Source organism: Lepisma saccharinum, chromosome 19, assembly GCF_977018435.1.
Source record: "Lepisma saccharinum chromosome 19, izLepSacc3.1, whole genome shotgun sequence".
NCBI lineage: Eukaryota > Metazoa > Arthropoda > Insecta > Zygentoma > Lepismatidae > Lepisma > Lepisma saccharinum.
In genome coordinates this window covers 40,449,108-40,593,286 of record NC_139247.1, presented here as the reverse complement: position 1 = coordinate 40,593,286, position 144,179 = coordinate 40,449,108, and the positions used below count along the sequence as shown (strand labels likewise).

The window sequence follows — 144,179 nt, the reverse complement described above, 5'->3', positions numbered from 1 at the left end:
AATAAAAAATGTTCAATTTTTCACATGTCACTTTCATCGCTTCCTGACCAGATATCCCGTTTTGGATCCTGGTAAGGAATGCATTTAATCGTTAATCCTCATTGTTACTATTATCCGAATGTGCAGAAAAGCGATGTACTTAACAGAAATATAAATAGATTAAGGCTATATTCAAGGAGCAGAAAAAAAGAACAGAAAAAATGAAAATGTGAATATGAAAATGGAACTTAACATGTACTGTAATAATGTAGTCAGATGTCTTAAAATTTCCCTAAAATTGTGGTATTTTTCATCGAAAAACCTATTTGAAAATTAAAAACAAAACAAATTCATATTCAGAAAATTCAGGCCTTTCATTATGAAATTTCAATGTTTTGATATATTGATAGGGAAATTTTACTTTTTGTTGCATGGGTTCATTGACCGTGGAATCGCCCAAAGATATTTACATGTAGAGTTTTTTCGGTAACTGAAACATTTACAAAAGGTAATGTGTTTCTTTCTCAAGTGCATATTTATATGCATATTTTAGGTATTTTAAGTGCATAACTATCCGGGCTCTAGTCATTATCATGAATAAGTCACCCACATGAACCATTTTGATGGGGAAAACTGGGGGATAAATCACACCGAGACATTCACACTTGCACCAGCAACCTGAAGCATTTTCGAAAGCTGTCACAAAGTTGCTTAGAAAGTCATGCGGTTCTCTTATCTTTCGGTGTTAAATCACGCAAAATAATGAAATCAATCGCGTAGCATATTCGGCTGAGAGAGATCGGTGAATAGCGGACGGCTATGACTTGATCTATGGATATAAAAGGGGACAGAGTGGGGAGAGAACGTAACGTTCTCTTCGTTCGAAGCTGTAAGCCTTGTACATGCGGAACCCTTATCGTACGCAACCTCTAGCAAGTTCATTTCAAGCTCCGCGCAAGAGAGAAAGGACAGAAACTGTGCAATTTCCCGAGAGTGATTGGCTAGACACGTGCACCAAGTTTATCTCCCGGGCTCTGTCAGTCAAAATTGAACGATAAAAGAGGGTTTTTCGGGTGACAGAATGCTCGCGCGGAGAGCGACAGTGTTTTGTTAACACGGCGCACCCATTCATCCGGCAGGAGAACAAGATAGGCGCCCATTATGATCCTGCAGTTGAGCTGTCTGCGGAAAACACCTTTGCGTTTCGTTTCTCCAGCACGCGAATGCTCCGCCCCACACCTCTGCGTTTTTTTTCGTAGCCGCTTTGTACAATTCAGGGTTTCGCTTTCGGGCGTTGGATGGAGGTAAAACGGGGTGGCTTTAGCTTTATAAAAGTGGTGAGGTGGGAGGGGGGGTGTTGTGATGAGTCCATGTCGGCTTGCGGTTTTGCCTTATCGCTTTTCCCCCCCTAAATGCAGTACCTTCGCGCCCTTAGGCCGTACCGCCGTTTTCTGGGTTTTGGGCGTTCCAGCAAGGTCGCGATGCGATCAGGGGATCCATTTCCGGCTGCTGGAGCGCTCTCCAGGCCGCCTTTTTTTCCAGCTCTGCTGGAGAATTTGCCTCACACCCTCCGTTTGGGTTTTATTACAGCGTCTCTGGAAAATGGCGTGTCGAGCTTTTTGTCTGTGGATAACATTGCCTTTCAGAGGGACTCACACTCCAGTCCACAGGGTTATTGTAATTTGGTAGGCGTAAATGGAGCGAGGGGGAGAGGAGAGGAAAAGGGGGCTCTTACCCCCTTCCCTCCAGACCGCCAAACCGTCCCCAAATATGATACGTTATCAGAAAATGAGTCATTTTGTCGGTGACAGTAGGAGGAAATTGGAATAAGAAATTCGGCGTAAATGAAAGATAGGAGATGCCGGCTTGTTGGAGAGCGCAGGGTGTCCCCCCCAACTCCTCTTCCGCCGTTTCCCCTGTTCGCGCCGACACCCAAACAAGAAAGGAAATTACACCAACTATTTTCGAATAGGAGGGCTCCTCCCCCCCACCCCCTCCCCCCCCAGATAACAGACACGAGGTGGTTCCCGACTCGAGATGGGGTTTAAATAGTTGTCACAGGGTAAGACTGGGACCGTGCTCTCAGCAATTCATCACCGTCTCCCGCTCCGGCACAGCGATTGAATACTGCCACTGGAATTGTAACGCGGCTCCGGGCTCCCGGAGTTTCCCCCAGTCTCGTCAACACTGGCAGTGTTGCCATCCGTGCTGTAAAAGAGCCAAGTGCATCAATTTTGCTTATTTGACTTCCTGTTCGCGTAGGCAGTAACGATATCAGTTTGAACTAGGGATGGCCAAAGGTGGATAAACTTTTATCCGGATTTCAAATATTCAGATATTCGGATTATCCGGATGTGTGCATTATCCGGACAGTTTGATTGTTTATCCGTTATAGGGACTATCCACATATTCATTTATTCGTCATTTTCGTAATTCACTAAGCATTTTCTACAAATCCTTAATCAAATCTGTACTATCCGGGTGTCCGAATTATCCGGATATTCGAACTATCCGGATATACTATCAGGATATTCCGACTATCCGGATATACGAATTCTCCTGATATCCGAATATACGTATTCTCCTGATATTCGGATATACGAATTCTCCTGATATTCGGATATCCGGATTATCCGTTGCATCCGAAACGGATATCGGATAATTTGAAATCCGGATATCTCTTATTCAGATTTTGTGGCAATCCCTAGTTTGAACTTCTGGTCACCTTTTTCTACCGCCCGACCCATACAGCACAAATCTTCAAGGGATATCAATTGGATATCCACAATGTCCAGATCAGATCCATGGATATTATGGATATCCATTGGACATCCCTTAGATATCCAGTTTTGGATATCAAATTCTGGATATGCATGGACGTCCATGGGATATCCAGAACTGGATATCTGAAACTCTACCAATTCTAGATATCCAATACCTAGCACAAGCATGTATAGAACTGGATATCAAAAACTCATCCAATTTTTAATATCCAGTACATTGCCAGGTATTGTTCCAAAACTAGATATGCACGTAGAACTCATCCAATTATGAATATCCAATACGGTTCTAGAGCTAGTCCGAAACTGAATATCCAATAATGGGCATAATTAGGATGTGTTTCGGATATTAGAAAATGAACACAGATATTTTTCATATTCAAAATTGGCGTATATAAACTTATTTACGACGATGAGCTTAACCTGAAGAAATAGAGTTAACTCATCTTTATTTATGGGTTGGTCATCTTCTTTCAGAATCTTGAGAAACAATGTTCAAGGTACAGCCCAATCAAGAAGAGAAAACCCGTGTGGCGCTGTCTTCGAATTATCAACCCTACGGGAGTGAGTGTGGGCGATGCAATCAGCTGATTGTGTGTAATCGTTCTCCTGCGTTGCCAAAATATGAGATGTTCACATTGCCGCCACCTATATGCGGTATCAAGTTTTTGTATTATCACGAAGGGAAAAAATTGTACCCCGATCTCCGCGGCGAAGTGGTTATCACATGTCACCAGGGGTCCCGGGTTCGAATCCCGGCCTGGGCATTAATGTTCTTTTTTTAGTGTCCTTTAATCAATTTCAGAACGTAACCACTCATCCTCAAAGTTGCTATTAGCCAAAACGTGCAGAAAAGCGACGCTAAAATACAAAAATAAAGTCAAGTTTTACCACAGCGAAAGCACACTCAGAGAACTAAATTCATCATATCGATTGATGCACCAGAATGCATCGATTGATGCACTAAAGTGTGTTTTGTGGCTTCTTCAAAGAATCAGATTCACATTTGATGCATTTGGGTGCATTTTTGTAACACCAAAGTGCATTATTTGATTCAAGTGGGGATTTATTATAGTCGAGATGCACTTCAATGCATCAGTTGATGCACCAGAATGCATCTTATTTGATGATGCACTTATATGTTTCGTCTGAGCTAGTACATATACTCTGTAGCTCAGACCAAACGTTTAAGTGCATCATCCAAAAAGATGCAGGAAGGTGCATGAAGGAACATCAACTGATGCATTGAAGTGCATCTCGACTGTAATGAATCCTCACTTGAATCAAATTATGCACTTCGGTGTTTCTTTCACGACATACAAAATTGCACCCAAATGCATCAAACGTGAATCTGATTCTTTGAAGAAGCCACAAAACACACTTTAGTGCATCAATCGATGCATTGTGGTGCATCAATCGATATGATGCATTTAGTTTTCTCTGTGCACAGACGTAATATGGAACATTGTTTAATATTTTTGACAGGAAAGCAAGAAACGGAAATATGAAAGGATGGGGAAGCGAGAGGAGAAAACAAATGACTCTCTACTGTGGTTCGCGTGTTTTCGGGGGGGGGGTTCGCACATTGGTAGGGTAGTAATTGAGATTATAATATCAAGACTATGTAAATTCATAATATTCCACTTAAACATTACTATTATACTATTACCAAGAACGTATTTAGGAGGTCCAGGGTGTCCGGACCCCCCCCGAAAGACTTATCAAGTACCCTATTTAAATAATGAAAATATAGTTTTTTAGCATTTCTTACATAAGTCGATGCTTATTCATTACAACCGAACTTATTGGAAGGGGAGAAATTGGGTCATACGGTAATGGGTAATATGCATAAAATATTACTCCCTCTGTCCCATAATTATAGTCCGGTATGCCAAAATGGTAGTACAGGAATGACAGACTAAGAGGCAGATGGAAAGCACAATTTGTACTGATCCTTGAGTAGTAAAGTTGTATGACTCATTCCCGTGTTTCATGTTCTTCTTCTTTGTTCATTGAGTTGCTGTTTTAAGTCCACTTTATGCACAGTTAGGCTAATCGGGACTGGACCTACAGTTTAAAGTGGGATCCGAACCACTTGTGCCTCCACCGGGTATCGAACCCGGGACCCCTTGATTACAAGGCAATGACGCTACCACTGCGCCATGCGGGAGGCCCTATGTTCTTCTTCTGTATACACCAATGTCACAGTTTGAATATCGGGCAATTATTATGAGACAACAAACAAAGGTGTACCGGACAATAATTATGGGACAGAGGGAGTAATCAGGAGCTTTAATTTTCCTCAATTGAATCTAACTCCTTTCTTTGTTATTCAATAAATATTAAATTCTTTATCTATTTGACATTAATTTCCTTGCCAGGGCACTTGTTTTATACAAATTTTGGCGATCTTCACTATACGTAAGACAGAATGAATACGTACTGTTATACTTCTATTCTTTTACCATAGTTTTACCTATTTATGTAATAATACGTGGGTCGTTCAATATATAAGTTTCCGTATGCTGTAAAACATTTTATTTTTAAGATCCATTAGAAAACTATACATACATGTGTAGGAGGATCCTTCCTCACTTCTCCACATAATCGCCATAGAGATTCAGGCATTTGTCCCACCGTTGCACCAATTTGTCCATACCTTTGCAAGAAAATCAGGGCTCTGGCTATTGAGCACGATTCTCACATTCCGCTTCACTTCTTCATCTGTTTCGAAACGGCAACCTTGCAATTCAGACTTTAACACCGGAAAAAGATGGAAATCACTCGGCGCTAAATCGGGGCTGTATGGAGGGTGGGGCAGCCGTTCCCACCCCAATTCTTCAATTTTGTGTTGTGTTTGCACTGCTGAGTGTGGGCGAGCGTTATCGTCAATATGAATGACACCAGCTGACAGGAGACCTGGTCGCTTATGTCGAATTCCGTTTTTCAGTTTATCCAATGTTTGACAATAACGGTCAGCATTAATTGTTCTTCCTCGTTCCAAAAAGTCCATAAGCAGAACGCCCTTAGCATCCATGCTTCTGAACTCCTTATGACGCGAGCCCGCGTTTTCCGAACAAGCATTTCCTTTTCGCCCTTGAGCGCATGCGCCTTCACGTCTGATAACGAATCGATTGTTGTTCCTTGTAGACGAAGGATGGCGCTTGTCAACCATGTGCTTCTTTTTAATGGCATTGCTTTATACAATATTTTATAGCACAGGGAAACTTATATATTGAACGTCCCTAGTAACAATACAATATCAATTAATTTACATATTTAATTAATATTATTTTAATTCAATTATTATAACTTTATATTATAATAATTATTATAATGTATTTCTAGATACGTGCCTGACTATTATCCCCAAAAATTATAAATAATAATAAAACTCCTCTACATAGAAATAATTCAACCGCACTAATAACCGTAATATAAAATTTTAAATTTATTGGAAAATTATATCATTAAAATGACTATATATCAAGGGGTTCCGGGTTCCATACAATCTTACTTCAAACTTAGGATCAGTCTCGATGAACCTTTCGGTGCCTAAAGTGGACTTAAAACTAGCTCAACATTAAGAACTAGTTAAACTCAACAAAATATTATTTCGTTTTTCATTTGTTTGGCCTTTTTTTACGCTTACTATTGGTTACTTTTTCGGTATGTTCTTTTAAATTTTTTATTGCACTTCAATCATTTTTAAGGCTTCCAAAGGGAAGTTCGTTCCTTCAGGGTCGTTGAGGAAATTTTCTTGTTTTTTTCCCAAAATGCAACAACGCAAAATCATAACCAAATAGATTGATGAAGAGATAGAACGGGACAAAAATTGACAAACATAAACAGTGAAAGAAAGAAATAATGAAACGGAGGACGAAAAACTAAAAGATAATGAATCGAAAGAAGGGAGAAGGAATAGTAGAAAGGAAGAAACAGCAACAGAGGAATAAAAAGAAAGAATGACATAGAAAAACAGGTGAAGAAGAAGAACGATATAGATATAGTGGGAGAAAGGAAGGGATAAATAGATAAAGTAATATAGGGAGTACAAAAGAGACAAACAGTAAAAGAGAGAGAGAAAAATAAATTGCAAACAGATGAAGATAGAGAGAGAAACGGGGAGTAAATAAACAAAAGGAAAAAAGGAAGGGAACATAGGAAGTAAGAAAAAGGGAAAGAGAGGGAAGAGATGAAGACATGGAGAAAGAGAAACAAGAGGAAAGAAAGAGATTGGCAGAAAAAAGATAAGGCAACGTAGGAAGTAAGTAAGTGAAAAATACAGAGAAAAACACGAGAAGAAGATAGAGAAAAGAGAGGAAGAAAGGAGGAACGATAGAGAAGAAGTGGGGGAAGAAACAGAAAGAAACAAATATGAAGAAACACAGGAAGGAATAGAGAAAGGTAAGACAACAAGCAAAAAGAGATTGAAGAGGATGAAGGAGAGAATGTCAGAAGAAGATATTTTAATATATTCATGGTCACGTCATCAAATATTCCGGGTTCGAGTCACGACCTACCGATTGATTTGATCGTTGATTATGTCAGATTTTCTGATGTAGGAGCTACTTGATGGTTTTCAAAGATTTGAATGTACCACACCTTTATTACATGATCCAAACAAGATTTTACAATTAAAATAATAGCATAAATATATACGCTGAAGTAAACCGATACCCTTGATTCTAATCTTATAAGCTTTCATTGTCGTTAATCATCATTCATCCTCATCATTGAAATTTGTCAAAAGGGTCATAAAAGCGCCACTAAGTTAAGATTTCTGTGTACTGAAATCGGTAGAGATGGAAAAGAGTATATAGATCTTGCTTAGGATAGGGACAGATGGAAGGCCTTTGTTGCTGCAGCCATGAACCTTCGGGTTTAAGAAGGCTAGAGAGTTAGTTAATACTGAAAGCTTCTTACAATATAAATTGTCCTTTCTTAACAGCACGTTTAATATAATAACGAATGAACTATCGACATGGGTGTTTACTGCACTGTCAACACAGGTCCAACGTGTTAGTACTGTAGAAATTTTGTCTGTTCTAAGCTTTCACTAAGATTAGCGAGTAGGCCTTCCTTTCCAGACAATACTGCCGGCAATGGTAGACAAATCTCCACAAGCATTCAACTATGAAATTTAAGCTCATGAAGATGGCAATGTTATCTTGTTGGCGATTAACAGAATTGGTGTTTTTCTTCATCACAACTGACGCTAATTTAATTTTCATTTGGTATTCATTTTTCCAATTAAGATCAAGGTTACAGGTTTCTCGAAATGTAATCCACTCTTTTGTGCTTGATACGTGAAATTAATCGCATAAAAATACCGGTATTTTCATCATTGCAGCTGCTCATATTAATTGTTTCCTACTTCCGATGAATCCAAAACCGCAGTAGTATTTAATGCATTGTAAAATCTCTTACAACATTTATTACCGCTCTTTTTTATTTGCACAAAACTAGTTTATCTCCAAGAAGCACATGCAATTTTAATGTTGTCCCCATTAGTGTTGCCCACGAGACGAGACTTTGGTCTGTCTCGTCTCGTGGAAATGCTGTGAAGTGCTGTCTCGTCTCGAAAATATTCGTTTGTCTCGGGACACATGATCAATCTCGTCTCGTCTCGAATTTTTAAAAGTCTGTCCCGTCTCGTCCCGTGGACAACACTAGTCCCAATCTAGGAATATATTTGAGTTCATCTTCTTGCAGTCAGTTCTTGGTTTTCTTTCGGTTATAATATAAACATTTGTAGATATAGGAATGTAAAGTCTTTTACGTGCGGACCATATATCCTGATAGTCGAGATCAAGGCGGAGATGTTATCTAAGCTAGGAATAAAGTGTGGACCACATCCTGATAGTCGAGATATAGTTATCTAGGCTAGGAATAAAGTGCAGACTGGAGTACCGCATCGGACCACTTTCGCTCGCTCAAACTAATTCGAATCTCCCACGCTCGAGCATGCTACGCTCGATCGTACCGCACTCGTAGTGGAATGATTGGCAATGTCCCGTACTTCAGAGCCCAATAAGCAGCACTGTCAAACAAAAACCCATACATGGAAGGATTGATTGATTTTGTGTTTTAAGTCCACTTTATGCACAGTAAGGCTAATTGGGACTGGACCTACAGCTTAAAGTGGGATCCGAACCACTATGTGCCTCCACCGGGTATCGAACCCGGGATACCTTGATTACAAGGCGAGGACGCTACCACTGCGCCATCGGGGAGGCCCATACATGGAAGGAAACCACTCTATGCAATTACAATTCTAAACCATAATTCCGTATATTATTGGGTAAGACTCAAATACAATATGCATGAAAGTATGCAATCAATATCTGCCGAAATGTAAAATGGATACACATGCTGACAGACCTGCCTAAGCAATTACAAATATTGTATCACAGTGCAACAAGTATGCGTACGTCATTGTTCACTTACCGAAAAGGATAATAATATTCTGCCAATTAATAAAATGCAGTTATAACATTCAATCGAAGGTCATTTCAATGTTACAATAATCGTAGAAACATAAAATGTCAGCCTAAGCAGTTTCAGCCCATAATCATCTATTTCATTTTCACATATCTCGGTAAGATAAACACAACTGCATTTTAACATGGAGATGTTGATTATGTTCACTTTTTTTTTCAATTTCACTTCGTATTTTACTTCACGATCCATATTTGAGGACCCACTACCATAGACAAATTACGGAAATACGTGTACTAATATAGAGTTCAAGCGTATTTCGCTCGTTCGAGCGGAATAGCTATCAATTCTGCGTGCCATCTAGCGTTGCCCGTGCGAACTATTTGCCGCTCGAGCGAAAAACGCTCATTGCAGCTCACTAGTGTAGATCATATTCTAGGCGAAGATGTTATTTAGGCTAGGAATAAAGTGTAGACCATATCCTGTTAGTATAGATCTAGGGGGAGGTGGTATCTAGTTAGGATTTAAGTGTGGACGAGATCCTGATTTCCATGTATTTCCGGAACTAACATATTTTTTGCTAGAACTAACGACATTTGCAGATTAGTGACATACGAGTTCTGCAATGTTCTCAATGCGCTCCTAAAATTTTGTATTAGATCAGGAATTCAACATATGGTGTGGCGCATATGTAAATATTCATTGTGGGTGAACAGAACAGGAAATTCTTTGGGGCGAGAACTGAATAGCAACAGTGCGTTACGATGGCAGGTGTCCCGGGTTCGAATCCCGGTCAGGGCATGGGTGTTTTCTGTAAGTGTCCGTTCATCATATCATCACTCATCCTGACCTTCGCGATTAACCAAAAGTGGCGGAAGAGAGAAGTGGGAAAGTAACTTGAACCAAGTCAATGAATCGAGCATAAGACGAATTATTTGAAGCGGCTCCCGTGATGTAAATACAGTACATCGCACAAGGCTCAGATAAGACAGTTCTATAACGGTACTGTAATCAGATTACAACTGATTAGGTTCCCAACAATGGCACGATGAATCAGGCCCAATAGGGGAAGTGGGGGCGGGTTGTGTGTATTTAATCCCCCCAGACCTTTTCTATGGTGTCATTTTCGCTGGCACGCCGGGCAACACTGCGAACTGGGTGTTCTCTCATCGTTTTGCCAAGAGACACCTCCCGACTCCCTGTGATTCGCTTTTCGGGGGGGGGGGGGGAGGGAGGTGGCTGAAATCTGATTCAGAGTTGCCAGGAGGGTGTAAGGGGGGTTAAAGGGGCAATTTAGATAAACGCCGCACACAATAGGGCAACCAAGGAGACGAGAGTCGAGATATTTTTTCCCCCCCAGCGGAGCTACAGTGGCGGGTCGAGGGAGGGGGGGGGGGCAGCGTGATTCAGTCCCGAGAACAGAAAACCAACTGAGGTAGAAGATCGTGTATATAATCGACGGCTTCAATTCAATTTTTCCCTCCGCAACGCGCTGGGAAGGGGGCGGGGAGGGGATCTGAGAACATTCCTTTGACGCCTTTTTGACATTTCATCTCATATACGTATACGGTGGAAATTGGAAAACGCGAAATAAATTTCCGAACGTGTTGTGTCGAAAATACTGATTTTCCACGTCCAACTTCACAATATATATATATATATTTTTTCCAATTTTCATTCATAGATGGCTCTGCTTGCAATTGACATAGACTCGACACAATGCTGGAAGATCTCTTTTTCTATTGGTGCTCGCGCAATACCACGCTGGAATCCCAAACGAAATATCTATTCTTCCTCCTCTCTCGACCATTTTTCAATTCCGTACGGCTGGTGTGTGTGGATTTATTGTACAATTCCCGGAGATTGGAGCTTCGACTCGGGTCAAAGTTGAAGTATGATACGATTTCTTAAAAGTAGATGGCAGTAGTGAAGCGAAATGTAACTTTTCAAACAATTTTTACCCTTTTTGGTGTTTCCTTAATAATCGAAAAGCATTTAAAGTAAGAAATTCGTACAAAATATCATGCCACAAAATCCGTAACTAATGACAGATTATACACACGTTCGCCTTTTTGTAACACTATAATTCGTTGTATATATTTCGGATTTTTAAGTAAATATTTTCTCCAAAATAAATGTCAATCGTGAAGAACCTTTTGTTTACACCACAAGATGACCGAACAAGAGTAATAGTCTATAAATATAAATAAATATATTGAAACCCGATCAAACTTACATGATGATTACATGTATGTTTATCGTAAGAACTTCAACTGTTTTGTTTGGTAACATTTACAGGCATGTTCAAGTAAATCTACAGGGTAAGCCTTAACATCTTGGTATTATTAATGTTAATTTTACCATATCGTCGTGAAGGTGAACTGTTTGTTTTTGTACACAGAGAACTCGAAATGCATCAAAGCGAATTTGATGCACTTTTAGTGCATCAAATAACACACTTAAACGTGTAATCTTGGATTATTGGAAATTGTCTTCGGATTTGATGCACTTTTACTGCATCAAATCGAATATCGACTGTGGAGTGTGTCTTTTGATGCATCTTAGTGTGTTAATTGCACATCCGATGGGATTTTATGCATCGAAATGCATATTTCTCAATTTATACACTTGCATGCATAATTCTTACGATGCAATTGTTCAGTGATTTTACTTAACTTATACAGAAAATAAATTTTGATATTACGATAATATGAAAGGAATTCTTAATTTATAAGCTCATAAATTGATCGAAGTAAAAACTATAAAGTATCAGGAACAAAAGTAAATTTATTTTTAAGTAATTAATTATATTTCCTATAATTGAAATATCAAAATTGGTGCCACACTTGCATGTTCAAGCCACTAATAATGTTCTTTTGATGCATTGTTTCTGCACAGTAAGTAATTTGAACTCTTTGAGGAGGGGTCACATCTTGCCCTCCAGTCATAGAAACTTAAAATTTTCGTTTTAGTATTGTTAATCAGTGCTTTCTTTCTGGGAGGAAAGTTCCGTTACTCTTCAAGTTGGTTTGTTCTTGTGTTCATCATAAAAAATACTAAAAATATTTTTTTGCATGTTCATAAATAAAAAAGTGCCAGAAAAAAGGTGCTTGTTATTATTATTTTACAAAACATAAAATTGAAATTATATTGAAAATACTTTGGCGTTGTTAGCAAGTTCAGACTTGTGTACGCTATTTAGGTAGAAACTAGATTCGCTTTGCTTGTTTCCATAAGCATCTAAGTATATCACTTTGTTCATGAACAGTTCTTTGGCTTTTTTGTCTTTTTTTACGATATACAGATATGAAAGATCCCTTAATCTGCTCCGCTGCGGAATGTTATCACAACGTGCTACGATGTCAGGGATCTCGAATTCGAATCCCGGGCTGGGGATTCTTTTTGTGCGTGTCTCTTCATCAATTTTATGATATCATCACTTAGCTTCATCGTCGGATTAGCTTAAAGTGTAAGAAAAGCGACGTTAATAACAAAAATCAAATAAAGACAAATGATTTTTGGGGTATTCACTACACCCTTACTTGATGTTAGTAACATGCACCTAACATTTTTCACATAGTCCCAACTTATGGTTATTTTGGCTCTAAATTTAATGTTATTTGAAATCCCCCACCTTCAACTTGCCCTAAACGGAAAATTATTTGTAAACAACTCCTGGGTGACTGACTCATCACTGAGGGTTGCTCGCTGACGCTATGCGCTTTCACCACCAGAAGCACAGATTAGAAATAGAAGCGTGCATTCCATTCAGTTATTCAGTTTCCGTAGTTGGCGTCTTGTGAACTGATGGTGATAACGTGTTTTGTTGGTGTTCGTGTGCTTTGCAGTTGTTTGCAGATTGCACAAGGAGAGAAGATCTACAGATTTTCGGAGTAAGGAAAAGTAAGTATCTATCCAGGTTATTTATAATTTTCCGTTGAAGTTCTGATTTCAGTACTTAATTCCAAATGCTCGAGTAAAAATTAAACACGTGTTCAGTCCCAACAGTTGAATTAAAATGGGAGATCAGCTTCAGGACCCAATATTTAACATAGCACAATAGAAGTGTTAGGTGTGAACATGGACGACCGCAGGATTTCTTCCAGGGAGGGGCAAGAAATGTATTTTTTTTTTCGAGGGGGCGAACAAAGCAGATTGTCTCCAAAAATAGGGTTGTTTCCTTGAAAAAAACATTGCTTAAATTTGAATTTATGATGTTCATGCAATAATTAACACCTATTATTGTGGCTAAAATGAAGTTATATGTGTGAAATACATAATTTTTGGTTGACTTTCATTTCCCCCCCCCCCCTTCCGGACGCCCATGGGTGTGAATTGAATGTTTCTTTGCTTTTATCTGCCTGTTTCATAATTTATTTTTTTTGAATTTAAGGACAAACCCAGTGTTGTGAAGCGAATACATGCATATAAAATTTGGTTCCGAATTTCTTTTCTCTTTTTCGAACCTCTTCCTTCCTATTTACTTCCCGTCGTCTCGAACATTTCTTTTTCTACATTTCTCCTCACATTTTCGGTCTGTGTCTTCATTATTCTTTCTCTCCATTAATCTTTTACTATTCCTCTTCCTTCTGTCTCTTTCTGGCTGCCTTGCTTCTATATATTTCCTTCTCCCTCGCTCCTCTTATTTATTTCTCTCTCTTTTCTATTTCTTTCTCTATTTTCTATTTGTGTTTGCTCTTTTTCACTTATTTCTTTCTATCTATCTCTGTCTTTTATTCTCTCCCTCTCTTGTTTCTCTATTTCGTTCGTTTCTCTATTCTTCTCTGTCCTTCACTTCCCTATTTATTTCATTTACCTCTCGCTTCTCTATTTCTTTCTCGATCTTTCATGTTCTTCTCTCTCCCCTCTCTCTGCCTAGCTTGTGTGTCTCGCCTCTTTTCTCTCTTTCTTTCGGCCTCCCGGTGGCGTAGTGGTAACGTCGTCGCCTTGTAATCAAGGGATCTCGAGCTCGATACCCAGTGGAGACGCATTGCACGTTGGTTCGGATCCAAACTTAAATTGTAGGCCCAGTTCCGATCAGGCTATCTGCACATAAAGTGATTAAAAGAAAAACAATTCTCTTCCCCTCCTGTCTCTCTCAAACGTGTGTGTGTGTGCGTGCGCGCACCTCACTTATTTTTTTCTTTATGTGTCTCTCACTTGTGATTGTCTTCTTTCCTTCACTCCGTCTGCTTTTTAATTCTCTTCCTTTCTCAAATTCTCTGCCGCTTCTTTCATCTCTTTTATCTCCCTTAACGTGCTTCTTTCTTATGATGACATGGAACATGATGTCAATGCGTCTAACTTGTTTACATGCCATCACACTCATAAGAGAGAAGATTGAAAAAATCGGACAGAGAGTGAAGTAGAGAGAAGAGAATCATAAGTGAAAGATAAAGCGAGGTAAATAAGCGATACACAGACATATGCTGAAGATGTGTGTGGGGGGGATGCAAATCTGGGGAAGAGAGGGAGAGGCCGAAGGGAAGTCAAAGACATGGGAGAGAGAGGGGAGGACATAAATAGGGAAACGAGTGAAAGACAGAGAAAGATGTCGAAAAGCAATCTGCGGGTTCCGAATGTCGCCTACACCAATCACCAACCACATCGAATTTACATAAGCTGGATTTTTGTTTTTTCTTTTATAAAAATTGAGAAGGCGTACATGCAGTAAAACTCTAGAATATCTTAATCTTATTTACGAAAGTTCAGAAATATTATTTTAATATCCCTGAATGTTGGAGACAATAGTTCTACCTGTGATTTTATTTAGTAGTCAGTCCTCATTTTGCCATCTTTTCGTGCATCTCACGTTCTTTTTTTAAGAGTACTGGGGCGAAGGGGGGTTATGACCCCCCACCAACCAACTTACCCTTGGGCACGCCACTGGGTTCTACTTTAGCATACAATGTTAATTGGATATTATCAATTGTCTAGTGCTTTAATATGTGTAGTTTCAAGAACTACACAATGGATAATGTCGAACTAACATATTTCAAACAATAAAAAAAATTAAAATATGATATTTCACTCGTCTTATTAATTAGGAATGAAATGATCGTTCTAGCACTTGTATAAAAATTTTATTTTTGAATGATCTACTTGTCTGTTATTCATTAATGTTAACTGTACCATTTAAATTATACTCAACTAGTATTTTGTTTTGATATTAAACTAAGTTTCGTTTTTCTGCTTATCCCAAGTAGATGTTATATGCAAAGTTGTTTTTTTTTGTTTATTTTTAAGGTACTTGTTGTTCCCTTCATGAAGACAATAAAGAAATATTCAGAAGCTCTTTTGCAGAGGAATGAAGCAAATGAACCGACTGAAGAGGGATTATTCTCTGGTTGTTGTTGATACGCACCAACAATGCAAGCAAAAGGTTAGTGTGTGTTACATATTGTTATCCGTAACATGAATATGTGCTAAGAAAATCTCACTTTCCACAGAAAATTTACCATGGTGCAAGTGTTGCTCATGTTTCAAATTACGACTTTCAAGTTAACACATGTAAATATAATTTTTCCATGTTGAATTAATTTAAAATATCTTCAGAATATTTTTTCATTTCATAGATTTTAGGCTCATTAAATAAACTGCTTCACATAACATCCAGTGGCGTGCCCAAGGGGGGATCATAACCACCTCTTTGGCCAAGTATTTCTAAAAAAAGAGAATATCAAAGACAGGAAAGATGACAAATTGAGGGCTTAATAATAAAAATAAGTATATGTACCCCCCTTCTAAAATCCTGATAACTGATAACATCACTCAAAATCCAAACAGCTTCTCACTGGATGACATAATGATCAGCTCTTAAGCCCCTTATCACCTTTGATACCTAGCTTTTTATATGAGACTGGGGTTAATTCAATATGCTTAACTGTTAATGTTTGTTGCTTTTCTTTCTCTCTCTCCCTCCCTCCCTCCCTCTCCCCCCTCTATCTCTATATGTGTGTAAATTATTATTGGACATGAGTTTCATATTGTATTCAAAATTCAAAGAGTTGATGTTATGTTTGTTTCAGTTGTGGAGTTCTTTTGTGGAAAATGATTTCTATACTTATAGGCATTGCAAATAAGAACCTTATGTCAATTTCATGTTTAATTTTGCTTTCTATCTGCTAATGACATAAGGTCATTTTGGCTCTAAATTTACCCTACCACCCCTAAATACAAACTTACACCCACATATGGAAAATTCAGGACACATCCCTGAAAATATTATTTTAATGCAACTGATAAATAATTTTAAGTAACTATATATACATAATGGTTAACACAAGATTGTCATGTATTTTCTGTTTCATTTTCTTAATTGCTTGAGATAAGCAATGAATGGCTTTTAATATTTTTTCATTAGCATACATACTTTTAAGCACATCAAGCTACCCATGAAAGGCTTGGAAATTTAATTATTACAATGCCATTAAGTCATGGAAAGCGGTACATGAGGAGAGGAATCTCTTTCTCCCTTAATTTGTTTTTATTTTTCTGTCATTCTTTCTTATTTTTCTCCATTTTCTGTCTTTCCACCTTCTTTCTCTATTCCCCCTCTCACTCTTTGTCAGAGAGAGATAGACTCCTTCACTCTCTTATTTCTTTCCTTCCCTCTTCCCCCTATATCTCTCTCTTAGTCTATTTCTGTCATTTGAATCGAGTTGGGGATGTATTTATCTTATTATCTATTGCTTGAATATTAAATTATGGCATTTGAAACTATATTTATTATTTTTGTTAATTTCTGATTTTGATATTATATTAATTACTAGATTTATTTTTATTGCTGGAATAACAAGGAGTGCACAAATGCCATTTTCTGCATGGTATATATGAGAGTCTCTCTTTTACAAAGAGAGAGAAATAAATATATGTGCTTGTCATGTCTCTCTCCCCTCTCCCTTTTTCTCTCACTGCATTTCTTTCCTTTTTCAGTCTCTCCAAGAGAGAGAGAGAGAGAGAGAGAGAGAGATTGCAAGAGAGGAGAGAGAAATATGTGTATTTGAGAGAGGATCAACTCTCTCTCCCTCTCTAATATCTTATGCTTGTTATGTGGGAGAAAGAGAGGTGGTGGGAAGGAAAAGGATGGAATGGTGGAGGGAAGAGATGGATGAATTATAAAGGGTTTCCGATTGTAAATCGTATACAAATTTCACCATTAAAACTATGTAATATTTTCAGTTCTGCTTGATCTCATCTGTATTAGTCCACATATGTCCATAATTATTTTATTTTTAAAGCTCCAAATCATGTTCCTCTGTGATAAAGTACCCACTCTTTCACATTCATATACAACAGAAAAAAATGCTGTCTTCCATTTATTAAATCATATTTTTATATATTGATGAGGATAAACGTTTATGAACAGAAAAGTAATGTACATTAACTGAATTAAATGTTCTCTATTTGTTTCCTGTTTGTGCTTTTCAATTGCTAATCTTCTTCGTAACTCGTTGGATTTGGAAATTGATTTGAACAGGTTATCAATAAGAAAGTTTATGTTTAACCTGTGTGTATTGCGTAAAGTATTATGTCACTTCATTTTGGCCTATAAGCATATAACAGAATTTGTCTCCATTAGAGTTTTACAAAATTATTATTGCTATTATATCTACACCAGTTACATGTGGTAATGTTTTCCCAGTGCCAATTGACGTATGATGTTTTGTAATAAAATTCAAGGAAAATATCATATTTATGAGTGCTTCATTCATTTATTTTCAGGAAGCATCACCTTTTGCTAACAGAAGATTTTGAGAATGAAGCACCTTATCTGGCACTATTAGTGGAAGGAAAGTTGTCCTGGTAGCTGGATGCTAGAAAGTGCAATGTGCCACTTTACAAACATTTATCTGTGCACTTGTTGGCATGTACTATGTTTTTGAATTAGACTACTCTGAAAACTGTGGTACATATATGGCAGTAGTCGAGTACATACTATTAGGTCATAAATAGAGACTGTCGCCTCAAGTCATCTATCTTATGTGCAAGGATTTAAAACAGAATGTGCATTAAGCATCAGTGTATCTGTGTCAAACAATAAATGTTCTGTCTCAAGATCATCTGTAAGCTATCATTTGTTAGTATGTATAGCACGTAAGTTCTTTTATTGTTCACTAACAACATTGGTGTGATTGAAAATGGTATTCATAGATTTTCTATGTTATATATTAATTTTAGGTTACAGGGTGTTGATTTTTTTGCTCTTTAATGACGATGCATTTTACTCATACGTCACTTAATTCTTGTTCATAATTGAAAATTATTTGCTTTTTTGATTTTTCTGTGATTGTTAATCTGCATGTTCACGGTAAGACATAAACATGTAGATTAAATGGAAAGAAAAATCAATTTACTTCTTTTTCTCAGCCTAAAAATTATTACAATCTCTCATTTTGTGCAAAAGTTATTTTCAGTATGTTCTGAAAGTGTTATTTTTATGTATTCAATTCAATTTGCACATACAACCATGAACTCACAAGGCCATGCCACAGTGTGTTTATATGTGCAGAAATGTGAACAAGAAAAGCATAATATTTAGTTAAGTGTAGCTTAACACACTAATTCCCTTGCACTAGAGAAATTTACACTAAGCATCCCTCCATCTAAAAATTTCCAGTAATAAGGAATTTGTTCATTGTGTGCTAAGAAGTGTTTTCAGCATGTTCTAAATGTGTGAAATGTACTATAAATGATCAAAAATAATTAATAATTTCTAGAATGCACTTTACACACTTGCAGAATATTTAATATTGACAATACTCCGTTCTATAACTTTCTCAGCAATTTCTACACTTCTGAAGCACATTAAATGTGAAGTGCTTCAAGAAAGTATTTGTAAAATGCAATATTTATTACAGTGGAGAAATGTATTGGAACTTTTCCCTTGCAGGTATGCAACCCCCTTGAGTAAGAAAGCGAAAAAAAGACGCATTTGAACGTGTCACTCTACACACTAAAAGTGCATCAAATTTTTTGACTCCAACGACACGTTTTGGTGCATCAAACGAAATATCCACTTTAATGTGTCATTTGACACATTTATTTTGATGCATTTAGGTGCATCTTTCAGTTTGATGCATTTTAGTGAATCATCTGACACATTTATTTTGATGCATTTAGGTGGATAATTCAGTTTGATGCATTTTTAATGTGTCATTGGAGTCAAAAAAATGATGCACTTTTGTGTGTCAATTGACACACTTTGAGTTCTGTGTGTATGAATATAAACAAAATATGAATGAACAGATTTGATGACCTTCCTTACACTTCCCCCTCGGAGAGAGAAATAGGGAAACCGCCGGAAACGAGAGGAAAGTAGTGAAGAAGAGGAAGATAGAAATACTGAAAGAACGGAGAGGAACAGTGAAGAAGATAGAGACATTGTGAGAGAAAAACGAGAGTGAAGTAGTGAAAGAAGAGAGAGAAATAGTTAGAGAAAGAAGAAGAGAGAAACAACCGGAAACGAGAGGAAAGTAGTGAAGAAGAGGAAGATAGAAATACTGAAAGAACAGAGAGGAACAGTGAAAAAGATAGAGACATTGTGAGAGAAAAACGAGAGTGAAGTAGTGAAAGAAGAGAGAGAAATAGTTATAGAGAAAGAAGAAGAGAGAAACAACCGGAAACGAGAGGAAAGTAGTGAAGAAGAGGAAGATAGAAATACTGAAAGAACATATAAACAGAGAAGAAGAGAGAGACACAGTGAGAGATAAACGAGAGGGAAGTAGTGAAAGAAGAGAGAGAAATAGAGAAAGAAGAAGAGAGACAGCCGGAAACGAGAGGAAAGTAGTGAAGAAGAGAAAGATAGAAATACTGAAAGAACATATAAACAGTGAAGACGAGAGAGACACAGTGAGAGATAAACGAGAGGGAAGTAGTGAAGATGAGAAAGCGAGGAACACTGAAAAAATAGATGGAAACAGTGAAGAAAAGTGAGAAATAGTGAGAAAGAGATAGAAAGATGTAGAGAAAGAGATAGTGAGGGAGAAATAATGAGATAATGAGAAAGCGAGGGAGAAACAGTGAGGAGAAAAGATGGAAGTAGTGAAGAAGACAAAGCGAGAAATAGTGAGAAAGTGAGATAGGAATCGTCAGGAAAGAGAGAGAGAGTGAACGAGAAACAGTGAAGAAGAGAAAGATAGAAATAGGGCGAACAAGATAGAGGAATGATGAGAAAATGGAAGAGGAGCTGAAAAGGACACAATCTTTTTGTCATTACTGCTAAGGTAGAGTACACTTGGAAATATTTCGTTCCCCCTTCAGCCCAGTCGAACGAAAATCCGTTGCACCGTCACGTCCTATCCTTCACGGCCAATAATGTCAAGAAACGTATTCCTGTACGGATGCGACTTTTTGTATAGTTGAAGTCCTCGTTCGAACGCCACTTCAGTATCTTCGGCGCAGCTGGAGAGGAAGCTGACCGGATGTGTATCTTCTAAAAGCGCTTTTGTCAGTTTTATCTACAAGGTTTAGACATCCATTCATTCACTACGACGTTACACTCCCAAGGTCTCCACATTGTATAAAAAATTAGCACAACACAATGACACAAACTAGCAAAGATAACGCAACTGCAACCTCACGTTAAGAAATCTCTAAAGAAACTGAGTTGGCAACATCTCATTTACTCCACGTGGGCTTGACAAGAGCTGTCAGTTCCTAAAACGGACGCTATTGGTGGGAAAGGTTTGAGGGGAGGATATACTGGGCTCCACCAGGACGTGAGGGATGGTTGTTTACGAGGGAACTGATCTTTCAGCTGAAGTAAAGTTGTTACATTCCCGGACATTATAACTAAATATACTTACTATTATTCCTTTTCGGAGAACACAAGAGACTCCATTCTACTATGAAGCTACCTCAGACGTGGGAAGCATATGAGGGTTTCTCATAAAAAAATATATTAATTTTACACAGTCAGGATTCCATAGAACGTCTGCTGATCTTATTTCACACAACTGACCTCACAAATAAAATTCGTGTTCGAGATAAAATTGTATTATTAATCTTGAGAATATTGCTTGAGTACACTAACCAAATCATTAATTTTAAATGAATTTACATCAGCCATAAAAATCAATAAATCATATCACCTAGCAACGAAAACAGAAATCATAAGGTTAGTCAATAACCATTCGAAAATATTACAAAGTTTCGTCAAACAAATTATGACGTCATACTATAACACAAGTATTTTTTATATAAGCTCTTAACAAGGTGGAGTTCGAATCAGGACTTGAACTATACTGGTCGTCTCTTCACACCGTGTGTTCCGCACGGCATCGGAAACGTGCTCGATACAAGAAGTCCGTGGTATTTCGATCACACTGTACTTTGTTTTCCGAACTTGTCTAAGTCAATAGGATTTGCACCTGCGACCTCCCAAGTGCAAGGCCGTCGTATTACAACTTTAATATTTTTTCCCGTCTCAGTGTTCACCAGCGCGGTACATTTCTTTCTACAGCATCCGACTACAGGCGCTTCTTCAGGGCAACCAAGCGGCAAGAACGAGCGATGTAAAAGATATGGAACATGCAGTTTATATGGGAAGGAGACATCTTGCCACCGGTGTTGGTTCATGGTCTGCTGACTCATTATTTGATGTTTTTTTTTTGTTGTTCTTCCGCGGTTAAAAGCGGCGCAAAGTGACTTCAATGAAGGGATAAGCAGCAAGACGTTTTATAGTTCCGCACGTGGCAGTATCACTGTGCAAATGCAATTTTTCTCTATATTGATATACAGAGTGTCCAGGAAAGAGTCTACATTTTTCAAAACATTCGTGGGTGCTGGTGACCCTTTATGTACCTTCGAGAAATTTGAATTTCTTTTAGTGGGTTTGGAAGATTGTGTTTCATTGTGAACGTTTTTTTTAAAAAAAAAAAAAAAGCTTGCAGATATGCGTTACAATCGACTAATTAGCGATTTTTGGTGGCATGATTTAGCTTAGCGACATACCCCTGGCGCTTTATCTGCTGGTGTTGCTCTTATCATACAGGTGCAGCTGTCACACGATTATCGAAAAGTCTCACAACAGAACGGGATGCAAGGTATGCTTATACTTTATTATTCAATATTCGGCGTGTTTTCGTGCGTGTATAGTGTTTTTTTAAGGGTGAAACTGCTCCTCTATCTCAGTATACGTGCCGTGGTCACATAAATATATCGGTAGTTCACCTGCCTTCCCCCTGCGTAAACCTGTGACCACATGTACACTTCACTTACTAACTTCAGTAACTTTATACACACTTCGCTAACCATGTACACATTTCGCTAACCATATACACACTACGCTAACCATATACATACTTCGCTAACCACACAGACACTTCACTAACCGTACACACTTCGCTAACCACACACACTTCGCTAAGCATATACATACTTCGCTAACCACATACACACTTTGCTAACTACATACACACTTCATTAACCATATATACACTTCTCTAACCACACAGACACTTAACGAACCATACATACTTCGCTAACCATCACACACTTCGCCAACCACGAACACACTTCACTAACCACATACACGCTTCACTAACCATATACACACTTCGTTAACCACACAGACACTTCACGAACAATATACACACTTTGCTAACCACATACACACTTCACTAACCATATACATACTTTTCTAACAACATACGTACTTTGCTAACCATGTACACACTTCGCTAACCACAAAGACACTTTACGAACCATACATACTTCGCTAACCACATACACATTTCGCTAACCATATACACACTTCGCTAACCATATACACACTTCGTTAACCATATACACACTTCGTTAACCATATACACACTTCGTTAACCATATACACACTTCACTAACCATATACACACTTAACTAACCATATACACACTTCGCTAACCACACACACGCAGACAGAGAAAGGTGGAAGAAGTTAGAAATATGTAACTAAAAGAGAAAGGGAGAGAGAGATTGAGAGATAAGGGCTAAAATAAGTAAGGAATAAGAAGGAGAAAGTGTGTGTGTGTGAGAGAGAGAGAGAATGAGAGAGAAGTTTGAAGAAGATTGGATTATAAAAGGGAAATAGAGAGAATGTGTATGATTAAGGTTGATTTAGATAGAAAAAAAGTGATGAATATGAATGAATGGGGAGAGAGAGGAGATAAAGACACAATCGTTTGCCAGTTTTTTGTTTGTAGTAAGAAAGAACTTTCAATGCATTTAGGGTCTTCAATGACCAAAGACTCTCGGCATTAAAGTTCAACGACAGAATTAGCAGCACACACAAAAAACCTGTACTGTTCACCAAGGCGTTGCTGCAAAGAACGAGTCAACCAGTTTCTAGAAGTGCGTAGTACGCAGGAGCAGTGGGACAAACAGTTATAATTAGCAAGGACTCGAATTTACACGATCCCCGCGTACCGGAGCCATGCCATCAACGGAGCGATATCCACCAATTTAATAACCCGGTCCGGACATAAGGTAAGTAATTTGTAGCCTGCTACCGTTGCGTCCTACGGTCGCTGGTTGGAATCGGATAATAAAGATTGGTAAGGAATGACGGTGGGGTATGTTGTCAATTCGGGGACAAGACTTGGAACGACAGGGAAAAAGGAAAAAGAAATCCTAAGTGGGTGGCCATTGATTTCAGCTGGTAACTGCCACAGCACGTACGCCATGAATTAATTTTCCGGTTTGGTCCTTCTCGTTTTTAATTAATCCAAACACGAGGGAGTTTGGGTTCTTCGTAATTGGGAGCTACTGGGATCTTATTTTTCCTTGGTTTCTCCTGAATTGGAGGGACGTACGTGTCTTTTTTCCAAACCCCAGCAGCTTTTTTTTGTTTCCCTTGTCGTTTCATGTAGCAGCGCCTCCGTGGTGGGTTCCGAAACTAATCACAAATTCAGCTCAAGCCTCGTCTCAGACATCGACACCGCTTTTTTTTCTTTTCTTTAACTATCCAGTTCTTAAAACCACCTCCTCATCAATGTATCAGATGATGGTTCCTCGGGATTGAGACTTCTTGCATTGCTGAACCCGACCGATCTACAACCCAATCAAGCAACCCGTGTGTCTTAACAAAGCTTCCACTTCATAGGCCGTAAAAAGTCAATACTGCTAATTGGGATAATAAATTTACAAACTGGCTTGTCGTGTTGTCCCTTGGAGCAATGTTGCAATCCTTCAGCGTGTAGATAAATTTTCCGTCTCCGGGTTCTAATTTACCCCTTTGAAATCCTACTACAATTTGAAAGTAACATCGTTACAAGTAACACTTACTTTCCTAAGTAACTGTAAGCTAAGGGTGACTGCATTGTGGCAGGCTAACGAATCCTGTAAATATTTGTATGTGATTGATTGATTTAGTTTATATTACGTCGCTTTCAGGACACTTTTGGCACATCGCGGCGATGAGGATGAATGCTGCTTTGATAAGAGATGAATGAAGGGACACTCACGTGTATGGACGACACAGCACGTGCCTCACACAAGATTATACTGGCTGATTCCAGACGCAAGAGCATCGTTAGTCGCCACGAGTTGTGACATATACATAAAAAGTATGTTTAAGGAAAATACGCGGTGTACTGGCAACATTGGTCTTGTCAGAGGGCAGTACCAGATGAAAGAAAATAGTTGAAGATTATCATACAGAAAAATGCTCAGGTTAGGTATAGGTGAATCTGTACATATAATGCGTAAATATTTATCTCTCTTTTATCATTTCGAGAAATACCCACACAGGCATACAAGCGTGGGACAAGATGGCCAAGTCGCTTCGCCCTTTCGGCCCTAACTCGAGAGGCCTCCCAAGGTTGTAATTCAAATTTTGAAGCTGCACGGTTGGCAGTGGCTGTAATTTCTCACCAGCATTTCCTCTTTATCAATGGTGAACCCCAAACGAAAGGCCATCTTTCCAGGTGGTTGCCACACACAGAACCCAAAAAGTGTCAATTGACACATATACGTTGACTCCAATAACACATTAACGTGAATAAACTGCAAATGATGCACTTTTTATTGTGTCAAAATATACACAGAAATGCATAGTAGGGCTCTTTTATCAGCTGGTGTTCCGTTTGATGCACTAAAAATGCATCAATTGGGAAGATCAGACGATCATTTCAAAGATAAAAAAAATCACTTTTAATTCATCAATTGATATAGCTAAAATGTGTCAATACATCTAAACTTTTAAAAAAAATACTAAAAAAAATACTTAAAAACACATCGAAACGGTCAAATTGACCGCTTCAGTAAATATAATATTAATTTGCATTGAAGATAATAAGGCCAATTAAAAATCATGTCTGCAGTGAATTGTTGTAAAGTTGTAATTAATTTTAAAAAGTTTACATTTTGGGGGGTTGGTCTCAGAAAAGTATGCTTCTTGAAGAAATGGTGATGATATAAATTTTAGAAACTATTCAAAAACACTAAACAGTTTTCGAGGTATACGTTTCAGAAAAAACAAACCTACTTGCCCCCCCGCCCCCCTGTACACCTTGGCAAATTTACCCGCACATTGCAACACTGCTTCAGTTCTGGAACTCCAGACGGAGGCTGGAATGGAGAAGGTTTGCCCTGGAGGCTCCCAAAACCTTCACCAGCGCTAAATGATTTTCACTCGCTTCCCGTCTTGACAGCTTCGCATTTATGTCTTTTCTGTTTCCCTTTGTAATTATACTTTAGCACTTCCCCTGAGATAGGTGAAGAGATCCGAGGCCAATCTGGACGCGAGGCAAGTTCGTGGTGTTGTCCTTTGCTACCGTTTTTTCGTAATGAGAGCCCTTGTATTTTGTTCCTTCTGGCTCTTAGAGTCACGCGTATCAGAAGGCGTATTATCTCGGATTCTCTTCCAGTTTCTTTCTCATTATTTCCTTCCTTCTCTTCCCATCTGTATCTTCTTCTCACTACTTTTCTCTCCCTTTCTTTCTCCCTATTTCCATCTGTCTTTTTCTCACTACCCCTCTCTCTACCTTTTTCTCATTACTTTCTTCATTCTACTCCCATCTCTCTCTTTTTCTGACTACGTTTCTCTTTCTTTCTAAGTATTTCGCTCTGTTCCTTTTCTCACTTGTTTCTCTTTCTCATTATTTCCTTCTTTCTCTTCCCTTCTCTCTCTATTTCTCACTACTTCGCTCTGTCCATTTTCTCATTTATGTTTCTCTGTCTCATTACTCTTTTTCTCATTACTTTCCTCTCTCTTTCTTTCTCACTATCTCGATCTGTACCTTTTCTTTGTCACTACTGCTCTCCTTCTTTCTCTTCCCTTCTCTCTCTCTTTTTCTCAAAGCTTTTCTCTCGTTGCTTCTCAATACTTTGCTCTGTCCATTTTATCACTTTTGTTTCTCTGTCTCTTCCCTTCTCTTTATCTTTTTCTCATTACTTTTCTCTCTCTTTCTTTCTCATTATCTCGATCGGCACCTTTTCTTTCTCACTACTGCTCTCCTTGTTTCTCTTCCCTTCTCTCTCTTTTTTTCTCAATGCTTTTCTCTCTTTCCTTCTCAATACTTTGCTCTGTCCATTTTCTCACTTATGTTTCTCTGTCTCTTCCCTTCTCTTTCTATTTTTCTCATTACTTTTCTCTCTCTTTCTTTCTCACTATCTTGATCTGTACCTCTCCTTTCTCACTACTTCTCTCCTTCTTTCTCTTCCCTTCTCTCTCTTTTTTCTCAATGCTTTTCTCTCTTTCCTTCTCAATACTTTGCTCTGTCCATTTTCTCACTTATGTTTCTCTGTCTCTTCCCTTCTCTTTCTATTTTTCTCATTACTTTTCTCTCTCTTTCTTTCTCACTATCTTGATCTGTACCTCTCCTTTCTCACTACTTCTCTCCTTCTTTCTCTTCCCTTCTCTCTCTTCTTTCTCAATGCTTTTCTCTCTTTCCTTCTCAATACTTTGCTCTGTCCATTTTCTCACTTATGTTTCTCTGTCTCTTCCGTTCTCTCTCTTTTACTGACTACTTTTATGTATTTGTTTCTCACTATTTTGCTCTGTCCCTTTTCTCACTTATCTTTCTCTTTCTCACTACCTCTCTCTCTTTCTCATTATTTTATTCTTTCTCACTACTTCGCTCTGTCCATTTTCTCACTTATGTTTCTCTGTCTCTTCCCTTCTCTCTCTTTTTCTCACTACTTTTCTCTCTCTTTCGTTCTCACTATTTCGCTATCTCCTGTTTCTCTTTCTCACCACTTCTCTCTCTCTCTCTCACACACACACACACACTTTTCTTTCTCTCTTCATCACTAATTCTCCCTCTCTTTCTCATTATTTCTCTATCTTTCCCACTATGCCTGCTCCTGTCTCATCTTCTCTTTCTCTTCTTCATAATTTCTCCCTTTCTTTCTCACTACTTCTTCCTCTCTCTTTCTAAATACTTCTCTCTCTCTTTCTCACTATTTCTATCTTTCTCATTTTTCTCTCTTCCTCCTCACTTTTTCTATCTCTCTTCGCCACTATCTTTCTGATTCTCAATCTCTCGCTCTCTATCTCACTACGGGCCTCCCCGATGGCGTAGTGGTAACGTCTTGTAATCAAGGTGTCTCGGGTTTGATATCAGCTGGAGGCACATTGCACAGTTCGGATCTCACTTTAAACTGTAGGTCCAGTCCTGATTAGCCTATCTGTGCATAAAGTGGACTTCAAAAAATCAAAGAAACAATTAATCTTTCTCACTACGTCATTCTCTCTCTTTCTCACCACTTCTCACAATTTCAAGAGGACACCGAAATACAATACGTATGGAGGAAAATATATTTTAACCATTCGCAAAGAGGAAGACTGTTGACCTTGAAGCTTGCATTTTCGTCTCCCGCAGTATAATTACCGTTACTATACCATGTTCCAGCTATCTGTGCGAACCCGAGAACAAGTCTGCCGCTATGCGCGGGCTCCACAGTTACCTTGGACAGGGTATATGTAGTCTCCGTTACTAAAAAAACGTCCACAGTTTGATGGCAGCCTCAAATAATGGTCTTAGAACGTCATTTCTCCGGTGCCGAAAGTGAAGCTCCAACTTATTTGCGAGTCCTTCTGTGGCGTCGCTACCGTTCCTTGGGAATTTACAGCCACCCTTCCTCGGTCGAAGAGCAACCCATTCTTCTCATTACAGTGCATCAGATTGCCCTGCCTTGTGCTTCTATTTCGGTCCGCCAGTTGTCGCTGTAAGGAGGTGGTCTTGAGCCTATTGTGCTGTCGCTCCCATTAATGCCCTCAATTCCAAAGATGTTCCCTTTAATTGGTTTCGCCATTGTTAAAACGGAGTCTTGCAATTCCTCGCGCCCTCCATCTACCTCGAGCTGCATGCCGGGATACTGCAACGGAATTAATCACATCAAAGGCAGATGCTATCTCTTAATGAAGCACCTATTGCGTGGAGGCAACTATGCGTCTGATTGTTTTGCAGTGCGTGCGTTGTTACTGCAACAGTCGTTGTCTTGCGCCTGTCTTCAAGCTCTTTAAGAATAGTATAATTGTTGCTTTACATAAGCTGATATATTGCTATGCCTTTTAGGTGGATCGTGGAGATGAACACTGCTACGTTCGTCAGATCAGAGTAAGTCATGTGTTGTTAAGAAGTTGAACCCTACTCACTACGTAGGGAACAAAATACTTTAGCTATTTCTCGGGGCTAGCTGGGATAAATATACAACAAATAAGGTTTATACAGGGAGTATCATAAGCAATAGATGAAACTGACACAGTTGAAAGTACACGATAATAGAAGCAAAAAAGTCTCAGTAAACATGGGTCTGCAAACGAGCCGTTTTCGAGATAATTGCGAATGTGTGGTTACAAACCGCCACTGACATCATTGTTTGTAAACATCGTCCTAGTTGGTAAAATGCTAATAATGTGTGCGAATGTCCGCACGGGGACGTCCGCAGATTTTTTCCACGGAGGGACAAGCAAGATATTTTCCCATGGGGCATATTATCCCGATAATAGTGTTGCCTCCTAAAACACACTACTTGAATTTGAAATTATCGCATTAATGTAAATTACTCTGACTGAAATCAAATTATACGTATGAAATAATTTTAGGTTGACATTACGTCGATCAGCTGATTTCATTAACAAATTTTCAATGGTAACTTTTACCACAGCCCTAGATTTAGGCAACACGCATAACGCCTTACAGGGAACAGAGTATTTCAGGATATAGGTGTCCCATTTTTATTGCTGGTGACTGTACATTATTATACATGAAGATTATAAGACTCTACATGAATATAATAACATGAAATAATCTACATAAAAAACTACTACTATTACTACACAAAGAAAATGACAAAAGAAAACAGATGATGAAATATATACTGTGAGTGTGTGCAAATAAATGAAAAAATAATAAAATACATGTATCATACTTAGTTTCAGTCCAGTTTATCTAATAATTCACAGGAAATTTCAGTTCTTAATCGTATGTGCTCTTACATCTCCGGGAGGCAGGCATATGTTTCTTATATTCGTCTTCTAATCTTTACTAACAATAACGTTTTAACAGTACACAGCATCGTCGTTCAATGTAAAGCTTAAGTGGGTGGTTCTCAAAGTGTGCGCCACGGCGCCCCTAATATTTTCACTAAAATGACACTTATTCCAATGTATCTGCTTATTTAGTACTTTTTATGTGGAAAATGTGTCTGAATTTTAAATATGTGTTTATTTATTAAATTACGGTAAGCAACCTAACTACACTAACGGAGCGTTGCAAGTGTTAGATAGGCCTACATTCTGACTTGGGAGCCGCGGGAAAATCTTGAAACACTAAGGGCGTCGTGAAACGAAAACGTTTGGGAACCACTGTCTTAGGGCATTTATCAGTTGACCCACACCTGAAACCGTGACCATAGCTCCAACTTCTTAACCCTGCAGCTAACTTGCCCAACAGTGGCAGTAGCATCGTGTGGTCAAGCAAAAACCCAACTACATACCTGGGTGTATCACCAAGCTGGCTCACGGCTCCAATAATTATCCAATTGATCAGATCGGACAGACTTATCTTCTCCCCTCTCTCCCATCTCACTTTCCCACAGGAGCAGAACGTCACGGTTGGCTGCACAGGGCGATCCATAGGCGTTAGCTACTTACCAGAAGCCTGTTTCCATCAAGCACTATCCCACGACATAAGCGAGGTATAAATAACAGGTCGGTCAAAACAAAAAAGACCAACCTCTGGTCGAAATCGCCGCATATATTTCCCTCCGTGGTCGGCTTCTGTCTCGGATATCGTGTAGGAGGTGTTATCTCGTACGTGTTCAGGAGCGGCTGCTGTGAGTGTTTCACACCTGCGATGGACACCATTTGTCGCTATTTGTTACGTCCCGGTTTCGCCGAGACCGGTTCGGACCGGTGGGAGATGTCGCCAGGGACTTGTGAACACGAGGACTCAGATTTTACTATTTTTCATTTTCCTCTTCTTTTTCAATATGTTTCTCTCCTGTTTTTCTCATCATTAAGCATTATTATTAAGGATGTGAAGTTTTCGTTTTGACGATAACACCGAAATCGCGAATTTTGCAATTTTTCAGAATAGTCCAGAATTTTCCACCTTAACGCAAAAAACACCGCGAAATATGCAATACAAACTGGGGATAACAATTATTCTGTTGAAAGAAGAACTACCTAAAGCGCTATTATACGTGGGCAGTTCGATATATAAGTTTCCGTATGCTGTAGAAAAAAAATATTTTAAAGATACATTAGAAAACTATACATGCATGTGTAGGAGGATCCGTCCTCACTTCTCCACGTAATCCCCATAGAGATTCAGGCATTTGTCCCACCGTTGCACCAATTGCACCTTTGCAAGAAAATCAGGGCTCTGGCTATTGAGCACTATTCTCACATTCCGCTTCACTTCTTCGTCTGTTTCGAAACGGTAACCTTGCAATTCAGGCTTTAACACAGGACTTTAACACTTTAATCACTCTGCGCTAAATCGGGGCTGTACGGAGGGTGTGGCAGCCGTTCCCACCCCAATTCTTCAATTTTGTGTTGTGTTTGCACTGCTGTGTGGGGGCGAGCGTTATCGTCAAGAAGAATGACACCAGCTGACAGGAGACCTGGTCGCTTATGTCGAATTGCGTTTTTCAGTTTATCCAATGTTTTACAATAACGGTCAGCATTAATTGTTCTTCCTCGTTCCAAAAAGTCCATAAGCAGAACCCCCTTAGCATCCCAGAAAACGGTCACAAGCATGCGAGCCCGCATTTTCTGAACAAGCATTTACTTTTCGCCCTAGAGCGCATGCGCCTTCACGTCTGATAACGAATCGATTGTTGTTCCTTGTGGATCAGGCAAACGAAAACATGCCTCTGCGCAAGTTGTGACGCGAGACGACTCCACCAATGAGCACGTGAGAGGAAGGGAACTGCGTTGAGAGGGGGAAAGCCTTCCCAGCAACGTCTACTGCTTCTCTCTGGCCAATAGATTTCCCTCGCTTCTCTGACGCTATGCGCGTCATAGCTCCACAGCTAACTGGGACAGGGTATAGATCCGTCATTTCTGGTCTAGCTGGTGAAAGTTCGATTCAAAAGAGATTGTCCAGCTTCATTTATTGCAGTTTGGAGCAGACATGACACAGTGTTTATCCTCATCATGGAAAGGAATTCGCTCGCTGATTTTCCCAGAAGGGAAGTTTCATAGGAACGGGGAAATTTTCAGGAAGAAGCATCTATTGCAGGGGAGGGGGTTAGGGGACGTGTATGTGTGTGTACACAAAACGGCATTTTGAGATCGCAGAGGTTTTTTTTGGCATTGTTAGTGAAATGTGATGTGTATATTTGTGCTCAAAGAATTGGATGTTATCATTCAATAAACATTTCATATTTAGTGGCTGATGCAACGAAATAGTTTTCCAAATGGAAGAAATTTGGTCATTTCTTACAAAGGTAAACCACAATTTTTTTGTCATTAAAACTAAACCTTGTCTCAATTTTCCAGAACTAAAGCAATGTGAAAATCTTAAGCACAGAAGATATAGTAAAAATGCAAGTAAAAATAACAGATTTTAAATTAATAACACCGAATTTTGCCCTAAACGGCGAAAAGGAACACCGAATTGTAGTAAAAGATAACATCGACATTTAGTACAAAAATAAAACGAAACCTTCACGTCCCTATGATAAGATTTCATGACTGTTTTTGTGTTTTTAAAGGGACAGCCATTTCTCAAAGACTAGAGCTGATCTAGAGAAACTGATATATTGGAATTCACAATGACAAAGTTACCCTAAAGTGACTCAAATTTAATTCGCAATAAAAAGTGTGTTTATTCTACCAGTGTTATTGGAGCCAACTCGTGACTGAACGCATTAAGTGGTCGACTTTTGATCTCGTCATCGTCGCATTCGAGCCCCAGTTTGGTGATGGGTGTCCTTTATGAGTAGGTGTCGTGTCGTTTGCGCCGAGGCTTCTTATCGGTTCATTTCCGCCATAATATATGTCAAGACCATCCTTGGCTGGTTTTCCCACAATCCAGAGTGTCATCACCGCCGCGCGCACGTGTGTTTATGGGCACATGGTGCATAGTGCATAAAGTGGACTTAAAACATAAAATCAAACGTGTGTTTATGACGTTGCACAGCTGTATTTACACTGAAATCCTATCAACAGCTGTGTTTACCTATCCACAGAGTCAAATATGACTATTCTTTACTTATTTAAAAAAAAAGTTACACAGGATTACTTGTATCAATTTTATTCCACAACACAAAATACATAAATCAGCATCAGCCTATTAACTATTAATCATTTATCGTTAATCGTCAAAAAAAACATTGTAAATACAGTGTTATTTTTTGCAATCATTATATAAGTAATAGCTACGTATATATAAACACAATATTTCGATACACTTGGACAAGAAGAGTACAAACGTTCTTTGAATTCTTGTAGGTATGCAAATGCTCGAAGGCATCCTTGAAGATCGCCTCAGCTTCTGTACTTCGAAAGAACACACTCAACACATTTGTCCATTTCGATGTATTGATATTTTCATATTCTCAGCCATCTTATCGTCTCTTACAAGTCTCAGTTTTACATAAATACTAATTTCCCAATGTAGATCCCTCATATATACTTTCATCTTACATTCATTTACCAATCACCTTCATTTTCAATCGTAGATAAACACAGCTGGAGCTGGGCAACGTCATAAACACACATGCGCGCGGCGGTAATGACACTCCGGATTGTGGGAAAACCCACCAAGGAAGGTATTGACATATGTCACGGCGGAAATGAACCGATAAGAATAATAATAATAATAATAATTATTATTATTATTATAAGTTATTATCATTAAAGTTAATAAGCATACCTTACTCCAGTTTTTATCATTTGATGCTGCTGTTGAATTTAACCCCCACTTTCGTCAAGAGTAGTAGCACACAATAAAGCAGGATACAATAAATTAAACATGGAAACACAAACTATTGAGAAACAAGAAAAGAGAATAATAATTATTGAAGCTTTCCTGGCGGAGAATATTGAAGAGGTTTTCTCGGGCAATCAGCCAGATGATTTCCGGGAAGGCTTCCGAGCTTTCGAGAGCTAACGTCACTCTCATCTTCATTCCCTGAAGATGAGAGTGAAAAATAGCTCTCGAAAGCCTTTTCGGAAATCGCCTGGGTGATTGCCCGAGAAAACCTCTTCAAGAAAAGTTAAGTTGGTTTAGCGAAATTCTAACTGCCGAGATATTATGCTCGTATTATATTAACATATTACCTTCTTATGTGTACATATTTTAATGTGTACTATAGATTTCCAGTAATTTGGCGTTAATTCACCCATTGTGAAACCGTTATGCTTTTGGCTAATTGGCATTATTGTACATCGCAGCACAATATAGATTTTGATAATTTTTTAATTCAATGTTTATTAAAATCACTTTTCGTTAAAAGAATTGGTTTGTAAGTGTAAACTAATGCACATATGTGTAATAGTTTATAAATTATTACTTGCTTTCTTACCTACTCTCTAGCATTCTTAAACCCGGAGGTTTATGGCTGCAGCAACACAAGCCTTCCATCTGTCCCTATCCTGGGCAAGATCAATCCAATCTTTTCCATCCTTACCGATTTCCTTTAGGTCCATCTCAACGTTCTCCCTCCATCTTGGCCTTCCATTGCCGGCCACCGTGGCGGAGTGGTTGGCACATCGCGCTACGACGCCAGGTGTCCTGGATTCGAATCCCGGTCTGGATGCATGTTTGTAAGTGTCCATTCATCAATTTCATCAATTCATCATCCATCCGCATCTTTGCAAATTAGCCAAAAGTGGCACAAAAAGCTAAGTAAAATGAAGCAAATCAATCAATCTTCTTGGCCTTCCTGCAGGTCTCTTACCATCAGGTTTCGTAACAAAAATCCTGTGAACTCCTCTTTCCTCTCCCATTCGTGCCACATGGCCTGCCCACCTAAGTCTTCTTGATTTAATTATTCTAATAATATCTGGACATGGATACATATTATGCAGTTCTAAATTATGTAACCTTCTCCACTCACTTGCCTCCTCATCTCTTTTAGGCTAATATCACGTTAAAATTCCTGGTGCGTTTTGTTTGCATGTACAAAGAAAACTAGAGCTCTGGCAACACTGAAATAAGTGGCCTGGAGGTGAACGTTATGCAACTGTATCACCACAAACACCTGTTCAATAATTAATTAATACTTCAATTACTGAAAGAGGCAGATTATCTGCTGTACCGGCCATGGGGTGGGGAACTCATTTATTTCTAAAAATGATTATTGTTTCTTATACGAAGTAGTACCGCCTTATTCTTAATAAGTTCTATAATAAATTATGGCCTTCATTAGGATGTATGATACAATTATAAAATACATTGCCTATGCGAGTAAAACAATTGGTGTACCTGACTGTCGTTGAAATAATGTACCTTTGTGTGCCCAACTGCTTACCTGAGTGACCACTGTAGCCAAGTCGGTGACGGTGAGGCGTCTGTTGTCCTTACGTATGGACTGTGTTAAATTGCCAAGGATAGTAATTTACTTATATTCTGCTGGCCAGTCCCGATTAGCCTTTCTGTGCATAAAGTTGACTTGAAACAACAATTCAATCAATACAAGTTGTGTAATAATGTGTAGGCTATTTTAAAGTGGAAATTGATATTGACATGAACTATCGTCGTTTATAACATTATAAAAAGAATAATAGGAAATTTTTAGTGCACAATGTCGACCTCCGTGGCGGAGTGGTTAGCACAGCGCGCTACGACGCCAAAGGTCCCGGGTTCGAATCTCGGCTTGGGCATGGGTGTTCTTTGTGAGTGTCACTTCCATCATATCATACTTCATCATCGTCGTCGCGATTACCCAGTCAGTAAAGTGGGGTAAAATGAACCAAATCAATGGAGCAATCAATTAATTACCCACAATTCAATGCTGATGCTTGCTCCACATAGACCATATGCGCTTAAGTGAATTCAAAATAAAGTTTTTCCATTCGCCGAATTTGCAGTTAAGGGCTGAAGAAAAAGCACAGGATGTCCGTTTCAGAGGTTTCGAATCCGTGGCATCCTTAGTACAAATCCGTTACGATAAGCACTCAACCAAATCGCCCAGTCTTCGATTTAGTTTGCAGCTAATAAGGAAACGCTTCGCAACTGATTCCTGGTCTGCTACGAGGCAAGCCATTAACTTTGCATTAGCATACATTTTGCCTATGCAGCAGGCCAAACAGGGACAACTCTTTTTTTTCTTTTTCTGGTTGCATCAGTTCCACTAGTTCAACGACCCAATTAGAAACGAATTGCTTACAAGAATACCAATCGAATCGTTTCGTCGTCTCTATTCTGTTATTAGTCCTTGTCCCGTGTTGCTTGATTTGATTTTCGTTATTTAGCGCCGCTTTTCTGCCACCTTTGGCCAATTTCGACGATGAGGATGAAATGATGAAATTGATGAAGGGACACTCACAAGGAATACTCATGCCTAGGCTGGGATTCGAACCCGGTATCCCCTCTGTCTTACTTAAAACCCATAGTCGCCATATGCTCAAAATCAGTGGTGCCAACTCGTGGTCTTTCATGACTCTTGGATGTGGGGAGCAAGAAATTTATTGAGATTTATTGAGTTGAGACACCGAAAATATCACTGGGGACCATTGATGCAAGGTACAATATGCATAAAATGGACACTATGTTTTCATAGTGTTAACAATGATATTATGTGAACGAATGTTATGTATAAACAGAATATTTTGATCCTGATTCTGTTTTCTTATTTAGTGTCACTTTTCTGCCATTTTTGACCAATTGCGACGATGAGGATAACTGATTAAGTGGTGAAAGGGCACTCGCAATGGACACCCAAGACTAGGCCGCTGTGCTAATCACTCGTCTTGTGTGGTGTGTTAGATATGCTTCATCTGTCTTACAATTCAAAATTGCTATATGCTCCAGCTCAGTGGTGCCAACTCGAGACTCTTGTGGGACCAAAATTGATAAATATTTCGTATACACGAAATATTCTGAATCCTCAGTAATGTTTTTACTAATTATACCTGGTGTCTCATAAAAAATTGAGAGCCGGCCCCCATGGCCTAAGGGTTAGCACATCACTCTACAACGCCAGGGGTTCCGGGTTCGAATCACGGCCTGGGCATGGGTGTTTGTGAGTGTCCATGGTCTCTATACCATGTTTCAGCGCAATCCATTACTTCCAAGGAGCTCTAAAGGGCTGAGTAGGGCAGCTTTTATTCTGTCTACTTGGTAGTTAGTAGGCCTATACTTCGTCCCAGCTAACTGTGTAGCAGGCAAACGAAAACAAGTCTCTGCGCAAGTAGTGACGCGAGACGGCTCCACCAATGAACACGTGAGAGGAGCTGAATTGCGAGGAGTTACTAGCCTTCCCATCAGTGTCTGCTGCTCTGCTTCGGCCAATAGATTTCCCTGGCTTCTCTGACGCCATGCGCGACCTTTCTCCACAGTTAGCTGGGACGGGGTATACATATATTTACACACTTTGACATTCCAACATGCCGTGAAAGCACATGGGGGATATGGTGGTACGGATCCAGGTTTTTTACCACGGTACCTATTTATTAGAGCCCTATCGACTGCTGACCTCCGTGGCGGAATGATTAGAGCAGGGCTGCAAAGCGAGAGGTCTTGGGTTTGAATCCCGGTCTGAGGGTGAGTGTTCTTTGTGAGTGTCCCTTCATCACTTCCATCATATCATCACTCATCCACATCGTCGCGATGAGGCAAAAGTGGCATAAAAGCTAAGTAATATAAACCAAATCAATCAATCAAAGCAGCAGATTTTTACTAAAATTCAAAATAAGGTAGGTAAACGTTGATATTCAAATAAAAACGGATTTACACTACTGCTACTGCAGGGAATATTTCATCACTAAAGCTAAAGCCATGAAAATAGTCCAGTCAAGGTCACGCCGCCCACCTACAGCGAAGCCAATAAGCAACAATTTTAACCGACGAAATCAACCGCATACGTACAACGCGTAAAATGTACTGTCGACTGAGCAACTTAGAAGTGTGGCAGCCCTGGAGGGTGCAGGGGGAAGCCCCGACCTTGACTGGTCTATTTTCGTGGAGAGAGCAAAAGCCTTCTTGCTAATTACTTATACTTTTGGTATAGTGCTGCCATCTATCTTCACATTCCGGAAACTAAACTTTTTCCTATGTATTGGTTCTGCATGAAAGTTAGTCATTTTTTCTTTACATACTGAACCGCAGATATCAACCAATACTGAAATAATCGCCAATGCCATAGACGTCCGGAAGGAGGGGCCAAAGCCCCACCCTGGAAAGTGGTTGATTGATTGAATTGGTGTTTAAAGTCCACTTATGCACAATAAGGCTAATCGGTACTGGATTTACAGTTTATGATGGGATCCGAACCACTATGTGCCTCCACCGGGTATCGAACCCAGGACCCCTTGATTACAAGGCGACGCCATCGGGGAGGCCCTCGCCAAAAATTATATATTTCACACATATAATTTCATTTCAGCCACAAGAATATGTGTTAATTATTACATGAACATGATAAATTCAAATTGAAGCAATGTTTTTTTCAGGGGACAACACTATTATGGGGGGAAATGTGCCTTGTTTGCCCCCTCTGGAAAAGAGATACCTTGCTTGCCCCTCCCTGAAAAATCCTGCAGACACCCATACAATGTTGCAAGATGGCCATCAACCTAACACTAAGGGAATGTCGATTAACAATATATGATAAAAGCTATTGTTTACCACGTTTCAACACAATTGTGCAAGAATTTTCCTTCAGTAACGTTGCATGAAGATACGGAGAGAAATACTATATCACACCCACGCCGCGTAAATACTTATCTCAATTTTTATTAAACGCCCAGAGCATTGTGCAGAGAAAGGGGTAGAATCCCTCTTATTAAGTGTGGAATGGAAAGCAATCAAGTTAAGTGCTGGTTCATTTGTTCGCATGGAAGAATGCAAACGCACTACCAACATTTGTTCGGCGAACGTACGACGCCATAAAAATGTTTTATCGAAAGGATTCTTCTTTTCGGATGTGCAAACGCATCCCGATAGGAAAAGAACGCTTCAAAATGTAATCCCTTTCCCTCTTGTTTGTTTTATCTGGAACAATTTAGCAAATCGCATTGCAAAACAGATCTATAGAAAAAAACAGTCCCAGAAACGACGTGCATATTTATATCTTTGACATAAAATACCTCTTTGGCCCTTGTGTTAGGTCGTCATTTAGCATTTCTCTGAGAATTTCCTTTATGAAAAAATCGCTCATAGATGGCGCTGATTACAATATACCACGTTATTAACTTCCATTACACTCCCTCCCTCCTTTCCACGTTAAAAAAAATGGCCGACAGAATCGATTTTATAGCCTAGATGTATTTCTCTGATAGAATTTCAGTTTATCGCTTCGAGCACAGGGAAAAGTGTATTTAACAATTGTGTTCTCGTGATTAAAAAAAGCTCCCAGCTTCTATTATATTCAGCGTCGGCTGTTTTTTAAAGTTTTTTTTTCCTGAAACAAAAAATTCGTACACAAAACAAGCGAGATTGCTGCCCATTCACAATAAGATTTCAGTGGCGAGCGAAAAAATCACTGATAAGTTTGGCTACTGTTTACGTGTTCACTAAAGCATTCCCCGCTATTCTTTTACAGTAATAAAATTCGAATTCGATATTGGTTGGTCCCCTCCACCCTTCCTCACTCCCCTTGAAATGCAACCGTCCCCGGCGCTATATTTTCGTGTGGTCCCGAAAACGAATTTTAATTACATTTTATGTCTCGGCACCACATTGTTGCCAGAACCGAATCGAAAATTGGGGAGTAAAAAAAAGAAAAAAATACCTAACTTTTCAATAACACCCCCTCCGGCCATTTTTCGTTTGATAACATTCGAAAACGCTTCGAGATCTCGCTTTTCCCAATAGTGTACAGGAAAAAAAAAAAAAAAGAGCCCTGCTTTTTTTACAGCGTTGATCGATCAGACAGTCCTTCCACGCGTTATCTGTGCAATTGAGAAGAAAAGGCAGCTATTAATTAAAAGTTTATTCAAAAAACGACACTAGCGCCAAGCGATCGCGCTCTGAAGCTGAAAAAAAAGAAAGCGGAGAGAGACAAAAGAATAAACGCCCGCGCACGACGAAGATTATTTCACGAGTCATTTCGGGTGAAGTCAATCGTATAAACTTGCGCACCCCATCTAGCGGGAGAAAAATCAATTATTAGTTCAATTGATGTGCCGTTAACAATGCTTATTGTCGGACATAATTGAAGATGGAGACGAGAATTGCGGAGCACAACAAAAGGAGTATGCCGACAACAAAACACTGGAAATTAAACAGAGAAGTAACGTTTTAAGAGCTGGTGCATATTGTTGACGAAAGTTGCTTGTTCCTCGACACAACAAACCTTGACAGACGAGATATTTCAGAACACTCCGATCTCTTGTTTCCAAGCAATAAAGCACCAAAGTTTATGTCTGCCAAAAAGGAACGGAAATTTAGTAATATATCTTTACGTGCTCGTATAACCTTATGTACGTATATATTTTTAAAAAGAAAAAAGGGCAACTTAATTTTGCTCCAGGAAACATAAAATTGTGTGGTCTTTTTGTGTCGAATTTACTATCCTATGATTGCGTTAAAATATATTTTGGTCATTCAGAAATGAATGAGATTCTTTTATACCCAATCTACGGGCAGAAATATTTACAATACACAATAAATTATATTGTACTTTATCTGAGAAATTGACCAAATTTTGTCATATTTTATAGCAAAACTTAGGTATTGATCAAATTTGGTCATATTTTATACCAAAACTTAGGTATTGATCTTGATTTCGAGTTTTGGTCTTAAGTCCACTTTATGCACAGGAAAGCTAATCGGGACTGGACCTACAGTTTAAAGTGGGATTCGAACAACTTGTGCCTCTTCTGGGTATCGAACCCGGGACCTCTTGATTAAACTAATTGAATCCAATAATTCAACCTTCAAATTATCGGGAATAACCTTAACTAGTTGTGTCAGTCTTTGCAGGAAAACATAGGGGGGGGGGTGAAGGGGTGCTTGTTCTCAGGTTCACACCCCCGTCAGCACACCCACACTCGGAGAACTAAATGCATCATATCGATTGATCCACCAGAATTCATCCATTGATGCACTAAAGTATATTTTATGGTTTCTTCAAAGAATCAGATTCACATTTGATGCATTTGGGTGCATTTTTGTATGTAGTGAAAGAAGCACCAAAGTGCATCATTTGATTCAAGTCAGGATTTATTACAGTCGACATGCACTTCAATGCATCAGTTGATGCGTTTTGATGCACCTTGATGCATTTTGAATCAGCAGAATGCATCTTTCTTGATGATGCATTTAAACGTTTCGTCTGAGCTTCATAAACTCTGTAGCTCAGACCAAACGTTTAAGTGTATCATCCAAAAAGATGCAGGAAGGTGCATCAAGGAACATCAACTGATGCATTTAAATGCATCTCGACTGAAAGGAATTTTCACTTGAATCAAATTATGCACTTGGTGCTTCTTCCACGACATACAAAAATACACCCAAATGCATCAAATGTGAATTTGATTCTTTGAAGAAGCCACAAAACACACTTTAGTGCATCAATAGATGCATTCTGGGGCATCAACCGATATGATACATTTAGTTTTCTGTGTGCATTTTCCATCATCGGTTCATGACCGATCTCGCCACGGAAATTCCCGATTGGAATCCAGACCTGGGTATGGGCGATCTTTGTGAGTGTTCATTCATCAATTATCCTCATCGTCGCGATAACTCAAAAGTGGAGGAAAAGCGATTAATTATGGCCCGTACATTTGTACATTTATATATGTATTAAGAAATCACAAATTACCTACTGAGGACCTCCTGATGTCATAGTGGTCGTCGCCTTGTAATCAAGGGGCCCAGATTGGAGACCTGTGCCTGTGGAGGCACATAGTGGTTCTGATCCACCTTTAAAACTGTAACCCAGTCCCGATTAGCCTTTCTGTGCCTTAAGTGGAATTAAGACCTGTTGAATTACGTATGTATTAACAAGCTAACGAACATTTCAAACACAGAACACAACAAAATAATAATAACAAGAAGATTACATGCATGAAGAACAACTTGGCATTACCTGCCCGATATATATATGTCATGACATCTGGCGGAAGAAGAAAAAACAGACTACTGCCTGGTCACAGTTGCCAGCTCATAGTAAATCTTTACAAACAAAGTTACTAAAACAAATATCTCCTACAAAACCAAACTCAGTTAGGCACTAAGACCATTCACTAACTAACTCTCTAGCCTTCTTAAACCCGAAGGTTCATGGCTGCAGCAACACAGGCCTTCCATCTTTCCCTATCTTGAGCAAGATGTATATACTCTTTTCCATCCCTACCGATTTCCCTTAGGTCCATCTCAACGTTGTCCCTCCATCTTCGTCTTGGCCTTCCTACAGGTCTCTTACCATCAGGATTCCCAACAAGAATCCTGTCAACTCCTCTTTCCTCTCCCATTCGTGCCACATGGCCTGCCCACCTAAGTCTTCTTGATTTAATTATTCTAATAATATCTGGACATGAATACAAATTATGTAGTTCTAAATTATGTAACCTTCTCCACTCACCTGTCTCCTCATCCCTTTTAGGTCCAAAGATTTTCCTAAGGATCTTATTTTCAAATACTCTCAATTTATGTTCCTCTTTCAATGTAATGGACCAAGTTTCACATCCATATAATACTACATACTAAGACCATTCATAAAGAAAGAAATATGTAACATCAAAAATATCATATTACCAGCATTTCCGCCCTATTAAAAAAAAAAAAAGTAAGACAAACCAACAGAAATTCAATACTGAACATAATATTTTATGCATTCCTGTTGAAATTCGAACAAACAAAACAACAAATGTGTTTCTAATTTTCAAATATATAACAGGGCTTTGTATCGGCTAAATGATCTTTACGCTTCGCACGAAGTAATGCCCCCATGCCCCTCCTGCTAAATCCGTCAATGCATATAGGAATAATTTGATCCACTTCTTCATGATTAGTAGAAATAGACACGTGCGGAATCTCTAAATCAGCCTCTATGGGTTCCCCGATGGCGACGCGTCGTCGCCTTGTAATCAAGGGGTCCCGGGTTCGATACCCGGTGGAGGCACATAGTGGTTCGGATCCCACTTAAAACTGTAGTTCCAGTCCCGAATAGTCTTACTGTGCATAAAGTGGACTTAAAACACCAAATCAATCAATTTAAATCAGCCTCTGTTTTATAAAACTCCGTGCCTCCGTCGCGGAGTGGTTAGCACACCGCGCCACACCGCCAGAAGTAACGGTTTCTATTCCATGTCTGTGCATGGGTGTTTGTGTGTGTGTGTGTGTGTGTGTGTGCGCCCCTACATTAAATTCATCATATCATCACTCATCCTCATCCTCGCGATTAACCAAAAGTGTCAGAAATGCAAAAGTAAAATACAGGGTGTTCGTAAAGTCCCGGTACCATTACAATGTACATTACATTTGTAATGGAACCGGGACTTTATGAACACCCTGTACATCAAACCAATCGAACGTAAAGGTAATAGAAATTTTAGTCCTGACCTGGTATTATTAAAAATAGGACGCATAGCTGTGGACAACGAAACTTTCTGAAGCACACAGACTTCTGTCAGATGCAGATGTAGGGTCAAGACACAGAAAAACAAAAGCATAATATTGTTATGGTTAGCATAAAACTGTTTAGTATGTAATACAGAGGCAAAGTAGGTAACACAAAATAAATGTATGATTTCGCCCTTTCCTTTCGGTTTAAATTGCCTTTAGAATTTATTTACCGTTCAATGATGAACGACCTGCCTGATGCAGATAGCATCCAAGCCTGGTTATCGACAAGTATATGGCCCCATAGATCTAGCTTTCGTCACGAACTCCATACCTACAACCATAGACGTAACTTGGGAACTAACTTTGCACTCAGAGAACTAAATGCATCATATCGATTGATACACCAGAATGCATCGATTGATGCACTAAAGTGTGTTTTATGGTTTCTTCAAAGAATCAGATTCACATTTGATGCATTTCGGTGCATTTTTGTATGTCGTGAAAGTGCATCATTTGATTCAAGTGAGGATTTATTTCAGTCGATGCATCAGTTGATGTGTTTTGATGCACCTCGCTGCACCACAATGCATATTTTTTGATGATGCACTTAAACGTTTCGTCTGAGCTTCATAAACTCTGTAGCTCACACTGAACGTTTAAGTGCGTCATCCAAAAAGATGCAGGAAGGTGCATCAAGGAACATCAAGTGATGCATTGAAGTGCATCTCGATCGAAATAAATCTTCACTTGAATGAAATGATGCATTTTGGTGTTTCGTTCACGACATACAATAATGCACCCAAATGCATCAAATGTGAATCTGATTCTTTGAAGAAGCCATAAAACATACTTTAGTGCATCAATCGATGTGATGCATTTAGTTCTCTGAGTATGGTAAACCTTACTCATTAGCGTACACCTTCTACTTTCGTCTCGTTTACATTTATTCTTGTAATTTGACCATTACTCCTGTTAGTAGACCAACCAAAGACCAAAATGTTAATGAGAGACGCCCACTCATACAACAAAGGCACCAGTGACGTGCGGTGATGTCGTCACTTGGGGTAGCAATCAGTGGCGTGCTCAAGAGAGGTTGGTGTGGGTCATAAACCCTCCTCCCTCTTATAGGGCCCAGTATTCCTAAAAATATAACGTCAAAGAAAGGAAAGGATTGCAAAATGGGGAAGGACTACTGAAAAGAAGCACACGTTAATCCCACCCACTTTCGAAAATCGTCAAGATGATACGATAAAATTAATAAAGGGACAAACACAAATAACACCCCTGCCGAGGTCGAGGTTCGAACCCAGAACTCTTGGTGTCATAGCGTGCAGTGATAACCACTCCCCCGCGGTTGGTTGATTTGGTGTCTAAGTCCACTTTATGTACATAAAAGCTAATTGGAACTGGACCTACAGTGGGATGCGAACCACTATGTGCTTCCACCGGGTACCGATCCGGAACCACTTGCACTTCCCCCACGGAGGTCGGCCGACAACAAGGATGAGTGGAAAGCTCTAACTATTCGGATAAGTCGGTACAGTAAACTGCATTTTTCCTCAGTGGTAAATTTCAATTGGATTTTTGAAACACCGTATTTGCATATGATTAACGTTTCTTAAAAAAAAAAAAAAAAATGTATTGCTTGATTTCCCTAATTTCTCCATCTCACGATCTCGTTACTGAAAGATCCTAGCTCGAGCCCTGGCCTGTGCATGAGTGATCCTTTGTAACCACTTTTCATCCGTTTAATTTAATCAACGTTCATCGTCGTGGCAGAAGTTAGGTAAAGTGATGGAAAAGCAACGCTAAAGAAAGGGGGGAGGGGAATACAAATAATTTCCTCCCAGTGCATCTGCAGGGCAGAGTTCTCTGTTTATGATTGTCCCTCGTGACTTCCATAAGCTACTTATCGCGATTAAATCAATGCAGCAAGAAAAAGCGATTGGAGGTGGCAAGAATTCAATATATTAGAGAAGATAAACAGGTAACAAAACACACTTTTTTCTACTTTCTTGAATGATATTCATTTGGCTTGTTGAGTTCTGGGATACATTTTTCATTCCAAATTATTTCATTATTCGTGGCAGAAAGGTGAAGGAAAATAAACCAAACCAACAACAACAATTAGAACACGCGTTTTCTTGCCCAAATTAATACATCCGTATTTATGATTGTTTAGCTTACCCATTTTTTATTGGAGGCCAAATTATTAGTATATTTAAAAAAAACACTATTAAAACGAGAGCGTGAGCAAATATTTGTTATTTAATCATTATATATTCCATATTTGAGAAAAAGATAAAAGAAACCATAACATTTTTGTCAGCACATAATACAAGTAAAACTACATCCCATATTATACACACATATTGTACAACGTTTAAAAGGTTGTGTAAATACAGAGAACATAAGTACTGCGGAAATTTTCCCCTGAGTTCTTTAGAGGATTTACAAAGGAATCGAAGGGAAACCAATCCCCTATCTGTCCTATAGGAGATAGACTGGAGGACCTGAAAGCATGGGTTTTCAACCATAGGAACGGGGGTCGAGGAGCAAAGGAGGTAGAGGCAGAAATCTTCCCTTTCTCTTCGGGCGGTTGTCTATACCTGGAACTGGTAAGGCGGAAGAAGAGCCAGCTAGGGTATCCAGCCTTGCCAGCTGATCATATCGAGGGACGAGAAGTGCGTGGAAAGAAGTGTTGCATATGAACTGAGGCTTCAAGACAATAAATATTGTAATTTGAAAATATTTAGAGATGTGAGATTGATTAACCTATCTCTGCTAGACTAGCTACTCCTCAGTGCACGTCACTGAAAGGCACGCTTTAGACGAAAGCATATTCCTTAGCATTTTTCTTAACATGGTACCAGTTTCATCGGATATTTTGTGTTTTGCATGTTTTGTACTTACCAATTGTGTATTGCGGAACATAGTTCAAGGTGCCATTATGCTTTTTACACAAAAAAAACACAATTTTTCACATAGAGGGTATTTTCTTTGACTCCTTTTTTCGCTTCCATAACACAGAATATGGCGGGTAAATCTTGACTACCGTAGTGGGCATGCAGTGTTTCCAACAACCTTCACCGAAAAATACCTACTATCGTGTTTGTCACTTGTGCAAATTGTACATTATGCACGGGTAGCTGACGGATAGCCCAGGTACTTGACGGATAGCCCGGGTAGCTGACGGATAGCCCGGGTAACTGACGGATAGCCCCACGATCCATACACGGATAGCCCCACAAACCATTCACAGATAGCCCCACGAACCATTCACGGATAGCCTCACGAACCATTTCCGATAAGGTTAGGTTATGTTTGGTTACGTTAGGCAAGCATAGTAAAAAAGGGGGGTTTGAAACACTGACAGGGGCTTACGTCATCAAACGTACGCAAAACCTACATCGTAGGGCAAACAAATGAAAGCAATGGCAATTGTGCGTCGGGTGCGATATTTCTCTTGAAAAATACATGATTTCCCGGTCAAATATATTCCACGGTGAAAGAAAATACCTAGACGAACGTTGTAAATCTTGGATAAACTCATTTCCGTAAGTAGTTTCTTCTGTAAAAATGTGTCTCCGATGTATGAAACTGTTACCCTTAACATTTGTGCCATGACCAAAGTGCTACCTTGAGACATGTTATGGCATTTCTCAAGGATAGATCCCGTCCTATTTCCGTAGTATCTTTCGTGGCATAACCAATCAGAAGCGACCTAAAGATAAAATTATGCATTTTTATGTTAAATAATACTTCGCAGATTGCATTGCAGTAGACACTCCTACCGAGTATGGCTGCCTTCTGAAGCAAGGAAAAGTTATGTTTTATCTAAAAATCCGCTCGTGATAACACACTTGGCTTGCTTGAGAGTATCGAACCGTTCGGAGTGTGTCCTCACAGGTTTACTTCACATTGGACTTGCCCACTTGTTTGCTGCCTCTCCTATCTGACACGTTCTCTATTTCCATTTCCCTAATCTTTCCGTATTTCTTTCTTCTTCCCTTTTCGTCTCTTTCCACTCTCTCGTATATTTCTTTCTCCTTCCCTATCTTCCTCTCTTCCAGTTCTCTCTACATGTCTTCCATCCTTCTTTCCCATCTTACCACCTCTCTCCGTTTTCTCTCTCTTCATACTGTCTATCACTCTTTATTTCTCCCTGTCTCACACTCACTTTTCCTTGCCACGACATATCTGGAACTGCAGTACTGCATATCGAGGTGTCTTTATATTCGCCTAAGTAACGTTTTTACTTTCTCTCAACACAAAAGTATTTCATCTTAAGGGGCAGACAAAGTGCAGAAGTTCATTTTTACACTCAAAGTCTTCAATGATGACAGGAAGCATTTTCACCACTATTTTGTCATTATAAACAATGAATAGTGCATAAATGTACAGGGTAACCATGAAGTTCCATTCAACAGAAATGATAGAAGCTGTCTATGGAAGTTCAGGGATATCCACAATTTCGCTATCGATCTTTCCTCATTTCTCTTGGATGAGTTCGTGAAGACGGTCTTCATTATGTAGTGGCGGCGATAGGGGGTACGAGGGGGGCACTTTTCGCCACTTTTGTCCCCGCACTATGCTAAATCTTATATACAAAGGGAAATGTACTGTCTTTGCCCCCCTCCAGTTGGCAACTTGCCCCTCCCCGGTTTTGGAACCCAATCGCCACCACTGCTTGACAGCATTCATTTTCATCTCATCTCCCGATTTGAAGGCCAAGCGCGTGAAGTGGTCGATGTCACCACAAAAGTTTCAAGGATTCGAATCCCTCCTGGGCATGGGTGTTCATCAAATCATCCTCATCGTCACGATTAGTCAAGTGACAGAAAACGGAATTGCGACGCTACCTAACAAGAGGACACAAATCGTCTTCGTCTCTTGAAAAATACCTAACACGCGTTCCTGCTAAAGTATGGACGTTTTCTTTATTCGTTTAGCTATATATATATATATCCATTACATATATTCTCATCCTTACTACGTGACATAACACAAAAAATAAGTCATTCATATTTCTACGTATTTTATTATAAACAGTTTTCTCACGACATACACAATTAATGTACAACAAGGAAGAATCACTTTACACGAAGCACAACGCTGCACAAGTATGAATTATTACAATATGATATTTATTTACAAAATTTTATTTTTCTTTTCATAATAAGGAATTCACTCTGCAGTACTTAATCCACCAATATAATTATTTACGATTCAGATGAAAAAGCAATTTTTGTTTTAGAATGTTACCAACCTGAAGAAATTTATATTTATATAATCCTGCCACTTCAAAACTTCGTACTACTGTATTTGTAAATATCTCTCGTGTGTGGAATGTAAAATTCATTTGCAATCATAAGTACTTCACGAGGAGCTTAATTATTAAAAAGGATTACCCGCAATTGAAGAATATAGCAGTATATGGCACAATTGAAAGGATACACAACTAACGTATTAAGTGTGATAGTGATACATACTTTATCATTATATATTTCCATGTGTTCGTGTCAACTCATACAGAATTTTTGCTTGATGACTTGATATGCTTGTTTTTGCATACGGGAATACACTGAATATATAAACAAGATGCACATTACACTTCACTGTAGTGTACAACAAAAACATATTGCAGGAACAAGTTATTTTCTTTTGCGATATTTTCAAATTGAATGTGAAGTCGGACATAAACTTAGAATCGTGTCTTAATTTTCGAAAAAAGTAGCAAACGGAAAGTTCATTATTGAAATTGTTGACTTTAAGTTAAACATATAACATTTAGAAAATACACTTTGTGATGAAATAAACTTTTGCATGAGCACTGCACATCTGAAACACCCACCTCTCATTCTGAGCATCAGAAAAGCATGAACAATAATATCTTATTTTTTGGACATTCACAAACTGCGTCCAATAAATTTGGCACTCGATATTGTATGTTTTAAAAATGCTTTTCTACCACAAAGTATGTTACATTAATAGTTTTCACTTTTTGTGCAACTTGATTTATAAATCCAATGCCATTATTGTCTTTACACTTTCTAATAAACCTTCGTATGATTCCTTACTACACATGAATCAGTATTGGACACACTAATCCCAGAAAGACATAAAAAGTTATTTCAAAATGTTAGAACAAATGAAGTATATTTGGTATTCTGTTCTGGAAAACAAATATGCTATAATATAAACTGTTTCTTGTTCACATTTTGAAATGGTTAATTAAAATTTTATGTTGTGATTTTTTTAAAGAAGTAAACATGTAGTTCTTTGAAGTACAAAGTACTTCAGAAATATTTTAAACATATTTAGATTCTCCATGTCAAATGTATCTTACTTACACTGTCTTTTTTAAAACTAACATTTCACTTAAAACCAAAAGTTTTGCATGCTTACAGTGAAAACAATAATGAAACTACAATTGTATCTGTTTTATGAACAATTATGACACATATTTTAGGCTGAGATGTAATCTGTGAATTTAATCAGTTATATTTCCTAAAGAAATTAAAATTTACAAGGCTAAAATTCTCAAATTATAAATGATTTCTACAAATTTGCAATGCTTACTGGCATCCACATGTTATTCATTTTGTGGTTCAACATATCTTTCATGTGGTGTTATTGTGAATTTAACCAAACATTATAAGTGCACAGTAAATTTGAAACCAAAGTAACCAATATGCATACTGATGATAGCCAAATCTTTCAGCTTCTTCAAGATTGAGGAGGTGTTGTCACTGCACGGAAACTGGAGAACGCAGAAAGTAAGTTATATTTCTATTAAAAATATTTTAATTATTCCTCAACAGGAATGTTGCAAAATGTATTTTTATCAACATTGATTCATCTGTAGATACAATTTTTTTTCATGGATACTCCTTAAAAGACAGAAGAGTGTATCCATGCACTTTGGGATACTTTATTACGTCATCTACTTCTTTCACCTTGTGAATATCTTGCGTTGCTGTTAAAACTGACGTAGAGGAAGTACTGTCACAAGCAATAAAAATGGGACATCTATACCCTATCCGAGCTAACTGTGGAGCAATGCCTCGCATAGCGTCAGAGGAGCGAAGGAAATCTATTGGCCAGAGCGAAGCAGTAGACACTTATGGGAAGGCTGGTAACTCCAGTCGCTTTCTCCTACTCCACGCAATTCCGTTCCTCTTACGTGTCCATTGGTGGAGCCATCTCGCGTCACTCCTTGCGCAGAGACTTGTTTTCGTTCATTAGACGAGGCACACAGCCGCAACATGCGCCTAGGACGCGTTCGCGTTCTCTTACTCCAGACATTCCGGAAAATGAATATAGGTGTCCAATTTTTTTTGGGCGGTGACTATACACTTCGATATGTGTACACACGTGAAGTCCCAGATATAGTATATGGGACAGTTACGTAGGATATCTTAATTGATGCGGCATAATGATACAGCGGTAAGGCAGTGTCATGCAAATGATCCGAGTTCGACATCTACTGCTTGTTCGAAATATGGGTTCCCGCTTACTTTCTCACCAAATACATATTTGCATCCGGAGCATGTTACTGAACATGTCAATCTTTGCTCAAGCGGAAAAAAAACGGGCATGTACTTCCACATGTACCCTGTACGATCCACGTATATGATCATTTCGACAGACTGCTGGACAGTAAGATGAAAATATGATGAGGATAAAATAGGTTAAGGAACAATCCATATATTTTCTTCTCTTACATATATTGTTTCGACCTAGCCACCCTTATTACTGTATTAATTATCTTGATATCCTTATAATCAATTGGTCATTAATTGATTCCCTCAAGAGTCATATTTCTGTGCATTCTGATCCGACTCTAAACTGTAGGTTCAGCCCGGATTAGCCGACTGAAAGTTGATTTCTAACCAGTTATTTTAAGTCCACTTTATGCACAGTAAGGCTAATCGGGACTGGACCTACAGTTCAAAGTGGGATCCGAACCACTATGTACCTCCACCGGGTATCGAAGCCGGGACCCCTTGATTACAAGGCGGTGACGCTACCACTGTGCCATCGGGGAGACCTCGAATCAAACATGTACTTACATACCGCTATAATGCCTGTAATATCATGTTTCTTAGTAATATGAACCACAGGATAATATTAAAATATATTTTCTCTCTCACGAACTCTTTTTTTTATTTGCACACCCCCTCCTCTTCTATATTTTGCTCCTGGTATTTCATCTTCCAAGATTTTATTTCATTCTACCAGAATTCTTTAATACCTCTCTTCATGTCTATTCCGGAATTAAATTCAGTCAACTCTAACACAAGACGTAACATGCTCGCTCTGTGATGCATCTGCTCACTTCAAAGTTGCTTGCACAGTGAACTTATAAAGAAGAAATCGCCTCCCGAATGGTAAGTTAAATATTGCGAACAGAAACTCAGGCAAGGATATTCAGTATACTGTGTATTCTCTGTGTGCTCCAGTTTCCAGTGTGGCAGGATTATTGTGGTTTACGTAACTTATCAGAACTTAATTGGCGTTAGCAATGGATCCTTTTCGTTCAGTGATGCAGAGAATTTGCGATAGATGCACTAAGATGACTACCGGTTGTGTACAGTCCACTGCAGGTCGACACGAGGGGGGACATGGGAGGTCGTACCAGTGACCCCCCGTTGGCGGCGAAGAAAGGGGACATTCCGGGGAACAGTCCGAAAGAAGGGGGCAGCAGCGGGCGCGCACTTAGCCTCAGCTTCTCCAGCTCTGCCTCCTGGAGCCTCTTGGCCTTGGCCCTTCTGTTCTGGAACCAAATCTTGACCTGCGTCTCCGTGAGGTGGAGGGACGAGGAGAATTCCGCCCTCTCTGCGATGGAGAGGTACTGCTTCTCCCGGAACTTCTTCTCCAGCGCCAGAAGCTGCTGCGTCGTGAACGGCGTCCGTGGCTTCCGATTGGGCTTGTGTTTTCTCAGGGTGCATCGCACGGGCCCGGGAAGTCTAGGAGGCTCGTTCTGTTCTGGAAAGAGACGCCAGGTAACATTAGACATTGAATTCGGAAGTTCAGGCATCTAAGTTGACTAAACTAAGCATAGTCTACGAAAGATAAATAAATAATATACAAAACCCCCAAAAGAATTGCAGTAGAAATGAGGCGTTGCGGATACAAAAGGCGAAATAAACAAACGCACATTGTGAGGGAAATGCATTTCAAGTTGTCAGGCACAGTGCAAACTCCACAAAAATTTTGGAAATCACGTATGAAACATTCCGATCAACTTTTACCAAGTTTTTGTGGAGTTTGCACTGTGCCTGACAACTTGAAAAGCATTTCCCTCACAATGTGCGTTTGTTGATTTCGCCCTTCGTATCCGCAACGCCTCAAATGAACTTTTGACCATGGTGTTCAACAAATTTTAGATGGAGGCGAAAATGGAAATTTTCATAGTCTCTCTCAGCTTCTTTGTGTTGTTCACTGAACATACAGACTTAGCCTTAATCATTACACCGAATAACACAATGTTTCATTGTGAGAACATGTGGGCATTGTTAAGACCCACGAACACCTTTGAATATCAGAAAAAGTACTTCCTCTTTGATGGCCACCAGTGATTGTCAAAAGTCTCATTAGTACTTGCTCAGTAGCAAGATCACATGCTAGTTCAGACACCACATTCTGTAAGTAAGGTAGGCAATTTCAGATAGTTACTATGTCACGTTGTTGCAAGCACAGGAAGTGCTTTTTTCACTGCTTGGAGATGCAAGTCTCAGTTTCCAGTTCTATCGGATCCATGTTCTAGTTAATGTATTGCAAAAAGGTTTTCGCGTTTCTTTACTTATTCTACAAGTCCTTTTTAATTGTTTCAAGTACGGTTTCAGATGACTAGAATAATGATATTTATAATAGTGATACTGATTCCAAATACCCATTATCATTACTAACCATTAATAAACTGTAGCTTGTCTTCGTGTTATTACAGTATAGCAACGTTAAGCAACTATTATTTACATGACTGCTTGAGTACAAGCAGTATATGCACAATGTCTCCGTACAACAGCTGCGTGGTGTCAGATTCCTCCTACAAAAAAAATATGGACGGTCGAATTTGCGTAAAATTTAACAATCCCTTTCTCCTTATGACAAATTCCCACACATGGATTTAGGAAGTAAGTGTAGAAAATAGTTTTGCCTTCATTTTTCAAGATGGCGGCGGTTTGGTTCCACTAATGGATGTTAACTTTGGGTATGTTACTCTGCACATTTTCGAAAGTGACGCTAAAAAATTCAGCTCTATTTCAGTTTTCTACGTCAAGTCATAGCCTTCCTGAACTAGTAAGAAAAACAAAAATGTATTTAAATAAATATCTGTACAGGTTATACTTTTAGAAAACGTATATTGTGTAATTTACACCTATACTAATACCACCAATGTCAAGACACACTTTCTCGTTCAGTGATAACCCGATGAGGTTTGATGTTGCCTTTATAAGATTACGCATTTCAATTTGGTTATTGGCCTTGCGTTTTTAAATCTTGGATTTGATGATACCCCATGCGAATAAGTCCAAGGGTCAGTGGCGGCGATTAGGAGGGGCGAGGGGCCAGTTGCCCCCCCCTTTCGCCTCTTTCGCCATCGCACTATACTATGCTAAACCTTATATACAAAGGGAAATATACTGTCTTTGACCCCCCCACCCCAGTTTTGGCACCTTGCCTTCCCTTCGGTTTTGGAACCCAATCGCCGCCACTGCCAAGGGTTGTAGTAGAGAGCATGGATACCATACTGACAGTCCAAGTCCCGGCTCGATGCAATTAATGGTTTCCAAGATATTTGACTTTTGAACATGGGTTGAAAACAATGCCCTGATGACAAGTGATAAGTGTGGTCGGGTAGGGTAACTGTCGTCCCCAATGTTTAGAAATATCTACCTATCTTCTTCTGGGAAAGGTTTTAACGTATTTATGAATACACTTAAATGCCAAAGTTTCAACGAACGTAGATACGGACTAATATCCTCATGGATTGAATGTACAGATGTAGCCTTAGTCGTGGCACTGAATAATACAAAGCGTCATATAGTTACCACTCATCAGACCATGATGCTGAGTACCTGACATATTCAATATGGGTTATATGTTCTATAACTGACATGCAAGATTGACAAACGTTTTGCAAACTCAGAACAAAATTACAGAGCAGTTCATGCAATAGAGAAACCAATTCTCCAACAGTGCTCTTCGAAGCTTGTGAATCGTTCCTGTTAGCTATTTCCTCCGAGCTCGATTTCTCCCAAAAGCAATCCAAGCTTCCTCGATAAGATTGAGATCTGGTGGATAAGCTAGACCACCAGCACGGTGCCATAGGTTAACAGTATTCACAGATAATCGTGTTAGACAAGAAATTATTTTACAGCACAAAAAATTACATGTACAGTCACGGACACTTCTGGGTTGTAGTGCTACCATTAGCTGCCAATGGGACTGTTACAACCCAGAAGTACCCGTGACTACACTATGAATGCTCCAATTTTCACCACTCGTAGCTACATGTGCATAAAAGTATATCAAAGTCAGCCAGACAGCATTGCTTCTGCAAAGCATGAAAATTGCATAATATAAAAATATGCTTTCCTAATTTGAAGTTTCCTTTTCTTATTTATGAGCTCGACAGAATGACCCGTACCTCTTCAAGTTCGTCCAATTCGACCGATTCGACCTCCCTTCTCCTCACTATACTCTCATGGGCATAGTGTGTAGTATGTTAGTATCGTAATGCATTTTTATTGTTGTATGCATTTATGTTACTTTACTTCGTTTTTCTTCTCATTTTGGCCATAGACGACCTCAGGGTTTTCTCGAGGGGATAGATGGGACACACTAGGCATATTTTCTCCCAAAATAGTTACCTCTTCAAAAAACACTACTTCAGTCTGAAGTCATCATATTCCAGAAAAGCTCTTATAATGATTAACATAAATTACTGTGCTACCTGGTGGAGGCACATAGTGGTTCGGATCCCACTTTAAACTGTAGGTCGTCCTGATTAGCCTTACTGTGCATAAACTGGACTTTTTAAAACACCAAGTCAACGAATCACTCAATTTATATGTATTGTGGGAGGGACTCCCCCCACCCCCTTTAGGAGAACCAATGCAGGATCAGGAAAACATGGATATAGACTACATTGAAGAATAAAAATAATACTCTCCAGTTATTTATAATAGTGATGATTTACTATTTAAACCTCAATCCAGAAATAAGAGCCATTCCTTTCAATACAATAAGTTGAATTCACACAGTGGTCTTTGAATTTCGAAGAAACAGAAACTATATTAGCACATTGTACAATTTTCTATGTATTCAAAATATGATAAATACAGAAAAACCACGAAATTTTTAACAACTTCTGGTGACCCTTATTCTAGAGACACCTGTCACGGGCTGCTAATTTAATAAATAACTAATTAACTCAACTAACTCAACTGAACTGAGCTTAGCAACGCAACAACGAAGAATCGCTCGCCTCACCTGCTGGGCGAATTAAACATTACATGAAATATAATACGGTCAGGATAAGTGCCTAACAGTCGGAGTTACCAAGAATAAACCTAGGAGGATATGATTTTAAATACCTGAAATGACGTTACATAATACTACGGTGTTTCTGAATATACACATATATTAAAGCACAGATAAATACACATTACATCTTGCCCTCTTTCACTCGATCTCACATTCATTCTCTCATTCTATGGCATATTGCGACAATATGACAAATACAAAGTTAGATTATTTACTACTTTGACCATACTCTTGCTATGTCTTGGCTACATTGCCTTTTACAATTTATCTTTTAGGATTTTAAGTATAAAGTGAATAATTGTTCCTTGTGCGAACCCCTTCTATCTTTTCTGAAGGTATAAATATATTCAACGAACTATTGTTTGCTGTTAACATAAACTCTCATCTTTAACATTTTTTCCGTTGGAAAACAGATGTCTAGGGTTGACATAGCACTGATTTAAGTTAAGCAATGATTTGATTTACGCAGATTCGCGGTAGATAGTCGTCATCTTTCTCACACACGCACATGGTTGGATCTTACCTTCGCTGCATTCCCTCTGACCTGGGTTGGGTGAAAGTGGTCCTACAGTTCTGGAAGACATCTGCACTCCAGTGTTGCACTTCACGGTTATCCTGGTTGGCGAAAGTGGATCAGTCGGCAGCTCCATCTGACCTCATCGGATCCTGGATTCACTCGTTCACTTCGCAGGGACGTCCAGGACGGTACACGCCCACTGTCGACTCCATACGACAACTTGCGCAATAATAGGTCAGTTCTTCGCGGTCACTCGTAAGTACAGATACGTGACTTGGGCGATGAGACGAACATACGCGATGAGCCATTCGCGGTTTCACATGGATATCAAATGTTATTAACTTTCACTACTTTGGACGTTGTTTCGGACGATTGACACGGGTGGACTTGTCTGGCGTTATTCTCACATAACCACACGTATGTGCACGGATGCGTTGACGGCAAGGGGAGGAGGACCCCCTGGTTCTACTTTGCTCTACTCCATGGCTCTGAAACACTCACTCGAGGAAAACAAATCCAGACCACGAGTCTGCTTGCAACTCGCAGCTCGGTCGCGCGTAGCTCACACTCTGGTGGCGATTGTAGGCAAAACTGTGGCAAACTGTCTCTCGCTATTCCTTTTATTCCGGATTTGAACGTAGTGACGCTGTACCCTCTATGATCAGGTGCTTGTTTATTGTTTCTGGTGCTTTGACCGTTGTCCTCCTATCCTGGCCAATGCTCACTCAGGTCCTTAACCCCTGGCAGCAGCCCCTCGCGCAGAGATTAGGCTAACTCTTCCTCTTTTGTATTCAGTCACGAAAAGCAGGAACAACTCGGTAGGGTAGCTTCTCCCTTTCAATCCAGCGATGAATCTTTAATAATTCATAACTCCCGCAGTTCTGTTCTGATTAGGCTCAAATCTTGGAATCAGTACTTTCATGATGTGTTCTTCCGCTGGTTAAAATCTCATCCAATTCGGTCCATTGGTTAAGAAGTTGCATTTTTCTTGCTATTCCCATAAGAATGCATGTAAATCCGAATTCGGGCGAAAAACGGTGGTTGAGCAAGCTAGTGCTGGCTAAGACAGTTCGGTAGACACCTGTATTCGCGACGGATATTAATATTACCAATTGCAATTAATTCCTACTAACGGGCAATTAGATTAATTACTTGTCACTCAATATTTGACCGTTATACACCTGGTGGTGGTAACGAACACTACCGTCGTATCATCATCTGTGTGTGCTTTTCTGATTACTAGGCTTAAAATTTGGTCGAATTTATTTATTTTCTGGTCAAGAAAGTATCTTTTATTTATAAAAACTGTTTCCGTCCATTTCAGAAAAGAATCCGCGAGGTTTCTAGTGCGTGTTTTCGCCTATTTCCGTCACAAGTGTCTATTTCTTCCGTTCAATCAGTAGCTGTGATTGGGTGCCAACACTAGAGGGGATAGTTTGCTTTCTCTTTTTACAAAAGTCCATAGTGTGGGGCCAAAAAGTGGGAGGGCACTACCCCCACGCCCCCTTAATCTTCGCCACTGTCATCAATTATGAAATTTTCTTCTATTGCACTGTGCATAAATTGTTAGTTGCTGATAGCTGTAGTGGAGGAAAATGGCGACCAGAACAGCGAGGGGTTGGCTAGGGGAGCTGAAGCCTACGGTGCCATTCAAACCTTTTTCTCAAAAATAAATATCAGAAAAATAAAATCCTGGCTATTCTGCGCCGCTGTTTCTGTTTTTCTTTTTTTAATGAAATTGTTGCCATTCGCCGACTTTCTGCCATAACGGGATATACAGGGTGTCCGTATTGAAACGCCACACGCATTTGATGTATCCAAATGAATTAAAAAATAAATGAATATACATAGTCATAAAGTTTCTGTGCAAGACAGTAATTACTGCATTTAGTACATTTCTACATGCGGCCCACGAGTCGCACAGAGGATGTCCACCCTATATTCGATTTCCCCCCAGGTTGCCTGTAGCATGTGTGGTGTGACTTCCATTGGCAACTTTAATCCTTTCACGAACCTGTTCCATAGTTGTCACTTTGGTTGAATACACCGTGTCCTTGACATTCCCCTGCAATATTGGTTGCTAACTTGAGATTTAAAGACAAATTATTACTTCGAATTATTTCACCACCTGCAATACAAAACAACACCACCAGCTTCCTTTCGTGTAACTATTTCCAATTTTCATAGTTATGCTACCATCTACCACTTGGCATGCAAAACAAAATCGTCTCATATGTTCATTACGAAAATTTCAAATTAGGGCATTCCACTCCGGACGCCCTGTACATTCTTAAATATGCTAAACTCTTTTTTATAACAAATCAGAAGTGCAGAACTAAGAATCTATATTATTTTTAAAATTGCTTTTCTTTGTATCCTCATTTAAAAATGTGTAGGATTGTATAGGTAAATATCACAAATTATGACATTCAAAAAACTCTTAGAATCACATCTATTAAATAATGAAAATTAAAAATTTGACTTCCCAAACTAAGTAGCAGGTGCAGAGAGAGGAGAAAGTAAGGCACAGGAACAAAAATGATCATATGTAACATATCAGGTGAATTATGATTAATTTAGACAGTTTTGGACTATGTTTGAACGTAAATTTATGGATTTGCATGTACTCGCGTGTGTATAAGAACGAGAATGTGGGTGTAATATAAACTGCGTTGCCTTTTTGTTTATGTGTGTGAAATGGTGAGCATGAGTCTGTGTTTGCGTTTATAAACGATATATTTTTCCTTGTACTTAAAAAAAAATAATTTATACAGTAAAACCTCGTTAATCCGGACTAATGGGGGGAAAAGTTGACCGGTTTAACGAAAGTCCGGATTAACTGAAATAACCTTAAGAACAGTAGAAAGTACATTAAAATTCCTTATATAGCAATAAAACACGTTTGTTATGGTATATTTAAAGGGCATAGGCCTAAATACACTATACAGCAGAGGCGAAGATATAGTACAAGCAATGCAAGCCCTGCTTGCATAATTCGAATATCATTTAATGTACTTAATGTTCTAACAGTATTTAGTTTCCATCGCACTCGATTTCGCGAAAAAATTCGGCCGCCAACTCCCCCAGCAGCTCTGTAGCAAGCACCAGCCTCAATGCTTGCAGCCGTTCTGCGGGAAAATAAGGCCTCCGAAGGAGTCACATGGCGAAGCGTGAAATTCAGGTGGAACCCGTCCACAAAGCTTCTACAAAAAGCTGTACTTTCCGAGCTTGCGTGATTCCCGAAAATAGCCGAGTTCAACCGAAAGCAGAAGGATTCATCTATGGGTACGTTGCCCGCAAAAACTAGTAACGAATATTTGTCTTCATGAACACGTAAACAAGATCGCAAATATAATAATAATTGTTAGTCATAAAATAACTAAAAGAAGTTATTATCACTGTTCTAAATTCCATATATATCATATTATATTACAAATTATTTTAGATTTCGCGAAATGTAAAACGCGTAAAAAAAGTTGACATTGGGAGTTGGGGCAGTGGAATTTCTGCACCCTCGTGAAGAGTTTTCTCAGGGAGGGAGGGAAGATTGGACGGACCTTGGTCCTGCACCCTGCTTCCTGATCGGTCCAGCTCAAATTACGCCAGAAGTGTTGACCGCTACCAGTGTTTGCAACTGCCAAATTATTTACGCAGTAATTCAAGTGAGCTCTTTCACAAATTTTACAATCAATAAATTGACTGCTCTTGAATAAAACTTGGGGTGAAAATAAAGCTATCTGAGAAAGAACTATCTACTGATATTTGTACATGGCATAGAAGTAAATCGTATACATTCTGCATATTATGAGCACAAGAATATGTTTTAATGATTGATTGATTGATTTGTTGTTTTAAGTTCACTTTATGCACAGTAAGGCTAATCGGGACTGGACCTACAGTTTAAAATGGGATCTGAAACACTTGTGCCTCCACCGGGTATCGAACCCGGAACCCCTTGATTACAAGGCGACGAGACTACCACTGCGCCATCGGGGAGGCCCGAATATGTTTTAAGTTCTATTATTATGACGCAAGTGGTGTTCCCAGGGTCTTTTTACGGTCCCCATTTTGTCATCTTTTCCTTCCTTTGACGTTTTTTCTTAGATATACTGGGCCAAAAGGGGGTTATGTCTACCATCCCCCCCCTTCGCCCCGGGCACGCCATTGAATGACACTTTATTACTTAAATATTAATGTACATACTCGTTCTGCTGAAATGATTCTGATTCCTCTGCGTAATTTTTATCTCCAAACTGATATATCTTTCCTTTGTGACGGATAAAATTAAGGAAATAGGTTGGTATCACTTTCTGTTGTTTCAGAGATTTTCAAATTGATCTTGTGTGGATGCTTGCATTTGCAGTTGTGGAAAGCGCGTGGGATAGTGTGAGTGTTTGTTGCTTCGTGTTTTGTGCTGTGAATTTATCGGAATGAACGCGTATTTAGGAACGGTTGATGTGAAGTGCGGGTGTATTATTGAGCAATTGAAAATTGCTTCGTTTAGCTCGAGAGAGATAAGTGTTAAAATGAAAATCGTGGAAGGGGGTCGACCAACAGCAAGAGTTTGAAATTTATTGTGGTGAGTACATCGTCTATGCATGTGTTTCTTTGCTTTGAAATGATTTTTTTATTGTTTGTGTTTAACTTTTTATTTAGTGTTTAAGTTACTCCAATGCGATTTTTAGGGTGCCCAAAAATACTAAATTACATCATGCAGCGTAAAATAAACAAATGATTCCCATTTTTTTTTATCTAAATCGGTTTGGTCACCGTTTGACCATATTAAATAATAATGAACAAATAAAGGTACTAATAAGTAAGTAAGAAATTCCGTCTCCCTTTAGTCGTATGCGGAAAGTTCGCATATGCAAAACGTTTAATATCATATGAATAACGTTACCTGATTTTTTTTAAAAAGTAAATGTGACGTTTGCGGATCATATGGTTTATTTTTAGTACAGTCACTTTATTACGATATTTTGACAAATCCAGCGACTGGGTAAATGAGGCTATAAACCTTGAATCTTTCCCCTCGGCATGTCGTTGTACTACATGTTTTGTTGTACTGAAACATTGCTTGCCTCCTTCGTAAGACTACGCTTCGCTACTGCTATACAGTACAGTAAAATGTAAAGCAATACTGTAGATACAATTCAGTACGTACATACGCGATACCCGTATTATGATGAAGTTGACTTCTAGCCACATTTAGAACCTTGCATTCTGTTTTCCTCTTTTTTTTTACCTGTCCGGATTAAGCGATTTCCGGCTTAATGAAGTTTTACTGTATTTTAAAAAATCTTTCCTTTATACGTTATGTGTTAGCTGTAGGCAAATGGTTAAGTGTAAGAGATGGCATTAATTGAAGCCTTAACTTCACCATGTACAAAAGCCGATAACAAAAAAAATAGAATGTCTGTGTTTGGTAATGCGGGGGGGGGGGGGGGGCACAAGCCTACCTAGAGCGCCAAAATAACTAGCTACGGGCAATGATGTGTGTCTATGCGTAAACAACGATAGTCTACATTTTACACGTAGACTATCTTATACACGTAGATTACGTAATCTATGTAAACAACACGGCAAAAGGTGATAACTTAGCAAAGGGCGCCATGGAAGTAAAATAAAATTATACTGCGTGTCAGTTGCTGATGTGCGAGGAGAACTTTAAATAGTCTTTCTTCCAAATTCGAACAATTTCTCACCTAGGAAGAAACCTAATATAGGAAATATTCTAGTGTTTTATGGAAAAAAGACTAATTTTGCCTCACGACTGCCATCTGTTGTTCTTTTTTGCATACTATTTATCTTCTTCCATAGTTGATGATGCAAGAGAAGAGACAATTTGTTGTAAGTAGGATTCTTTTCATTTCGTTAGGAACCAATATAGTTGAAAATGTCACTTTCCTTTCATGAAACCCTTGAAAATTAATTTTAATGCACTTTAGATTGTCTACGTAGTCTATGTAAACTACAACCCAATGTAATCTACGCGTAGATTACGTGTAGACAACGCATGTAGACGTCATCTTATAGTCTACGGCACATCACTTGCCTGTGTTCTCTATCTACTCATTGCTATTCAGAAACCGACTATAGATTTGTACCTAACCTCTTCCTGCAAAGACGCTAACAATGCGTAGCGTTAAACAGAAGCGGGGGCAAGAGTTGAACATTAATTCGGTCTTTTCTTCAACGTTCCCATCAACCTTATTGTATACATGACGAAAAGACATCATAGCCGTGACGTCAGATGTAGCTAAGCTCTTTATTAAACGTTCCTTATCACCCATCACTTCCTCCCATTGTTGAGAAGCGGGCTATTCAATTATTGTATTCGACAGGGCTGACTCTCACAATTACTCACGTCACGGTGACAAATTAATTGAAAAAAGAAACCCGAGGAACAATTGACCGCGTTGATTTATAGTTTCTAACCGCTGACGAATTGTTGTGGATTTGCACTCATCAACAATTGAAGTTCAGTTGGAATTGCTTAGATAACAACTCATTGTTCGAGGCGATTCGACAATCGCATGAGGACGGAAAAGGATAATAGATTTTTTTTCCTGTTTTCCAGGAATTGTTCAAACATTGTTTATAGGTTTTCTTAATTATTTTTTTAAAGGCTTGTTCGCAACAATGGATAACGCTATGGAAGCATTGTTGTGAAGAAGAAAAGAAGATGTGTATCCTGGTCGGGGATGTTTTGTACAAGATAAGCAAACGGCGAAACTTAATGACACGTGACGAGTTTCCTTCATTGTTTTTTTTTAACAGAAATAATTCCGAAACGAAGGAGAGATGGGAAATTAAGCTGTAACGTTTAATTCGACTCCAGTAATTGGCAGTGTTTGCAACCCTGTGAACTTTTCTCTGAATTTGGAGTGGTTTCTATCGAAACATTTTCCTAGAATGTTGTCTGTAGGGACGTTGTTTGGAAAGTTACTTTTTAAAAGTAGCTAGGTTTCAGCCATCAAAAAGTAACCGAGTTACTGTTACCCATTTGAGAAAGTAACTTAGTTACTTTCACAGTTACTTTTTGCTTGCTAAGATAAAACTCATATGTATAACATATTTCATGCATAAATTTGGAAGAGCCTGCCTCCGTGGCGGAGTGTTGCACATGGCGCTACGATGCCAATGGTCCCGTGTTCGAATCCCCGCCTGGGCATGGATGTTTGTGAGTGTCCATTTATCAATTTCATCATGTCATTACTCATCCCATCTTCGCAAATTAGCCAAAAGTTGCGCAAAAAACGAAGTGAAATGAGGCAAATCAATAAATAAACAATAGATAAATGGATTTGGAAAAAGGTTGTTCCTTTACTTCAATGAATACGTTAACAAGTCAACTTTTTCCTTGCTTAAATGATAATTAACTTCATATGAAGATCTACATTTTTAAAGTAAATCGTAATTTTGTCAACTACTTTTAAACCAAGATGTGGCATGTCCAGGATGATAGTTGTATAATGTAAACTATCTTATCCTGAGTTATTGTTGCTGAATTTGAGTTCATTTTATGTTTATAGAGGCTAATCGGGACAGCGGGGTCCGAACCAGAATGTATCTCCACCGGGTACACAACTCGGGACTCCTTGATTACAAGGTAACGACGTTACCACTTCGCCATCAAGCATGAACCTTTTTACAACCTAAGTGTTTTAAACTCAATATAGATGGAGCATATGCTGTGGTGATTTTAGCAATAAAAGTATAACATTGTTCTCACAATATAAATAACTATTCAGACTAACATTTGCTTCCAAAATATTGCACAATCTTGGCTGAAGAAAATTTCCTCCTATTTGAAAACATAAAGGAAGGTAAGTGTTAAAATAGCTTTTGATTCCGTGAGTGGTTACTTGAAAGAGTTACTGTTACTTAGCTCCAACTAGTATCTTGTGACTATATTACTTGTGAGTAGTTCCTTCTGTAGATTGATACAAATTGTACACATAGATTGTACAAATGGGGAAATGCCCACTTGAATAAAGAAAATCACACACTTGATACGAATGAAATAAGCCATTTCGTACATGGACAGTGACATTAAAAAAAAAGAACATCAACTCTTAAAAAATGTGAAGTAGAAACTTGAGATTATTGATTGATTTGCTTTATTTTACTTCGCTTTTTGTCCCACTTTTTGACTAATTTGCGAAGATGGGGATGAGCGATGATATGATGAGATTGATGAATGGACACTCACAAACATCCAGGCCCAGACCGGGATTCGAACCCCCAACCCCTAGCGTCGTGGCGCGATGTAAACTTGAGATGAAAATAGACTTAAAATTTGAAGGCAAATTCTATACCGCGTTTGTTACAACCTGTCCCTGTTCCCGCGCTAGCTGGTCGCTGGCTTTTCTCCGTGCTGGGGAAAGTCAAAGCCAGGCAGCCAATTAAAATACGCAACGTGGCAACCGCGTCTACGTAAGCGCCTCTCTTCTGGCTTCCATTCGCTCCTCGCTGCCCAGCAGACGATTTTTTCCTCGTTTCTCATTGGCACCGAAACTGTCGAGCGATCGCTAACGCGGGAAACGGGACAGGTTCTAACAAACGCGGTATAGAATAGAGAAGCATTTGAAAGAGAGGCACTTGAAGTGGGAAATAAAATTTTTGGTGAAAATGGAAATAAGATTCTTGGAAGTTGAAGATCTAAGACACGAAATAAGAGTTTGGAATTAGTGTTGCCCACGAGACGAGACTTTGGCCTGTCTCGTCTCGTGGAAATGCTGTCTCGTCTCGAAAATATTCGTTTGTCTCATGACACATGGTCAATCTCGTCTCGTCTCGAATTTTTAAAAGCCTGTCCCGTCTCGTCCCGTGGACAACACTATTTGGAATGTTGAAATGGAACTTCTGGATAGAGAAACAAACATTTTTGAAAGTGCTCAGAAGGAAACTATTACTAACTATAGATGAAACATTAAAATGAGTTTCGTCTGAAGAACACCCTGTCAGAGGGTGGAAACGTTACGTTATATTTTTATACTATAAAGGTATGCCTTGGTCAGCATTTTAATGTTTTATTAACATGGAAACAAGGCTTAACAGTGTAACTATAGATGATCCTAACAACTAAATCATGACGAGATGTGCCAAGAAAAGAAACCTATCTAATCATCAGAGAACAATTTTTATGTAAATACATATTTATGTATGAAGCCGAAGTCAGTTATATTTTGTATTATCTTTGTACATTTGTACATAATATGGTTTCGGCTCATATTTTACATATTTTAAATTATTTTTACATATTATTTCCAGGTTTCAGAACATTTCTCAACATATACTCCACAATCGCATAATGTGACCGAAAAAGTTGGTGAATTTCTTCCTAATAACTGGCAAAGTCCGAAGCGACGCTTAACAAACGAATGTTTACGACCTCTTTTACACCCTCCAACTGCGTTCATTACAAGTTTTCTGCCATCCGAACAATAATTTTACACCTCCCAACTGATTCTTTCTGCTATTGTAAAACACTTGAAATTCCTGTTCATTTATAATTGTTGTCAACAATGGGGAATGAGGGCTCAAGCATCAGCTTCTTGTTGTTGCAAACGTTATTTCGGCAACGTTGGAAAAGAGTCTTAAGGCGAAGAGGGACAATTACGCACCAGGCATGCATTTATTCCAATATCGTCGGAATGAGCAATGCTACTAAAAAGATCTCCGCCAGAAATGAAGAGTATGAATTTCTCCCCATGTGGCAAGTGGAAGCGGTTTCCTAAGTTGATTATTAAGCCTTATACGATTTTTGAAAAATATGATGAATTAGTATTTACCGAATCCCATGTATTCCTTATGGGACATCAACTTCAGCTTCAAGTTACGGCTCATCAAATGGGAATTTCGACTTTTCCTACTACTATGACATAGTTCAACGTGTCCTTTTTCCGTCCATGTACTTTTCTACGTCATCGGATGTTTGATATTCCCAAGAGAACGAATAAGATAATGGTGCAATAAGCCTAGTGCATTTCTCCTTGCCTCCTACAGCCATCCTGGCAGTGTTGCCAAAACTGATGTGCATAATAGAGCTAAATGCCACCATTAATATAGCTAAAAAGGAATTTGAAGGAGCTAGATTAACGAAGGCTTCATAAGGTGCCTACTAGGGTAATTTTAGGTGTCAGAGGGGTGGGGGCGCTGCTATTACCGTTAGCTTTAAAGTGATGGCAATTTATTCTTAGTTTTCACCCCCTAGATTTGGCAGCATCACCCATCTCACTAATCCAATGATGTTAATATAAAATCGAAAATAAAGGGTTCCCGGATAACAAAAATTGTCATCTTCATCTTAGCCACAGCGCTATATATAAAAATACATGGGGAGAAAAGAAGAGGTGGGTGACGCAGCCTATAGCTATACGAATATCACGTCACGTGCAAAATGTACACTCATGGCAAAAGTTGGTATTTATGGGCCGCAGCCAGTGGTGGCATCATAGTGGGGCAGAGGGCGGGTGCCACAGTTCAGTCAAACGAGTGCACGAAAGAGCCAGATCGCTCCAAAAGAGCGAAGTTGGCAACAGTGCTCAGCAGCTGCCCCAGCGAGAAAGACCTAGGGGAAATTGTCCCTCCTCGCCTTAAGTCGAGCAGCCCATTGCTAACCACACCCTCGCTACAGTCAAGGCCACATTATTGTATGGTGTCGAACTGTGGGTCTTGGGGGGGGGGGGGGCAACAGAAATGGTAAACTGCGTACAAGCAAACTTTCTAAAACAAGTTCTGTGGGTAGGAAGGGGTACGGCACGTGCGGGGTTCTTAGGGAAATGGGAAAGTATAGGGGAGGAAGTAGATGCAAGAATGAGAGGCTTCAAATATTGGGCAAGACTGCTAAATATGGGGGATGGAAATCTAAAAATACTAGTGATACAAGCGCAGAACATTGACCTAAAGGAACGCCAATGGGTAACAATGATAAAGAAGGAACTGTACGCCATAGGGCTGGGGGGGATTTGTTAAGAAGGAGTCGAGGGTAGGGCGGGCATGCAGGAAATGGGGATCATACGGGACAGATTGGAGGACATCAGCAAACAAAACATTTTGGCAGAATGTGCGGGGAAAGTATCTTTAATTACGGCACAAATCATGGACGGGGATAGGCAATGGGGAAGGCGAAAATACATAGACGTGCGTGGAGCGAGTGACATGACGGGTTTGGCATGGTTCAGGCGAGGGGGTGGACACAATTCAAGCTCGTGATAGAGGACGGGAGTGCAGAATGTCCAATGTGTGGGGAAGACGAGACGAAATTCCACATTCTCCTCCAGTGCAAAGAAACAGCAGAGGCTAGACGGAAATACATAAGGGATATGAACGGATCAAAAATGTAGGGGCTAATGAGGGCCATTGCGTGGAGGGAAATCGTTGGAAGGGACGAAACTCAAATAAGGGACCTGGGAACCTTCCTACATTACGTCTGGACAAAGAGAGCGAATAAGTTGAGGAGGGACGGGAGTGAAAGTGCCTGAGAGCGGTGTGCAGAAAGCGGCTTTTTGACAATCTAGTGCTATAAGTGTAAAATTATGAGAAAATGAAACAGGTTGATAGATTGTAGTGAGAGAAGAACCCACAATTGGTAGAAGAAGAAGGGGAAAAATCTTCATTGATGTATGGAAATGTGTGTACAGCCGCAAAGGCTCATACTGAAATAAACCTATATTCTATTCTATGCTATTCTATTCTACTAGTTGCTCGCCAGACAGCAGCGCCAGAAGCAACGATTTTTTGGCACACGGACGGGATTAGCATCTGGTTTCCCTTCAAGTCAGTCACGGTAATACAGTAAAACTTCTCACCTCTAAATTACTGACATTTTTTAATTCTTCGGCAGAAATACACGGCGTATAATGGCAATATTAGTTGGTTGATTTGGTGTTTTAAGTTCACTTTATGCACAGTAAGGCTAATTGGGACTGGACCTACAGTTTTAAGTGGGATCCGACCCACTTGTGCCTCCACCGGGTATCGAACCGGGGACCCCTTGATTACAAGGCGACGACGCTACCACTGCGCCATTGGGGAGGCCTAATGGCAATATTACTTCTTAATAACGGACGCGGACACTGAAAACTACCTCCCCAACGCAAATAAAACTTCTTAATAACGGACAGCCTGAAAGGAAACGGCCGCAATTACTGGAATTCGATACAACAATGGCCAGTATTTCGAACTAGCGCGCGTTGTTTCTTGTTACACGGAACGTATTTCCTTGCAGACAGTAGACAGTATTCTTTGTGGATATCTTGAGAAGTGTGTGTCACTTTTGCTACGATGTCTCGGAAACGCTGAAGAGGTGAGGAAGTTAGAGCATTACTTTTTAAGAAAACAGATGAAGAGGGACTCAGTTTAGCAGTGAAGCACATATTGAAAGACAATTGTAGAGAACTTTAAGATTCAGAAAAATATAGATGATTATATTGGACAAGCTGGGTCTGGCCAGAAATAGTTAGAACCTATTGAAAATGAAAGAGCATTTTGAATGCAGTAATTTAACAAAGGATTACACTACGTGGACTGTATTTTCTTTTTTGAAATTTGTAATGTATGTAGGGATACTTTAGTAAATTTAAATTCACCGTATGTAGTACAATATTTTGTTCCTTGAATTTAGGAGAAGAAATACGTACTGTAATATGCTTATCCTATTGTGTAACATCCTACATTTTTTCTGAATAGCGGACACTTCTTAATAACGAACATTTATTTTCCCCGAGGCCTGTTCGTTATTGAGAAGTTTTACTGTAGTTACAATAGCGAGACTGTATTTTATGTTGCTCGTACAGTGTCTTATCTAATTTAAAAGGTAATTTTTTAAAATTTTGTTCATATTTAACTCCATATTTTGATGAAAATAAATAAATATGTATATACATATTTAGCACATTTTTACTACATATAAATCCGTTCCCTGCTAATCACTATTCTTCGTTACCTTTAACCAGTGATGTGCCGTAGACTATAAATTTACGTCTACATGCTTTGTCTACACATAATCTATGCGTAGGTTACATTGGGTTGTAGTTTACATAGACTACGTAGACAATCTAAAGTGCATTAAAATTAATTTTCAAGGGTTTCATGAAAGGAAAGTGACATTTTCAACTATATTGGTTCCTAACAAAATGCAAAGAATCCCATTTACAACAAAATTTATCTTATCTTCTATTATCAACTATGGAAGAAGATAAATAGTATGCAAAAAACAACAACAGATGGCAGTCGTGAGGCAAAAGTGGTCTTTTCCCCATAAAACACTAGAATATTTCCTATATTAGGTTTCTTCCTAGGTGAGAAATTGTTCGAATTTGGAAGAAAGAGTATGAAAAGTTCCCCTCACACATCAGCAACTGATACGCAGTATAATTTTCTTTTAATTCCACAGCGCCCTTTGCTAAGTTATCACCTTTTGCCATGTTGTTTACATAGATTACGTAATCTACGTGTATAAAATAGTCTATGTGTAGAATGTAAACTATCGTTGTTTACGCGTAGACGCACCTTACTGCCTTTAACCTAAAGAGGTAAAACAATGATGTTAAATATTTTTCTATTCTTACTTTTCCAAAAGACAATAACAAAACTTAGGCTGAAACATATCTCACTGTACTCTGAATACTGAAACATGTATCCCAATGTGTCTCTTGCAAACGCATTCATTAATTCACTTTTTTTTCAGACGGTTTAATTATATTCCACCCACGCTGGGAATTGTGGGAACATTTTTAACGTCTGCAGCCAGCGATGCGTGCGGATAAAACCTGTTCCATTGCATGCTTCGACTGTTTGCAAACTTAAAAGCTTTTGCACATGCTGATTCGATGATTTTTTTAATGCCTTGTTTCATAGCCGTCGCAATGTTATCGTGACACTTGGCTGTCAGAGAAATGATTCTCGAGCGAAAATGCTTACGTCTCGTTGTGTTGTCGAAATGATTGGCTCTCGGCATCAGTTCGATGGCGCTGCTGTAGGCGAGCTGTACGTGACGTCATAGCACGCCATGTTCGCGAGCCGACTTGTAAACCAAGAGTAGGAAAAGTGCGCTTGCATTACGTCAGCATAGCTTTGCTTTAGTTCAAATTGCACAGTTGTTTTCGTTGAATATGCGCGATGCTAGGAACATTGAATGTAATCGAAAACAATGTTGTGCCGGCTGAGGGTAGCATTACTTTCTCATATGTATAAACACTTAGCCCAATTCACATGACGGATACGGTGAAAAGGCGAAGATGTATTATGATGTTGTTTTGATCCATATGAACTCAACGCAAAAGAAATAAAAGAGGACGTACATGTATGACCAAATGCTGAATTGTATTATCTCGTCCATTCCACTTACTTAGGTTTTATTATTATTTATTTTAGTATTATTGCTACAATTTTTCTGTTCCTGAAACACTGTAATTTACATTTGATTTGATTTGCTGTTTTACGTCCACTTTATGCACAGATAGGCTAATCGGGACTGGACCTACAGTTTAAAGTGGGATCCGAACCACTGTGTTATGTACCTCTACCGGGTATCGAACCCTGGATACCTTGATTACAAGGCGACGACGTTACCACTACGCCATCGGGGAGGCCCCCTCTAATTTAGATTACGTCCATCGTTTAAAGAACGCTGTCTCAGTTCCATGCCTTATGAAATAAAGCTAATTAGCTCTTCCCAGATGGCGTAGTGATAACGTCTTCGCATTGTCATCAAGGAGTCACGAGGTCGATACCCACTGTATGTCCAGTCCCGATTAGCATAACTGCACGTAAAGTGGACTTAAAACAGCAGCTCTGTAGATCTGGTGGTGTTTAAGGTATGAGGAGACAAGTCGATAAGGACGAACTGACATAGGGCCACATTTCTTTAAAAACTATTATGATTAGTAAGTAAAAGTTAACTTCAACTCTTTGCTAATAGATGCCGCCAGTTGAATGAGAGAAAAACAAAAGAAACGTGTATCCCGCATGCTGCTATTTTTGGTCTCGTGTTATTCCTTTGTCGGGATGACGCATGCGAGCTGTTGATCCGCTCAACAAGATGCAATCCTTCAACTCCCACTTTCAAATTTATGGTCATCATAGGTGGACGGCACCGCGCTACAAATCACAACAGCCATTTCAAAATCCCTCGTGACATGCAGACCCATCTTGCGGCATCTTGAGGAATCAAGTCGTATTTGTCACACACACTTTCAGCAGACATGAAAGAATTGTCAACGCCGAGCGGTCGAGCATTCGCAATGTAACTGCGTTTATCACTATTAAACAGATCATCAATCTTTGCAGACGTACGTTTTGAGGTCTTCTTTCGTTTCCATAACGACTTATTATATTTTCTTTCCTTGTCTTTTTATCTGATGAGCAGGCTTCGTTTTCCAGATTGTGATCAGTATATTTCTGATTGTTTACAATGTCACGCCATCTATTGTTAGAAATATGAACTTTGTGCGGACGGGCTGTAGGATCTCGTCATTGAACGTAACTGACATGTCACTCGCTTCGGCGCCCTTGTATTGTATGCGAGTAGGAGGTTGGGAGGAGATCAGATAGCGTTCCACCATGTACGATTGTTATTAAGTGTTGCCAACTGGCTGAACATTTTACTGAATCTTGAGTTTGTCTTGAAAGTACTTCCTTTTCCTGAAATCCTTTTCTCCTTTTTACTCGGGCGTTCTAAATTCATTTATTACAATTTTGAAAAATAATTAGAGTTGGATATGGGTGATACAAGGCAAGGCTTGCCACAGTATCGCCTAGTCTCGTGCCTGAAGAAGCTTGCCTAATTGTCGTCTAGAGTTGCAAATGCCTGTCTCATTCTCGGATTTCGTGATAACGTTTGGACTATGCAGAAAATATCGCGCCCAACGTGGGGGCAAAACGAAAACTAGAATGGACATACAAACGCAAACTAACAACATCCGTCCCCGTCTCGTTTCGGTATGACCTATATCTCTTTACTAATAGTAAAAACAATAACGTCTGAATAAACAAACCCTTCGCTTTTCTGAATAAAAATATGTCTACCAAGCTCTGATGTTTTTCTGGAGTACCAGTGCTTCCAGCTGGAGAAAGCTATTTACAAGCCCCCCTCCCCAAGGTAATACTGTGTAGAGTACGATTGTATTCATAACATATCTGGCTGTTCTGCATTTGTAGCTTCAGATAAAGTTATCACTTCCAAGGCCTCCACGCACCTAACGTGGATCTGAGTCAATCGTTGACGTCATCTCAGTCCAACGCCTATCCCTTAAACTCATTCTCATGCTCTACATACAGATGAATTCAGTTGAAGTCATTGCGAAAATAATCTAATTACGGTAATAGCCTGTATACGTTACAAATGTGGCGCCCAACGTGGGGCCAAAACTAAAACGTGTGTGGACAAAAATACAAGTGCCAGAAGCGAGACGTTACAAACGCAACCTAACAACACGTGTGATTGTACATTGTACCACACATGTAACGTATTTAAACATAATTAGCCACCCATCCCAATTATCTTATTATATCTGAATAAGTCTCCAAATAAAATCTATTTTTAAGCAAATTTCCATGCAACTTACTTTCTACTTTGAGGAGAGTAAGTCTCGATTTAATCTCTGTACCGTTCCACCACCATTACATCTAAAGCTGTGATTACGGCACTTCGTATATATCACTTTTGAAGTACTGTTATAAACACATTCTATATTTTCACTTGTTCAAGGGAAGATTGACAAGTTTCTCTATACTTTGAGCGTTAATATTACCGGCTATGATCATTCATTGAAGTCATGAAGTAGGGGAAATTTATCAATGCATGATATCAAGACAGGGTTCTTTGTCCATTACACTTATATTTGAGATACATTTTAGGTATCAAGGGGACAGTCGATGTCTCTCGAGGTATAAATATGAAATTTGGTAAGTTGAATGACCTGCAAGATACCGACTTGATGCGAGATTTATATTCTCGATTTTCACTTAGTTAACAAGCAAAATCGATCTATGTACGAGGTGTGGCTAGAAAAAAAAACGGATTGATATTGCTGTCGACAAACGGCAAGCGCGTCAAGCTCAAGCGGTGCATGAGTGTATAACGTGATATCCTGCCTATCGACTGTGTGATTGCCCAGGGTGCGCGGCAGTCAGTTCCGCTGTAGCTTGTGGACGAAGTGAACCGTACATCTGTGCTCCGTCGGAAAAATGTTAAGTGTGAAAGTGGAACAGCGTATCAATGTGAAGTTTCTTATGAAACTCGGAAAATCCGCCACAGAAACTTATGGTTTGTTGAAGGAAGTGTACGGAGATGAGTGTCTATCACGCATGCAAGTGTTTCAGGTGTTTCAAAGGTTTAAAGAGGGACGAGAAGTGACCGCGGACGACTTGCGTCCTGGACGGCTTGCACGTCAAAAACGAAATCAAACATTGCAAATGTCGGTGAATTGATTCGAATTGGGTACCCGAAGGTCAAACTGTCAACCAACATTATTTCATTCCGATGCTGACGACCCTTTGTGAGCGAGTAGGAAGATGACGACCTGATTTGTGGAAAGGCAAGTAATGGATTCTTCATCAGGAAAATGCTCCTGCCCACACGGCATTGTCAGCCAAGGTTTTTTTTGACCAATCATGGGATCCCAGTGTTAGAACATCCACCCTATTCGCCGAATGTCGCTCCGTGCGACTTTTTTTTATTCAAAAAGGTCAAATTAGCACTGAAAGGAACCAGATTTACGACCGTAGGATCTGTGAAAAGAAAAGCGACGGGGGCCATGAACATGGTTTCAGAAAATGATTTCCAGCACAGCTACCAGCAATGGAAGATTCGTATGGAGCGGTGTGTCGATAGTACAGAGGAGTACTTTGAAGGGGATAATGTTCGTATTGTACAAAATAACCAACAAAGATTTTGTAGCAACAGTCCGGTTTCTTTCTAGCCACATATCGTATATGTCGATTTCTCAAAACTATAGGTCTTTTCAGTTCTTACGGCGGGCACTCTACAAGCTGGCAAGGAAAGTGCGGAGCGGGGAAGCGACCAATCCAGCGCTATAAGAAACGCAGAAGCCTATAGAACGAGGTCCACGTAGCACTTATTCCCGCCGCGTCGTAACTCTCGGCGCCACCCCACCACTGTTGTCTGGTTGGTCTGCGGCGTATTCCGCGCTCCCCACTTCCCTTACCAACTTGTAGAGCGTTCGCCGTAAGAACTGAAAGAACCTATAGTTATGATGGAAACCTAAAATTCGCTGTCCTGGAACGTCTTCCTAATAGCATATATTATACAGAATGTACGTGTGCAGCCATAGGCTGAATCGGCCATAATTTTAATATTCTATGATAGTAAATATCTCCACAATGGCTAAACTTTAAAAACATATATATCGATATATCGATTGTCAACCAGTCGTCATGATTAAAACTAGTATTTCTTAGATTTTCAGACCGACTACATTTTATGTTTTTATCCTTTATAGTTCCTTATATAGAGGAAAATAAGGGCCCCCTTTTTTATTTTGTCATTTTCGGAGGAAAAAAATAGTATATCAAGCACCTGCCTTTAAAATGCATATCTATGAAATATATACTTAAATGTAATAGCATGCTAACGTATAGAAGGTCTCCATTTCTTTTTTTAAAAAAAAGCAATTTCCAAAAAATGGTAAAATGATGTATTTCAAAATTGTGGTCTAAATATGGGCTACTAGTGGCAATATCACAAAAAGCAATTACAATTTTAAAAAAACAGTCATTTATCGCTAAAACATTATAAAATTCATATTTATGAATAAACTGTTGTTTTGATTATCACGCGGAATGGGAAAAATCGAAATGAAGAAAAACATCCAAATTTTTGTTGAAAATGTGATCTCAACGTTAGACCTCACGTCATAGCCCATATTTAGACCATACGCTATTTTTCATCTTCAATTCATTTTCGCTCTCTGTGGTACATATTACACAAACAAATCATGGCATTATAAAAGCCCACATTTGTTTTATGTACTGTTAATATCATAAGCCATACAAAGCAGATGAGAATTCAGAAAACGCTGAGTTAAGACATACGTACAAAACGTTTTCGGAGGTCGCAATTCTATAACAGCGTCCAAGGCCGAAACTAACCACCACTTTCTCTTGCGAATTGGCGCCGCAACCTTTGGCCTTGACAGATAACCAGTTCCAATAGCTTCTGCCAGGCTACAGCACCCGGGAGCGCTGATAACTCCAAAACCCATATTTAAACCTTCGCCCATATTTAGACCTTCTCCTCTACGACTTAAATATTTCACCGACTTCCGTGGGAGAGCAGATAGCACAGCGCGCTAGGACGCCAGTTATGTTCGAACCGTTATGCAATGTGCCTCTACTGCGTAAGGAACCCGGAAACCATTGATAGTAAGTCTTAGGTTCGATTCTTGGTGGAGACGCATTCTTACTTTAAAATATAGATCCCGCCGCATTTAACCTATTTGGTCATAAAGTAGACGTTAAGCAAATTTTGCCAAACTTCTGTTAATTTTAACACACAATAATATGTTTAAAGTTACGTAAGAACTCAAAATTATTATACTCTAATTTTTAACACTACACTTTTGTCATCTCTATTATAAACTACGGAAGCTCTCATATTTTTTCTTATATTTGGCCGATTGTCTATCTTCGAGACTGGGAGTTTTGACACTGGGAATGAATGATTATCTGGTGAAATAGATGATTTGACAAACACAATGTTATACCCATGCCTTGTTCAAGGTTCGAATCGCCGACCTCTGGTTGCCAAACATCTGACTAGACTTAAGAACCACCAAAGACTCAAGTTAATCTAAATATATGCAAAAAAAATCCCTAAAATCTAGTGTTAATTTCCTTCATAAGATGGAAACACTGCGAGCATATCACGTTTTGGGTATCATTTCTCCCCTCGATCAGCGATTGCATGCGGCCGACACGCTACAGTGGCCTGGTGATTGCGAGTTATTGATTCGAAATGGTATGAAATGAATATCCCAAGCGATTGGTCCCAGAGGGGTGGGTTAAAGAGGGGGGGCTGGGTCGGGCTATTATCTACCCGTTTAAATCGCTGGCATGAGCAATCGGTGATTGTGATTCTAGGAAGTTTATGATATTGGGGTTAGTTAACCGTGGTGTTGGAGGGAACCGCCGAGTCATGCAGTACCCTCTCGTTTCCAGACGAGATTTGCATCTGCGAAGTGACCTTTCTAGAGGATGATGACTGCGAAATTTTGTTCTTGTTTAAAGGGGGGGGTATCATGTGGGATATGCAAGTGGGATGATACATGTTCGCTTGAAAAGACGAAGACTCATATACAGGGTGTCTCACAAGTAATAGCCCAAACTGACACAGTTGAAAGTACACGATAATAGAAGCAAAAAAGTTTCAGTAAACATGGGTCTGCAAACGAGCCGTTTTCGAGATAATTGCGAATGTGTGGTTACAAGCCGCCACCGTCTTCATTGTTTGTTCGTTGCTGTAAGGTTCCATTTTCACCTCGCAGTACAGCACAACAGACGTGACTCCCACAGTACGATTAGACTGTGTACTGATTGTATCCATCCTGTTTCATTCCAACGCCACCTCTCGGAAATGTTCTGTTTTGTAAACAACGAACAAACCTCTGAACGTGCAAGGAGTAAAGCACTCGGTGTTTACAAACTGCAATCAGTGAAGGCTTCTAACCACACATTCGCACACATTATTAGCATTTTACCAACTAGGACGACGTTTACAAGCAATGAAGTCAGTGGCGGATTGTAATCACACATTCACGATTATCAGATTGACACTTTTTGCCTCCATTATCGTGTACTTTCAACTGTGTCAGTTTGCGCCACTTTCTTATGAGACACCCTGTATACAGGGAGGGCCAAAAGTGTTGAACAACCCCTACAAAAGACAAACCGTCCGACCTCGGTAGCAAAGTGCTAATTTTCTTCTTCGCGCCATATTAATTGCCTGTGGAGTAGGGGCAATTAGGGGGGAGATGGGGGACAGTTGCCCCCTCGTTTTTTGTCACTTTTGCTCACCGCACTATACGTAGTGTTCTAGTCGGTAGGGTGTCTGACTGCTATGCGGGAGACCCGGGTTGGATTCCCGGGCTGGGTGATCCAGCCTGGTCTCTAATCAATGTGTACCTGGGGCAACCCTGGGAGGTAATGGTGCTGATCACAGCCCTTCCAAAATGGCCGATATCGAGTATGTGTGTCGTCTTACCCCTATATCCGTAATCGTGCCTTCATGGATTGATTGAATAGTTGTTCTTAGTCCACTTCATGCACAGAAAGGTTAATCGGGACTGGGCCTACAGTTTAAAGTGGAACCCGAACCACTATGTTCCTCCACCGGGTATCGAACTCATAAGAAATCAGGTTGCCAACTCATAGGAAATCAGGTTGCCAACTCATAGGAAATCAGGTTGCCAACTCATAAGAAATCAGGTTGCCAACTCATAGGAAATCAGGTTGCCAACTCATAGGAAATCAGGTTGCCAACTCTCAGGAAATCAGGTTGCCAACTCATAGGAAATCAGGTTGCCAACTCTCAGGAAATCAGGTTGCCAACTCATACGAAATCAGGTTGCCAACTCCAGAATCACCAGGCTGCGCAGATAGCCTAGCTAGCCTAGAATATACGCTCCTGGTATATTTTATAGTTCCGTATAAATGGCTCAAATATTTCATCGATCGGTAGCAAAGTGGTTATCACAGCGCGCTACAGGAGTCCGGGTTCGAATCCCGGCCTGGGCGTAGAAGTTCTTTGTGAGTGTCCCTTAATCAATTTCTTCATATCATCATGCAGCCTCATCGCGATTAGCGAAAAGTAGTAAAAAAAGGCGAAGCAAGATAAAGCAAATCAATCAATAAAAATACAAACTCGCCGATACACAGCAATCCAATCCCCCGAAATGTGATGCGGGTGGGGGGGAAGGGGGAACCATCTCTATCTAAACGGAATTTATTCTAAATGTATTCCTGGCCATTTTTCGTCACCGAATTTCATCCACAAAACACTTCCAAAAAGCCCATCCTTCTGAAACTATTAAATATCCATACTCCTTGTCCCGCATCGTAGTCGTGCGGTCTAAGGCGTCATGCCTTGGGCTCCGGCTACACACAGAAAACTAAATGCATCATATCGATTGATGCACCAGAATGCATCGATTGATGCACTAAAGTGTGTTTTATGGTTTCTTCAAAGAATCAGATTCACATTTGATGCATTTTTGTATGTCGTGAAAGAAACATCAAAGTGCATCATTTGATTCAAGTGAGGATTTATTTCAGTCGAGATGCACTTCAATGCATCAGTTCATGTTCCTTGATTCACTTCCAGCATCTTTTTAGATCATTCACTTAAACGTTTGGTCTGAGCTACAGAGTTTATGTAGCTCAGACGAAACGTTTAAGTGCCTCATCGAAAAAGATGCATTCTGGTGCATCAAAATGCATCAACTGATGCATTGAAGTGCATCTCGACTGAAAGGAATTCTGACTTGAATCAAATTATGCACTTTGGTGTTTCTTTCACGACATACAAAAATGCATCAAATGCATGAAATATGAATCTGATTCTTTGAAGAAGCCACAAAACACACTTTAGGGCATCAATCGATGCATTCTGGTGCATCAATCGATATGTTGCATTTAGTTCTCTGAGTGTACTAGACGCACGTAAGTTCGAGTCTCCTAGGCGAACCGTAAAAACTTTCCTCCTGTTTCCTTCCCAGCTTCCGCAATACCGTTTCCTATGGTGTCTGCTTTGATGCAACTAAATTAAATACAGTTGTTCTGAGGACTGTATGAAATTTTGCCTGCTTTACGTACTCCATTTCTCATTCCATACATCTTGAATTGCATCATATGTTGTTCTTCCCACACCTTATGGTGGGCGTACACGCGGGGATATTGGAGAAATTTCTGCTGTCTTAAATATTGTAAAAATTTATTAAAAAAATGAACTGAATATAAAATTGTACACTGAAAGAATATGATATATTCATCAGGACAATGATTTTGCCCTTCTCTTAATATAAGTTTTCATTTAACGTTCATAGATGGCAGGACAATAAACTTGTTACATTATTACGAGAAACAAGACAATCTAGAAAAGAAATATTCGAGGCGTTTAGAAACGTATGTACAATATTATTCAACTCTTAAAGAACTAAATAAGGAGTGTAGTTAAATACAAATGTAAGTACGATAATTAATAGCGATGCATCGAAAACTTATAACTTTGTCTAAAGCAAAATGGTTCATATTGTCACATTTCATTCACGCGTACAGTTCTGCATCGATGGCTTCTTGTATTTATGCATACAGTTTTGAGTCGATGGCTTCTTGTATTTATGCGTACAGTTCTGAGTCGATGGCTTCTTGTATTTATGAGTAGTTCTGCGTTGATGGCTTCTTGTATTTATGCGTACAGTTCTGAATCGATGGCTTCTTCTATTTATGCGCATCAGTTCTGAATCGATGGCTTCTTGTATTTATGAGTACAGTTCTGCGTTGATAGCTTCTTGTATTTATGCGTACAGTTCTGAATCGATGGCTTCTATTTATGCGTATCAGTTCTGAGTCGATGGCTTGTTGAAAGTATCGTGATCTAGAATCCTAGGAGCTTAAAAAGTACTCTCATAATTTTCACTAGAAGATGGAAACTACCAGAGCCATAGCGGGGCACATCCAGCTGTAAACAATCACTAAAACTAAATACTAAGAGCTCTAAACCTGGCGCCCCTAAAGTAACAATCCCTAACCTACAATTTCCCTCATATCCCTTGTCCAGTCTTACGGCGGGCGCTGTACATGCTGGTAAGGGAAGTGAAGCGACCAATCCAGCGGGATAAGAAACGCAGCAGCATGTAGAACGAGGTGCACGTAGTAGTTCCTCCCGCCGCGTCGTAACTCTCGGTGCCACCGCTGTTACCTGTTTGGCGAGGCTCTGGCGTATGGACTCACAGCCAGTACAATCCTCTGTGGTGCTTATATTGTGTAGCTTCATTCATCCCGTCACAATTCATCCTCATCTTCGCTATTAGCGAAAAGGGGCAGAAAGGCGAAGTGACACAAAACTAAATCAATGAAGCATTAATAATGAATCAATTGGGAAGATCAGACATGATCATTTCAAGCCGACCTCCGCTGTGGAGTGGTTAGCACATCGCTTTATGACGGCGGGGGTCCCGGGTTTCGAACCCCGGCCTAGGAATTGGTGTTCTATGTGGATCTCTCTTTCCTCCTTTTGTTTCCTTTCCTTGTTTCCTCTTTCTAGCCTTCGACCATCTTTTCTCGATTTTAGCAACTCTTGGTGCTTCGTCATCTCTACCTAATCATTTATTTTTCTGTCTTCCTCCGGTTTCTTACCTTAATTTCTTCATTTTTATTTTTCCTCTCCTGTGTTTCTTTTCTATTCTCCTTTCTCCCTCGCTACTGTCTTTATTATTCTTAGTCTCTTCTTTCTCTCTCTATTTCTTGTTCTTTCTATCTTTTCCTCTTACTATTTCTGGCATTTTCTATTCTTTCCTTTCTCTCTGTCTTTTTTGTTTACTCTTTTACTATATCTCTCACTATGTTTCCCTTTCTTGTCCCTCTCTTTCTCTCTCTGTTACCATGCCTGATCCTTTCTCTCTCTTTGCCTTTTCCTTTCAATGTATCTCTTTTTATCTATGTTCCTCCTTCTCTTGTTGCTCATCCTTTTGGTTCTCTATCTTTTTCTAGCTTTCACATTCTCTATCTTTCTGTGCTTCTTTGTTTACTCTTTTATTCCTTACTTATTTCTCTGTTGCCGTTCTTTCCTCATCAATTTTATCTGTCTCTATATTCTGTTTATATTTTCTATCTTTCTCTGTGCATGCGCGTTCTGTGCATGTTCCTCTTCTCTTTCTGGCACTACAGTCGCTGAAGGGGAAGAGCGACAATTACGCACCAGTTGTGCATTTAGCCTATTTCAATATCGTCAGAATGGGTACTGCTATAAAAAAAACCTTGACTGTACACGAGAGTATGAATTTCTCTCCATGTTGCAAGTGGAAGCGTCTTTTCATGTTGATTATTACGCTAGACGCGAGTTTGAAAAATATGATCAATAAGTATTTACAGAATCCCATGCATTCCTTATGGGAAATCAACTTCAATTGCAAGTTACGGCTAATCGAATGGGAGTTTCGACTTTTCCTACGACTAAGACATAGTTCAACGTGTCCTCTTTCCGTCCATGTACTTTTCTACGTCATTGGATGTTCGATATTAATTATATTAGGAATTAAATTAATTTAAGCATGTACATTATTATTAATATTACTATTTCTACTACAATTATTATTATTATTTCTCAAATACTTGGCTCGAACCCCCCCCCAAATAATTTTTAATTACGTTACGTTCTAACCACTACCGAATTGAAAAATATTTATTCGAGGATAAATTTAGCGACTTATTTGTCAAATGTTACGAGTAATTTTGATGCACGAGGCGCCAAGTGGCGCCTAAGTGTCAAGTTCCAGTTTCAAACACTGTCTCGTACCCTTATTTATTAAACTTTCCGAATAATAATAACAATATTAAAATATTAAAGATATAACTCGTGAAATGCATCATTAACCTCTTCCTGTCTAGCGAGAAGGTCAGTGGGTTTTGATAATGTCAAGAAGCTTGCACCATTCTCCACTTATACCTTGGAGCGCTAATTAGCGGCTCATATTCCTTTGTTCTTCTGAAATCTGATACCACAGGGAGACACTTGCCGTTAACATCAGAGAACCGACTTCCCGTGTCTTGATTTAAATAACTCGCCGAACAGTGCCCGAAATTCAGCCGTCACACTTAAACAGCAATAAATCACTTTAGCCAACAAGAGTGCGTGTCGCGTCTCAGCAGACGCGTAGACACGCACTTCGGTTTGGGTGTACGCGTTCTGTTTTTTTCTGGCGGGCGCTTGCGAAAGTGTCCCACGGGTTTTTGGGGCAAATTGCGCGCAAATGTCGCTGCTGAGAAAGGTTGTTCTCACGAATAATCGGCCATTTTGTGTGACGTCACCGGAGAAACTGCTGTTGCAAATTGTTATGACATTTGCATGACGGCGAATGCTCTGCGACAGAAATTGTGGTGGTTTTCCCCCTTTTGTTCGTTGTCCTTTCAACGTTTCCGGCCATACTCTATTGTATACGAGAGCAGTGGCGGTGATTAGGTCCCAGAACTGGGGGGGGGGGGGCAAGTTGCCAAAACTGGAGGGGGCAAGAACAATTTATTTTTCTTTGTACATAAAGTTTAGTATAGTGCGGGGCAACATTTGCAAAAAGTGTGGGGGCTGCTGCATGCCCACGTCCCCTAATCACAGCCTCTGTCCGCGAACATTACTTTTTTTTCTCGAGCAACGTTTTACACTGTGACACAGGTATAAGCAGAAGCAGCATATAATTGATAAAATTCAATTAACATTGCATGCCAACAGTGGCGGCGATTATGTATCAAAATTGGGGGTAGGGGACAAAAATAGATTACTTTCTCGTGGTAGTCAATGGGCTTACCATTAAGAAGCCATAGTGCGGGGGCACGCTCCCCTAACCGCCACCACTAAAAAATAACGATTGTCATCAACATTCAGAGGATTATTAAATCTCATAAGTTTACAACAACTAAGTTCGACCTTTTTTGTACTCGAGTTTTTGTTTTTAGTCTCCTTTATGCACAGAAGGCTATTCGGGACGCAACTTTTTTTTCAGTCAACTTGTGAATGCGGGTTCATTTCTTGCTCTCTGATTGGATGTTGGAAAGTTACGGTGCTCTGATTGTGAGAATATCTGATTTCCTATTTTCAGCGCAAATTTGCTGCTTTCTAATCCAACCTAACCTAACGTACAGCGCAAATAAGATATTCTCGCAATCAGAGCACCGTAACTTTCCAACAGCCGATCAGAGAGCAAGAAATGAACCCGCATTTACAAGCTGACTGGAAAAAGAAAAGCGCATTCGGGACAGGCCCAACAGTCTAAAGTGGAATCCGAACCACTACGTGCCCAATGGGTATCGAACACGGCATTACAAGGAGACGACGTTACCACTACGATATCGGGGAGGCCCTCTTGGTGCTGGAGAAGTGTGATTTGTGTGCCCACTATTGGATTGGTTTTATTTGTTTTAGTTCGCTTTTCTCCCCCTTTTGTCTAATCGCGAGGGGTGATGATATGATGAAATTGATGAAGGGACACTCGCAAAGAACACCAATGCCCAGAGCGGGATTCGAACCCTGGATCCTGGTGTTGTAGCACGTTTTCAGAAACACTCCGCCGCAGAGGTAGGCGTTTATCCCTTATTTGAACTTAGTACGAGGCTGTGTCCCGCCCTGCGCCTAAAACTTGACGCTCACTTAGACGCGGCGAAACACGTAAGTATCGGGCACCAGGACTTCTGTCGTCTGCTTCTATTGGAATCAAATGGTGTAACGCCCACTGCACGAAAAAGCACGGAACGCAAGCCGGAATTTCCGTGCCAGAAGTATCATAAGGGTTATCGCCCACTGAGACGTCGGTAGCGAGTCTGGTAAATATGCGATATCGCCCGGACGGATTTCTTCAAATTTACAGGAGAAAGTACTTACTGAAATGAGTTTCTTTAGCATTCTGGACGTTCTTGGAGGTATTTTCTTTCACGAAAAGTAAAACCTTCCTAGTTTAATGCTGCCGAACAAGAATTAATCACTTTTACGATAAGAAATTGGCATTGCCTGCCACATTATGCCGTTGTTTCCATTGTGTACGTGCAGATGGCGACAGCGTTGAAAGTCACGCGATCTCTCCAGTGTTTCCAAACGTGCCTTCTTTTTAAAAATTTCTATTTTTAACTATGTTCGCCCCGCTTTATTTTTTCGATGAATTTAGGGGTGAAATGAGTGCTAATGGAACCTAACCTAACAGGCCTAACCTAACCTTGTGTGAATGGTTTGTGGGGCTAACGTCAATGGTTTATGGGGCTACCCATGGATGGATTTTGGGGCTAACGTCAATGGTTTGTGGGGCTACCCGTGGATGGTTTGGGGGGGCTAACGTGCATGGTTTGTGGAGGTAAACATGAAAAAAAAAATCGAAATAGTACGTAATTTTCCGTCATGAAGGTTTGAAACACTGCTTGCGCACTGAAAATCGACAAAACACAAGCTGGCGCGTCATGACGCGCGATGATCCTTTACGAGTGCACGCCATATTGTCTATTACAGAAGCGGAACAAGTAAGACATCGTAATATGAAAAGTTGACAGTATTTTATGGAAAATGGCATAACTTCACCTTAAAGAATGTTCCGCAAGGGAAAAATAGGTAAGTACCAGTGGTAAAATTAAGGAAACAAATGAGTGAAAGGTGTCCGGGCGTTATCGCATATTTACCGCGAGTCTGTTGCTGCGTTTCCGGCTTCTCAGTGGGCGTCATGCTTTGGGCTCCGACTACGAGTCTCTCGCAGGTTCGAGTCTCCTGGGGGAAGCTAACAACTTTTCTCCTGAGATTTTGTCCTGTGTAAGGGACCGGTGGCTACCCACCATCGTGGGAAAATTGGGGAGCTACGAATGAGGAGAACCTACAACAACGATTGCGGGTTCGTCGTGCTGACCACACGTCTCCCCGTAACTGCTTGGATAATTTCCCACCTCGGTATGTCCGCTGCTGCTCCGCGGGTTTAGTAACTATTGTTATTAGTTGTTATTATTCGAAACTATTTCTACTATGCTATAATAAGGTACCACTGGTATTATCCTTGCACGCTTCGATGTCCCTATGTCGTAAGGCACTCGAAGCCACTAACTGAAAGTGCTAAATCACAAGAAACATCTTCGTGAACTCATCCGAGCTTTTCTAAATGGATCAACGGTCGCTGCACGAACCCTTTCGCAAGCATGCGTGCGTGCGTGCGTGTGCGTTGCCTCCACCAGCGAAAGACATAAGCGTACATTTGTGTATGTGTGTGAATTGAGCTCCAATTACATTCTCAATGTAATTTAGACACTAATACGAAGATTGGATGCAATCACGGAAGGTGTTCATGCAACACGCGATCCTCTTTCATTTACAGGCGCCCCCCCCCCCCCCCGTCCCCTGAAAGTCCAAAACTCTGGTCTTTTTCCCAGACTACGTCTTCAACTGCTATTTTCGCCTCCAGTTACGATGGCAAGTTGGCTGGAGGGAAAAAAATTGAAAGAGGAATGTTTTGGCTGAAACGATTATTGGTTTGCGTGGTCAATGCTTCTTCCGCAGACACACCCAAAAACGACATGCAACCGAGACAGGGTACTTCGTTAGGGATCTTCAAGTCACAGACTAATTCCAAGAGACGTGGTTCGAGAAACATTACAGGGGAAAGACAAATAGTGATGTGCGAACCTGGTATTTCATTTAGCTTTTTTTCTGTTTCCTAAGCTTTTCTTACGAAATATTTATCTTGTGTCTTCTTTGGATGGTCCATTCAGTTGGTCCCTTGGGGATTGAAACCCTCTCCAACCATACCATAAGCCCTGCAGACAGAAAAGGTTTTGAGGTTCATCTAACCATTCCCCGAAATACCATCGCAATGGGAATACTAATAAATGGAACGCGATCTCACCACTGAAGTTTCCTAGTTCTGCCTCCGGTCTGGGTATTGGTGTTCATTAATTATCATCATCGTCGCGATTAGCCAAAAGTAGCAGAGAAGCGACGCTAAATAATAAATGCAAATGCTCCTAACAATAATAATGTAATAATAATATAAATAAGTTAACTAACTACTAAGAAATCATGTTGCCAACTCATCTAGTTACCAATTCATAAAAAAATCTGGTTGCCAACTCATAAGAAATCAGGTGGCCAACTCGTAGGTAATCAGGTTGCCAACGCATAAGTAATCAGGTTGCCAACTCATAAGAAATCAGGTTGCCAACTCATAAGAAATCAGGTTGCCAACTCGTAAGAAATCAGATTACGAACTCCAGAATTACCATCCTCATCTCACTGATATGAATAATTTTATTTAAAATTTCTGATCGATTTTTTCCTGTATTTTATTCTCGACGCTTCAGGCTTCGCAGATAGAATAGATAGCCTAGAATATACGCTCCTGAGTCCCAGTCCGCATTGGAACGCCACTTTACTTCATAGATCAGTTTCCCTCTGACAACCGTATATCAAGTCCACGAGAAGCTCCGTAAATCCTCCCCTCAAACATTTCCCACCAATAGCGTTCGTCCAAGAACTGACAGTACTTGTTAAGTTCAATGCCGTACACAGACTTTGAGGTTTCAGTAGATTTCACCGGTTCCGTTACAATACTTCTCCGCTGTGATGATTTCGCTGGTATTGAGAAATTTGTAGCGGGTGACTATGATCTTTTGATTGAAATTTCTGTTTTATGGTGTGTTTAGGGCCTTTGTCTTGGTCCAAAATAGACAGACAACAGCCTACGAGGGCCAGGCCCTACATACAGACTGCAAGCCTCAATTCCACCTGCCGAGGTGGTAGATCATGTTAGGTTACGGAGTGACGTGTGGTCAGCACGACGAACCCCCCAGTCGTCGTTGTAGCTTTTCATGACCGAGTTACGCTACTCGTTCGTAGCTCCCCAATTACCGGTCCCAGGAGAAAAGTTGTTATGCTTCCCCAATGAGACTCGAACCTGCGCGCGTCCCGTAGCCGGAGACCAAAGGATGGCGCCTTAGACCGCACAGCAAGAATAAAACTTTAATTTAAATTAAAAACAGAGGTACATATTATTACATAAGATGAATTATATTAAATTAATTTATAATTAGAAACAATATCACGAAAATTCCACCCCCAATAATTCTTCTCACTCTCCCATAAACATATTGACTTCTTTTTTCTCTAAACTCAATAAGAATTAAAATTGCATATTAAGTAAGGCAATTACTTTAAGTTAGATACAAATGCATCCAAAATTAAATAAAATTAAAAATAATACTGAAATATTTTATATTATTTAATAAATAGATTCTACTTATTAAACACAAAAACAAAAATACAATAAACAATTTTTTAGCCTACTGCTATAATTAACATATAAATAAGATGCCTGAAAAAGGATTGCCATGGTAGAGTAAAATATAAATGAAACCTAACATGTTCTTATTATTCTATAATTGAAAGAATTAAACTTTCCCCAATGGTATCAAACCCCATAGTGCATCATACATCAAAATATAATAAAAAGGTAAGCTAATTAAGCTAGAGGGCTTATACCCCACATACCCCAGCTGCACAGCCACTATCTTCGTTCAACTATTGTGTATCCACATTTCGTCGCACGTCACAATGAGTTCGAGAAGGGGATCGTTATTGTTGTGCAAAAGGAGCGCAGAGCTTATTTCAAAACAGCGATTTTTGGTGGGTTCTCGTTCAATTCGTTAGGTACCCCACCCACGTATCCAGTTTTTTCACTTTTCCAATTTGAGGCACACGTACTCTTCCCCTTCGAGACTTATATGGCCGGTAATGAATATTTCAAACCACTTTGTGCTATAAAATATACTTTAGCTTTAGTGGCTCTAGTGGCATTTCGAGTTGCTGCCGCGACACTGCCACCAAGTTTGAACTCGTCAAGCAAAACGGTGTGCATTTCTTGCATTGTCAGCATCATTGTAAATAGCTTATAATCGAAATGAATCAAGAGTTTAAAAAAATATTTTAAGGCAGATAGATAAGGCAATAAATAAGCTTTAAAATTATATGTAACAAGCAATATAATCAATGTGCTATATTAGAAAGAAATTAGTGTCAAAACACATGTTGAAGCAATTCGGACATTATTCTTGCATTAACCCTGTATAACTGCCAACTTTACCGAATCACTGACATAAAACTGCACCCCTTCGTATTGAGATGAAACTACAAATGTGGCAACGCTGCCGGGCGAGAGACGGGGAGGAGAGCAGGGAGACGGTTGACCTTGAAGCTCGCATTTTCATGTCCCGTAGTATACACAATAAATTATTTGACCATAATCCTGTATACATTACATTTGTGGAACTCCATACTTGAAACCCCTGTATGCAGTTCCTCAACGATAATATTTTGTAAGAAGCAACACTCCAGTATTCCTTGGATTAGTTCTTATTACCTCATCCAACAATTAATATTGTGAAATTTATTATTCACGAATTCATATAATATTAAGGTGGATGGCATTTTCAAATCAATGTAATGAAAACAGAGAAACGCTGTAACTTACGTACTTCTATTTCATTATAGTTACACCTATATTTCTGCAAATACATGTCTTAATATTTTATACCAATTAACCTAAGATATGACTATTATTGACGTAATATATACAATTTCCTGCCCTGTCATCTATTAGCAATCCTAAAATCAATTTGTTTTGTACGCCGGCCCCTGTGGCGGAGTGGTTAGCACATCGCGCTACGACGGCAGCGGCCCCGGGTTCGAATCCTGACCTAAGCATGCGTGTCTGTGAGTGTCCATTCATCAATTTCATCATATCATCACTCATCGCAAATTAGCCAAAAGTTGCACAAGAAGCTAAGTAAAATAAAGCAAATCAAAAACTTGTTTTGTACGTGTTTCTACATTTTTCGCTACTTGTGATGGTAAGGATGAACGACAAACAGACGAAGAATGAAGAACTAGACTGAAATCCACGCACAGAAATGTAGGAGCATCAGCTGCAACTGAAAATGCATAAAGTATGTAGTTCAGACCAAAGGTTTAAGTTCATCATCAAAAATGATGCAGGAAGGTGTATCAAATGCATTAATAGATGCACATAAGTACTACTATACCTTGTCCCAGCTAACTGTAGAGCTAGGCCGCTCATAGCGTCAGAGAAGCGAAGGAAATCTATTGGCCAGAGCGAAGCTGGTATCAGCAGTCGCTTTTTTCCGCTCCAAGCAATTCCGTTCCTCTTACGAGTTCATTGGTGGAGCCGTCTCGCGTCACTACTTGCGCAGAGACATGTTTTCGTCTTCCTGCTCCACAGTTAGCTTGGACAGAGTATAGACAGAAAAATAATAAATTTCCATCATATGATGCACCTTCACACGTGATATACAAAATTATATGAAAACACTAAAACTGACTCGTAACAAAAGCCAAGAACACACATTAGGATCAACCCATACCAAATGGTCCAAAAAAGCAATAATTGCTTGCTTAACAAAATTTTATTTTTTTCATATTTTTGTTGTTGTAACCACTATCCAAGAGAAGTCCAAAACAGGCATTATTTTTTAAAAACTTCCTTTTGTTTTAAGATGGCGGCCATTTTTGTTTCATGACTTGAGGAATATTGCAATAATGATGATAACTCAGCTAAGAAAAATGAGACAGCTGGGATAAAAACATGATTTTCAATACATTTCAAGCTACATTTTATGTTCTAAATTCTAATTCCAATGCAAATGGCCTAAATTTATGGTCACAAACTGATATTCACTTATGAACAAGGATCAAGGTTTTGAATTTTTTTTTAGCAGGAAAGTGATGTAATATCATAGCCATACTTTTCTTTTTAGAGGAAACATACCTACGTTACGTACGTATATAGACATATATTAATAAGCTTGTCCAATACAGTGCCACAAAAACGGTATGGAAGTTTCATTGTAGCGTGAATCAGCCTCCCCACCTCATCTTCCCCAGCCTGTTTCTTTATTAGCATATTCATATTGTGTGAACCTCTTGGGAAACCAATAACTCCACTGTCCAGGCTGTGTCAATGCTCGCAAACCTTCCCAACACGACACCGTAAGACACTCAACGAGATGTCCCTGTCAATTTTTAGGTTACCTCCGTGTCTGAAACCTATTATTTTCATCCTATATGTTTCCCACGTGCGTGCTTCACGTATGATAATTTTCAAACATGTTATCTTGCGTTTTCTGCAACGTCGTTTCTTCGAAGTAACATAAAAAATGTAACTCGCCCATACATCTTAACGTGAGTTCGCCAAAATGAAGATTTAACGCGGGAAGGATTTCTTAGTTTTAAGTCCAATTTATGCACAGATAGGCTAATCGAGACTGAGCCTTCAGTTTAAAGTGGAATCCGAACACTGGCCGTACTTGAAGCGAGCATCCTCCGAGAATGGTCTCGAAGTTCAGTATTGAACTACGACTGCAGCGCCAAATACGATCAGTAGATAAAACTGAGGACACGTTGTTTTCCCTGAGTTTTAAACACTTGTTTTCCACCGTAGAAACCACATAGCATTTTAAAATGTTTTCATACATACATTTCCACAAATTACAACAACTTCAACCAACAACCTACTGACTTTCTACCTTCGAGATTTCAAACAAATGAACAACGAGTCAAGTACTCAAGCCTGTAACGATATGTGATGCGCGCTGCGGTCTCGGTTTCGATTGCTCGTGTACTTGGCGCCTTCGAACTGCACTAAGTGACGTCACTTCCGATAAGACCATACTTCAAGTGTGCTCTTTATACATTTCGAACACAGCCACCACTATGTGGCTCCACCTGTAGTGAAGTTCTTTAACGAGAGTGGGGGGTCATAAAAAGTATACGTACCATCTCCCCCTTTGAAAATACTGGGTACGCCACTGTCCACCGGGTATCGAATATTCGACATGCGTGGTTCATTGGGTATCATCCTCTATATTCATCTATTCATTGTTGATCCATACCGTTACAAGTAACGGAAAATGTAAAAAGGCGTCATTAAACATAAAATTCGAACAAGACGAGTTGATTTTAGGATTGCCAATAGATGTCAGCACAGAAAATAAAAAAAATATTTTTGCAGTAATAGCCTTACATTATGCTAACTCTGTAAAATATTAAACATGTATATGCTAGAATATAGATCTAACTAGAAAATAAAATAGAAGTAAGATCTAGCTTTTATTCTTTGTATTATCTTGATTTGAAATGTCATCTACCGCAATATTACACATACACTATTTAATAAAAATCTCCACAATAATTTTGAGATTTTAATTATTAGATTCTATGCATAATATATAATATATAATCTTTGAAAAAGCAATAACTAAGCATTGCTTCCTGTAAAAGAAAAAGAAATCACTATATAGGGTAATGAATTTATCCGTACTTTCAAATTAGCTAAAAATAAAATGGGGATTCCATTTAAAAAAAAAAAAGAAAACTAAGTTTGTGTTGAGAATCGAATTTCCTTACGTAGTTGAACGTAATGTGTCCACTAATTTCATGACCCCTCTTATACCTTTATATCTGCGAAAGTAGTTTTTCAATACATACTGTTGTTCACGAAATATTTGCGGTGGTAATTTTAGGTGACTCACCCTGTATACGTAGTACGGTGTACTAACTTATGTACAGAATCCAAAATGTGTAAACTAACAGAAATGTACATAACTTTGTTGACTCCAGTCACACATTAAAAGTGTATTAACTGAAAATGATGGACGCTTGATGCATCAAAATATCCACATAAATGCATAAAATATTATTTTTCTCAGCTGTTGTTCCATGTGGTGTACTAAAAACATATCAAATGAGAAGATCAAGTACCATTACTTCAAAGAAACCTAAATTACACGTTTAACTGTGCCAATTGATGGATTAAAAATGCATCCACAACTAAAGGGTTTGGTGTATACTAGGCACAGAATCTGGGCCTCATTATATCTCATTGTTAAAATGGTCAAAAAAATTGATTGTGGAAAGGGAGGGGGGTTCTTGTTCATTTTTAGGGATTTTGAAATATTGTGAAATATTTATGCAGGCCTAAACCCGGTGGAAACATAGTGGTTCGGATTCCACATTAAACTAGAGGTGCAGTCCTCTCTCTGTGCGCAATGTGGACTAAAAAACAAAATTGAACAGCGCATTTGAAGCTTATCCTCATACGTAAGCCGAGTAAATTGCTCGTTAATTATGTCATTCATTTAGTTCACTACACAACACAGCACATATCGTTCATATAATCCACGCACTCACTCCCCACACTACACATGCCTTGAAACAAAAAAGCTCCGCGCACCAAGGAAAAGAACCCAAAACGCTTCCACTTGACACTGTCCTTCGTCAGTTCTGTTATTTTTAGGTGCGGTCATAGGCATAAACCATAAACGGACAGCCGCTCCCTTTTGTCCTAACTGTCTGCAAGTGGTGTGTTTGGCCCAGAGGGGGAATTTCTCTGTCATAAGCAGTGATGTGCGTCTACGCGTAAACAACGATAGTCTATATTCTACACGTAGACTATTTGATACACGTAGATTACGTAATCTATGTAAACAACATGGCGAAAGGTGATAACTTAGCAAAGGGAGCCGTGGAAGTAAAACAAAATTATACTGCGTATTAGTTGCTGATGTGTGAGGAAAACTTTTCATGCTCTTTCTTCCAAATTCGAACAATTTCTCACCTAGGAAGAATCCTAACATAGGAAATATTCTAGTGTTTTATGGGAAAAAGACCACTCTTGCCTCACGACTGCCATCTATTGTTGTTTTTTGCATACTATTTATCTTCTTCCATAGTTGATAATAGAAGAGAAGATAAATTTTGTTGTCAATAGGATTATTTTCATTTCGTTAGGAATCAATATTGTTGAAAATGTCACTTTCCTTTCATGAAACCCTTGAAAATTAATTTTAATATACTTTAGATTGTCTACGTAGTCTATGTAAACTACAACCCAATATAATCTACGTGTAGATTACGTGTAGACAACGCATGTAGACGTAAACTTATAGTCTACGGCACATCACTGGTCATACGTAGGAGCGGAAGTTGATGAAATGTTATATTTTTCTTGACATCTCGGACACGATGCCGATTAAATATACACAATATTACACTTGGTCTAGAACCCAAAAAAGATAATTTTAAAGTGCATTTTTTTTGCATTTTTTTTTGCCAATTTTCAGGTTGTAGGTAATTTTCCTCGATTTTCTGCATTTTTCAGTCATTTTTCGCAATATTCGGTATATTGTTTCGTCATATTTTGTCACTTCTTTCATTTTTTGGTAATATTCTTGAGTCTTTTCACCAAGGCCTATATATATCTTGCAGGATTGCATTTTACGAGCAAAGGGAATGCTGAACTGGTGACAGTCTTTGTTGTGACGGGGGAAACCACCAGGTTGGTGCCTTTATTTCTTTTTAAAGCAAGATTGCATTTTGTTTAATTTCCTTTTCATTTCAATATTTAACCTGAAACTAACAAATTTAATGGTCATTTTTCCCCATTTTTTAGGACATTCTATAGGTCATATACCTATATTTTTTAGGTCATCAACTTCCGCTCCCTAGTCATAAGCAACCACTTTCCTCTTTTCCTCGCTCCAAAATTCCCCGTTCCTGTAAAGATTCCACGCTGGGAACAGGGGGTTCGCAACACTGACGGAATTCATGCTAGAAGACCGCCATGCTAAACTCAAGGGACTCCTTCTGCGTTCAAAGAAAGCGGGAAAGATTGCCAACTCGTAAAGAATTAGTGTAACAACTTCTAAGAAATAAGTGTGCCAACTCCTGAAACGCCATGAACAATTTTATGCACATTTCTCGTTCGATTTTTTTTCCTCTTCTGAATGCTTCGTAGTACCCTAGAATATACTACGCCTCTGGATTTACATTCTACGCAGGATGTTCTACATATCGTCACAAGTTTAACAAAATCAAAATCATACTGGCCGTCACCTACAAAAAAAAAATGTAGACATAAATAGATGAAATTCGTAAATTGACATGATCTTTCAAAATCTACAATCAGATTTTCGAATTTGAGTACATTGTTTGGTAATAAACTGGAAATATGTGATATCATAGTTGTGGAAAAGGTTGTGAAGGCCACTCTACAATTATTTAAAATTCATCATATTTTATTTGGTTTCCGTTTGTTGGTGGGTAATAAATGTTACTTGAAGGTTTGAGACTGTTAAATATTCTCTAATTCCCTGCAGCTGTCACAAGAGTTCATAGTATTGACTATATTAGTTATATTATTGCATGCAAGTATTTGTAATTATATAGACAATCTTGGATTGTATATTGACATTGAATGTTAACAAACACAGAAAATAATCCTGAATGTTTGCTAGTAGATTAGCATAATGTAACATAGTGAAATTTCATCAAATAATACATGAGACTTTACTCATGTATTTAAGGAACCCAGAGTAAAACTTGACTTTTTGGTGTGTGTATATGTGCGCCCGCAGGGAGGATTGCAATATGGAAAAATTTCCTATTTCTCCTTCCTCCACTCCTTTTAATAGTAATTATTTTGCCTATTTTTTCCTTGTATCTACTTTCTAGTTCTCGATCTTCTTTTCTTAGTTTTAGTACCTATTCTTTCGTGGTTACTTCTTCTCTTCTTGATCATTTCTTTCTCCGTTTTTTTTTTCCATTTTCTGTGTTTCTTCTTTATTACTTTTCCCTATCCATCATCTGTTGTTCCTCTTCCTTCTCCCTCACTGTTTCTGCTTCTATATTTGATTATTTATTTTTCTTTCTTTCTTTCTCTCTGTTGCTTTATTTATTTCTTCCTCAGTTTCTCTCTCTCTCTCTCTCTCTCTCTCTCTCCCTCTCTCTCTCTCTCGTTTCTCAATTTCTATCTTTCTGTCTCATTTTCTTCTTTTTCTCTTTCTGTCTCCTCTTCTCTTTCTTTCTCTTCCTGTTTTCCCTAACTCTTTCTGTCTCCTCTTCTCTTTCTCTTCCTGTTTTCCTTTCTCTTTCTGTATTCTCTTCTCTTCTCTTTCTCTTCCTGTTTTCCTTTCTCTTTCTGTATTCTCTTCTATTCTCTTTCTCTTCCTGTTTCCCCTATCTCTTTCTGTCTCCTCTTCTCCTTTTTTCTCCTTCTGTCTCCTCATCTTATTATTTCTCTTTATGCCTTCTCATTTCCTTCTTTCTCTTCCTGTTTTCCCTATCTCTTTCTGTCTCCACTTCTCTTTCTTTCTATTCCTATTTTCCTTTTTTCTTTCTGTTTCCGTCTCCTCCTTTCGTTATGTCTCTTCTTCTCTTTATTTCTCTTCCTGTCGCTTTCCTAAATATTTCTCTGTCTGTCTGCCACGTAATTGTTTCTCTTCACTCTCTGATTTAGCCTATTCTGTATTTCACTTCTTTTCTCACCCCCTCTCTCTGCCTGTCTGCCACTTCCTTTCTCTCGTTCTCTACCGCTTCTTTCAACTCTATTTTTCTCTATTTTCCTTAAAATACTGGTATCTTATGTTGAAATGCAAACATATGTCAATATCTAACTTAAGGACATTGTTCAGAATGCGATGCCCTTGGACATCTTGAATATGAAAAATAGTCTCTGGAACAAACTCCCATTCTCTGTATTTTTATAGTTGTTATATATTTATTAGGAAAGTTAAGTATGCAGTCATGGGCTGAAACAGCCATTAAATTCAAATTAAATATATATTGTTGTTGACATACAAACATGTTGTTGATTTTGTGTGTGTGATAGTCAGAGTTGTTAAAAGGTCCAGGAATTTTAAATAATTTCAATTCCGGTCCAGGAGAGAAGATCAGCAAGCGTAAATGAGTTACGGACCGTAAAGAACCTTTTTTATCTGTAAAGTATTTTATTTCGGTCCAGGAACCTTTATTCTGGATAAATTTAAATGCTGTCCAGAAACCTTTTCTCCGGATCGGTTTAAATAGGGTCCAAGTTCCGTATTGAACTGAAACAACACGCAGCTTGGACCGAATTTAAACTGTACGGTAGAAAAGTACGACTTAAGAGAGAGAGAAATGCAATATTTAAATACACGAGAGAAATAGGACATAACATAGAGTTGGATGAGGCTAAGCAGATGGGAAGGGAGAAGAGAATACTAGTGAGAAAATGGAAAGAGGCCAAGGAAATAGAGAAGAAAGGTGAAGAAGACACAATGAACTGGAATGGGGGACTGAAGTTAAACAAAGAATGGAAGAAGTGTTAGAAAGAGTGGAAAGGACAAGAGAGAAAGAGGAGAGAAGAGGGAAGAAGAATGAAGGAAAAAGAACGTGAGATAAAGAGTCCAACCACATTCTAGATGTAAGAAAATATGTTTAGCCTTTTAGGTGAAAGTACAGTTGAAAAGGGAAAGCCACCTGCTAGAATGTTCCAGAATAACTTTCTAATAGTCTGGAGGGGAGTAATGTTCGTGTATGTATATATCGTCCTGTTTTGTACTTGTTACATTTGTACTTGGTGCAGAGTCTGAAGAAGACCTTGCTAGAAGGTTGAAACGTTACGTTTAGTTTATGTTTTATAATAATATGCTGACCAAGGCAGAAATTTATTTTGAGTTTTTCATATCATGGAAGATAAGGCTTAATGGTGTTATATATATTATGTAGTATTATATATTTCAGTCAACGTCCTTATAATTTAGACATCATTCTACGAAATGACACATTTCGTAATTTCTGCCACTTTCCAACCGACATTTTTTTCACTTATCCAACCAGCTTTGTTCCACGGCAAAAACAGCTGCATTTTTTTTTTTTTGTTTTCCAACCGTTTCTTTCTTTTTTCAAATGACATCATAATTCCTCAAGCCCCTTCCCTTCCATATTTGCACGACACCAGGTGGATCTATTCCCCCCCTACAACCCTTCCCCTCATCTGTTGACACATCAGAAGAACTTCCTGTAAAGAACTGACTACATTTTTTCAGACCTGAGTCACTCAGAACAGGCCACAATTTACATTGTTCGCACATAATCCTTAAAACCATGGAAACAAATTTACATCGTGACGTGTATATGTTTTCAAGAATGTTATCTTTACTCAGGCGGCGCCAAGGGAATGAGAAAGAGGGGGGAGGGGGCTGATACCACATCTTAAATTGATAGGATTTAAAATATACATTTTCTCATAATAGCTACTCCCTCTGTCTCATAATTATTGTCCGGTATGCCAAAATTATAACTTTATATTTAGGTTCTTTTGGATACTTGATTGACCAATTTGTACTGATCCTTAAGTAATAACCAGTGATGTGCGTCTACGCGTAAACAACGATAGTCTACATTCTACACTTAGACTATTTTATACACTTAGATTAGGTAATCTATGTAAACAACATGGCGAAAGGTGATTACTTAACAAAGGGCGCCGTGGAATTGAAAGAAAATTATACTGCGTATCAGTTGCTGATGTGTGAGGGGAACTTTTCATACTCTTTCTTCCAAATTCAAACAATTTCTCACCTAGGAAGAAACCTAATATAGGAAATATTCTAGTGTTTTATGGGAAAAAGACCACTCTTGCCTCACGACTGCCATCTGTTGTTGTTTTTTGCATACAATTTATCTTCTTCCATAGTTGATGATAGAAGAGAAGAGAAATTTTGTTGTAAATAGGATTCTTTTCATTTCGTTAGGAACCAATATAGTTGAAAATGTCAATTTTCTTTCATGAAAGCCTTGAAAATTAATTTTAATGCACTTTAGATTGTCTACGTAGTCTATGTAAACTACAACCCAATGTAATCTACGCGTAGATTACATGTAGACAACGAATGTAGACGTAAACTTATAGTCTACGGCACATCACTGGTAATAACGTTGTATGACACATTTCCGTGTTTCGTTTACTTCTTCTGTATACACCAATGCCACGGTTTGCATATCGGACAATTATTATGGGGCAAGAAACAAAAATGTACCGGACAATAATTATGGCACAGAGGGAGTATAATATTGAAAAACAACTCCTACGGAGAAGTTTTAATTTCAGAGCCGACCTTAGGGAGGGGCAACTGGGGCATTCGCCCGAGGCTCCGCGCTCCAGGGGGCCCCGTGTCAGATTTTTTTTTTTTTTTTTGCGGTGTATTATGAGTTTATAGGACGCTTTTGCTTACAATTATGTAACGAATCTGATTCATGACTTCTTGGATCTTTTCGGCAAAACTTTAAAAATCCAAAATGACTGAATTCAATGAAAAGTAAACAATAGATAATTATGATAGAGAATCTTATTGGATATGAATCAAAAGGGGAACCCCCGAAGTAAGCCCACCTCTGCACGCATATATTCGAGGGTATGCGCCTAAGTCATGGTGCTTTAAATAAACCAGCACGTCAGTTTCTCTGGGTTTTTGTCTTTACTTTTCGTTTTATTATTAAAAATATACAATATATAATACAATAATAATAATAATAATAATAATAATAATAATAAAAACATGGTTCTAGTACAATATTGTTTGTGAGATTTTACACATTTGGATATATGCTTAACAATTCTGGGAGCCAGGATGGTAATATATATAGAATATAATCAATTAGAAGTTGATTAATGGAGCTTTATTGTAATTAGTTTATGTAATTAATTAGAAGTTACCAAGTGAAGAATTAGTGAATTTGATTTGATTTGTTGTTTTAAGTCCACTTTATGCACAGTAAGGCTAATCGGGACTGGACCTACAGTTTAAAATGGGATCCGAACCACTTGTGCCTCCACCGGGTATCGAACCCGGGACCCCTTGATTACAAGGCGAAGATGTTACCAGTACGCCATCACCGAAGTAAAAACAATAAATAAAATAACAATATCATTTTCAGTTATTCAAATTGAGCCGTTTTCTTTTCTGAAGATCGCATAAGATGCAAACACATTATACTACAGGGTGGTCCATAAGTCCCTACCCATTCATATATCTTATATATCTAGTGTATAGAGTTTTCTGTGTGCTGTTGCGCATAATATTACCCCAGCACCTATGAAATGGCCCGCAATAAGTCCGGACTTTACAACATGTGATAACTCTCTTGGGCATACATAAAGGATATTGTGTCGAAACAAAGATATAATTCCAATGATGAGTTGAGGGCAGCTGTTACAGCGGCATTGGAACAATAAGCCCTGGTATGTTGCGAAAAATGTCTCACAGAACATGGCGTCGCATAATATTATGCAGCGAGAATGAAGGACAGCACACAGATACACTGGACACATAAAATATGTGAATGGGTAGGGACTTACGGGCCACCCTGTATATCTTACATGATTGCCACTTGTAGAAAAATGTATATTCTGCCACTAGATGGCACTTATTTACTGAGATTGATAAGGAGCATTGCTTATCCCATACTCACAACAGGCCTAAGGATAGATGTGTTGAGTGCTACAACTAAATTTAGTAACAATAAAAGTTGGTGCAGTATCATCTGAAATATCATCTGCAGTAAAGCTTTACATACATAATTATTAATACATATTTGCAAAATTAATTTATTTCTTAACAGACTAGAAAACAAGGGTTTTTGCGATAGTTACCCCTCATTCCATGAATAAGCGAATCAAAATATTCGAGTTTTGTTGCATTTAGATAGTAAATGGATTAACTTTGTCCCTTCATATCACTTACAGATTTTGAATAATAAACAAAGTATAATTATTACATTGCAATGTCCTTTTAAGAAAATTGCAGTCAGAATAAATGCCGCGAAATTCAAAATTAAATTTCAACATATTTAATAACTCTTCCTGTTAATTAATATCAGTCATTAACATGTTAGTGATTAATTAACAGAACTATTAAATAATCGAGCGTAGATATTTGAATCATATTTAACATATTTTGATTTTTTTGGAGAACTGTTATCAAAGGAAAATATTACTGTTCTGGTTTTATATTTTACAATATTGACACTGAAGCAACAGAAATTAACAAATGTTTCTCAGAGAAATCTGCACAAAATAAAGGTGTTCATCAAGTCCTGGTACCATTCCGAGCTATGTTCTTGTGTAATGGTACCGAAACTTTATGAGCACCCTGTATTCTATAAGGAAAGTAGATTCTGATATACACTTTTGGTAGGCCTATATTAATAACACATTAAAATGTGTAAATTTGGTTTATTTTAAATGAGCGTGGGGTGTCTGATCTGTCCGGTTGATGTGCAGCACAAACAGCGGCTGATAAAAGTACCCTTTTATGCATTTATGTGTGCATGTTGATGTACAAAAATTGCATCATTAGCAGTTTATGAACATAAGATATTAATGTTTCTCGATGTTCATTATTTTCAAGAAACTGAAAGTCTGCAGACAGATTATAATCTGTCTAGTCGGAGGGATTGTCAACAATTAAGTTGAAAGCCTTTAGGATGTGAAACATGCTACATTTGAAAATATAACAGAAATATAGGCCTATGTGTCTTACAATATTAAAATAAATGTGTGGAAAAAAGGAATGTATTTAAACTAACGACTTGTAATAGAGAGTAGAATACATAATGAAATCAATTAGAGATTGTGATCATATGATTCTGAAGTTGGCAACCTGATTTCTTAGAAGCTTGCAACCTGCCTGCCGTTGACATGGCAACGTGGCTTCCTTGAAAACTTAGTGGCCGTGCAATTTGGGTGTGTCTAACTACTTATACACGACATTTACAACTCAGTATATTGCACTGATATAGAGCTTATTTTGCCTACTTTTTGAATTTTTGTTCATTCAATTATCTGTAGACCATTATCAAAAGCTCTATTCGCAGAATTTGTAAATTCCGAATCTTACCGTTAAAGATGTTACATATCAATTATTTAATTGGCACCAGTAAATTTACGATAAGGGGAAGTTTAAAGCATAATCATTAGAAAGGGTGTGAAAATATAATTAATTCAGGCACTATTTTAGGAAAACAATTAGCCACAGTTCTCCAATCTGTTCACTTTCCTAACCGTTAATAGAGGGAGTATGTACACAATATGTCCATTTATAAGTCAAGTACATTGAAAAAGTACCTAATTCTTGGCACACTGTTCTAAATTTATTTTATATAAATGTAAGGTTTACTATGGATTCAATCATCATTGTTGCGAGAGAAATTTTGTTGGTAAATATGCGATAACGCCCGGACACCTTTAACTCATTTATTTCCTTACTTTTACCTTTTCTGCATTCTTTAAGGTGAAGTTATGCCTTTTTCCATAAAATAGTGTCAACTTTTCATATTACGAGTGATTATTTGTCTTCCTTGTTCCGCTTGGGTAACAGGCAATATGGCATGCACTCGTCATGGATCATCGCGCCGTTCTTGTGTTTTGTCGTTTTGGAGTGAGTATGCAGTGTTGCAATCTTCTTAACCGAAAAATACCTACCTTCGTGTTCATTATGTCATCACAAACCACTGACGGATAGCCCCGAAAAAACCATTCACGATAGCCCCACAAACCATTGCCGGATAGCCCCAAAAACCATTCACGATAGCCCCAAAAACCATTTCTGGCAAGGTTAGGTTAGGTAAGCATAGTTAAAAAAAAAAGAAAACAAAATTCTCGTAAAAAAAATGCACGTTTGGAAACACTGACGAGACCGTGTGACTTTCGACGCTCTCGCCATCTGCACGCACACAATGGAAACAACGGCATAATATGGCAGGCAATGCAAGTTTCTAACGTAAAAAGTGATTAATTCTTGTTCGGCAGCATTCAAATACGAAGTTTTTAGTTTCCCGTGAAAGAAAATACCTCCAAGAACGTCCAGAATGCTAAAGAAACTCATTTCAGTAAGTACTTTCTCCTGTAAATTTGAAGAAATCCGTCCGGGCGATATCGCATATTTACAATTTTGTTTATCAGGCAGCTCAAAATCGGAATTAATGCAAATAGAAACCTCATTTAATTCATTAAGTTAAGATATAAGATATTTTGAATTAAGGTGGTCATTCCGAATCCGATGCAACGGTGGATACTTGTTTCAAGCATAAAACATGACATGTCTGCTTTGATATCGTAAAAAATAGCTGATTTTTTTTGTATGGTATTTACTTTAGGTCGGAGCTTAAATGGAGAATTCATAATGCAAAAATATTTATGAACTGTACGATACATTTATGATTTTAATTTATATTCTGTACTAAACGTGGAATTCTAAACGTGAACTTTTGATAAGTTCATAAGAAAGAGTTCCGTTGTTTATAATTCTATATTCTTACGTTTGGCTCCCGGTTCCCCCTCTAACAAAGTCACTATTTCCATCAAGTCCTGACAGGATTTCATGTGGAAATAATATCACTTACACACAGAACTTGAAATGCATTGAATAAAGGTTGCTGCACTTGTAGTGCATAAATCTACTCTAAATTCCAACAAGATGCACACAGAGAACGATATAAAAATTATAAAACAATATTCGGAGGGTAAATGATTAAAAATATTGTATGCGAAGAGCAATATAAAGTAGTTCCTACCGGAATTTGAGGCAATTTTCAAGAAGCCTTTCATTTTTTAAATATAGTATAAGTACATCTCTACCAATATGAGAAAAATCCTCTGGCACTGTGGAGAAATTTTCAACCTAACCAAGCGTTGCCAAAAAAGTGCGGAGTTTTTCAACACACTTTCACCTTTATTTAGTGCGAATTAAGGCGAAAACCACACACAGCGATGTAATATTTAACATCGTTGGATTTTTTTGGAACGGAGCAAAATATAGAAGTTATGACAACGTGGTGGCGCAATCGAAAGGGAAAGGAGAGGAAAACAAATGACTGTCCACTTTAGTCCGCGAGTTGACCGCGGTCTTTCGCTTCATGGTAAGACTACATCGAGAAACGCAGACTTCATCCAATCCAGGGAAGTGAGTGATAAGATTTAATCTCGTCTCTCTTTGACGTTCAACACTAATTGCTGACTGCAGACTTGTGAAGAAGGCAAGTGCTAATTGGCTAATTGGAGGGCAGTTTGCAGCAGCAGGTGTTGAGGTTGTTGAATTGTAAGAAACGTAGACATAGATGGAAGAAAATATTCAGCAACTTATACTATCTGTAATTATAGATTATCCACTAAGTACTGTACGAAACAACATTGAAATACTAAGAAAGGAAACAGCTATTTTTCAAGTTTGAAATGAGTGTAAGTAGAATTTGAAGTGCATCAGAAATCGAGATTGATGAACTTTTCATGCATCAAGTGCGCAATTGATGCATTCTAGTGCATCACACGGAACAGTACCTGATAAAAGTGCCATTTGACGATGGGGCAGTTGTATCGTTTTCGCCTTGAAATCAAGGGGTACCCAGTGGGGGACATAGTGGTTCGGATCCCACTTTAAACTGTAGGACTAGTCCCGATTAGCCTTACTGTGCATAAACTGGACTTAAAACACCAACTCAACCAATCAACCAAGTACCATTCGATGCATTTCTGTATGTATTTTGCACCAATAGTGCAAAATAAAAATAAGCTTTTCATAATTTCCAAGATAATTAGACTTCGCGAAAATTGTAGAACCTGCGAAAGACCAAAATGCCGGGAAAGTGTCTACTGGTATAGGTTAACATATTAAAACCTATACTTTGGGATATCGGTATCGGTACCCGATACTTCGCCAAGACGAATAACCCTGAAAATGCAAGTTGCATATTGTTATCGCAACCAGCTCAGATCCATGCAACTCTCTACGGTCACTGACCTCCACCACATCTATGCAGTCACCCTTGTCTGTGAACTTTTCTACAAGCTGTGGTTTTCCCGGAATCAGCATTTTACACTGTATCTCCAACTTGTGCAATTTCTCGATTCGGAAGCTGACTTACCGCTGCTAAAACGATAACAATTATGTCTACGATCAGTGACCTTGAAAAGTAGCCAATCTTGGTCCATGTCCATTGCCCCGATGCGTCTAGAATAGATCTGAGGCGCCGCCTAAGCCAATGACCTACTCGGATCTAGTAATCGTTGATCCATAAGGTGTATAGGTTAAGTTACACAGCGGATTTTAACACGCACACCTCTCTTATACTACAGCTACGTATTTTACATTCGTTTGTTGCTTTGTTGTAATTTTCCTTTACCTAAACACAGACCTTCAAATGCATCAAGTCAAGTTTAATGCATTTTTAGTGCATCAATTTACATAATTGAACTTCTAAATTTTGTTTGTTTTGTTTTGTTTGTTGAAATGATAGTGTCTGATCTATTACATTGATGCATTTTTACTGCATCACACGGTACATAGGCTCATGATGTATTTTTTGTGTATTTTGATGCACCAATTGTTCAGTATTAGTAGCTCATGCACTTTAATGTGTTATTGAAATAAAAAATGCATATTTGTGTCATTTAACACGTTGGGGTTTTGTGTGTATTAAATGTCTACTGCTTTGAGGTCGGGCTATAGGATGGGCGCAGGTTCGAGTCTCCTGGGGGAAGCGTAAGAACTTTTCTCCTGATTTCGTCTGTGTATGGGACGGGTGGCCACCCACCATACAGATACACTGGACACATAAAATATATGAATGGGTAGGGACTTACGGACCACCCTGTATATCTTACATGATTGCCACTTATAGAAAAATGTATATTCTGCCACTAGATGGCACTTATTTACTGAGATTGATAAAGAACATTGTCAATCCCATACTCACAACAGGCCTGAGGATAGATGTGTTGAGTGCTACAACTAAATTTAGTAACAATAAATGTTGGTGCAGTAACATCTGAAATATCATCTGCAGTAAAGTTTTTCATACATAATTACTAATACATATTTGCAAAATGAATTTATTTCTTAACAGAGTAGAGAAGAAGGGTTTCTGCGATAGTTCAGAACGTTCTCTTAAGATAATTGCAGTCAGATTAAATGCCGCGAAATTCAAAATTAAATTTCAAAATATTTAACTCTTCCTGTTAATTAATATCAGTCATTAACATGTTAGTGATTAATTAACAGAACTATTAAATAATCGAGCGTAGGTATTTGAATCATATTTAACATATTTTGATTTTTTTGGAGAACTGTTATCAAAGGAAAATATTACTGTTCTGGTTTTATATTTTACAATATTGACACTGAAGCAACAGAAATTAACAAATGTTTCTCAGAAAAATCCGCAGAAAATAAAGGTGTTCATAAAGTCCCGGTACCATTCCGAGCTATGTTCTTGTGTAATGGTACCGAGACTTTATGAGCACCCTGTATTCTTTAAGGAAAGTACATTCTGATATAAACTTTTGGTAGGCCTACATTAGTGACACATTAAAATGTGTAAATTTGGTTTATTTTAAATGGACCGGTGGCCATCCACCATCGGGAGGAAATTGGAGATCTACAAATGAGTAGCGTAACTCGGTCATGGAAACCTACAACGACGACTGGGGGTTCGTCGTGCTGACCACACTTCACCCCGCAACTGGTTGGATGATCGCACAGGTAGGCCCGGGCCCTCAATGGGCTGTTGCGCAACAGATTCAATCAGAAGCGTATATTCTAGGCTTCCTTGGCTATCTGCGAATCCTGAAGTCTAGAGAATAAAATACAGGAGAAAAATCGATCACAACTTGTAAATATTATTATTCATATCAGTGAGATGACGATGCTGATTCTGGAGTTGGCAACCTGATTTCTTATGAGTTGGCAACCTGATTTCTTACGAGTTGGCAACCTGATTTCTTATGATTTGGCAATCTGATTTCTTATGAGTTGGCATCCTGATTTCCTATGAGTTGGCAACCTGATTTCCTATGAGTTGGCAACCTGATTTCCTACGAGTTGGCAACCTGATTTCCTACGAGTTGGCAACCTGATTTCCTACGAGTTGGCAACCTGATTTCCTACGAGTTGGCAACCTGATTTCTTATGACTTGGCAACCTGATTTCTTATGTGTTGGCAACCTGATTTCTTAGGCGTTGGTAAATTTATTTCAATTCATAGCCTAGGACCACGTGACATAGTGAGATAGCCCAGATATTGGATTCAGTATACGCCACTGTCTTTAATAATATAGCAGCCACGTTGAGTGGTATGCCTTTTTTCACATGTAGTGTATTCCTACGCGCAAGATTCATGCATAGCTACCATTCGAACAACCAATAGCATTTCTCGGAAACAATGTGTATTTATTTGAATTCACTTCGTTCTTACAGCGGACTTAGAATAGGCTATATGAAGTCTCAGTGGCCAATCTTATTGACTGATCGTAACCTCGATTGGTTACTTTGCCAGAGCAAAGCCGGGCACTTGCCCCTCCCCCCAAATTTTTCAGTTTTATTAATTGATTGATTTGCTTTATTTTACATCGCTTGTTGTGCCACCTTTGGTTCAGTCTGGACACTCACAAACATCCATGCCCAGACCGGGATTCGAACCCGAGATCCCTGGCGTCGTAGCACGATGTGCTAACCACTCCGCCACGGTGACCGGCCGGGACAAGTAATGTAGCTTACGCTAAGCATGGATGGATATGGACGGGAAGTGTGTATGGAATGTGTTTGGCAAATAATATCCGGGATTTTGAACCTTGTAGTCCCGGGATTTTGGGACAGCATAAAGTAAGCGGGATCTCGTGATTACATTCCCTAATCTATATCGTCACTATTAGTCAAATTAAAGCCCCTATCACACGGAACTGGATTTCTAGTAGGAATGCCCTAGTTGTCGCTGAACTAACTTTCTAGGTAGCAATCATGGCCGCCTGGCTGACTGCTTGACTGGTTTGGAGGAATAGGACATGTTCTAATTGCTACTTGCTTTCCTCGACTGGATTATGTGGAACAGCCAATCAGAGCAAAGTTTCGCCATGTGAAGATAATCTGTGAATGTGCAAATGAGCACTTTTGTCTGTGGTTTCCGAGTGTTACTCCAGCAATGTATAACGTATACAGCATGAAAGGCGCGTTGAGTTACACCGTGTGCACGGTGTTTACATTTGAAACAACTAAAATATGCTTCCATACCTGTACAGTAAACGTTGTAATGTATGTATTTAAGCAGCGCCATTGTTTTGTACCTAATAACGTTGTATACGAAACGTTATTCCTCTCGGTTGAATAGTTATCGGCTTTTAAAAATGTGAAGTGATACATTGTTTACTTCTCACGCGGCCGCCATTACAACTTCTCTCGTATGAGAACAAAAGTCTATCGACAAGTACGCTGATAAGTATCGTGTGAGTCGAAAACTAGCAAATTGGTAGCCAGTCCAGCGCCAACTAGGGCATACCTACTTGAAATCCAGTTCCGTGTGATGCGGGCTTAAGAAGTGCTGACGCCCTACGACGCTAGAGATCCGGATACGAATCCCGGCATGAGCGTTCTTTGTGAGTGTTCCTTTATCCAATTTCATCACTCAACTTCATCTTCGCGATTAGCCAAAAGTGGTAGAAAAGCCAAGTCATATTACCCAAATCAAAATAAGAGTTTCCTTTTAAAAATCACTAGCCCCTCTACCACACTGGTTATCTTTATGCTGTAGTAAGTTTTGGTAAGCTGTGAGAGGACAGAACAAAGGACAATTATTGAATGATTGCTGTAACCCTTTTATTGCGGGTCTGAAACCTAGAGGTATCTACGAAACCACTCGTCAGAAAACCAAAGGTAATGGATCAAGTTTTTGGAATCGTCCGAGTGTCTTTCCGGTTTTGCCACTTAAACGCAGAATGCCCTCTGGTGAGCAGACTTCCGTAAGCACGCGAGGCATCGATATTCAACATGAGTTCTGCCAACACTTCTTTCAGCTACCATCAACCCCGGCTCCAACGTTCTGGTCGGATCACCAGTACTCAGATCAGTGTTGCCACGTGCAGGGAAATTTCCCTTTTAGCAGGGAAATTCTTACCGAATCTTAAGCTATGAGGGAAATTGGGTGAAAAATACCAAAATATGAGGGACGTTTGAAGACATCGGACTCAATAATGGTACAAATAATGTTTCTGTTTCATGTTCAATTTTTTTTTTGGGGGGGGGGGGTGTAGGCTAAGGGGTGACCTTTCCGAAGAAGGGGGGAACCCCCGAAAATGCCCGCGTACATTCACTATTGTCCCCGTTTCTTAAATTATACCGTCAGTAACGCGAAAATATTTACCGGATTCCCCCAGTTTATGATTTCTTATATGCCAGAACAAGAACCAATGATTTCCTGAGACATCCAAATTTCAACCTGACTTCCACGTAGTACCCTGGACTGCATTTTGCAGACTAACGAGGCTCTGGCGACTGCCCCTATAGCCAGTATCTCTGCGGGGCTATATTGTGTCATCCCTATATCTTTGTGATTGTCACTTCATCCATCGCATTTCATCACCATTCATCCCCATCTTCGCGATCAGGCCAAAAGTGGCAGAAATGCGACGTTAATCTAAACAAAATCAATCAATCTTTTGCTGTCACTTATTTTCACCCCTTTGAATATAAAACAATTATGTTGGTTTTATATCACTTTTCTACATCCTCGGTTAATAGCGACGATGAGGATGAATGGTTTTTAAGGATTGATTGATTTGCTTTATTTTACTTCGCTTTTTGTGCCACTTTTGGCTAATATCCGAAGATGGGGATGAGTGATGATGTGATGAAATTGATGAATGGACACTCACAAACATCCATGCCGGGATTCGAACCCGTGACCCCTGGCGTCGTAGCGCGATGTGCTAACCACTTCGCCACGGGGGCCGGCGAATGATGAATGGAACGAACACAATGATACATTGTGCCTGTCCACTACTACCGCCACCTATATTATCATCATCATCATCTTATAATTGTTATTATTATTATTGTATTATGATCATTAATGTTCACATTATATTATTATTGTTATTGATTCATTGATTGATGGGACGTTTTAAGTCCACTTTATGCACAGAAAGGCTAATCGGGACTAGACTTACAGTTTATACTGCAATCGGAACCACTATGTACCTCCACCGGGTATAACCCAGGACCCCTTGATGACAAGGCGACGACGCTATTAGCATGCATTATTATTATGTACTTCCACATGAAGGAGAAAATTGTGCGAATTTTTTTTTAGAATAAACCAAATCAAACAACGAATCAAAGGGAAATTTTGCCCTCAGGGTGTTGCAACACTGCCAGTACCCCGATCGGACCGGCAGCTGTTTCGAGAATCTCCGTGTTGAGACATGCAAAATATTCCGTTCCCGTGTCATCGAACGTTGAGCTGTGTCCGGTTCTTCCTTTTCTCGACCGTTTCTGGTCGAAAGAGGTAGCAAAAATGGTTTTATGGACTCGGGTAGTTTGTTTCTCAATCGACGCGCTTTGCATTTTAATGTCGCTGCGATAGAAAAAAAGTGGAGGATGTTTTCCACTCATGAGTCTGGTGACAGCATAACGTCTGGTTTCATGTGTTGGAGACGGGGAATTATAAGTATGTGTCATGGAAACCGGCACCTTTGCAATTCTTTTCACCAACTGCAACAATTGCGTATTATTGTTCTTGACTTAGACGATGTTTGATGTTCAAAATGTGGCTATAATGCTCGCGCTTCCATCTGGCGGCTGGGAAACAAACGAATCACCGATCAGTTGAATTCTCTTCGACTGACATCGGGCATTTTCGAGTCACGAGGCACCGAACGCTGTTAGCGGAACAAGACAAACGAGCGTCGGATACACAGCATGTTGCCAAACGTACTGTAAAACTGGAGAAAGAGAGAGTTGGCGAGCGCCGTTACTCAATAAAAGTTGCAAAATAGTACACAAAGCGCGGACAATTAGTACACAAAACACCCAAACACTGTACAAAGAAGCCAATAAAAACAAGCAAAAACATACGTACGTTTGGCAACATTGAAATGGTTGAGCGATGTTACCCATACAGCTTTTACTTCGCAACTGAGGTTGTTGGCACTTATCGTGGCGCACAACCCCGAAGACTATTGGTGGACACATAAGGCCAGGTAGCAAAAAGTAGGTCAACCATCAGTTGGGTCTGCCATTAGTACAACTGTAGTCGCTTTCTCCCTTCCCTCCACGCAATCCCGTTCCCTTTCACCTGTTCATTGGTGCAACCGTCTCGCGTCACTACTTGCGCAGAAACTTGTTATTGTTGGCTTGCTTCAAAAATAGGCGGGACAGAGTATAGACGGTGGTTGATGCACAGTGTTCAAAATGTGGCTAGAATGTTTCGTTTTGCGCCTATGTTGCACACTAACTAACTAACTAACTCCCTAGCCTTCTTAAACCCGAAGGTTCATGGCTGCAGCAACACAGGCCTTCCATCTGTCCCTATCTTGAGCAAGTTCTACATACTCTTTTCCATCCCTACAGATTTCCTTTAGGTAAATCTCAACGTTGTCCCTCCATCTTCGTCTTGGCCTTCCTACAGGTCTCTTACCATCAGGTTTCCCAACAAGAATCCTGTAAACTCCTCTTTCCTCTCCCATTCGTGCCACATGGCCTGCCCACCTAAGTCTTCTTGATTTAATTATTCTAATAATATCTGGACATGAATACAAATTATGTAGTTCTAAATTATGTAACCTTCTCCACTCACCTGTCTCCTCATCCCTTTTAGGTCCAAAGATTTTCCTAAGGATCTTATTTTCAAATACTCTCAATTTATGTTCCTCTTTCAATGTAATGTTTCACATCCATATAATACTACAGGCAAAATTACTGTTTTGTATATTTTAACTTTTACTTTCTTAGATATTAAACGAGAAGACAAAAGTTTATAAAGAGAGAAGTAATATGCATTTCCTGAATTAAGCCTACTTTTTATTTCCTCTTTAATATAATTTTCATTTGTTAATATTACTCCTAAGTATTTGAATTTGGAAACTGGTTCAAACGAGTTGTTATCAATAATTAGATTTTGATTATTACCTAACAATTGGTGTCGGCCTGTAAGCATATATTTAGTTTTCTCTTTGTTAACTTCCAAACCTATCTCTTTAGCAGTTTTGAAAAATATTTTAGCATTATTCGTAATTGTATTCACATCATCCCCCAGTAAGTCTACATCATCTGCATATGCTAACAACTGAGTCACACCATTTAATTTTAGTCCTACTTTAGTTTCTTTTACCTTCCTAACAGCATATTCTAAGGTAAAATTAACGCTTATGTTGCACACAGAAAACTAAATGCATCATATCGATTGATGCACCAGAATGCATCGATTGATGCACTAAAGTGTGTTTTACGGCTTCTTCAAAGAATCAGATTCACATTTGATGCATTTTGGTGCATTTTTGTTTGTCGTGAAAGAAACATCAAAGTGCATCATTTGATTCAAGTGAGCATTTATTTCAGTCGAGATGCACTTCAATGTGGATCGAGCTTAATCTAGAAGGTCAGAAAAGGAAGAAGCGTGACATTAAAATCGACGAGAAAGTTGGGAAGTGTATTCGAGCACATGCGAGGAAACGGGTTAGTTCAAAAGGTGTATGTTGGCTCTAGCCCATGTTCAAAAACTTGATTGAACCAAATTCCCAACCGAAAATATCAATATTTCCCATAATTCTCTTGTAAGAGTTATTGTACGGGGTATTAAGTCACCCTTCAATATGATAGAAGATTTAAAATGTCATCGAAATTGCCAACCCGCCCTTTCACTTCTAACTGTGTTCATCGCAATTGTCCACCATCGCAATTGTCCGGCTACCGTGCCAATTGATGTATTAAAAGTGAAATTTTGTAATCTTTGAAATGATCTAAGAAACTAAAAGTTAAAATATACAAAACAGTAATTTTGCCTGTAGTATTATATGGGTGTGAAACTTGGTCCCTTACATTGAAAGAGGAACATAAATTGAGAGTATTTGAAAATAAGATCATTAGGAAAATATTTGGACCTAAAAGGGATGAGGAGACAGGTGAGTGGAGAAGGTTACGTAATTTAGAACTACATAATTTGTATTCATGTCCAGATATTATTAGAATGATTAAATCAAGAAGACTTAGGTGGGCAGGCCATGTGGCACGAATGGGTGAGGAAAGAGGAGTTTAGGGGATTCTTGTTGGGAAACCTGATGGTAAGAGACCTGTAGGAAGACCAAGACGAAGATGGAGAGACAACGTTGAGATGGACCTATAGGAAGTCGGTAGGGATGGAAAAGAGCAAATAGTTCTTGCTCAAGATAGGGACAGATGGAAGGCCTGTGTTGCTGCAGCCACGAACCTTCGGGTTTAAGAAGACTAGAGAGTTAGTTAGTTGAAATGATCTTGTCGGATCTTCACAATTTATGCATTTTTTAGTGCATCACACAGAACATCAGCTGATTAAAGTGCCTTTTTATGCATTCTTTTTATTTTGACTCAAAAAAGTGCATAATTTGCAGTTTATGCACGTAAATATGTTATTGGAGTCAACGTATGTGTCAATTGACACGTTTTAAGTTTGTTGATTTTGCTGTGGTTATACTCGTACATAGTAGTTAAAAGACCAAGCAAGTCACAGGTAGTTAATTTAAGGATGGACGATATCGGAAATTTGATATCGCGATATATCGTCAAGAAAATATCGTTACAGACGATATGATACGATATTTTTTCCGTATCGTAATATCGGCGATATATCGTCTCCACGATATTATATCGCTAAAATATCGTTACGATATATCGCCGACACGATATTCATAGTCAAAATATCGTAACAATATATTGTCTAGTTGATATCGCCTGGTCGATATTTTTGCAATGTCGTGGTGTATCGTCTAGTAGCTATGCACATTGCTTCTTAAAAGTTCCGTTTCGTTACCTAAACTTCAAATATTTTTTTTCTGCCAGCAACATACATAATTATTGAACTGAGAAGTTGTTCTTCCACCGACTTCCTTTGTCGATCGTAGAGCCTTAAGAAGGAAGTACTCTGTCTTCTGGTAAATGAAGGAGACTTTTGAAAGGAAAGGGTTAAGAAAAAAACTTGTGCGTGGCAAAGGATCGTCTGCATTACCTCCTCCAAACACAGTTTACAGCGACTTACTCCAATTACCCGTATGCATTTCATTAACTATTTTGTTTTTTGCTTTGTTTTTTTCTCCAATCCACTCACTGGAGACGGATTCACCTTGCAGCCAGAGACGTATCTAGAAATTTATTTCGAGGGGCTGTCCAAACTAAGTATCTCAATAATAATAATAATAATAATAATATAATTGTTTAAATTAATGTAACTAAGTTAAAATTAAATTAAATATTATTTAAATATGTAATTTTATTAATGTTGCATTTTTATTTCATGAATACGTAAAAAGAAGGTATAAGTAAAGGGTGTTTTTTTAAGAGTGATAGAACTTTCGATAGGGATAGCTGTCATTTGTTTTGGTTTGATGACATGTTGTTTTGTTATTTCATATCAGTGAGCATTGGCAAATGATCATGGAAAGACTGACGCCGCAACAACGTTTACAAATTGTGGAAATATATTTCCAAAATCAATGTTCTGTTCGCCAAACGTATAGAGCACTTCGGAAATATCGGTGCTGTCAGTGAATTGGCCTCACAAGATCATGGGACCTAACGCCACTGGATTATTTTCTTTGGGATATCTAAAGTCTCTGGTTTATGCTGATAAACCAGCAACAATTGACGCTTTGGAAGCCAACATAACTCGTGTTATTAACGACATACGTCCCCAATTACTTGAAAAAGTGGTTCAAAATTGGACTGATCGAATCAGTCATCTGGTCATCACAGCTAGTCGTGGTGGACATATGCCGGAAATTATTTTCAAAAAGTAAATGTCAGAAAGTTATCTTTCAAATGAAAACACAATTGGCTTCAAACTTATTTTTTTTATGTGTTTTATTTCAATTCAAAGTTCTATCACTCTAAAAAGACACCCTATATATAGATATTACGTCATATATTTATTATCCATTTTTCGTGTACTTAAGATCGCCAAATTTTGTATAAGAACAAGGAAATTAATGTAAATAATTGAATGTTTATCGAATAATAATAAAAAAATATGTTAGATCCCATTCACGAAAAAGTAAAGTTCCTAATTAATATTTTAGGCATATTTTCAGAAGTAGTAGTGTGAATAAATCTTATTTGGTACTGTCCTTCGAAGCAGTATGATCGAAATATAATTTTAATAATAATAGTTTATTTTAAGTGTTGAGCACAGCATGAAACCTAATACAGCACTAAGTCAAATACAAAAGCTGTAGAATAATGTAACATAACAAGTTAGCATATGTACACTTCAAGTTACAGTTTTCAAAGAGATCTATTATAACTCTGATACTAATAATTGTTTATTGTTATATAATATTGTGCAATTAACTGTGTAATAATAATAATAATAATAACCCTTGCCTTCCAAGTTCATAGGAAATAAATTCCCATAGATTGTAGTACAATCGAGTATTATGTTGAAAAGTACTTTTTCATTTTTTTAAATATTTTTTTACTTATGACTTTTGGGTTTGGGTCCGAACCCCCTCGATCCCCCTTAAACACGTAATTGCTTGCAGTGACTACACAACAGACTCAAACATTAATCTTCAAGTTCTTGAGTTTGAGCTTTATTGTTTTAGGTCCACTTAATGCATACACAGGCTTATCGGGACTGGCCCTACAGTTTAAAGTAGTATCTGAACCCTTGATTACTTGGCGAACTTCAATGTTTGTTTAAGGATGACATCAAGACGAAATGATACGAGATTTGGCACAGTCTCGGGTCATGAGACGAGTATATTGAAAGGGAATGCATCGAACTCGATTTGATGCATTTCGAGTTGTATGTGTATGGAGCACCAGGGACGTAGCTAGGCTGATATGTTTGGAGGCTCAAATTTTAATATATTAATGTGACGTATAAATTATATATCGTTTTCCATGTATTTATAATATTCATTACATAATATATTAACAACACACATATCATTTATGTTATCTTAAGTTTTCATTAATATATGGTTACAGTATTAAAGATTTATATTCAACTCAATGTACATGCCAACAAGTACAATAGTTAAAAATATAAAACCAATTATGATCTTATAACGGTCAAATATTGAGTGACAAGTAATTAATCTAATTGCCCGTTAGTAGGAATTAATTGCAATTGGTAATATTAATATCCGTCGCGAATACAGGTGTCTAGCGAACTGCCTTAGCCAGCAATAGCTTGCTCAACCACCGTTTTTCGCCCGAATTCGGATTTACATGCATTCTTATGGGAATAACAAGAAAAATGCAACTTCTAAACCAATGGACCGAATTGGATGAGATTTCAACCAGCGGAAGAACACACCATGAAAGTACTGATTCCAAGATTTGAGCCTAATCAGAACAGAAATACGGGAGTTATGATTTATTAAAGATTCATCGCTGGATTGAATAGAGGATGGAACCCTGCTGAGTTGGCCTCTCTGAACGTGTCGAATACAATGGAGGAAGAGTTAGCCTAATCTCTGCGCGAGGGGCTGCTACCAGGGGTTAAGGACCGGAGTGAGCATTGACCAGGATAGGAGGACAACGGTCAAAGCACCAGAAACAATAAACAAGCACCTGATCATAGAGGGTAGCGCGTCACCTCGTTCAAATCTGGAATAAAAGGGATGATTTGGAATAGCGAGACACAGTTTTGACACAGTTTGCCTACAATCGCCACCGGAGTGTGAGCTACGCGCGACCAAGCTGCGAGCCGCAATCAGACTCGTGGTCTGGATTTGTTTTTCCTCGAGTGAGTGTTTCAGAGCCATGGAGTAGAGCAGAATAGAACCAGGGGGTTCTCCTCCCCTTGCCGTCAACGCATCCGTGCACATACGTGTGGTATGTGAGAATAACGCCAGACACGTCCACCTGTGTCAATCGTCCGAAACAACGTCCAAAGTAGTGAAAGTTAATAACATTTGATATCCATGTGAAACCGCGAATGGCTCATCGCGTATGTTCGTCTCATCGCCCAAGTCACGTATCTGTATTTACGAGTGACCGCGAAGAACTGACCTATTATTGCGCAAGTTGTCGTATGGAGTCGACAGTGGGCGTGTACCGTCCTGGACGTCCCTGCGAAGTGAACGAGTGAAGCCAGGATCCGATGATGCCAGATGGAGCTGTCGACTGATCCACTTTTGCCAACCAGGATAACCGTGAAGTGCAACACTGGAGTGTGGAGGCCTTCCAAAACTGTAGGACCACTTTCACCCAACCCAGGTCAGAGGGAATGCAGCTAAGGTAAGATCCAACCATGCGCGTGTGTGAGAGAGATGACGACCATCTACCGCGAATCTGCGTGAATCAAATCAGTGCATAACTTAAATCAGTGCTATGGCATCCCTAGGCATCTGTTTTCCGGCGGAGTAATCAATGTTTAAGATGAGAGTTTACGTTAACAGCAAAGAATAGTCATTGAATATAATTATACCTTCAGAAAAGATAAAAAGGGTTCGCACGAAGAACAATTATTCACTTTATACTTAAAATCCTAAACGGTAAATTGTAAAAGGCAATGTAGCCAAGACATAGCAAGAGTATGGTCAAAGTAGTAATTAATCTAACCTTTGTATTTGTCATATTGTCGCAATATGCCATAGAATGAGAGAATGAATGTGAGATCGAGTGAAAGAGGGCAAGATGTAATGTGTATTTATCTGTGCTTTAATATATGTGTATATTCAGAAACACCGTAGTATTATGTAACGTCATTTCAGGTATTTAAAATCAAATCCTCCTAGGTTTATTCTCGGTAACTCCGACTGTTAGGCACTTATCCTGACCGTATTATATTTCATGTAATGTTTAATTCGCCCAGCAGGTGAGGCGAGTGATTCTTCGTTGTTGCGTTGCTAAGCTCAGTTCAGTTGAGTTAATTGAGTTAATTAGTTAGTTATTAAATTAGCAGCCCGTAACAATCTATGTGAAAAAAAATTCTAAATAAATATTTGTATTGTTTTTCTTTTCTAGTTTTCAAGTAAAGTTTCCTCTAAGTCATGGAATATTTTTGGGGCCCACTGGGGAGTTTCGAGAGGATATTTTCGCCTGGAACTCTACCTTAATTATTCCGAATATTATGTTATGCATCTTTCAGAAAAAGTTGCATATCTTATATAAACTCCACTATGTACTAATGAGACTTATAGCACATAAATTACATGTGTAATACACAAAGAATGCTATTAATATAGAATGCAATATGTAATGTAGAATATGTATATATTTATATGTATGTATGTGTGTGTGTTTGTGTGTGTGCGCACGTTCATGCGTGCAAATTTGCCATCCCGACCCTCAACATGTCAGGCTATCCACGTCCCTGCACACAGAATACTAAATGCATCAAGTCCATTTGATGCACCGAAAAAGCATCAATTGATGCACTAAAGTGTGTTTTCAAGTCTTTGACAAGGATCCTGTTTACAGTTTGATGCATTTGAGTAGCTATATCATTTGCAAAGGAAACGTCAAAGTGCATCGTACGTATGATGCAAGTGAATGTTTCTTTCTATGTCGAGATGTCTTTAATGCATTCTTCTAGAAAATGCATCATTTGTGAACAATTTTGAATGTTCTCTGTTATGTTATTCAGAGATTGTTGGAAATAAAAATTTACAACGGGGCGAGGTAAATTTTTGGCTCCCTCTTAATTTCTACCTGCCACTCCCAACATTGCACCCTGCTCCCCTCAATAAAAAAACATGAGGAATAATAATAGCTTTATTTTTTAAATACCTCAAGTGTCTCTGTTAAAAGGCACGTTTATTACAAGTATGTACTTATTCAATACCTACATAATGATGTCAAAATAACAGTACGATTTGCTACCACTTAGTACGTTTCTATCAACGCACCAAGTTTTGCCTTTGCAGGTATAATAGTTTCCTACATAGCGATAACTGACACGGACAGATTGGCCGACATGTCTGGCGCATAAAGATACTTTCTTCTTCTTCTTCTTCCAGTTTTGGCGTACTTAAAACAAAGCCCTATTGCTACAAAATCAGCTCTGAACATTTTAATAACGTGCCCACAGAACAGCCATTAAGTTCGCCGCTGTTCGCATGTAGAGCAATGCTTGATAGGATGCAGTATAGGTTGACTTGCGTGATGTATCTAATTTCCATCAGAACAAACAGGAAGTCAGAAATCCGTGTTTTAAAGGTCAAGTTTCTGCCGCACAAATTCCTAGCGTGTCGTGGAGATAGTGTAACCAACGTGGTGCGACACTTGTAGGACTTTCCACAATTTCACAACCAATATCGCACATAGTTGGCTGCGGAAATTACGGTGTACGACCGTCAATTTCCGCTGCCGTCCGACAACCGTAAAATTTACTACGACCGATTTTAAAGTACTAGCGGTTCTGCATAGTTAACTCTAATTAATGTTATCATATTCATAAAATATTGATGCATATAAGTGCATTTTATAAGGAAGGAGGTTCAGCGGTGTGTAAAGTAAGTAAGAATTTTATTAAATTTCAAATATCGATTTTGTAACAATTAAAATAATATTATTTTTTAGCATAGGGTTTTTCAGCACTGTTTAGTTTCAAGATAACTCTGATTATTCATTTTATGAATCAAATTTTTATTGGATGCTGCTTTGAAAGGTAACTTTTATGTCAGGGTTGTTAAAGGTCCAGGAATTTTAAATAAATTCCATTCCGGTCCAGGAGAGAAAATCAGCAAGCGTAAATGGATTCTGGACCGTAAAGAACCTTTTTATCTGTAAAGTATTTCAATTCGGTCCAGGAACGTTTTTTCCCGATCAATTTAAATACGGTCCAGGAACCTTTTTTCTGAATGAATTTAAATACGGTCCAGCAACCTTTATTCCAGGATCAATTTAAGTGCAGTCCAGGAACCTTTTTCTCCGAATCAGTTTAAATAGTGCCCAAGTTCTGTATTGGAATGAAACAATACGCAACTTGGATCGAATACGGACCTGACGATAAACAATTATCCACTTGTGAGCATGAAAGACTAATCCAGGTGCTGGCTGTCTCGAGAATCCAAGGTCCAAGGTAGAAATGGGCGAGACGCAAACGCTGCAGTCACGTTGCCCCTCTCCATGTAACCCCATTCTATCGCGCGCGTTCCTTCCCTTGGTTGTAGCAACACAGGCAGCCCCTGTTGTGTTATCTGCTGGGAACACAGCAGCCTCACGTTACCTCATCGAGGGCTCCTATTGGCTGCGGTTCCTGGATCGGATGCCGGAGCAACACGTGACGGGTTTGTTTGAACTCAATATCACGCCACACTAATACGTATAGTCCATTGCGTTATGTACAATGTACAGTAACTCTTCGACAAGGGAGTTTTTGAACGTGGCCCACGAGAGAACACAGCGTTATGATATATTTCCTGGGATACGGTTTCTACAACCGCAGTGTGACATTCCAGTGTAAACGTACTCGCGGATATTTTTAGAAGGCAACTTTTAATCGGTCAACCCTGGTCTACGAATTGTAAATAAATTCAATCCCTGACTGGGAGAGAAAATCAGCAAACGTAAATAAGTTCTGGATAGTGTAGAACCTTTTCATATTTAAAGCATTTCATTTTGGTCCAAGAACCTTTTTTCCGGAAGAATTTAAATACGTTCCAGGAACCTTTTTTCAATGAAACAATACGCAACTTGGACCGAATGTAAATTGTGCGAGAAAAAAGGTTCCGGTCCTGTAGCGGAACCCATTAGAATTTATTAGTTCCTGGACCTTTAACAATCCTAGTGTAATTTTTATTAACAGTCTATTTCTGAAGTCATTATAGCTATTAAGTTTGTCTTTTCAAAGGCTTTACCCATCGGCGCACACATGGAAGGTCTAGGGGGGGTTTACTGTAGTAGTTTCTGCTCAAATATTACATAATTTTCTTCCTACTCTACTTCATTTATTTTTTTCTTATATTAACTTCTTTTATTCCCTTTCTTCTTTCTTGATCCTAATTCTGTCGTTTGTAGATTCTCATTTTTCTGACACCTTCTTTCATTCGCCCACCTCCGTGGCGGAGTGGTTAGCACAGCGCGCTACGACGCCTGAGGTCCCGGGTTTGTATTCCGGCCTGGGCGTGGATGTTCTTTTTAAGTGTCACTTCATTAGTATCGTCATATCATCCTCATCGTCGCGATTGCTGAAAAGTGGCAGAAAAGCGACGCTAAATAACAAAAATCAACAACACTCTTTTTTTTCTTTAAAAACGGTCGTGATAATTTTGTAACGGTACTTATATAGAAGCAGAAATTAACGGTCTTGGTTATCCAGTTAACGTTTTACAGTGTAAACAAGTAAACCGTCGCGAAATGGAATTGACTACTAGAATAAATAAAACTTTTTTTTTTTAGTTAAGCGACGTAATATAATGAAAAAGTAAGAATACAATATAACTAATAACGTTTAGTGCGACTCCCACATTTACATAACCCGCCATTTCTATTTCCTGTGAAAGGGTGCGAGCCTTTAACTTCCAAACTGCTAATAACATTCGTGAAGCAATTGTTTTGAAGGCTCTACGATGAATGGCAGGAAGTAATATAAGAGTAATAAGCACGCTAGATGGGGCTGCGTAGACCAATAGCAGTTAAGCATTGCAAGAAGCATTTTCACATATTATTGTGTTCAGCGCATCTGTCCAAATTACTCTTTTATGGACTCGCGTGTAAAATTTATAGGCAGTAACCAGCGAATGGATTTCTAAGTACCAAACACGTTTTGTGTTTGTAAATATATATTCAGTTATTATAATCAAAATATGAAATTAAATATGAACAACAATTACGAAAAAATGAAATTCATTCGGATCGCTTAACATTAAATGTAAAGAGAAATTACAATATAAAATGTGCTTCATTCTTTCTAACCAAAATAATTTAAAACTTTTTTTTTAAGAACTGAAGCATGATACATTTACACACAGGTACGTGTGTAGCTGAAACCCCCCGAAATCTTACAAATATCTAATTTAAATAGTGTATAGTGGTAATTAATTTTAAGTAAATAATAAATAAATACAAGTAAGGACTGGATATTGATCTAAATGCCTACTTAGTTTCGTAATCTGATTCGTGCGCTTGCAGTACAGAAGTAAGTTTCAGGGTAATACAATCATTACATGTAAATTATACAGTGCCTATAATTGTCAATTACGGTTATTTGTTCCAATAGTGTCTAAAATGTTTCAAGATAGGGAAAATGTTTCAACTGCGAAAAGAGTGATTTTGTGACTTTCTTGATTGTTTCCCTACAGTCGGATTCAGGAAGCACAGGAAGGTCCTTCCCCTCCTTTTGACAACTACAACTTAACTATAAATAGTCGATAAAATTAGAATAAAGAGTGATCTTCAATCTTTTTTTTTTTTTAGGAATACTGGGCCAAGGGGAGGATATGATCCCCACCAAGCCACCTTGGGCACGCCACTGTCTTCAATATGCATAGTTTAGAAAACAGTTAATCCTCTCACGTCTCGCCTGTGTCTGCTTGTTCCAAAGTGCAAACCTTTATTTTTGGCCAAAATACCTTAACTTTAGTGCATAATTGATGAGTTTCTGGTGCATCAAATAGATTTGATGCATTTAGTTTTCTGTTTGTATTTTGGACATTGGCAGAAAGAAATGCATTCGACTGATGGCAAAGGTTTTAGAACAGTAAAGGCACTAGGCATACGCAAGAACCATTGCATTCTAAATGAGGCGCTTTCATCAACATTATCAGAGTCCAATCTGTTCTTTTGACCCTACACAAATACCGAGAACGGGATAATTTAGGAGAGGCAGTACGGAGACATAAACAAGCATAGAAAGACAAGACGCAAGAGAAATAGAATACGGTAAGAAGAGAGAGAATAGAGACAAAAGAGAATAAAAAGAGGCAGACAATGACCGAAGAAGAAATACAATGAAAACAAAACAGGAAAGTAAAAAAGTAGAAAGGAGACAAGCTGCAAGAAAAAGAGAATAACGAAAACAAAAATGAGACAAACAGGATTTTATTTATGTTATTTGGCGTCGCTTTTCTGGCACTTTTTGCTAATCGCGACGATGGAGATGATATGACGAAATTGATGAGGGATACTAAGAACACCCATGCTCAGGCTGGGATTCGAACCCGCGACAGCAGAAAGAGAGAGAGAGAAAGAGAGAGAGACAGAGAGAGAGAGAGAGAGACAGAGAGAGAGAGAGAGAGAAAGAGAGAGAAGAGAAGAGAGACAGAGAGAGAAAGACAGAGAGAGAGACAGAGAGAGAGAGGGAGTGGGAGATAGAGAGAGAGAGACAGAGAGAGAGAGAGAGAGAGAGAGAGAGAGAGAGAGAGAGAGAGAGAGAGAGAGAGAGAGAGACAGAAGAGAGAGAGAGAGAGAGAGACAGAGAGAGAGAGACAGACAGAGAGAGAGAGAGAGACAGAGAGAGAGAGAGAGAGAGAGTGACAGAGAGAGAGAGAGAGACAGGAGAGAGAGACAGAGAGAGAGACAGAGAGAGAGAGAGAGAGAGACAAAGAGAGAGGGAGAGAGAGAGAGAGACAGAGAGAGAGAGTGACAGAGAGAGAGAGACAGAGAGAGAGAGAGAGAGAGAGACAGAGAGAGAGACAAAGAGAGAGACAGAGAGAGAGAGAGACAGAGAGAGACAGAGAGATACAGAGACAGAGAGAGAGAGAGACAGAGAGAGAGAGAGAGACCAGAGAGAGAGAGAGACAGAGAGAGAGAGAGAGAGAGAGAGAGAGAGAGGAAAAGGATCACAGAAAGAGAAAGACAAGAGGAAATAAAAGGTAAAAAAAAGGTAAAGGTAAAGTGCTCCCCTGTGCATAGCACCACGCCATGAAGGCGTATAAGGGGTGTGGAAATAAAGCAGAAAGAAATGGAGATGGCCATAAAATCCGGATAAGATTATTCCTTAGCAGGAATAAACATTAGATCGAAAAACGTTTAGTGTATAATAGAGGAACCAGGTTATATTTTTATATTCTACCATTTAATAATAATAATAAATGGATCCACAGCTCTCAAAATGTATAGTTTTCTTTGTGAGAGGTGACAGAATATAAACTTTATGAGTAAAATTTGGCCATAACTTTTAAAGTCCATTTTTTTAAACAACAAAATACAATAACTTTGAATTTCAGTACACTAACTGTACAAAATGTAGGGAAAATAATGGACAACAGTGTTGGATATTCATTCATACGGTGGTGATGGTAGCAATGTATCTCCATTTATATAATAATAATAATAATAATAATAATAACATTTGGAATTAAATTGGTTTATTTTTAATAACTTATAATACCCGTAGTTATTATTGTAAATTGACAATTATAACCGTGGTAATAATTATTATTGTCATTATTATTTCTATTAATGAATTTTGATCAGTGGCCTGCCCCCTCTACAAATATTTCTGGCGACGCCTATGCTGATAAGGGATGATCCCCCCCTCCGAATTAAAATCCTGGCTACGGGCCGTTACACATTTAGCTGTGTCAATTATTGATGCATTAAAAGTGAAGTCTTGTTATCTTTGAAATGATCTTGTCTGATCACAATTGATGCATTTTTAGTGCATCACACGGCACATCAGCTGATAAAAGTACCCTTGTATGCATTTCTGTGTGTATTTTGACACCAAAAAAGTGCATCATTTGCAGTTTATGCATGTTAATGTGTTAGTCAACATAAATATGTGTCAATTGTCACATTTTGGATTCTGGAAGTATATTTAAAATATGCAATAGATTTCACCGCGCAAGATTGACCTTGTGATCTCTTGTTGACAAGAATGTTATATATAATATATTGTCAAGATTTAAATTCAAAACCAGGGGTCTCTGGATCTAATGCCGGCTTGGGCAAATGTGCTTTTTGTGAATGTCCATGAATTTCGTAACATTATCAGTCATCCTCATCGTTGCGATTATCCAAACGTTGCAGAAAAACGACGTATAATAACCTAATTCATTCAATAGCAGAGAGTACAAAACGAAGAGAATACAGACAAAGGTAACACAAGAAGGAAAAATGTATTAATTGCACGAGTATTGAAAATACAGTAGAGCGTCGATTATCCGAACGTCGGAAAAGTACGTGACTTAGCTGCTCGTAAGCGTGTAGGCTTGCTTAGACAGACCAAAATAAAGGATTTTTTTAAACGTTAATTTTGTGTACTGTGTGTATTGTTCATGCAAAATGCGTATGTAATATGTACATATTTTTGTTTAATAAACTGTACCACATACTATATATTCCTACTAAAGTTGCCTTTGTACGTTACTTTGTAATACATACTTAAAGAGATGCCTGTTTTTATGAATAAATTTACTGTACAGTACTTCTTTTTGGCAAATAAACATGTACAGTTCGATTATCCGAACAAACCAGTTTTCCGAACACCCATGTCCCCCAATTACTTCGGATAATCGACGCTCTACTGTATGTCGGAAGGTTTTTGCAACTATGAAAATTTTATGTAAAAATATGTGCAAAAATATATGTGAAAAATATGGAAAATAAATGTAGCATATTTCGAGCTTAGATTCCATAATTCGCAAAGATAATACAAAACCACTTTGATTTTGTCATGATTGAAGACATGTATTTACATATAAATTTGTTCCATGACAATAACATTTGCCGAAATTAGCCGGTCAAATTATAAAGGCTTGATGCTTAAAAAAATAAATTGTCAAAGTTTTAGTCTCCTCTATATGATTAGTGACGTTTGAATAAGTCTCTGAATATACGAGTTAGTTATTCGTTCAAATGATTTTGACTGGACATAATACGTGTATAAGACCTTATCTTTGTTCACAATGTTGATGGGACGTGAAGAGGTCAATGCTACTGCAACACAAGTTGAAGAAAAAGTTGATTGATGATGATTTATGATTTGTTTTTTTACTTCGCTTTTCTGCCACTTGTGGCTAATCGCGAAGATGAGGATGACTTTATTGACGAAGGGACACCCACATAGAACACCCATGCACAGGTCGGGATTCGAACTCGGGAAATAATTGAAGAAAATTACGGACAACGAAAACTGAAATAATGAAATAATTCTTGAATATCTCTCAAGAAGCCCCGAATATGAGGGTGGCATTAACTATCAGAAGCATATCCAGAAGTGAGCTCGTAGATGATCCGACAAAATCTCTTCATTCCGGGTTCGAATCCCGGCCTCGGCTGATCTTTGCGAATGTCCCTTCATCAATGTCATCATATCATCACCCATCCTCATCTTCGATTTGCCAAAAGTGGCACAAAAGAGAACTAGAAATCAAATCAATGAAGAATTTAATTTGGCAGTACTACCTGGGAGCGAATATAGATGTCTGTCCTTTTAAAATTGAACATATTACTTGATTCTTTGGAAAAAGAATGATATTGCCACAGAATCTTTTCTCTGTAATGGAGGCAATAATCTGTGCCACATTACTTATTGGTACTATGTGGATAAAATTTTATGGAGGGAAGGAAAAATGCGAAGTAATACAGCATATCATCTGCTATGTGTTGTTCAAGTAAATGAAAATGAAGTATTTTTTCCCCAAACACTAACTTTTGGCGCAACATGAATTTGTATTTTATCTATTTCCTGAAAGTGCGCAATGCAATATATTCACGCATGTCAGAAACCTTTATTCTTATTGTTAATAACAGAAATAATGTTCAGTTTGTATTTCAACAAAATAATCAAAGTATAAGAACTGTCTTAGAACGAAAAATATCAGTGTAAAATATAGGAAGCGGTTTGTTTTCATGTTCTACCAATTTAATCCAAAGAATAAATGGTTCCACAGTTTTCAAAATTGTAAAAAATAGATTTTTATGTGACAGCCCACACAACATGAACTTTATGATTAAAATTTCCACCAACTTTTTTTTCTTTTAACGATGTGTTTAAAACTTGATAACAAAATAGAATAACTTGACATTTCAGGAGAAGCGGCTCACGATAAAATTTTCACCCGGGTGAGGTGGACATTGCCCCCCCCTTTCCCCTTTACTTTCCACCCTGCCATCCCTAACTTTTCACCCACTCTCCCTACTTTCTACTACCAATAGAAACCTTGACGTTGTTACATATTGATATTTTTTTAATAAGATGTACGATATCTTGAAGTTGACTGGGGAAATTTTATTTTGAAATTGTTACTTGTGTTTGTAGATGTATTTCGAGTCCGAGTATGTGAAGAGAAATGTAAACTTAGCACTTTAAATTAAATGTATTAAATATACCGTTTAATTGAATTGAATTAGATTTTTTGGATACAACACACAGACACTTTATAGCTATTGTCCATGTATTTGTGTGTGTGAGTGTTTGGTGAGTAGTAGGGCTATATCGCGATATTGAAAAAGTATCGTCCAGCCGGTATCAACTTGACGATGTATCGTCACGATATTTGGTGATATATATCGTATTGGCGATATATCGTCACAATATTTTAGCGATATATCGTGTCAGCGATATTTGGCGATATATATCGTGGAGACGATATATCGCCGATATCACGATACCGAAAAAGTATCGTCTGCGACATTTTCTTGACGATGTATCGCGATATCAAATTTCCGATATCGTCCATCCCTTGTGGTGAGAGGGTAATACGTAAGGTTGAAATAGAGAAAACATCTGCTTGAATTTTTGGAAATCTCGCCTTGAAAACAGGGAATTATACTTGAATTTCTATCATGTTCCTAGTGGCCAGCCTTAGTCAAAGGTCTAAAGTTCGAATCCTGGATACAGGTTTCGATGTGCCTCGTCCATCGTCGCGAATAGGCAACGCATAATATACAAGGACTTTTCAATACAAATACAGAATGTACGATTCAATTTACAATGGTTTCTGAAGTTTCACTGTTATATACAAACATGGGATATGGGGTAACAAAAGGCCACGTCAAGTTAGAAGTCAATAAGATATTTATATAAACCGCTGCATTTCTCACATTTGCAAGCCGGTATAAAATATTTTGTTTCTGAGTACTAGAATATCTAAGCTCCTTTGAATGCTGTTTGGAAACGTATAGTTCGTGTGCAAAGGAATGAGAAATGCAAAATATTCTCCCCTCGCTCCTAATTAAAATGTAAGGGATCAAATTTCGCTTGTGCTTAAATTATAATCAGGACAAATCATTTCTACGGTAGTAATATATAATCTTTTATTTCATCGTATGTACTTTGCTTTGTAGAGTCATTTCTTATAGCTCTGTATGCCTGTGTGTGTGTGTTTTTTTTGTTTGTTTGTTCTCCTTTTCCTTTTGTTTTATATTTATCTCATTGTTCTGTTTCCATAACTTTCTTCATACATTTTCGCCTGTTCTTAAACTCTTTGTGTAATTTGCTTCAGAAATATTAGACGGTAATAATAATAATTTATCGATACGTGGTATTAGATATTTTTGTCTAGTCCTAAACCTTGTAAGGAATGTAGCTAAAAAAAATAACAAATATCAATCTTCAATCAAAGTACTTTCTGCACTAATACACTTTTTTTCTTCTTCTTAAATATAGAGTTTGTATATTGAGATTTCGACCACTCTTCGTATATACATGTCACTTAACAACTGAGTTTATATGCACAGAAATATGACAGTTTCTGAATTGATTCTAATTTTCTATGTGGCATTCAGCTGCTGAGCTTCATAATTCAAATAATAATAAACATAAAATTTCATTATTCTCTCGTTTGATAAAATTTGAATTCTTTCTTTCCAATCCAATAAAAACGTGGTGGGTCAGATATACAAACGACTGAAGAAATATGCATTAGGAATTTTACACAAAGACGTAATCAGTTGACAAAATGCATATAGTCTGCTTAAGATGGTGTTCAAATGCATCATCGAGAAAGATGCAGAAAGTGATGTGAAGAAACGCATCAGATGGTGCGTTACAGCTCAACAAAGAAATACTCACTTGCACCACATGATGTACTTATAGCGTTACCTTTACAAAATTTATACAGAAACGGATCAAACTTTAAACTTGATTTTTGGCAAAGGCCAATAAACACACTATAGTGCAACAATCGATACCGTTTTGGTGCATCAAATCTATTTAGTGTTTTGTTCGTGTGTTAACAATTAATTTTAAATAAGTGGCTGGTTAAGGTTTGTAGCCATACATGTACGCAGCCAAGAAGAGGAGCAGGAACATAGATATTTGATGAATGGAAGTCATTTATAACCTTTAAAATAAATAGATATAGGCGAGAATAAAGCTTCTTAAGTCTTACGTCACCAGGCTAACATTAGTTCAAGAAGGACCCGAACAGATGGCAATTGAAATATTGAATAATCTACCAAATGATATAGAAGCATAAAATACGACAAGGTTCAAAAAGAAATTGAGAAAACTATTATTAAATAAGGAATATTGTAATGTTAGTGAATATTTAAATTGTAAATTATAGAATTTCAGTAATTATATTATTTGTCTGAACTATACTGAATACTCCAAATACCAATGTAGGATTTATATGGAGTAATAAAATGCAAATTTAAATCATGAATTTCAGAACTCGAGATTGTTCAAAAATCGTTAAAATTTTGATTATATTGTAATATAAACAATAATTATAATGTAATCAGTACTCAAAATGAAATTTTTTAGCTGGCGGGTGCTTGATCGAGTTTGGGGATTGGTTGAGGGATGTTTGCATCAATCGCTTCGATCGCTTACTGTAACCAATACAGCTAGCATTTCTATGTAATTACATATTCTATTCCTTTCTAGATGCACACCTTGAACACGAAAATGTCAACGAATTATGTAACTGACATAATTCTGCATAATTTTAATGTTACATATCTTTACATATTTGCCAGGATATTAAATATTTTACATATTTGCTAATTTCCTTTACATAAAACAACATATTTCGGCATTTTTTTCCTATCTTGATCCTTTTCCCTATAATTTCGATCTCTGAAACATGTTGAAGAGAATTTGTATCTCATGTGATGTCATATTTGCTAATCAATGAGATGCATAGTGCTAACGGCAACCTAAAATTGACTGCCAAGTCAAAAGACAGGCTGAAGACGAAAAAAAAATGCTGGGAAGATGCTAGAGTTTCTCCCCCCCCCTTTTTTTTCTGGTTACATATTTTCCTTTCGCTTTTAGGTTTAGCCAAAGCACCTAGAAACTTGACATCGGTGGACAAGAAAGCTACTTTCCTGTGCGTAGCGAGTTACACAATATGTTCCCTTGTACAGGAAGTACCAAAGTAGCTATGTATTTTCATTCGATTGTTCTCTCTGTAGATGCTTCTTTTTACAATTTGTTTCGAAAGTTACGAACAGCTCTCGTACATATTTACATATTCTACAATAATTTGCGATGTGAAAAGTAATTAATAGTTGACAAAATTGGTTTCATAAATATGTGCACGTTGCTGTGCTTTTTTGAGTTTATAAATTTGATACAAATTTTAATTTGAACAACTTATGTCTTTAAAATGACGTTGAATATGTTCAAAAAATAACTATCGAGCATAATTCTTGAAATTGCGTGGATACTCGATTGTTATTAATATTACGTATTCTATGATGCTACATATTTAGCTACATATCCTTTTCATAATACATATTTAGGTACATATTTGATCAATTATTGTTACATATTTATGCACATATTTTGTACTTTGATATTACATAAAAATCCGGGCTCTAGTAATCAATACAGTATTGTATTCCCTTGGTGATAAGATCAATATTGTTATTATATCCTCTTGAGGATATTCTTGTCCTCCATATACCAGATGAACGAATTTATGGCACAAGTATTTCTCCTTTGATTTTCTTCCTCGGATTTCAAACCACGAACATGCCAAAATTCGTAGTAATTCTGGTATTTTGTCAAAATCTTTAACCCAATTCAATCAAGTATAATCTTGGAAAGTTGGCTCGGGGGAATTTTAGCCACGAAATTTATGTTGCACGACTTCCTCCCCCACAAATCTTGTACTTTGGAATTCAGACCAGTTCAAAATATAAAACTTTATCTTGGTTCCTGCACTTCATACTTCTCGAGTTAGCTTCGGTTCTTTGGCGGAAATATTTTAATCAACTGAAATGCAATTATTTTATTTATCTCAAATTTCTTTGCTGTTGTCTACTGTCAAATTATCATGTCGATAGGCACGAAGATTTGAATAGAGTGGACCTCTATGAATGGGAAATTTAGATCCGTATTACATTAATGATAGTATATAAAATATTACATAAAATACTTGTAAGTGCAGTAAAAATCAAATTGATATTAAAAAAAATTGTGTGCTAGAATGGAGAAACTTCTTAGAAAACACAAGTTATATTTATAAAATTGGAAAGGAATATTTCAGACTTAGGTTTTCTTATCTATGGCACGACAAATGGAGACAGAGTGGTTGTGTGTGATTTCAAACTGATAAAATATTATTTACTTCAGTAATGCACATTTTATTATTCGTAATATCGTCCCAAACGCACGGTGATCATCATTAAATTTGTAATTTATCTTAAGGCCGACGTAAGTGACATCTATAGCCATGGACGTCCAGAAGAGGGGGTCAAGGGGGTAGCACGCCCCCCACTCCATCCTGGAAAACTAAAGTCAATCAAAAATTATCTATTTCTCACATATAATTTCATTTCAGCCCAGGGGCGCCGAGTTGTCAAAATTATTGGGGGGCCTCTGATCACTGAAATAAATTAATGAATGACTCACTCACTCCCTTCTTTAAGCAAAATATTCCCGACTTTTAATATCTGCTACCACGGGGAGCAAAACAGATCTCCCTAATATATCAATGATCTCGTTCTGAATGTCATGTGAGAGCCATTTGTAGCCCGAACGTCCCATCCACTCTCATAGTTCATGCACATCTCATTTTGAAACTCTTTTTAGTAAAAATGTTAACAATAGTCCTAATTACATACTTAGTATATAGTAATAATTCATGTGTTTTGCTGTCTCTGGTCATAACCTCCCCCCCCCAAAAGTTGATGGTCTATAACATTTCAAATGTGTATTTAAAGTTAAGTTCATATGGCACAATTCAGAGTAAACTTTACAAGAGAAGCAAAATAATACATTAGATTCTCTTAAGCAACATTATTTGGGGGGGATCTGCTCCACATCAATAACATTGGGGGGCTCGAGCCCCACAAAGCCCCATGGAGTCGGCGCCTATGTTTCAGCCACAATAATATGTTTATTATTGCATAAGCATGATAACTTCAAATTGAAACAATGTTTTTTTGAGAGGACAGCACTATTATGATGAAAAATGTGCCTCTCCCTGGAAAAAAAAATATCTATAATATCTAACCCCCGAGATTCTTATGAGTAACTGGGTTCTGATAAGAAAAGGAATCGTCGATTGATGATGTTGTACGCCCAACGGCAAAAAAAAAACAATAGGCGAATTGTCCATCACCATTTTCATTCGGTCTGCATTGCACAATATGATGATAATGAATAGAAATAAAGACGCCAATAAGCATAGGGCAATGCCTGTTTCGCACCAACATAATTCCGTTCCTTAAAACAACACAGGATGTAGAATAAAAGGTAATGAAAATAACGATGGACAATTTGCATTATCTTTGCCGTTGACTGTACGTACGGGCTTTCTTGGAAACTGCTCATAATACGCACTGGCACGGGAACATTTTTTATTTGAGTATCTATAGGGAGTGGTCAAACGTCCACCTCCATGTATACAATTCCATTCCATTCCATCATTTTGTGCTAATTTTAAACAATTTTCTTTCTTGTAAGTTTTCCAAGAGCACAGATCAAGTCAGGAAATTAGTACCATAGGAGGGTCAAGGCACTTTCTGCCCTCCCCAAAAATTCCTCAAGAGTTATAAATTAAATTAATTAACGCTAAAGAAAATAATTTTGTCAATCTTGCCCCCCCCCCCCCAATATTTATTTCAAATTTGCGCTTCTGAGACACCAATGGTATTATATAGATTTACGATTGTTTTGGCCGATCTCCGTGGAGGAGTGGTTAGCACAGTATGGCAGTGAGCCCGAGTTTGAATCCCGACTTGGGCGTTCCTTGTGAATGTCTCTTCATCAATTTCATTCTATCATCACTCATCCTCGACTTCGCGATTAGCCAAAGGTGGCAGAAAAGCGAAGTAAAATGAACCAAATAAATCAATAACGATTGTTTGGATTCTGCTGGATAGAGAGATAATGTGTTTATCTACTAAGAATGACATTCATTGGATGTCATATCGGGTCTGATATTGAGAGGGTCCAATTACGATCAAAGATTTTATGAGGGTACTGTACCCCTCCAAAAAATCTGGGGGGTACAATGTACTCCAGTATCCCTCCCGTTGCAACGCTGCTGATAATACTCAATGGGAAATTTTGTGGTAAATTCATCAATGTGTATAAGCATGAAAAGATATTGTGTTTCAACATACAGCAAACTCTTTACAACACCAAATATGGCCTTTAAATAGAGCACGTCCATCCATTAATTATAATATTATACGAATGTGATTACTAATATGCAGTAGGCTATTCGAAATGAACAAAATGTCCAAGTGGGGGAACTTCAGATATTTATACTTTAACATTTTTATAATGTAAGTGTCTTAATACAAATTTTGTAACAAAATACACTATTTAAGGTGTACTTATTTATCAAAAGCCACCGTCAAGTTTGTTTTTTAAAAGTTCCAGTATTTGTATTATTTTTACAGGTTTGACTTGACAGTATAGTGCAATTATAATGATCAAAAATGATTTTGTAAAATGCAAATAATGGTGGCGCTTTATTGATGCCAATTCCGAATAGGAAGTCAGATTTTCTATAGTGGAGTCTCTTTCTTTGTAACAGTTTTATTCAATAATTGAGGTTATTCCATATATTTTTAAAAATAAAATATAGACCAGTCTCAACCATATTCCTTCGGCATATGGTAGAGGTAATTATAGATGTAATGCATGTTCATTACGAATGGCAGTATATTTACTATTTTCATAATGGCGGATAATTTGTATAGTTCCGATAGTTTCGGTAATAATCGTGTTTGATATCGTTTCATAGGTTCCCACGTGAATTTAAAAACAATGTTAATTTTTACGTCATTGGGTTTCTTCAAAATTACGCTGCATATTATATTGTACAGTCACGGACAATTCTGGATTGTAACGATCCAGTTGAAAGTCAGCGCGATTGCTACAACCCAGCAGTGTCAGTGAGTGTACACACACATATATGTCAATTGACACAAATATGTTGACACCAATACCATATTAAAGTCCATCAAAATACATAGAGAAAATGAATCAGAGGATATTTTTACCACCTGCTGTTCCACGTCATGCACTAAAAATGCATCAGTTGAGAACATACATCAACCTTGATTTGATGCATTTTAAGTTTTCCCTTACGTAAAATCACAGAGGAGACCAAATATGGAGTCTAGGGTTACGTAGGGGGCGCGATGTTTATATGATGCAAAAACACTGTCATTTGCATGTATAATTATCTTTATGCACAGTTGCTGTATTAGCAGTTATAGTACAAATTTTTGCAGTGTAAAATTATGCTTATAATTTTTGTTTTTCACTTTTTATAACTATGTAGTCTCACCAATAAACATGACGTGTATTCTTAATGCTAATGTAATTTCTAATAGCGTATAGGATAACCAATATTTTGATAATGCAACTAGATAGTAAGAATTTGGTAAAAGTATAATGTGCATAATATCTTACACTTTGGACATGTTTCATCTCCGCATCTTTATTACGATGTTTATTGTAATAAACATGCTTTCTCATGCATTATTTATTAATCAACTTATTATTGAGGATACGGACTTAAAAACAAACCTTCAATCTGTCCCTTCCTGGGCAAGATCGATCCAATCTTTTCCATCCTTACCGATTTCCTTTAGGTCCATCTCAACATTATCCTTACATCTTCGTCTTGGCTTTCCAACAGGTCTCTTACCATCAGGCTTCCCAAGAACAATCCTGTAAACTCTTCTTCCCTCTCCCATTCGTGCCACATGGCCTGCCCACCTAAGTCTTCTTGATTTAATGATTCTAATAATATCTAGACATGAATACAAATTCAAGGGGTCCCGGGTTCGATACCCGGTGGAGGCACAAGTGGTTCGGATCCCACTTTAAACTGTAGGTCCAGTCCCGATTAGCCTTACTGTGCATAAAGTGGACTTAAAACAGCAACTCAAACCAATGAATACAAATTATGCAGTTCTAAATCATGTAACGTTCTCCACTCACCTGTCTCCTCATCCCTTTTAGGTCCAAATATTTCTCTAAGGATTTTATTTTCAAATACTCTTAATCTAAGTTTCACAGCCATATAATACTACAGGCAAAATTACTGTTTTGTATATTTTAGCTTTTAGTTCCTTAGATATTATACGAGATGATAAAACTTTATGAAAAGAGAAGTAACATGCATTTCCTGAATTAAGTCTGCCTTTTATCTCCTCTTTAATATCATTATCATGTTTTACTTTTTCTTCTAAGTACTTGAATTTGGAAACTGATTCATTGATATCAATATATTCATATTGATATCAATAATTAGATTTTGATTATTACCTAACACTTGGTTTCGACCTGTAAGCATTTAGTTATTTTCCAAACCTATCTCTTTAGCTGCTTTTAAAAATATTTTAGCATTATTCTTAATTGTATTTACATCATCCCCGTAAGTTTACATCGTCTGCATATGCTAACAGCTGAGTCACATTGTTTAATTTTAGTCCTTCTTTAGTTTCTTTTACCTTCCTAACAGAATATTCTAAGGCAAAATTAAAGAGCAATGGAGATAATGCATCTCCTTGTTTTAACCCATCATGAATTGTAAATTTGTCAGACACATTAATACCCATGCGAATTTTACTATCTGTTTCACTGGTGCATACTTTTATCATATTAACAAGCTTCTTAGGTATTCGAAACTAATATGTTATATAATTTATCTCTTTTGACCGAATCAGATGCTTTTTTTTTAAAATCAACGAATACTTGATGAACATTTTGATCATATTCTTACTTTTTCTCAAGTGTCTTTCTGATGTGAAACATTTGATCTGTTGTTGATCTGTTACGTTTAAATCCACATTGATAATCACCTATAATTTCATTAGCATATGGGGTTAGTCTTGCTTAAAGAATGTTAGATAATATTTTATATGATGTTGAGAGGAGAGAAAATTCACGGTAAATATTGCACTTCGTTCTATCACCTTTCTTAAACACGTCCATATTCCCCCAAAAGCAAAAACTTAATTCGCACCGTGCTGACGATAATGGCATGTTGTTCTTAGAGGGGAATACATTCCTCGGTTGTAAAGGAAATCCATAGTTGGGAGGCCGGCCTCCTTGGCGGAATGGTTAGCACATCGCGCTACGACGCCAGGGGTTCCAGGTTCGAATCCCGCCCTGGGTGTTTTTTGTGATTGTCCCTTCATCAATTTCATCATTTCATCCTCATCTTTGCGATTAGGCAAGAGTGGCAGAATAGCGAAGTAAAATAAACCAAATGAAATCAAAGGGTTGAGTGGGGAATCCCTAAACCAACCACCCACCCTCTGCAATTCGAACACTGATAATAAAATAAATGAATATACTTACTAGAGGGTGAAGGTGGTCTATAGGCCGATGGCATCCACGCAAACGGTGATAACGGTAGGTGCCAACTTGATGGTGGCAAACCAACGCCAATGTCCAAAGGTTGCCGCACGGCACCAAGCACCGCCGGGTGTATCGGCTGCGGCACCGCCGTGGATCTCGGCGGTTCAGGAGATTCCGCACCAACAGTCCTGTCCTCTGTGTCGGAATGTCTGACGTCACAGGGGGATTCCCGGGATCTTAGATCCTCGGGGGATGAGGGGCAGTTGTCTCTTGAGGGTGGCGAAGGGGTTCGTCGGGCGTTCGAGAGCAAGGAGTCCACACTGAACGAGATCTTTTTGTTGAACGAGGCCTGCTGCGGTTTCTTGGCGCCCGCCGTACCATCCACAGGTTGGTGCGGCGAGTCGCTGTCACTGGTGTCGGCAATCATTGCTGGTTCACGCACTTGCACCACCATCACACGTTTCCCTTAGGTTCTTCATGGTTCCGATGCGAAAACAACGTGAGGGCTTGCTCGCGTGTGATGCAAGCCTGCCACGTCCACTCAAGAAGTTTAGACACTCCTACCGTCGCTGCAGAATCGATCTTTGGAAGCTCCGCCCATCATCAAAGCCGTGGGCCAATCCCGTCTCGCGAGGGACGTGGTCTCCGAATCTCCCACCACGTATGGTGATGACTGCCTCCACACTCAGGCGGACGGGGGAAGAAGTGTAACGGTTGTTTTCGGAGGTTCCTTTTTTTACCCCCCGCGACAAGCTCAACCCGCACGTGCCTAGCCAACAAATTACCTCGGATGTGACACTTCCCCTCCGCCGTTTGTGATGGGACAATTTGAGTGTTCGGGCGTCTGTAATGTACATATAATTGAACGAGGACGCGACAGTCTTCAGAAAAGCATTGAGGAGGACCATTCTGGTTCTTTTGTACAGCTCCTGCCAAGAACCTTCTCAAACGCACCACTTTATACACACGAGCTAATTAAAATTGAACCTACAGTTTCAAGTTGATTGATTGATTGATTGATTGATCTTACATCGCGTTTGTGCCACTTTTGGTTAATCGCGAAGATGATGATGAGTGGTGATGAGATGAAATAGATGAAGGGACAATCACAAACAGGTATGGACAGCACGGAAGTCCCATACAGGATGGCCATGGGTGCAGACTATGGCTGGCCAAATTCGGACAAAATTGTATCCGTGTATCGGATAATTTTCTAGCTGGATTTGAAATATCAGCATATCGGATATTCTAATATCCGAATGATTCGGATTATTCGGATATTTGCATTATCAGATATATCAGGATATCCAATTGTGTGCATTATCCAAACAGTTTTATCCTTTATCTGTTTTACGGACTATCCACCAGGCACGTTTCTAGAAATATATTTCGGGGGGTGGGGGGGGGTCCGAACCAAGTGTCTCAGTAATAATAATAATAATAATAATAATAATAATAATAATAATGTTTAAATTAAAATTAATTATTATCAGTGGCGTATAGTCAGTCCAATATCTGGGCTATCTCACTACGCCACGTTGTCCTAGGCTATAAATAGAAATAAACTTACCAACTCCTAAGAAATCAGGTTACCAGCTCATAGGAAATCAGGTTGCCAACTCATAGGAAATCATGTTGCCAACTCATAGGAAATCAGGTTGCCAACTCATAGGAAATCAGGTTGCCAACTCATAGGAAATCAGGTTGCCAACTCATAGGAAATCAAGTTGCCAACTCATAAAAAATCATATTGACAACTCCAGTATCAGCATCATATTCTCACTGATATGAATAATATTATTTATAATTTGTGATAGATTTTTCTCCTGTATTTTCTTCTCTAGACTTCAGGCTTCGCATTTAGCCTAGCTCGCCTAGCTCCTGTTAATTATATTAAATTAAATTAATACTAATTACAATACATAAATTAATATTATATTATTATTACACGAATAGGTAAAAAGACTGTACAACAGCGCATATTCATTAAGTAGCTTACCTGAAGTTAAGATGGGAATAATTTACATAAAAACAAATGCCCTGGCAATGAAATTAATGTCAAATAGATGAATAATTGAATATTTATTGAATAACAAAAAAATGATATTAGCCTTGTATTAGCCTTGTATAATGTAGCTTCGCCGTGCTTGACCTTGTTGAGGGTGCCACCTGCAGAACCCAAAACGTGTCAATTTACACATATATATATATTGATTTCAATAACATGTTAACGTGCATAAACTGCAAATGATGCACATTTTAGTGTGTCAAAATACACATAGGAATGTATTAAATGGTATTTTCATGAGATGAAGTTCAGTGTGATGCATTTAAATGCATCAATTTGGAAGATCAGGCAAGATCATTTGGAAGATAACAAATTTAGCTGTGTCAATTGATGCATTAAAAGTGAAAGTTTGTTATCTTCGAAATGATGTTGTCTGATCTTCCAAATTGATGCATTTCAGCGCATCACATTGATCTTCATCTCATAAAAATACGCTTTAATACTACATTGCAATGTGTATTTTGACACACTAAAAGGTGCATCATTTGCAGTTTATGCACGTTAACGTGTTATTGAAATCAAAATATATATGTGTCAATTAACACGTTTTGGATGCTGTGTGTGTTTCGGAAACAACTCGATACGAAAAATCTGGCAACGCAGAATACCACGAGAATTCCCCCTCACCACGGCAACTGGACAAAGTCGATTCGTTCAGCGGTTCATGTGATCCTCCGCTTTCAACCAAAGACAAAAATAGAATTTTGAAGTGTGTTCTTTCGCCGAACAGGCTTTAGGAACATTTTTGGGGTTGTTTATGAAATAAATTCTGCTACTCTGGCTCGGTGCTATCCTTCCATATCCCTCCTCACTATTAGCACTAGTCGTTGATTAGGATTAGAGTTACGGCAAAGGGGTGTTCACCTCATCTAATCACAACTTAATCTCATCGCAGCGAGCCTATACTCAGAGAACTAAATGCATCATATCGATTGATGCACCAGAATGCATCGATTGATGCACTAAAGTGTGTTTTATGGCTTCTTCAAAGAATCAGATTCACATTTGATGCATTTGGGTGCACTCTTGTATGCGGTGAAAGAAACACCAAAGTGCATAATTTGATTCAAGTGAGGATTTATTACAGTCGAGATGCACTTCAATGCATCAGTTGATGCGTTTTGATGCATTTTGATGCACTTAAATGTTTCGTCTGAGCTACATAAACTCTGTAGCTCAGACCAAACTTTAAGTGCATCATCCAAAAATATGCAGGAAGGTGTATCAAGGAACATCAACTGATGCATTGAAGTGCATCTCGACTGAAAGGAATCCTCACTTGAATCAAATGATGCACTTTGGTGTTTCTTTCACGACATACAAAAATGCAGCGAAATGCATCAAATGTGAATCGGATTATTTGAAGAAACCATATAACACACTTTAGTGCAACAATCGATGCATTCTGGTGCATCAATCGATATGATGCATTTAGTTTTCTGTCTGTATATACTTAATGTTCATTCCCCGCCCCAAAATAAAAATATCAGGATTGACCTGGTTCAGACTGGGGAGATTGACACAAGTTAAACGGGAATGCCCGGTGAAGAGAAGACAACATTTCAAATTCTCCTCCAGTGCAAAGAAACAGGGGAGACAAGACAAAAATATGTTAGTGAAATAACGACTCTAATGTAGAGGCGATAATGTCAACCGTTATTAGGAGGGTGAGACCGAATGGGAGGAGAGAAGCGCAAGTAAGGAATCTGGGAACTTTCCTCTGTCGGGACAAAGGGAGCAAAGAAGCTAAGAGAACGGAAACGAGTGAAAGGGCCTAACAAAATTATCTAGGAATAACTTAGCTGTGAATTTAGTGAAATAGTGCAAGGTTAGTATAAGTAAAGAAAATTAAAGACGGTGGCTGTGAACTCCAATCTCATGTATGGTACGCACAGCTGCAAAGGCTCATACCTTGAAAAATAAATTCTATTCTATTCGTTCCCCCTCTCACCTCTTAATATGCAACTTGTCAGATGGCAAACTTGTATTAGAAAAAAAAGAGTGCAACACACATATCTTTGCCGTTGCGCAGATACCAATTTTCGTTTCGTCTCCCTCTCTCTTAGCATCACTTGTCCTACGCTGCTCGCCAACCTACGCCATTGTTGCCATATTGTCATTCCATTCCTGGTCGCGCAAACATCATTGAAAACAATTGAATAGCGCTCCACCTCACGGCTCACACCGTTCGGCAGGGACGGTAATGTGGCAATATAGCATGACGAAGTGGTTGCTTCTTTTATGAAGTGCATTTTCATTGGCTAGCTAGTAACTAGTGTTGCCAACTGTAATAATGAAGAGCTATTTCTGTTACGGAAGGAGAAAGGCAGGTAAAGTGACGGTGAGTTTTGTTGGATTGGAAGCACCATATTTTTATTTTATACTAAGTTTGACGTTGTGTGCGTGTATTGCGTGTGTGTATGTGAAAGTGTGTGTTTATTAACGAACGTTAAATTCCATAATGCCTCCAGTTCTGTCAAACTTGAAATCAAAAATCTTGCATAGCCAAGCTCGGGAAATTCACAAGTTGTTCATATTTCATAATTTTGGAATTGTTCAAAAGAAATAAATTATGTGGCTCCATGAGCATTTCAACTCTTGGCTCCGGCACGTGTTCTTGTAGAAATTGCATAGAGGAGGCTGTCATTTTTGCTGCTTAATGAGACGCATATTGTTTTCTGTGTTAAAATTGCCATGCTTTGATGGGTGACAAGTTCATAGCAAAAAAAGAGCCGCGCAGCTTATCTTCTAGAGGCAGTATATGTACTTGTTATTGTTGTGGAAGCCGGCATCGTTTGTAAATGTACAACGAAGGCAACCGACTGTCGCCGATCACAGAGAGGCAATAATACTGCTTGAGGAGGAGTGTTGTGGTCCAATTGTCGCAGTTTAACACGTTCGCATGTTATTAGTTCTCAAAGCAGTGGTAGTGTCGGTCGTGTATTATCTGTCGTTGCAGTTCCGTACCAGTGTAGACGGGTTTTGGGAGTGAACAGTTAGAACGCCACCAGTGCATTAATGCAATGGAAAATAATAAAGTGTTTATTTTGTTTGAAATTACTCGAATAAGGAATCACTATGGAGAAGTCTTCTTTGCAGCATTTTTGGTAATTTTACGTATCTGTTAGTCCATATTTTGGAATCTTTAGTCCATGTGTATGTACAAGCTACATACAAAGCCACTTGTTAGCACATATTAATCCTAGTCCTGGTATAATGCATGACGTTTAAAACTCAACGTTAGACCTGAATTCTCTAATTTTCTTGTTGTACGTAACAGCTGTGCATCGGCGCACTGCAGCGATTTTTCTATCTGCTCCATTAGCAACACTGCTTCTCGAGTGTGTTGCGCATAGCACGGCAGAAATATACGTGTTGGGCTATAGGCTTATTAAGGTTTATTTATTGTTTTGATTTATTATACTTCGCTTTTGTTCCACTTTTGCTAATCGCGAAGAGTTTATATTAAAGTAAGGGTCATAAATCCCAATAGACGAGTGGAGTTTGCTGATGGCGTGGAACGTCAATGCAGAAAACTGATTTTGGACAGCTGACATTTTAGTTTTGATCGAAAATTGTTGAAGGAATCGTAGGTGAAAATAAGACGTACGGTTTATCAATGGAAAGCTTATGAAAGTATCTATTTTTCTTTTATTCTGCCTGAAACTCACATTGTGCACCATGGAAAGAAGGTTATTGAATGTAGAAATCTTTCTTAAGCACTATTTTTTAAATGAATGTGTCTAAGTCTCGCAGTTTAGAGAAAACATAAAGGTGAGAAAGTTTTTTCTTGAAGAGAACCGTAAAACGAAACAAGAGAAATTTAAATCGGACCATCCACTCAAAAGTTAACCGCTTGTGGCGGCCATTTTCAACATGGCGGCTTAAAGCAAATTCTGCCGATGCCTACAGCGCCTGAAACTACTAATTAATAATAAATAACAAACATCAAATTTCCAACAGAATGTACAATTTAGTTAAAATTCTAACTTTAGCCCTCGGATTTAGGAAATTCCTCATGATTTGAAAAGTATTTTAAACACTTCCTTTCTGTTTAATGCCGTATGGGAACATGAAAAATCGCCACTGACATCCAGACTAAAGTTTATGTCAGCGTAGGATCGGAGCACTTCGAGTTCTGTCTGTCGCGGGGGCTTCTTGAGTCAGTTGTCAACAGGGAGCCAATCAGAGTGCCTTCCTGCCTGTAAGTGTTGCAACCTATGAATCGGAACATTGTCCACGTCATCAGGCTCTTCAGCCTGAGTGGCAACAGACATGTTGCACCGGAAAATTACCATCTTAAATGCGATAAAACCTGTAAAACATCCACAGATATTGTATCGGGTGTGGTCCCTTTGATAAAACATCCAATATTCTCAAAATTATTCGTACAGACTGTAAAGCATTGTAATACTCTAAAAACTGAACCTGTTCTGCAACACAAGAAAAATGCTTCATTAAGCAATCAATGTGCCTTTCTCAAGTTGTTAAGTTCAGCATGGCACAATAGTTTCAACAATGCTGATAGAATAAATCAATAAAGTTTGTTAAATGACAACGTCTCCTTAACTCAAGAATATAATTATTCTTTAGATGCTTAAATATATGTACAACCACACATGTATGTCTTTTCAGTGTCTCATTGCAAGAGTTGGCTATTGTGCTTGATTCAATAAAATAAACTTATTGAGCGAGGCAGATTCAATAATAATAATAACCCGTGGGTTGACAGCCCTTGAAGGGCCTTGGCCTATCTCCCAACTGCCACAATCCCTCCCACAATCCTACCCAGAGGTGTGGAGATATTCAACCAGTAATAGGGTGACGTGGAGTCAGCACGTCGAACCCCCCAGCCGTTATAGGAGATTTTTATAAGTGGTTAACGTTACTCAATCGTAGCTCCCCAATTTTCTCACGATGGTGGGTTGCCACCGGCCCATATAACAGGCCGAGAACCCAGGTGGACTCGAACCCATGACGTCCTCAGACCGCACGGCCACGGAGGAGGACGAGGCAGATTCATATGAACCAAAAATAGCCAAAAATGATAATTTTTCTCAAAATGACAAAAATGTATTTACCTGTTTAAATTTTTGATTCTTCGAAAGGTTTGTTAAGGAGTTGAGACAGGATTTAAGTCCACTTTATGCACAGTAAGGCTAATCGGGACTGGATCTACGGTTTAAATTTGGTATCGATCCCCGTTACCCCTTGATAACAAGGCAACGACGCTAGCACTTCGCCATCGCGGAGGCATCTTTTGCTAAGGAGTAGTGTTGCCCACGGGACGAGACGGGACAGGCTTTTAAAAATTCGAGACGAGACGAGATTGACTATAAGACAAACGAATATTTTCGAGACGAGACAGCATTTCCACGAGACTCCACGAGACGAGACAGGCCAAAGTCTCGTCTCATGGGCAACACTACTAGTGTTGCTCACGGGACGGGACATGTCCCGTCTCGTCTCGTGTCTCGTCTCGATTTCGAGACGAGACACGAGACGGGACAAGCCTCTTGAAATTCGAGACGGGACGAGACGGAATGCCTTTCTCGTCTCGTTTTCGAGACGAGACACGAGACGGGACGGGACGGGTTTTGAAAAGTCTCGTCTCGTCTCGAATGTCTCGAAAAAATAAAAGCAAAATATTTAATCAGTTGCAAATACTTGTTTGCTTGGAAAAAGGTATTTCAATTAGAAACGTTGATAAGCGCGTGTTAATTCAAAAGAAGACTATTCTAGAGAGAGGAATGAATGAATAAATACCTAAACTTATTTTCTATACTCTTTCGAAACACAGGGTTACTCCCCCATTTTTATTTTTCAATTTATTCCAGGTTAATAATTTTATGTTACGATAATACTCCAGATACTAATACAATTCTGAATAACATCAAGTAAAAGGGCAGGTAGAGAAGGTAGAAGGAGGGGCCAAAAGATCGTGGAGTATCTGAGTCCGAGATTTATCTTGTAAACATAGTCTCAGCTCTATAGGTTGGAAAGATAAACGGACCGACGGATAGGGTTTATTATTATTATTTAATTTTTACATCAAAGGGTGTACAGAAGTGAATGTTATTAAGAAGTAGGAAAAACATTGTGGGAAACATGGCAGTACAAATTGATAAGGAGTTGTTGGGAAAGTTATTAAGGAGTCCAAGATATTAGCAAGACTAAGAGAAACAGATAATTAGGGACAAATAATCTTGCATTATCCCACTCCGAACAGCTGAGAGCTAAAGAGGAGGAGAAAATACGGGTTAATTATGGAAAGAAGTAATTTGGTGATTTTAGTGTTTACAGGGAACCATGACAAGATTTTACCACGTGATTATTTGAACGGGTTGCGAAATTTTTAGAATGTTATGGAAATTTCGGAAATGTCTTTGTTGAGAAAATTCTTGTTGTTTCCCTCAGGCATTCTACAGGTGGTTGGATTCGATTTTTTTACGTCCGTTTGAAGACTATTTCCAATGCTTTTTTAAATTTATTTATTTCT

General features: G+C 38.7%; 1 protein-coding gene across 1 annotated transcript; it reads right to left on the bottom strand.

Moving 5' to 3' along the window:
• Positions 1 to 51,508: 51,508 nt before the first annotated feature.
• On the bottom strand, positions 51,509 to 136,066 carry LOC146003001 (homeobox protein MSX-2-like). The gene is made up of 2 exons (XM_083141161.1): positions 135,613 to 136,066; positions 51,509 to 52,306 (listed from the first exon to the last, which is right to left on the bottom strand). Exons 1-2 carry the CDS (start codon positions 136,064 to 136,066, stop codon positions 51,858 to 51,860), a joined length of 903 nt encoding a protein of 300 aa, XP_082997287.1. The 3' UTR covers positions 51,509 to 51,857.
• Positions 136,067 to 144,179: the final 8,113 nt, after the last annotated feature.

Bases quoted from the DNA above. Each gene is read 5' to 3' on its own strand.
- LOC146003001 (XM_083141161.1), bottom strand. From the start codon at position 136,066: ATGGTGGTGCAAGTGCGTGAACCAGCAATGATTGCCGACACCAGTGAC. The intron at 52,307-135,612 runs GTAAGTATATTC...GTCTCTTTCCAG, and splicing joins TAGACCACCTTCACCCTCTA to AACAGAACGAGCCTCCTAGA.